This window comes from Cygnus atratus, chromosome 5 (genome assembly GCF_013377495.2).
Source record: "Cygnus atratus isolate AKBS03 ecotype Queensland, Australia chromosome 5, CAtr_DNAZoo_HiC_assembly, whole genome shotgun sequence".
Taxonomy (NCBI): Eukaryota; Metazoa; Chordata; class Aves; order Anseriformes; family Anatidae; genus Cygnus; species Cygnus atratus.
In genome coordinates, this window is record NC_066366.1 from 24,027,598 (window position 1) to 24,171,776 (window position 144,179).

At 37.7% G+C, this 144,179-nt stretch overlaps 4 protein-coding genes and 1 long non-coding RNA gene across 11 annotated transcripts in view; all 5 read right to left on the minus strand.

The window, feature by feature from the left end:
- Positions 1-2,694: 2,694 nt before the first annotated feature.
- ACTC1 (actin alpha cardiac muscle 1) lies at positions 2,695-7,820 on the minus strand. Its single transcript, XM_035552120.2, has 7 exons — positions 7,694-7,820; positions 7,205-7,353; positions 5,793-6,117; positions 5,009-5,170; positions 4,704-4,895; positions 3,374-3,555; positions 2,695-3,015 (listed from the first exon to the last, which is right to left on the minus strand). The coding sequence occupies exons 2-7, from the start codon at positions 7,331-7,333 to the stop codon at positions 2,872-2,874; spliced, it is 1,134 nt and encodes a 377-aa protein (XP_035408013.1). The 5' UTR covers positions 7,334-7,353; positions 7,694-7,820; the 3' UTR covers positions 2,695-2,871.
- Positions 7,821-24,563: 16,743 nt separating this feature from the next.
- On the minus strand, positions 24,564-27,896 carry LOC118250726 (uncharacterized). Its single transcript, XR_004779520.2, has 3 exons — positions 27,671-27,896; positions 27,032-27,089; positions 24,564-25,342 (listed from the first exon to the last, which is right to left on the minus strand). It is a non-coding gene; the product is annotated as an uncharacterized LOC118250726 (long non-coding RNA).
- An 8,112-nt stretch (positions 27,897-36,008) lies between these two features.
- Positions 36,009-88,263, minus strand: AQR (aquarius intron-binding spliceosomal factor). The gene is made up of 35 exons (XM_035552027.2): positions 88,036-88,263; positions 87,136-87,192; positions 85,976-86,016; positions 84,934-84,969; positions 83,166-83,286; positions 81,691-81,831; positions 79,601-79,669; positions 78,968-79,068; positions 78,195-78,271; positions 76,777-76,841; positions 75,585-75,701; positions 74,519-74,632; positions 73,626-73,729; positions 73,059-73,161; positions 71,907-72,027; positions 69,732-69,873; positions 68,840-69,018; positions 66,965-67,132; positions 66,366-66,535; positions 65,474-65,715; positions 64,063-64,209; positions 62,402-62,471; positions 59,909-60,019; positions 58,240-58,349; positions 55,727-55,862; positions 53,713-53,922; positions 52,704-52,841; positions 52,026-52,097; positions 48,350-48,537; positions 45,328-45,499; positions 42,568-42,738; positions 41,739-41,824; positions 40,763-40,937; positions 39,569-39,682; positions 36,009-36,590 (listed from the first exon to the last, which is right to left on the minus strand). The coding sequence occupies exons 1-35, from the start codon at positions 88,117-88,119 to the stop codon at positions 36,351-36,353; spliced, it is 4,392 nt and encodes a 1,463-aa protein (XP_035407920.1). The 5' UTR covers positions 88,120-88,263; the 3' UTR covers positions 36,009-36,350.
- Positions 88,264-97,713: 9,450 nt separating this feature from the next.
- Positions 97,714-107,610, minus strand: ZNF770 (zinc finger protein 770). Of its 7 annotated transcripts, none has more exons than XM_050711335.1 (4): positions 106,873-107,610; positions 105,572-105,641; positions 104,353-104,459; positions 97,714-101,901 (listed from the first exon to the last, which is right to left on the minus strand). In XM_050711335.1, exon 4 carries the CDS (start codon positions 101,755-101,757, stop codon positions 99,589-99,591), a length of 2,169 nt encoding a protein of 722 aa, XP_050567292.1. In that variant the 5' UTR covers positions 101,758-101,901; positions 104,353-104,459; positions 105,572-105,641; positions 106,873-107,610; the 3' UTR covers positions 97,714-99,588. The 7 variants fall into 7 exon arrangements, with proteins under 7 accessions (XP_050567292.1, XP_050567290.1, XP_050567291.1 ...); XM_050711333.1 differs by having other exon boundaries at positions 106,625-107,610; XM_050711334.1 differs by lacking the exon at positions 104,353-104,459 and having other exon boundaries at positions 106,625-107,610.
- Positions 107,611-139,786: 32,176 nt separating this feature from the next.
- DPH6 (diphthamine biosynthesis 6) overlaps positions 139,787-144,179 on the minus strand; it is a 200,204-nt gene continuing 195,811 nt past the window's right edge. Inside the window, exon 15 of the mRNA XM_035552235.2 lies at positions 139,787-140,100. Within this exon, the coding sequence (XP_035408128.1) occupies positions 139,985-140,100 (116 nt within the window). The 3' untranslated portion in view covers positions 139,787-139,984. The remainder of the gene's footprint in view (positions 140,101-144,179) is intronic.

A 144,179-nucleotide genomic window follows, 5' to 3' on the forward strand; every position in this document is an offset into this window, starting at 1 on the left:
AGTTAGGTCTGGGATAGCGCCTGCAGGGACTGCAGCCTCCAGTAGAGGGGCAGGAATTGCAGGTGGAGAAGAGGGGAGGGAAGAAACTTAAGGCACTCACAGGGTGAGTAATGTATGTCGGCATGTCTCCATGCCTAGGGATGGTCAACCCAGAAATAACAGACTCTCACTGTATGTCAGTGTTTCCATCTCTGCGGTATTTCAGAGGTGAATTGTAGGTTGATCTGGTATAGATAACCACAGGCAGGCTTTGGTACATTTGGGTTTTATTTAATTTGTCTTTTTCAGCCAAATTTCTGAAATAATCTTACTGGTTATTGTATAGGTGCTCTCCAATGAATTTCTGTATCCGATTCTACTATCTTCATGTGCCATACAAAATGTATACAACTGTAATTGAGGCTTGCTGTTAAATGTAAACAAAGGATAAACTTCAGCAGTGGCATCTCTTACCAGAGTTTTGAATCCTATCTTATGTGACTTTACACTCAAATTCCTCTCAAACTGATCAATTGCATTATCCATGTTTAAAAAGTCTAAAAAATTCCCAAGTTCTGCTTCCATAAATAGTTATCATACTTCATATTCCATTGAATTACTCAAGTTTTCACTGTGCTGAATGGGAAAAATGGCAAAATACAGGATAACCACATTAAAATTGAATACACCTGGAAACATGCTATAAGAAGAGAAAAAGGGTAAGGCACTGGTACTGTTTCATCATACCCTACATATACTTAAGCATACTATCTTTTGCAGAATCCTTGGTGCTCACATCCATCTTCATAAACTGTAAATTACATCACCAAAAATGTCCATGGAAATAATTTTTCCACCAGTCATGCAGACAGTGGCTTCCTTCAGTTCCCTCCTCGTGCCCACACACTCATGGGTGAACTCCTACCCTCAGCCCCGACGGTGCTGCCAGCCATATGCTTGCCATTCCTGACCTGTCGGAGCCAGTCAGCCAGGAATCCATGGGGTCTAACTTAACATGCCCTTTGCATACTTGCTTAACGTTTTAAGCCCCAACTAGTTACAATTTATGTCCAGTATGACCCCACTAATTCACAGTAAAACCTAGAATGACCTTTTTGACCAGCCAAATCTTTCAAATTAGCAAGCCAGATCAAGCAAGAAAAGTGCAATGGTTCTGAACAACAGCAGGCAAATCTCATTAGCAAATCTCATTTAAGTTTAAATATTTAAAATAGTGTTCAAACATTTTGTGAAGTTCCTATATTTTCAAAATATACGAAGTTTCTCCATGATGTGACTTTCAACATGATGATATACTCTGGAAACCTTCTTGAGAACAGTGGAAGATGTTGTCTTTGCCTTAAGAGATTTGCAGGTTAATTAATTTGCATTATATTGTGAAAATTCTTGCTTGTAGAAGGATTTCAGTAATATTGTGTGCAATGTGAAGTATTTCATATTTATGTTTAAAACTTATTTAACAGCTCCATCCACCTTCTATGCCCAAATGCAAAAATACCTAGAAGCATCTAAATATTTCAAATGCAGATCAGTAGTAGGCAATTACAATGGTACCTTAGTAAATTGCCTTCTAAAAAGTAAATTAGACACAGGTACTAAATATATCTTCAGTAGTCAAAGGGTAAAATCAGTTTTGATTAATTGCAGATCACATCAAATGGCCAGTTTTAATGCCTTTCCAGAGAATAAGTGGGAGGAATAGAAAATGTTTCCTTTCAGCTGTGTAAACAGCCTATTTTTATTTTTTTTAATTAGCATTTCAATATAAAATCAGCATGAAATCTCATCTTCCTAAACACATGTAATGGCTTTTAGCTGAGCACATGCTTAGCTTCACACAGAAAGTTTGATACAACTTTTAGGTATAACTTTATTTTAAAAAAAATGCACAGTTAAGTCATAGTGATTTCTTAAAACACAAAAGTCCACGAAAAGCATGCAATTTATGATTGTAGTATCTGCAATTTATGATTGTAGTATCTGGGTCAAATACTAACAGAGAATAGCAAAGACTATGGATTAAAAACTGCCTAAGCCATATGAATAATAACAAAGAATAGCAAAGACTATGGATTAAAAACTGCATAAAACATGAATGATGATGTGAAAATAATAAAAATTGTATGTTTATAAGGCAAAAGTTTGATTCTTTGCATTAGTATACAATAAAGGCTTCACTTATCTCTGGCTTTGAAGAGATAGGAGAAGATGAGTAAACTGTCAGTTTGAATTAATGTTTTGTCATAAATATTTATAGCCCACAGAAAACAACTGCATGACTCTTAAGGACTGAGATAATTAGTTATAAATTGCATTCTAAACATATCAACATAAGCCTTTTTCAGAGGCTTTGGCTTTCAATATGTTGATATTAATATACTTAGGTTGTAAATAATACAACAACAAAATCTAAACCCAGTGAGTGAATGTGAGAGGTTTTCTTTCCACTTACTAGGTCTACCTTCAAGATTACTTTTGTAAGCCTTCACAAATGATGTTTCTTTTGTTTCAAGTTTCAAAATTAAAACTATGAAGCATGAATTCATAGTAATAGTAAACTGCGACCTAACATGCCTACATCAGTTAGGAAGACACATGCTGTGAAGGCATTGATGGGAGTTTCCAAATCCCAGGTTGTTTAGACTCATTTTTGTAACTATTTGAACACTTAAAAAAAAAAGTAAGAAGCATGTGTAGGTTGCAAGTCCCAGATCTTTATTTATAAAGCAATAAATATTAGAAGCACAAATAAATTGCACGGGTGTGTAAACAAACTGTACAATGACTGAAGAGTTCAGGAAGGGATGCCAGAAGACTCCAAGAAGCATATTGTCGTCATCCTGAGTGGGAAGTAAATTGAGGGAAAAGTGCTTAGAAGCACTTGCGGTGGACAATGGATGGACCGGCTTCATCGTACTCCTGTTTACTGATCCACATTTGCTGGAAAGTGGACAGAGATGCTAGAATGGAGCCACCAATCCATACAGAGTACTTGCGTTCAGGTGGGGCAATGATCTAGGATGAAGAAAAACAGCAAAATCCCCTGTTAACGATTCCGTTACTGCACAACCAGCCCACACCACCAGCATACCAAGCTGCTAGTTGTTTCTTTAAGTAAGAATCTCTCTAACATAGCATACTGATCTTCAACAGCTGGAACAATTTATGTAATATTCTTTAAGAAAATTTACAGACCAATTTGCCTGTTTTCTAACACTTGCTTCTCATTAATATAATTAAGTTGATTCAATGGAAAAACTTCTCATTTGTCCATCAGCTGATGATCTCACTTTTGAGTTGTTCCTATATCCCAATTCAATGACAAGGACATTTTCCCCCTCCTTATCCATATATTATAGTACAAAGTCCTCACCTTGATCTTCATAGTGCTAGGAGCAAGTGCAGTGATTTCCTTCTGCATGCGGTCAGCAATACCAGGGTACATCGTTGTACCACCTGAGAGGACGTTGTTAGCGTACAGGTCCTTACGAATATCAATATCACACTTCATGATGCTGTTGTAGGTAGTTTCATGAATACCAGCAGATTCCATACCTTGAGAAGAGAAACAGCAGATCAGTAAATTATACATGAGGTCTTCGTGAAAAGAACTCTCAATATTTATCTTCATTACTAATATGAGCTTCTATTAACTTTTCTGTTGTAAAATTACTTACCAGTAAAAGTTATAGAAATACAAGACATGGAATTGCAGAACTAGCTTAGAAAATCAATATTATTTGTTAGAAAAGCTAAGAATCATAAAGCATATGCAAGGGAGACCCACAACATACAGTAAGAGGTAGACGCACAAGATAAACTCATTTATTATATGGCAATGGGAGCAAGTTACACATAACAGAAAACATGAGTATCAGGTTATGTCAGAGTCCCACAAAAAGCATTAGTTGAATATAGTAAGGATGGCAATAAGAAAGTGAAAACAGTCAAAGTAGAACTAAAAAAAGACACTAGTAATTTCCTTTCTTCAGCCTACCTGAAATTCAGCCTATGCCATTTATAAACATCAAGGCAAGAGATAACTGAGACATGGGCCAGGCTATTAGTACTTGGTGATAAGTAAAAAGAAACCAGAAGCAAGTGTCTGTAGGTTGCATTCCAATTTATAATTTTAACAGGTGCTTCCTGAAAGAGTTAACACTAGATATACAGTAACACGTCAGCTGATGAACAACTGCATTTGTTGCTCAGTACTTACAATGTAAGCATTTGCTATTATCCGTCAGCTGCACCCACAAGCAGCAAAGCTAGCCATTTTGGCCACGGCCATGTTTGATTTCAGTTCATGTAAATATACATATCTTCATTCCATCTTATTCTCTCCCAGACATTTTACTTCTTTGTGGAGTCAGATATTGGTGTAAGCGTAAGCTTTACAAACACAGCACTGAAAGCTGTTCTTGTCATCAGCAACATGACAATATTACAAGTGTACATTTTTTCGCTAAAAAATTGTAAGTCTAAAACCTGGTCTAAAAGTTGCAATGAGAGCCCACAGCTCAGCTAATTACCAGCTGGTAATCATATTATGCAGATCCAACAGGGAGCAGAGAATCTAACTCCCTATTGAAGTTTGGTTTTGTGCCAAATTTAGATAAAGAAGAAGGGGAGTGGGGCACCTTCTAGATCTTGTGATTCATTCGTACCTCCTACTGAAAGGAGAATTTCTTGGGAACACTTACCAATAAAGGATGGTTGGAATAAGGTTTCAGGGCAGCGGAAACGTTCATTACCAATTGTGATCACTTGACCATCAGGCAATTCATAGCTCTTCTCCAGAGAGGAGGAAGAGGCAGCAGTGGCCATTTCATTCTCAAAGTCCAGTGCAACATAGCACAGTTTCTCTTTGATATCACGAACAATCTCACGTTCAGCTGTAGATATATAGAAATGAAATTAAGGTTTGAAGAAGCAAAACACTAGAGAAAGAAGATGGGCCAACAGAGACATGAGGATTTTTACAGAAGAGCAAAGCTGGAGGACCGACCTGTTGTCACAAAGGAATAGCCACGCTCCGTGAGGATCTTCATGAGGTAGTCAGTCAGATCCCTGCCAGCCAGATCCAGGCGCATGATAGCATGAGGCAAAGCATAACCTTCATAAATAGGTACGTTGTGGGTGACACCATCGCCAGAGTCAAGAACAATACCTGGGAGAGAAATTGTCAGAGACCAGTTAGAATCAATCACCTATGAAATGCTTCAAACCTTTACAATACAGTGAGCAGTAACACGGAAAACAAAACAGCATTTTTCAGGCAGCATAAGCAGCATCATTCTGTTTTAGGCAGTTACTGCCATACAGGTCTTGCCAACATTTGCTTTTGCATTTGCTTGCATAGACATTGCCCATTTGGTCAAACGTTCCCATAAAAGAGTTGTTCTGTATGGATTTTAAACTAATCCATATGAACAGCCTTCCACTACAACACTGAGCACCAAGTGTGTTTGTGACAGTGATTGTCTTGATCCAGTAAAGGGAATCTTTTGGGCCCAGTTTAAACTAGTGTAATACTCGTGTTAACTGCAGTATCTTCATAGTAATGTTTCCTTGTTCACATCATAATGCAGACAAATCCATGGACTGTTCTTTCCAAAGACTATTTTGCACTACCTTTTCTGCTAATGTTATTTTTAGTCACTATAATCTTTAAAAAAAAAAAGTCTGCAAATTTGATTTGTGTTGTTTTTTTTCATGCTTGGAGTGGGAAGGAAGGGAGGGATGGGGGAGTCCTGAATGAAAAAAAAATCTAAACGGTGTGTTTATTTTACCTGTTGTACGACCGGAGGCATAGAGGGACAAGACAGCCTGGATTGCCACATACATGGCAGGTACGTTGAAGGTCTCAAACATTATCTGGGTCATCTTTTCACGATTAGCTTTAGGGTTCAAGGGGGCTTCTGTGAGCAAGGTGGGGTGTTCCTCAGGGGCCACACGGAGTTCATTGTAGAAAGTGTGGTGCCAGATCTTTTCCATATCGTCCCAGTTGGTGATGATGCCATGTTCAATGGGATATTTCAAAGTCAGGATACCTCTTTTGCTCTGTGCTTCATCACCCACATAGGAATCTTTTTGACCCATGCCAACCATAACACCCTAAAAGAAGAAAATACAGAAAAGCATGATTTGAGGAAGACAACATTACAGAGCCCAAACAATTACACCACAGACAACTATGCTGTTTTCCAGAAAGGTACGAACATTTGTGCCACTGAAAGCTTGTTTAGGAAAAATGTGCTTCACTAAAATATTAAGTCAACAGAATTTGAAGTTCTCTCTCAAAATCTGTTTTCCTTTAATCAGATGAAAGCATTTTTCCCCTTTTTGTTTAAAACACCATTTATTTTCAATTACCTCTTGTGGTCCAAAAGTTTGACTGACAGTAAACTGCACAATATAATGAGCAAGAAAATACAGATACAGAGATACACAAAGAGAGTTTATCAACATGAAAATAGGGAGTGGAATAAGTCTTCTAGTGAAAAAAGACACAGCCAAAATGGCTTTTTTGCTATGATGGCTCAACAGCAAAGTACTCACAAGAACAGAATATAAATTCCAGATGTTTTAAATAATAATATAAAAAAATACAAACTTTTTAACATGGAAACTGTAGGACAAAGAGTGCTGTTTTCCATATGCTGAAAGACATCACAAAATAGGGGAAGAATGAAATGGGAACAGAAAAAAGGAGACTTAGAAGGTGGTAAGAAGGCAAGATCAGAGACAAAGCAGAGGAGATTCAAGAGTTTGGTACATGGGACATTGCACTGGATGGGTGGGAAGGGCCTTAGACAAACAGCTTCATGCACAAATTGGGCCAACAGAGACACCTTTGAGCTAACACCAGCAGCATGTCTGGCCTAGGGCATGGAGCGGGCGGCAGCTTTGTAGGGTGCTGGGTTTGGGCTCATTAGGAGAGAGGACAGGGTGAGAGTGGAGGGAAGCTGGTGAGTCTGAAATAGCTGGGGCAAAGGGAGATGGTGATAGAAAGGAGACGACAGAGAGCCAAAGAGGGGAATTCAGGGAAGCCCCAAAGAAAACTGGAAAAGCGTCAGCAGTGCCAGCATAAGGTGTGAGCGGAGGGAAAGGCAGAGTGTTAGGCGCAGGACTGAAGTGAGGAGTGAGGTGACTCCTGGGGAGCGGGGCGAGCCCCGGTGCCGTCCGAGGGACGGGCATTTACCTGGTGTCGGGGGCGGCCCACGATGGACGGGAAAACGGCCCTGGGGGCATCGTCTCCGGCAAAGCCCGCCTTGACCAGCCCTGAGCCGTTGTCGCACACCAGCGCGGTGGTCTCCTCGTCGTCACACATCGTGGCTGAGCGGCGCGGACCTGCAAAACAGCGCGGCGGCGCCTCCAGACCCCTGCGGGCACGGCAGCGCGGACCCGGACCCCGACCCCCGACCGGCCCCACGCCCCCGGCACCTCCCCGGCGCGGCGGAGGCGGGAGGTCCCGGGAGGATGCTGCGGGGCTCGGCTACGCTCGTGTGCTCCATCAGCCGCCTCGTAAAGCCCCCCTGTGAGGCTTCTAGGCCGCTAACTCGGGGCATCCCCCCGGGGCACGGACCTCAACGGGAGCGTCGCGCCCCGTCGGGCGGCTGGCGCTGCCCGGGGCGGGCGGAGGAGGGAAGGGGGCGGTGAGGGAGCCTCCCCGTCCCTCAGCGCTACTCACCGGAGCGGCGGGGGGGCTGCCGAGCGGAGGCTGGGTGCCGTCCCGGCCGAGAGCCGCCGCTTTATAGCTGCCGTCGGGGCCGGGGCCACGGCGGGCCGGGGCCGGGGCCGCCGCCGTCTCCTTATTTGGCCGGCGCCGCGACATGGCGGCGCGGCGCGGCCATGAATGGAGCAAGGCGCGGCGCGGCCGCACGGCCCATGTAAGGCAGGCGCGGGGCTGCGCGGCCCCGGCCGCCGCATGGCCAAATAGGGCCGGCACCGGGCCGCCGGGGGGACGCCGACGGAGGGAGGGAGGCCCCCGAGGGAGGCCCCCGGCCCCCGTGTGTGGCCCCTGGGCTAGGCTCCCTCCCGCTGCCCGACCCAGGTGGGCCCGCCAATGTCCCCTTCGAGGTGCTGAGGATGCCGGGGTCTTACCTTTCGTTTATTTCTTTTCTCAGTGAAAACCCAAACCTGGCTAAGCTGGTGCTTAACCGACGGCCCAAGAGTTACCACTTTGGTGGTACCCACTGAGGCACATCTCCTCGGGAAGGAGCAGCGCACGCTCAATTTCTTTTGAACCTTGATGAGCACACACAGGCAAAAAGCTCGTGCTTCTCTTGGCTTTTGGCTGGCAACATCTACAGCACAAAGCGGGAGCTGTTCGTTTACGTTAACGTGCAGATACTTAAACTCTCCGGGTTTGCTCTTGTAATGCACGCTGGGCCAGTAATGCGTAGTGATATGTGTAAGGCAGAGAAGGAGAGATGGGAATAGCTTGGACCAAAAAAAAAGAGCCATGTTATTAATGTAATGTGGCAGTTGTTTTCCTGCTCGGTTGTTGAGCCATCCACATTGATAATTTGTTCCAACCGTAGAACCTAGAAAATCCATGTATCTTCAAGGGTTTTGTTGGTTTTTGCTTTTTGTTCTTCTTTTTTTTTTTTTTTTTTTTCCCCAGTTAAAAATAGACGGGAGAGGCATCCCTTGAGTGGGCCTGGCCTGGTATGCAAAGGCAGAGATTGTCAACGTGTGTCCCAGAGGAGCTGCGTTATAACACAGAGTACAGCGTCCTTCGGGCACGCAGCATGTGAACCACACAGTGCCTGCCTCTGTAAGATACAACGGCAAAAAGAATCGAGGTTTGGGGCAGAAGGCGAGGGTGGAATGTAAAGAGGGGAACGCAGTCAACTGGATCAACTGCTTAAACACAGGTCAAATTAATTAGATGTCTGCAAGGCGTGACATCCATCACATGGTTGTATACATCTTCAGTGCGGTGGAAACAAAGAGCCTGTGAATGCAACCCAACCTGCGCTTTGGGAAGCTTGGAGTTCTTCAGTGTAAGAGCTGTCCTTGCACTGTGATTAGGCTCTAACAAAGGGTACAAGAACTGGAAACTGCTTCTCATTTCTAAGCAGTATCCAAAGGGGGCGTCAGAGTCTCTTCAACTTTAATTTCTTCTGAAATTCGAGATAGTGGAATCAGTTTCCTCATTTCTAACACAATTAATGAGGTGGTTAGCTCCACCCCAGCCCCAGTTTATCTTGGGGTTGTGCCCAGTTATGAACACAACTCCGAAGCAGATGTAGCGACAAACTTCTTGGCCATTGTTAGCTCCTGCTTTTCTTTAAATGCCCTGAGGGGAGACAACCTGTTTCAGGTGAGACACTATTTGTGTATAAAGATGTGTGTGTATATTTTATATATGTATATATATAAATATATATATATATTATATGCATTTTATTTATTTTTTTCCACTCACCAACCTGAGAAAGGAAGGTGTAGGACTGTGAAACACAGTGACCTAACAAGGTCAAAGCAGGGAAGGAGTGTGCTCCAGCGCTACTGCTCTGGGCAAACTTTTGCTCTTAGTTTCCTGCTATTGATGAAAAATCATCCAAAATCAATAGTGGTGTGGGATAAGGACTCCAAGTGAGTCTGTATCTATCTAAATTGATTAGACATGGGGTTAAAAAAAAAAAATTGAAAATATTTTGTTGATAGCAATACCTATTTATATAAGAATTCATATATATATATGCCAGGCTGTATACCACAGACTATGTATGCAGAGAGTTCTAATTCAGGCCAAAAAATGCCATACTCTGCTTTAAATTAAAAAAGAAGTACATTTTAATCTATCATAAATTGCCACATATAATTTAAATCTCATTCTTTTTTTTTTCCCCTAGCACATCTTTTCTACAGAAACTGTATAATGTGAGGGATTGGCCAGCCTCACCGGCACTAGCGATTAGTTTACAGTGTTATCTCAGCTGCTCCTCCATTCCGAGGTGTTACAGTATTTACATAGAAGCCCGCTGCTGATAGCTGCATTGAATTCCTCCCCAATCAGACCCTCCCTGCCACATCCTACATTCCCTTTGGCTAGAGAGACGCTATTGAAACTGAGACAAAGCCAGCTCTTGCTGCAAAAGTGACACAAAACAGTCTGTATTTTCTTGTTTCCTTCATAACTCAATATTGGCTTTCTCTACCCTTTCCTCCAGTTTTAGATTTCTAATCCAGGAGGACTCACATCTCGGATCCTTATGCACTTGAGAGCTCATCAATCTCTCTCCTCCCATCTCTCTCTCTCTTCTTTCTGTATACTGCAAGGTCAAATGAAAAGAGCAGAACACGATGCACATAAATCCAAGATCACATCTGCTACCACAAAGCCATTTGAAAAGTCCCCAGATAAACTTATACCTTTGGCCAAAACAATCTTTGCTTTCTGCACCAAAGTGCTTTTACAACCTCAAATAAACAAAACAAACAAACAAAGAAACAAGAACCTACTGAAGTGTTTTACATATAATCCAGAGGAAAAATACTGTAGCATCTGACAGACCAGGGTCCCAACATGCTGTATACATTTCTCATGGACACAGCTACCAGGAAGCACCCCAGCAACAAAGGAAAAACCAGCAGTATGGGGTGTTAGGACTGCAGGCAGATCTGCAGTGGACCTAAGCTGCACATACCCTAAAATAGCTCGAACACACGGGAGCATGAGGTCTCAATGCCTACGCAATATTAATGGTGTAGCGCAAGTACTATGCGTGATACATGCACACAGGCAAAACTGGATGTGTTACTTAACTAACAAGACACTGCTGTGACTAGAGCCAACAGAACACAAATAGTGGATTATTAGCTCTTATCTCTGCATGCTAAAAATACAAATAAAAAAAAAATACACTGCAATCTTACAATTCCCCAAAATCCTCACAATCACTGTTCAGCTTTTGAATGAAAGAAAAAGAAATATCTTAAAAGTAAAGCCTTGATTCTTCAAACTTCAAAGCATCAAATACTACCACCAACTTTTTTTTTTGACTACCACTGAGATTTTTTACAGTAGTTAAAACTGCAGTCAGAAAATGAAAGTGTGTAGAATCTTTCTTTCTTTCACATTGTTCTTTTATTATCTGAGGTTGTTCCAGTAAAAACAATAACTTTTCATAACACATCAAACCACAGCATTATTTTGATTTCACAGTACAGCGCATCCTGACCTAGTAGGTCTTAGAACAGAAGACTTCTGTTCTCACTTCAAATCTGCTATTTCTAGATCCAATGGATCATGACATATAAAATCTGTCCTAGCACAGAGCTGAATGTTACCTCTTTTAAGCCTCAGGCCAGTGTAATCTTTGGAAGAAATTTTATTTTTTCAGAAATAAGAAGCAAATACCACTCTGACAGGTTCTATTTTGTCTCGTGACAGCTGTTTTGAGTGATATGTGCTTTAGAAATATAAGAAGCATTGCAGTATGAGTCTTATTGATGGGCAGGAGTCCTGATGTTAAACATACAATATATATCACGAATATCACTGTCATGAACGAGTCACTGTCATGAAGGAGTCAAACGTGGTTATCTATGCCTGTGTAGCTATGAAGATGTTTCTGTGCTATGCAGATATACACAGAGAAGCCATAATCTGCAGTCACCACCAACAAGCTAAAGTTGTTCCCCGTGAAATCCTCTTTATTACACATTTCCAGTCAGATATTGAAACTCCAAAGTAAGAAATCTTTCTCCACTTCGGCTAGATGATAGTTTCCCAATTTAATAGCCACACTGTCAGGCAAACTTCTCTAGAAAATTCATCAAATATTTCCTCTTCTCCGTTATGTCTCATTCACCCTAGTGATAGCCTGTGTCATACTTAATACATTCCCTGTCTTCTCAGCATTTAAAGCCTTCGCATAGTTGCAGGCTGTTATCATCTCTTTGCGTCTCTTTCTCTCACTCACTCATGTACTGCTGCACATCTATAATTAACCTAAAACATCTTAAGTGTGCTCTGAAATGATAGAATAATGAGGTGGGCACTGGGAGGTAGAGATGCAGCTAAAGCGTCTTGTTAGGAAGCTGAGAGAAGTAGGAACAGGCAACATAAATGGAGGTGAAAGGAGTTTATGCTGTGGGTCTGACCATCATGAATCATTACTCGCTGTGTGTCACTTACAAAGAAAGAAAGGCAGAGACTCTCACTCCCATTATAGACCCTTTGCAGCAGAAAGAGGACTTAGGGAGAGCCCAGAGACTTGTAAAAGCACTGGGCCAGCACAGGAGGAATTTCTTGCTTCCCAAAGTGCTGGCTTCTCACGAGCCACAGCATAGCAGGTATGATGGGTAGGATGCTAGCTTTTCATACTGTGAAGACTGCAGGCTGCTCTGAAATAAAATACAGCCCGGGGAAACTGCTACAGCTTAGTCTCCTCAGCCTGTTGTATGCACTGAAGGACAAGGAGTAGTTCAAGAGGACAGAAATACATCCCGAACACTTCAGCTGTTTGCAGCATGTATCTCGGTTGCCAGTCCTGTGCAGTGTCTCTGAGAGATTACCTGCCTTACATGAGAATGTTGACAGGCAGATTTTCTAACAGACCCTAAGTCTCATTTCAGCTAGTTTTTGTTGTTGGTGGTGGTGGTTTTGTTTGTTTGTTTGTTTTTACTTAGAAAAAAAAATCTTACTTGAACACCAGAAAAGATGGGACATGAAAAACACCTTTGTAGATGTTTGTTCAGTACCACCCCATCATCACTCGATGAGTGTCTGCCTGCTAGTACAGTATCAACAAATAACAAATCCAAAAGCAATGGGCACTTGCTAGATGTAGAAAGGGTGGTTTGAAGTTCTTTTATATGAGGAATATTTCCAAAAAAATACCAACGCTTAAGGCTAAATTCTACCCAGCCAATTAAAACTTGTAATAATTTTTATTTAAAATGCATTTCCTTCTTATATGTGACTGCAAAAAGCTCAAATTTGCAAAACGCTTACCCAGCAAGCATAATGGAGTGACCTGGGACCTTAGCAGGTATTTCATTCATAATATGAATTATGTAGGTTAATACCTACATACTGAAAGATGACAAAGGAGATCAGTCAGAGGCAGAGAGAAGACAAGAAAGCAAGAGACTCCAGAAGTTGCAGCCAAATGCACTTCCTCACCCTGATTTATGTCTCAGTCCACCTTCAGTCTCCTCCAAGTTCATTGCGCTCCTGTTTTTTGCCATAGATTCTGCACCTGTCACAGTCTATAGAAAGTGATCAGGACCTCATAGCCTATCTGTGTATTGCTTTTCAAATTTAGTATCACAACTGCTACCATACCACTGCCATGAGCAGTTGCAAATCTATTACCAATGACCTCTTCTGGCAGTGTTTCTAGCACACTGCCGTAACCTTAAATTTAATTTATTTCTCTACTGCAAGTCCTTTAGCAAGGTCTCCAATTCACAACCACTTGTACTAATTCATGTCAAAGCCAGTTTCTAAAAACTTTTCAGACTGTTTCATACTAGGAACTGGATCTCTTCCCTTCTTCACTGCTTCTAATGTTCCTCCCCTTGAGTTCCCCTTTTTTATTTATGATTTTATCACGTTCCCCCATCTTCTATTTCATCACCCTCCTCATGTAATTCCCATCTTTTTACATATTTGAGAACTTTATGCTCTCCAGTAGATTGTTGTGTGCAGCCATCTATATAAGATGATAAGAAGATAAGAGAAATGAGGACTCAAACTGTGTAGGGAAAGTTTTCCAGAGAAAAAAGAAACATACTTCTCTTCTTCCCCAACTAACGTGCAGTTGTAAGAAGATGAAATCTAATACATGTATCTTTTCTTTACTGGCATATTGCTTAGGATTGTCTTATTTATAACCCACCACATTACTTTGGTCTCACCAATCTGTATGAGCTGTCATTTGAAATCCACTACAATGCGCAGAGTTCAGTAATCTGAAACAAAAAGAACCTGAATCTACCAGCTGCTGGAAAGCCTTGTGTGCTTTTCCAGATTGCCTCTCAGCTGCCTTCTATTTTTCAGAATCAGCGACAGATGTCTCAGAATTACAGGAAAAGCAACAGCGAAGCTGTCTATCCAAATTGCATTCTAGCTAAGGAACTTTTAATGAATTTGTTCTCAAATAGGAATACGTAGGGCTCTCTGAATCTGTGGTGTACACAGAAAAAAAAAAAGCCACAATTGATAAATACATCCATCCCAAGAAATTCCATTTTACAAGTCTGATGAGTTCTGCTGCTGTAGAAGGAAAAAAATGAAAACTATAGATTTATTTTTCAGAAAGACAGTATCTGAATCATCATAAACAAAACATGTCACAAATAATTGTAAAACAAAATAATAAATCATAATCACAAAACAAAACATTTTAATCAACAAAAAATATATTTTCTGTTTCTGAGTATTTTCAGGGTTTTTACCTTTTAGCCAAATTCAGTAGAAAAATATTTTTATCTCACCTTTTTCAAAGGATGGAAAAATTACTAAGATTTTGATCATCAAAATAAAGTTTCTCTGGAGTCTTGCTGACCATTCGGATCTCTCAGGTATTAAGTGACTAGCTAGAAATTTGTAGGAGTGTAGACAAAACTGTTCTTTTTTCCACAAAGCAGTCTGATAAAAAGACTTTATGCAATAAGAAAAACATACCACAGATGTAAATGTATATATTGTTGCTACGTATCATGGTGCAAATCCAAATTTTATATACTTTTTACAATTTATTTCTCTTTATGTTCAATTAGAATTGAGGAGAGAGGTAAAGCAAACACCGGACCAAAATTTTTTCTTTCATGATGGCATCATAATATGAGTAGATATTTTTGTGCTGGCAACAGATAGGATATTTTTTTTTTCTACTGGCTTTTGTGAATGATTAATTGCATAGTATGTTTTAGAAAGAATATACAAATATTTCCAAAAATAATTTCCTATAACATGTTAAATCTTCAGTAATGTAGTCTTCATTTCAGTCCAACATTCTCATAACATGTTGAGTACAATTCAGAAGATTTCATACCAGACAGACATTTGTCATTTTAACAATAAAATGTGTAACACGATAACAGTACTGACATGTACATAACAGATTTTTCAGATCTCAGAGAGCATTTTCTAAGCTAATCCTATTGCGTACACACAGGGTGAAAAAATACCATAGAGAAGAAGCAGAGTTCAACTGAAGTGAAAATAGCAAAACCACATTTTGAGCCATTCTAGAATGCTTGGCGTTGGAAACAATTTGAAGGCACTAAAAGGGGATTACTTATAGGGTTTAATAATTTCCTAAATAGTATTCTAGAATGACATTGGGGAATGTTTTCTACCAGTATTGTTTTATCTACTGAAGAAAACAAACCAGGGTGTACCTCATTTTTCTTGTAAAGAAGCTCTGTTTTGGACAAGGCTAAACATTTACCAAGGCATTAGCAAGAAGTTTGTACTGTCTCTTCTATACATTTCCTGTAAATAATCAAAGGATTTCACACTTTGCTTAACATGCTTCATAACTATCACAGAAAAATGTAGGGTTGTTTCTGGGTTACCTCTAGAATAGAATGCTTGATTTCAAATGTATTAGAACAATTCGTTCTAGTTAAGCCATCCTTAACACAGGAAGACCCGTTACTGGCTCAGTCAACTTTGTAATTACTTATGCTTGCTATATAGATTTGAATTGGGCATGATTTTTCTTTCACTTGAGTCCCCCTGGCTGTCTTGTTTTCATATTTTCTTCCTTATAATAGAATGGCACTTTTTTTTTCTTCACATTCCACTGATTTCAACAGAGATACAATGATGTCAGTCAGTCAAAAAATCTGGGCTGTTTTCTTTGTACTACTTGCTAGAGATGCACCTTCATTAGACCGTATGACATTTTGAAAGGTAATGTAAAAAAAAAAAAAAAACAAACAAACAAACAAACAAAAAAACCTCTGAAATATTAATCATGTGATGAGATACCAAAATACTGGTGTCACATTTTCAAGTAAAACTCATGTATATTTCACCTGAACAAAATCTCTCAGCCAACATTTGATTTCAATTTATTTATGGACTTATCCCAACTTTTAGCTTACTTTTTTTTCTGAATTTGACTAGATATGCAGTCAGTGGGTCTGCAGGCCAGGTCCATAATTTCATACTAATGTACTGATGTTGAAGACAATGAAATTACATAAAATACTTGGATTTTTTCCTGAGTAAATATACATTTTATTTTAGAATCTCACAGTTTGTCCAGTAAACTATTCCTGTGCTATAAACAGACTAGGTTGGTGTTAAAATTCACTGAGACCTGACATTAAATAAAAACAAATTAACAGCTAAATAATCCTAAACTGTTTAAGTCAAATTTAAATTAGTATTTCATATAAAGATGTTCAATGTGTCCTGCAGATAAAGTAAGAGCTGTGGAGCCACATACTCTTGCATTTGAAAAATCTCTCAGGCATAGCTAAAATTTGTGTTTGTTGTCATTCTTCCTGTAAGAATGGCCCAGACAGAAACTGTCCTGAATCTGGGAACAACGATCGACTCGGGAGAACCATTACAAAACCTGGGAAAAAATCTGAAAAAGTGTGTTAGAACTGAAAGGTTAAATGAAGATTTAAAGGATAGGTCACTTACCTAAAATCTCAGTGACTCAAGATCAGAGGAAGTACCAGATGGCATCAATGAAAATCTCATTGGCAAGAAGTTCACCATTTAAGTCGTTTGGGGAAAATGTTGCTGAAAATACATTTTTAGTCTGTTGCCTTAAGCACAGTAGGAGTTCAGGAAAAAAAAAGTTTAATGGTTCATAAAGGGATTACTTCCCCGTTAAATAACTCCTAAAATAATACACAAAACACAACCAAAGGCAGTCACCACAAAAAACATCTAGATACTTTTCTATTTTGCAAAACAGTACCAAAACTACAGGCCACGTTGTTGCCTCCAGAGGAATTACACTCCTGAAAAATGATAGTTTCTCAGTGCAAAATGTCTTGGATAGACCAAGATATTGGACAGATATCTGACAAAGCTTGACATTCACAAAAAGTCAAATAGAGTGTACTGCCCTTCAAAATGAGAAAAAATGGCCCTAGAACAAGGAACTCGGTTAAACTCAGTAAATACAAGGAAAACTTGCATGCAGAATGAGTTTGCTAAGTCAGCCGTATTTTACAGAGAACACTGGCACACAGACAGGGTCTGGCACTGACATTATCTTCCACTAGAGATAACCAGGACCAAGGTTTCTAGGGATTCAAACTATATTCAGACTGACTGACAGAGTTAAAGGGAAAATAAAAATAGCATGTTTATTTAACTTTGCTTAACTGCATGACGCTTGGAGACCACATCTGCCATGGCCTTGAGGGCACTTCCAGCCCATACTATGGCTGCCCAGCAGCCCCTGGGTTCCCCCCACCCTGCCCATGCCCAGGCCCTCACATCAGCCCTGGGGCCATCAGCCCCTGTCCCAGCAAGCCCGTGGCAGAGCCAGGCTCCAGCTCCATAGCCCTGCTCTGCCCAACCATGGGCCCCTCCAACCGGGACAACCCATGGGCTGAAGTTGGCACATCCCCATCCCCATGACCCTGCCCAGCCACGTCCCCTCCCAGGGCCATGTCTGAGCCTGTTTCCCCTCACTATCCTTGTTCTTGATCCCCACCTGAACTTTGTGTCTCAGTCTGGCCTTGTTGTTATGGGCCTGCTGGACACCAGCAGATCTGCCCAGCAGATGGACTTCTTGACCTCAGACTTGACTCATCACCATGATATTCCATTATGGAGTGGAGTATGGATACTCCATCTGGACTCTTGCTCAGATCTGGATCAGATAACCACCATTTCCACACCTGGCCTGAGCGTCCCTTAGGCCTGGGACCTGCCTGGCAAGATCCCTGTCCTACCCCACTTGCAATGTTGTCCCCTGTGGCTCCCCATCCTCTAGGGAGCAGCCAGCTCTCACTGCTCTCTGATATGCATGGAAACTACTAGATTCAGGTTCAACTGGCCACAAAACCAACCTGTCCTAAAATGCCATAATTACTGTCTTCAACTTGCACCCAAAGAACGTAACCTAATGCGGTGCTCATTGCTGGCTGCTTGCCTGTCAAGATGCTAATTAGAAACACCTGACATCATCCTCTTGTCCATTAAGAAAGCACAAGTGTTTTAAAGGTGGCAGACTGACTCATTTGCAGTGCTTTACTCCTCCTTGTGTAGAAGCAAGAGCTCAAAGAAAGAAGCAAAAGCTCAAAGTCAAGTGTATTTTAAAAAAGTCTTGCTTGTGTACCCAATGCATATATTATTTTGTGTCCTTTGTTCAGAAACTGTTGTTGTTAGTCATATCAGATACAGATCATTCCTTCTGTTGTGAGTTCATAAAACAGTATTGGAGACTATTAAACTCAGGATGAAAATGCCAAGTACTTATTTTACTAAAAATAAAGTTGTGTAATTCATGGTTCTGCAAAAGACAGAAATCTCAAAATACACAATAATATAAAATATTCAAATCTATGTCTAAATTAAGTTCAAAATATATATTTTCAAAACCATACAGGCTCATCTATTGGTACCTATATTTTCACCAAGAAGTCCTCCAAATTTTTACCAGGTTACTAGGTAGCATACCTAATCATACACAGCATTTAAACCTATATGTATCTCTGTCAAGCAAAACTTAGTACAAAGGCTGGGCACACATCATGATGGCAGTTCCCAACAGTGTTCAGAACATGTACTGGATTTTGAGATGAAGTTGCTGCCTTTAAATTATTTGGAGTCCCTCTTACTCTGTCCCACTGAAGTTGTTCTGCATAATGACACATAAAAATCAGAGGATCGGGAAAAGAACGTAAAGTTTGATAATACTGCTTTGAGGTTCAAAACACTTAACTGGCAAATGGATGGAAAATCCTGCTTTACATAGACATTAGGTTAAAATAATAAAAGAAGATGCCCAGGACACCTGCAGCCAAGTATACCTAATGGATTGCAGAGTCACGTTTCATCTCTTTTGTATTCTCTCCCTTTGCTTTTTCATACCCAGAGGTCCACATCCAACAGAATGATGGAGAAACTTATCTGTTAAGCTTCAAAGGCATTACAGTGCTTAGGATGCTACCTAACAGCTGAAGAGAGCATTAAATTTATATTGCACATCCCAGCAGAGTACTCTAATCTGTAATAAAAGGGAGAAGCAGTTGCCTCTTCTCTACCTCCACCTCCTTTTCTATGCCCAGGTGCACTTAAAAATGAACTCAATGACAGAAACAGTAAAGAGTAAGTCCTGTATAGATTCTCAGGAGGAAAAGATACAGTCAAACTCTTCAAGAATTTCAGGTTCTGTCTCCCAAATGAGCAGGGCTTCTATCTGCCAGATACACCAGCTGAAGCATACCAACTCCAGAAAGGAAGGGGGTTTCAGACACATCACAGGATTAGTGCTTCCAATACATTAGCTCTAAAGGTCTTGTCATTACTTCAGCTTTTTCTAGCACGTTCCAGTGCCTAAACCATCTCGTACATTTAAGGTGGAACCAAAACATCTATGTCAATTCTCTAGATTTCTGAGTGACAGGCAACTAAAAATTAGCTACTTCAGCACCTCAAGCCTTAATTTTAGCATACTGTAATTATTTCATGGAACTAGCAATTAAAATCTATGATGGCTTCAAAATACACTCAATTTTAAAGGTAAAGGCCATTAATACATCATCTCTTGTAAAACATAAATCGTGTCATACCTTTTGGAAACTGAAAAGAAATACTACACCTCCTGTAAGTCATCTGCTCTGTTTCCTTTCTCTCTCATTGATGATCAAGCTGGTTCCCACTGAAGGCCCTATGACATATCAAATGAAAATTATCTATATGACTGCTGTAGGAATTACATACACTATCTACCACACTGCTATACCGATCATACTGCAATGAGTTCTAAGTGCCCAAATGCAAGAAAAATGGGCATTAATTACAGAAGCTCAGAAAGGTTATTTTATGTATGAGAGACAGTCATGATAAAAAAGCTTAAGGGGTTGATACAAACCACACTGAAATTGCTAATAAACTGTCTTCGTAGACTTTGGAGTAAGCCCACAAATAGCTATCTATGGATATTGCTTTCTTATCAGATTAAGGAGGACATAACTACTATTTATACTTAAATAAAAAGCCTAAATGCCCAAGAATAAAGAAATATTTATTAAGTTTAACTGTAACTAGCTAATTTACTCTGGGCATTATGTATCACTGTATACCCTACAAACCTGTTAATTTAGGTTGTCATCTACAAAGAAAACTGCAAGAAGGCAAATCCCAGCAGAAACTGGACAGTTAACACCTTAGGGCTATTCATATTGAATTAAGTGATTGAAATTATTTTGTTGATAGAATTCAATAGCAACAGGAAGCGAGTAAAATGCAATACAAGCATAAAATACATTCAAGATAAATAACAGGATGAATCCTGAAAATACCATGTCTCAGCATATTCTGAAAATTAAATAAATTGGGCTGCAAGCAGATAAACTAAGTAAGCCCTTAGAGCTTGACATACTAAGAGGAAAAGCTAGAATATACATTGTGTTAGCTACCAACCTGTTTCTATCCTAAAGTTAGTAGCTTTCTATCTATAAACACAGGTCTTCCACTTTGGTATTACCAAGTTCCTAGTTACTAGCAAATGTTAATCTCCCAAAATTCCTGTGAGATTTTTATAGGTAGGCAATGAGACATTATATAAGGCTAAACAGGAAACTTTTGGTCAATCTGAAAATGAAAAATGAATCTTAGAAGTATTACTCCAATGTTTTAAGCTTCTGTCTGGTAGTCCTCAAATTTTCCACTTATTACTCCATTCCTACTGGCGTCTTGGGACATGCAATTTTACAGACGACCATAAAAACTAGTTTGAAAATGATAACATTACACCACACTAGATTCGTAGGCATATCTGTCAGCAAGATCAAATAGTTGTTGTAATGATGAAATCACTTTGCTCAACCAGGTTCTCCAAGCTGATCAGCTTGAAAGTCATATAAAGTCCTACTGGTTTCAGCAAAGCTATATCCAGCTGAAGCCATAGAGGAGTGAGATTCCAAGTTAAATTATTAGCAAGGAAAGGAAATATTGAAGGGCTTACCTCTTTGAAAAAAATATCTCTACAATATTTAAATGAAAAGAGAAAAGATCTTGGAATTCCGCTTAGCACAGAAACACGAGTGGGTTGAAAATCACAATAGCTTTACTTAAACTCTCATTTCGTCTTTTGGATCTGGAACTGTTATGAAAATGCAGTTAGTTATCAAAATGTCACTGATGCCAAACCAACTAATATGATGTCACAAGCAGATTAATCATTTAAGCTGGGAAAATGTCATGTGGAGTAGATGAACTCTGAAAGAAAAACTAAAGGAAGAAAAGATCCTGTTTTACATGGTATCATAGAAAATTGAATCATCTAAAAGAATGTTAGAAATTATAAATGTAAGGTTAGATATGCTTGTTAGTAAAATGTAAATCGAGATAAACATGAGGTTGTTCCTTTTGAATATTCATGACTGTGAATGACCTTTTACTTGTAAAGCATATTAATTTAAATGATTAAATATAGCATACACCAGCCTCCATCTATTCTTATCTATTTATCATATTTCACTACTCTTACAGGAAGTTAAAGAAAATGAACTTTAAAGTATTATAAAAGCACAGCTTGTTTAATAATGATCTCTAGATTCACTGTGGCAGACACTACCTATTTTTCTGTTCCTGTCATTCGAGAACAAAAAAAATGTGAAAGAATAAAAGAATCAGTGCTAATCATCCTAAACTACTTAACATCATTCAGAATCAATCCCTCCTATAAGCAAGAGATCATTTCTCACTGTAGAATTACACACCACTACTACTGCTGCAGACCTAGTTTCTAATACTAGCACAAACTGTGTAAAAAGAAGTTCTGTTAGAATGAAGTTAAAAGAAGCTTTGTTACAACATTAGTAATGAAAGATGTTTGGAGTGGTTTAGAATGTAACATAAATTCTTTTTAACCTAGCTGCAGAATTGTATATGGCCTGTATAAAATGGTAACCAGTTTGTAAATGTATTTCAGTGATTAGTTTCAAAAAGATGAGCAAAAAAATACACAGAAAATGTAAGAAAATGGAGAAGTGTAACATGAACATGAGTAATTATTGTTTCAGTCAATTCTAGTGTTGGTCTAGTTATTCCAGAGCTGCTACAAAATCTACTTTTTTATCAGATATGGAAAAAATGATGACGAACCAAGAAGGCTTATAAAACTCAGGTGCTCCTTGGAAGAAGTGTGTTTGGGGATGTTTAGAACAGTGGTCTCCGAAGTGGAACATGCAAGACATTCCACTGGGATGCAGGAATAATGTATTTTTGTACTATTGAAAAGCAAAACAAATATATTTTAAATAGCATTATTTCATCTTTGTGCCACTCTTTTTCATTGGTACTTGTGTACATTTTATCGTGTAGAGAATATAGTAGTATATTCATATAATTTATATATTAATAAGTATACATATACTGGGCAGAGATGCTTGAAATGTTTTTGATAGGAGTGCATGCTAAAAACAAAAACAAAAAAAAAAACAAAAACAAAAAACAGTTTGAAGATCCCTGGTCTAGAACACTTCCTTCTGAAGTTCCATTCCCATATGGAAGTCATAAACACAAAGATGGAGTCCAAAACCTGACCAAAAAAAAAAAAAAAAAACATTGTAAAGAGATGCTTATAGAGATCACTCGACATTCCAGCTCCCAGTGTGTCTGTCACAAGTCCTTCTGAGATTTGGCATCACAGACACTGCCTTGACACAAGAAGTGCTCTGTGGTATCAACCAGATAAGAAACAGAGCAAAATGAGGAGCAAAATAACTACAACTCCACTGTTCCCAGGAAAGAAGCTGCTAGATTTCAGCAATAACTTTAAAATGTTTGTACATTTCAGGTTCCATTTTACCAGTTAGTACAATTGTTGTTGGAAGACAGACAGTAACATTTACGACTGATTTCAAAAAGCTTATTCTGTGTGAGAAAAGAACATTACCACAGACATATTTTAAAAGCAGCTTTCAACAAAAAAATTTTTTTTTTTTCAAAAGTTTGTTTCAATACTATTTGGTTATTGTGGAGCTATAAACGAGAGAAAAAAAGAGAAAATATCCAAGTAATTCTGCTTGTGCTGAATAGGTCAAACACAAAATTATTCTTTTGTTCCAGCACTTTGAAGGCTCCCTACAGGCAATCCACCACATGAACCACAAACTTGTTCTAGGTTTGAGTTTGGGTGCATTTATTTCTCCTTCATCTTCCTTATTCAGAACACATATTATGGTCAGTCTGAATCACATATTTCCACTTTTTATCTTAAAATGCATTTTAGATAGACGTTAAATCTACTTTACATTATGTTACAGCTGTTTGGAATGCCATAGCAAAATTCACATCTACTCAGTTCAGTGATAATACACAGTGGCAGTTAAATGATTCAGAGAACAGAATTAACAAAAAAAAATAATTAAACTTCTATTTATCATCACCTAATTCAGCATAAGATGATGCTTGATGTTTGAGGCCAACTGGGGACAAGGGTCTTTTTGAAATACTATCCCTGTTCACAGCTTACGTGATCTTTTTTACTATTCAAGATTCACACCCTGAAAACTTCTTCTAAGGATTCAGACCCCTAGCTATTCTGATAAAAAACAAAGACTTCAGTTATGGCAAACTTTATTTTACAGTGTCCTTTTTATTGCAGTAGCTTACTGGCAAATATGAATTCAATTGTCTTCTGTTCTGAAAAGAGCAAAAGAAATTATCAATCATACTTACCCTTCCCTTTGTCAAATTTTAGACATGCAAATGGTGGAATGATTAGAACCTCTCAACAGATTGGCTCTACTTTCTTATTTTTACAGAATACATAATTTTCCCCAAATACATTTTCAAAAATAGCTAAGTAGTTTGGGGATTTTCCAATATCCAACCTGAGGTAGACGTTTTACATGAAAAGTCTCTGACCAAATGGCCACAGTTTTGGCAAAAATAGAGGAGGTCTCTAACAATCAAGGCCAGTCTCCAGCTGCCATAGAGACCCATGCAATCAATTAAACCTCTTCAAACTGCCTTCTAGGTGTGATCATTCCTGTAAAATGCAGTTACTGTCACCCTGGCAGCTGGTCACTATACAATGTCTTTTGAAGCAAGAAAGAAAACTTTTAGAAAACAAATCTTGTTTTCATATATTTACTTACTATTATATAAAGATAACAGAACCAGCAAACATGGGACATAAAAAGCAAAATAAAAAATACTTTCTCTATAGACCTATTCAAATTCTTGGAAATCACAAGTATTACAAGTAAATGGTTGGATAATGCTTAGTGTTCAATGGATCATAAAAATATGCCAAAACAGAAGGACAAAGTAGGATATAAGGAAAGTGTCTACAGAAATTCTTTCTTTATTTAATATACTTGAAATCAGTGCATAGAGCCCACCCATCAGCAATGCTGTTCCACTGAAAAACTGTTGTTCACAAGAAATTAATACAAAATAACATCATAAAACAAAATATTTCTAAAGTCTATTGCAAAGGAAATAAACTAAAAAGGCACCGAAACATATATATGAAAACACGCACACTCCAAAGACCTCAGATCAGAATTTTACTTCTCTTACTATTGAGCAATGTACACTGGAGATTAAAACATTCACAAAAATAAATTTCCAATTCAGAATCTATTCTTCTTGGGTGTCTTAGTCGCACCCATTAGGTGCATTCCATCATCTTCCATTTAAATAGATTTTGACACTAAGCTCAAATCCTGAGATAAGCACTTAGCTACCTTCTCCATGTACACAGCATCATTACCCATTTTGAAAACAATAGCTGCAACTTGTATTTTATATTCTCAGAGACAAGCCTCTGAAGTGTTAAGGTTTCTAGACACTCTAAAGAGAAATGTACACACTGAAATACTAAGAAAAAATATTTGGAGTTAAAAAATATGAGATTAATAGAGTAAACAATGAAATTCCATTTTATACAGTTGAGTGCTTGTCTGATGCAGGGCTGTCCTCATTGCTTAACATGGGGACTTGCCATTGCGCACATTCTGAGCACACTGCCTCCCCAGACATGCACCCTTCAGCAATGCTTCACTTAATTCATCTAGTCCTATTAAAGTAGCCAGAGGAGAAAGGAATCCATGAAGTGCACACATGAGTATGCTTATGGGCCAGCCAAGAAACACCAGGACAATGAGCCAAAAGAATGACCACACTATGCAGTTGCAGTCTGTCATCTGAAACCTAGCAACAGAGAAAAGAAAGGTTAACTTTGATGGCAAATGTATATAGAAATATACAGATAAAACTCAATTTTGTTTGGAAAATCTTATTTTGAGGGGTAAAGGGTATTTTCAGCCAAGAAAAATTTTTTTCCTATATTTAACAAAAGTCTAACATAACAAGCACTAAGTCACATATGCCTCCTGGGAAACTTCCTAAGGAGGAAAGGAAAATATCAGATTCCCTTTAATGAATAGTCTTCTAGACTAGAATGACTTGGATGCAAATTCTTAAAATAGCTCTACAAGTTGCAATGTTCTGTTTATGCATGAGAAAATAGAGCTACAGATGAAAAAATAATTGACATTTAGAACATAATGCAATATATTAGGAAAATCCTGAGGTCCAGAAAATAGGTGGCCCATGAAGCTGCAGAACTTCACAGGTTGTCAACAGGTAACCAACCTATGGAGGATGCCTCCCACTGCTTATTCTCTGGTTTAATGAGAAATGGTTGCACACAATTGTAACCAGCTTAATTTTTACTATCTGCTGGTTCTTTTCACTATCACTTACTCTCTGTGCTGAGCTTTGAGAATATGTGCTTTTTTTTTTTTTTTCTAAACAGATCCATCAAGCCTATCATCCACCAAGACTATTAACAGACATCTCCCCAGTGACTGAGAAGTGTCATGAGCTGTCAGAGCATTTTATTTCTGCCTTGTTCGTTCTTTCAGCAATCTGGGAAAATGCAGATTTAGTTATATATATCTGAAAATGCTACACAATCCAAAGCACGACCTGGAATTTCCAGCTAGTCTTGTGAGATGTACTGCAGCTAAATAAACCAAGAAAAAAAGTGAATTGACCATACATAAAGCACTGGACCATTTCTCAGTATTTTACTTTAATGATTCATAATTGGGATTTTATGGCAAAAATATAAATTGTTGGGATACTGAGGAAATTCTTTTAATATTAAAAAAAATCATTTAATATGTGCATCTTGGTTATAAAAGGATTACTAAACACCCATATATAAAAATATGTATATATAAATATAAATATATTCAGATATATGTTATATATATAAACATAAATATATAAATATATATAAAGGTGATAAAGTATACATTGAGGAGAGGGAAATGGAAACAAAAGGTAGAGTAGAGAATTTTATTTTTTTTTCTCAGCCTAGTGAGCTATCACTGCAGGTGGTAAAGTATTATTGAGTTAGATAGGTTGTTCTAATTCAGATGCTAATAAAATGCATGAACACAGCAACAGACTGCTCTGATGCTCAGACTCTCATGAAAGAGTAAGCAGTGCCATGTAACATGATAGTAACTCTGGAGTTAAGGATATCCTAAACAGTTCCACTTCTTTAGCAATGTTTCATTTACAAAACATTTAAAATATATCCAGAAAGAATAAATATGACCAGAAATATTTTTTTTATTGAATAACATAATTCTACCTAGATAGAGTGACTCATGGACTAATTTCATAGTAATGTTTCATACTAACATCCTAATGCTGTTTCTCGATTACTATTTAGGTGAGACAACAGCAGCATACAAGCAGCACACAGAGAAAGGGTGACATGCATTTATCTGCTGAATTTACACAGCCTTATGATATAGTTCTGAAAAGCATACAAATGTGTCAATTATCAGTAAAACCAGAAAAATATATGGCTAATAGCCTTACCTTTAAAGCATAACTCTATGGTCCTTTAAATGAGCAGAATTTTTCTTCCAGTCATACACTAAAGCAGAAAAGCAAGATAAACACCTTGTTTGACAAAAGCCCTTTCCTCCTCCTTTCTCACCTTAACTCAACCAACCCCCAGTAACCAACATGCACTCTGCCAGTGGCTTAAATGCTAGGCCGGGTACTGAGAACAGTGGGCTGCTTCAAACACCAAATGTCCCAAATGTCTTCCATAAATTGAGGCACCCCCATGCCTGGCCTTCCCTGACAGTCCCCCACAAACCTTCTACCTTGGGTGATCTTTGTGTGCAAAACACACCGCAGAGGAGGACAGGCCCTCACGGCTGTGCATCAGCCTCCTCCTCGGGGCAGGGGATTTCACACACACACAATCGCAGACTGGCTGAGGTTGGAAGGGACCTCTGAAGATCATCTAGTCCAACCCCCCTGCCAAGCAGGATCACTTAGAGCACGTTGCGCAAGATAGCATCCAGGCAGGTTTTGAATATCTCCAGAGAAGGCGACTCCACAACCTGTCTGGGCAACAAGATCACACCAATTTCACCACACCAAGGCCAACCTGGTGTCACCTGGGCCAGCAACCAAGGGCAAGGTGCGGGACCAACGTTGCCTCACCTGGGGCAGCAGCTCTACAGGACCTGGGGTGATGTGAAGCAGCCAGTGCCTCTGCTGGCAGGGGTGGTGGAAAAGAGCCACAGGGAGCACCAGGTCCCACCACGCCTTCACCTCAGGGCAGACCCCTGAGTAACTCCTCATGCCAAGCCCTGATTACAGAGAGGGAAATACAAGCTGTTTTCCAGCCATCTCTTAACCTCTCCTCCCTTCAGCGCCACCTTCCAACGGCCAGGCCCCAGCCGTTGAGGCTGAGTGGGCCCAGTGGGCCAAGGGGTGCCAGCCGCCAGCGGGAGCTTCGAGGTGGCCTGGGCCTGGCTGTGAGGGAGGGAAACACCAGGAGGGAGATCCCTGGGGCTCAGAAACCCTGGGCAAAGCAAAAAGCAGGCGGTGGTGGAGCTGTTGCTTATGAAGAGGTGGTGGTACAATCACGTCCACTCAAAAATAAGTGAATAAATAAAATAAATATAAAAAAAATCAGCACTGAAGCTGCTAAGCAAGTGTTATCATTGAAAATGTAGGTGTATGAATGTTGTGATGTTCCCAGTTGTAATGTTACTGGTATTCCAGCTGAAGTTTTAAACACCCAGTGAACTTAAGTGGAAGAATGAATTTAAATAAACTGCACAGGACATAGCAAAACACTGATATTAAATCTTCGGTCTCTTCTTCACTGTACAGGTCCTTACTGTTGGAAAGCTTATTTTTTTTTCTCCTGATAGAAAACAGACTAATCTTCACTCTGAGCATGTACTCACTGAATAATGTTGTAAAGTAGTGTTCAATTTCTGATCAGCTTTGGTAAACAAGCTAGCGAATTAAAACTGTCTTCAGACATCTCAGGTGTCAGTATAATCAAGCTGTCGTAAATCTGCCTTCAAGCCAGAAAAAGAAAGTACAGTCTTTGTTGTTCTATTGAATGACTTCCCTATTCTGAGCAGATTTTACTATGTTGATAGTCCATAAAATTTAATAATAACACTAGAAATATGTTAAAGACTTTTCTCAGAAATATCAAAAAGATCATTGTAATTGTTCCTTATCCCCAACATCACTGGTTTGAAAAGGGTGTTGCAAGACTCACTGCTTTTTCTTCAGCTATTCTTATCTATGCAGTCTAGAGCTAGACCTGAAAAAAAAAAAAAAAAAGACTTTTGAGACTGTCATGGGACGTAGACATAAAAATCTAAAACTGTACCCTGAAAAATCTGCACAAAATCCTGTCTAATCCCAAGAGGCTGTATGGCTCATGAGAGGCCTTGATGTATATAGACCAAATTCAGAGCCAGGAAGTAGCAAACTAGGTTACTGGCAGTTTGGCAATTTAGGCAGATTACCTTAATACACATTTCTACTTACATGCACAGTGATTCCTTTTCACATTACATCTTTCACAGGCATACTATATCCATTCCAGAAAGCAAACATGGTTGATGTCTTTTCTCTCAACTCTGTGTGATGTGACCAGATTGCAAAATGCTGCAGCAAAAACCAGCAAAACTCAGGCAGCTAACAGTTACCAAGTAGGAAGAAAAAGGTCTGGTCACCAGCAGACTGAGATAGTGAACTCATGTCAGAAGGTGGAAAGTAAGGGTAAGATTCCCACTTAATGCTTAGCTGGCTGACTTGAGAAAGAAAGCTTTTTCTCTGCTTGCATGAGGTTGAGAAGAGTCATAAGCAACAGCCTGTTCCCTACCTTCTCAAAGGAGAAAGGTAGCCTAAGGTGGAGACAGGTGCCAGGTGGAAGACTGTTTGATCAAAGCAGATGAGGGAAAGACTAAGGATATCCATGACAAGTGAGTCCAGTAACAGAGATCTCCTTGATCCCAGGATTCTTGACCTGGTTTTTAGCTTTGGGTCCCATCAACGTACTCACTGTTGTCTGCTAATTCTTTTGGAACAGTGCTACAATCTAGATTCTGAAATTGACATATGAGACATCCCAAACCCGAAATCACTTATAAATGCTCCAACTGGGCTGTCGGTTACCTAAACTTTCTTGTTTGTATTCTTTGGGATAACATGAAGGGAGAGTGAGAACAACTCAGTGTATGAGTCAGTGACCTCATTCTCTGAGAGAGCCTTTCCAGACTCCAAAACAGAACTCCTGAGATACAGCGATCATCTTTATATCCAGTAATGGCCACCCCGCCTTCACAGGAATATTGTTTTTTAACTAGCTCCTTACTATAGACTCCACTGGTATGTTTTACTGCTCTCCCCCTAGGTACAAACTGCTGCGCAGAAGTTCTGGGAAGGAGTTGGAGCTGCTTGCCAGGATACAGTCAAAGTCAGTGCCCTAAACTTACTGTGATGCTTTTCTCCAGGAAAAGTTGAGTGCTTCACTGGAGTGAAGTGCAGCTGCGGTCTAAATGGCACCACAGAAAAGAGCAAGATCTATTAGACACATGGGGTAAGAAATTTGCCATTTTCATACCCAGGTAAAACCTGGTACAAAAACATGCACACACACACATATTTCTGAACTAATCTTTAGTCAGCTGCACATCTATCCCAGTTTTTATATCTAAAATCACTAAAACCTTTTCCTACTTGTGCATATATACGTATATATTTGCAATTGTATTTATAGTTCATTTAAAAGATCTTGCTAGGTGAAACATAACTGTTATTAGATTCATAAATTAAAGCTAAAGCACTGTGGTATATACATGCCTTACTGCTATGCATTACGGGGCATATCATAATATGCTTACTGACCTCTGATCTAATGCCCACCCCCCTGAAAGAGAGCATGGACATATATTCATTTATAGTTCTGTATGTTGTAATAATACCAACAACATTTTAAATCCTGATTTAAACTAGTAATTTACTGGATTAGCTTTACCTTATATTAAGCAAAATACCAGGTTTCATACAGACAGCATCAAGCATATCATATTAGTTATTGTAATAAGAAATTCTCTTAAGAATTGACTCTCTTAAAAAAAAAATTACTGATACACAAGATGTGTGTGTGATCCCCTGATATTCATGTGGCTCATCTAAATCCACCACACTAGCTAAGTTTTTCTTTCCAGTTGATAACTGTTTCAGCTTGGAGTTACAGGGAAGGTACTGTGTCTAGGACCGAGAACCAAGATGAGTCAGGACCAGCAGCTGTCCTCAATGCCTCTTCTCATTACACAGTTCAGACTGACAGAGTGCCGGTGGGTGAACACTGCAGGAGCAGGGAGCAATCTAGGACAACTGCCCCATTCTGAAGTATCTATGTATGCAGGAGTACGATTAGCTCTTAGTACATTAGAGATCAGATGAGTTGAGGAACAGGGTATATGAAAATAGAAGTAGAAAAGTCCTTGCCTCTGTGTAAGCACTGCTGTGCAATGACTGAAAACATTGGTGTGTTATCACCACTATTTGCATCAAAAATCCAAACCACAGCATCATATAGGCCTCTACGAAGAAAATTAACTCCATCCCAGCCAAAAAAAAAAAAAAACAAACAGCAAGACAACACTTCTGCAGTTGGGCTTTTCTTTTTCCCTAATTGTCTTGTTTCAGTGTTCTTGCATGTGTCCTCAAGCAAAAGAGGATTACTGTTAAGGCTCTTTCTCCCCTTTATGACTCAGCATGCAAAACATGTGGTATGTCTCATTTTAGAAAATGTGGTATTGCCCAATAGGACATGATTGCTGCTGCCAAAAATCACTCCCAAAAATAGGGCAAGTCTGCACTGCTGTGGATTAAGGTCAGAAAGAGAATCTTAGTGCCTCTATGCTGAGCTTCCCCCTACCCACTTCTGCTGCCCCTAAACTACTTCCTTTACAGTAGTTACGATACATTATGTCCCTAATGACCGTCACATCTAAAAATAAGTGCTCTTGACACACAAGAGATGTCAGGCTAGCACAGCAGGATGCTGAAGCGTCTCTAGATGTGTAGCAGGGCTTCTCTTACGCTGGATTGCAGCAATTTAGGAATTCACACTTGATAAATGCAATAAGGGCGGCTTCTTTTTATCTCTCACAAACAATGCCAAGAGTGACATATTCCTGACCCTTATTTGGGTCTCTAGCTTATTCTTTTATGCTATTCTCTGGAATCATAAAATTCCAATGTTTCATCAGGCAAATGTACACTGTGGCTCTATATGCTTTTTTACAGATATCTATAGATGAACCATGTAATTGACAACAGTTGGCTCAACTTTTTGCTTCAGTCTACATTTTCCTAAAAATGAATCATACATGTATACAGAAATGCATTCTCTGTTTCCTCTGATAATGTTTTTCAAGCAAAGAGATAATGTCTGAACTCTGGAAAGTTTCTTACTTGTAGCTGAAATAACTCTTCTGCTTTTTATTTTTATCTTGTTTTCCAGACACAACAGCACAGCAACCAGCTTCTCTGCATTACACTTAACTAATGTTATTATTACTTGATTCAAAGATCCATGTCCTTGCTCTGTTTTTTTTTCCAAGGTGATAGAAAATCTAACAAAAGCTATATGAAACTATTTTTCTCAATAGCACCGTATTACATTATCCCTCATATGTGCCAGATTAAGCTGATTAAAGCCCTTCCAGAGAAAGGCCTGGAGAAATAATCTGCCCTTGTTACCTACCATAGGAGTGGGAAAGATCATTTTCTCATTCCAATAGCGGTATTTAGTGCCCTGAAATATTGCTATTTACAAACTGAGATTGAATAACACGGCAGGTATTGTTTCTTCCTCTTTTCTTGCATTCTTTTAACATAGTGATTGTGTAGATACACCTGATGGTAAGGAAAAACTTTGTTTTTGAAGGTTGAGAATTATACTTTTTCAGAAACCACACAAAAATTAGGCAAATGCATGGACTTACAGAGGATGCTTAGCTGAAAGACCTTTAAGGAAATTCTTTATTAATTTGCAATTTTAATAGCTTTCTTTTAAAATGTGTTTCTTAGTACTACAGCACACAAACATTGTACAGAGTTCTTTCTTTTGTCAGGTTCTTAAGCAACCAGTCCTCTGAGGTACAGGACTGTATGAAAACTACACTGAGAAACCACATAGCAGGGCAAGCACTAAGGGATGTAAAAACAGCCTTCAAAACTCCCCTGAAAACATTCGTTTTCTATTGATTGATTCTGCTGGGAGGATTACCATGTTTGGCAAAGGAAGCTACACTGCCATATGTCTTAATGGCATTCACAGCTTCTTGACTGCTGTGGGTCATGATTCATTTGTTGGCTAGGACATTTACTTTTGTCTATTTGCTCTACGAGATTCCAAGTGTTACCTAATTCTCGTTTCAATAGAATTGTAAGTCATCTTGTTTATCCAGTATGTGAGCAACATCGCCTGAAGGTTCTCTTTTTTAAAAGAATTCTGATTTCAAAGAATAAAAGTAGTCTTTCCTGTCCTGTCAGCAAAGGCCTTCTGTCAACAGTACTTAACTTCTACTCCACATCAAAATACTGTTCTTCAGCACTGATACCCTTTTATGTCCCATGAAACAGCAAAGACCCAGTTTAAGAAGGAAGTGAAGTGGCAGAATGCTTGTTTCCCTGTTTGAAAAATGTTAGAACCTTACCCAACACATACAGCAGTACTAACGCAAAGTCAAGGTAGGCTAGGAAAAAACAACAGCCTTGTCTTTCAGAGTTTATGGATGCTGTCATTAAGATCTCCAGCTCCTACAATCTTTTCCCTTGGCAACTTTTTTTTTTTTTTTTTTTTGGCCACATTGCCAAGCCATTTCAAAGTTCCATAAACTAAAGCAAAAGCAAACCATGCTCTGAAACGATTACTAAGGCATTTTCCTAGATCATTTCTAAACCTGCACTTACTGCATTATTTCAGTCACAGATGGAAAGTGCTGCATAAATACAGGCCCCTATCTCAGCTATGTACGGATGAAGGATCAGTAAGAAAGTGAACTGCTCTTTGCTCGTTTTTCTGGTTGTTACAGAAATGAGTAGTACATTGAATTACGGTGTCATTTTTATATCAACACAAAATAGAGTCTAAGGAGTTGAGCTGTTGCTGAATAAATCTGGAAAGTACCTTCCAAGTTGTTTCACAGGCTCAGTGTAATAGAGAAAGATTAGACCAATTAATGGAAGTGCTGGCTAAGTAAATATGAAGAAAAAACACTAACACTTCTTTACTTTCATTTAAAATGTCCTTAGTTTTTTATTGCATGGCTTTGGAACAATAAAAAAAAAAAGTGCTTTTAAATATTTTCCTTTTGTTCATATGTTTAAAGGATCTTCTCTTCACAAAGATTTTGTTCTCTAGGTTTTCATGCATTGCTATAATCATTCTTTGCAATAATGCTTGGATAGTGTTTTGTTTTTTTTGACTGTTCACTTAAAAAAAATCATATATATATATATCATGATTTTTGTTTGAAATTTCAATTATCTCAGGAGTTAAATACATTATTAACATCTAGACCTCATTGTTCGCTAGAATAAAGATACAGACATCAGAAGGGGATGCTAAATTCCAAGCAAACATTGCCTTTGGAAAACAAAGTGCGTAGATCAAAATTAACATTTTCACTTCTCCCACCAACTCTTTTTCATAATAAAGTTTAAATAGAAAATCAAAACTAAATATATTTTCCTGGAAAACACTAAGTTTATGCTTTACCAAAAAATAATAAACAGAACCAATTTTTTTTTAAAGGCCTCCGAATCTATAAAGAACTTTGCAACCACTGCTACATGATAAACATTATTTTCCAGGCTTCTGAAAATGCATTCTCCCAATGCTTTCACGTCCCTGAAAAGTGTAAAGTTCAATGTACAGAAGACGGCAGCAAGGACTAGCCAATAAAATCTTTGTCACAAGTCCACTCACCATTTTAGGCCATCACTGAGGACTAGAAATTTAACTGTATACCTGGCTGTTCTACAAAGACCCAGTGAGTCAGAAGGGACCACATATGCAGGCCTGCACATGGGATGCAGCATCACACAGGTCAGTGTGCTCTCAGACGAACAGCAAGATTTCACCACAAACCACATACCAATCAAGAATGTCTTCACAGTCCCTTTCAGCTTTGGTTGCTTTTTCCATCGTATTTATTGATAGAATCTCTGCCAGTTAAATCATCCCTTTTCGAAAAAAAACCCTTCCAGAATCCTTTACCATTGTTTCCTAAAATTCTGAAGCACAGTAAGTGATTGTCAGACTCATATTTATAGAAAATGGTTTGGAAAACAAAGATGACAACCCTCAGCTGAGTTTGTCACATGTTGCCTGAAGGCCCTGTATTATTCATCCCTGCTTGAACATGTGAACATTACTGCACGAAGCTTACCACCCTAACATCGACTGCTACTTGTCCTCCAAGGGCAGACAGTTTGGAAGTAAGCAGTACATTCCTTTCCACACAGAACAAACAATGAAAGAATACAAATCTGCTCAAAAGAGTATTCTTGCCTGAGATGGCTCAGCAATGGATGAAAAGCAAACCAAAAAAATGAGTACTATGTGCCAATAGTAAGTATTATGGTTTGTTACTCCTGAGCTACCCTCTAACTGACGGAGGATAATTCCTGGGGGAAAGGAAGGTGAAATGAGTGCACAAGGCAGGTGCATGATTATGCACAAATATATAACACATGTGTTTCATTGAGCTTGGCTTACATTTACTTTTTTCTTTTATTATACTACAAAAATACTAAGAAAAAATAAAGACCTTAAGTCCTAGTAATAGGTTAATGTAGGTTGATGAATCTCTAATCCATTTAATGAGGAAATTCTTCTGGCAGATTCAGAACTGCAATACTTGAAACCCAAGTATTTCCCCATTGTCAACAGTCAAAGATGTTCCTATGGCTACTCCTCTGTTTGAAAATCAAACTTGGAAATTCGTAAGTCTTATTGAACCACTGGAAAATTTGCTAAATTGGTAGATATTTTTAATGAACCAGGGAAAAACCTCTCACTTGTCACTTTATGAAAGATATCTATTTGGATATTACTCTAGAAAACCCACTCAGCCATTATGTCTTTAATATCAGTATTACATGTTTTGTAAATCCTTCATTCAGTGAACTACTTTAATATTTATTCCTCATAGGGCTTTATCCTGTGTCCTCTTAAAATGAAAGAGATCTTATTTCAAAGCCCTAACTTAATGCTGTTAAAAAGCTGCATCTTAACTTCTTGTGTGAGGAATGATTCAATAAAGCTTTTTAAAAATTTCAAAGTCCCATGGTAATTCACATTGCTCATATGTGCAATTAAATCTTACTGAACTTGAGCCTATGCCTCAGATGCTATCTCAGTGTATATAAGTACAGTTCTGTGTAAGAAATTATCCACTGTAAAATATTAAGGAAACTGTAAAGACTGTCTGGTCAATACTGAATACAGTTAATCAGTAAATTTTAATGTATAACTCAGTGATTGAATTAAAGACCAATGACTTAAAAAATATTCACAACTTGTATAAAAGCATCTTTACTGAAAAACTTATGAAAAGGAAACTATATCATTTGAGGCAATTAAACAAATTACATTACAAGAACTCAGTAAAACGTTTGGCAATCATTTTGCTTGTCCACAAAGTATTCAGTGAAAATATACAAAACAAGGTCACATTACACAAGCAACCATTTAAAAAAAGTCAATGTAAAAATAGCAATCATATTTCTAACTGCTTTTTCCCATCTGTTTTCCAAAATACAGATATGAGGACAAACATCACTTGGATCACTTTTCAGTCTCATCTTCAGGTTCACTGTCTTCACTATCACTGTCTCTTCCGGGGTGTTCTGGCATTGTTCGATGTTCAGCCACTTCTGCCACTTTCAATTCTTCTTCCTTTATTTCTTCTACCTTATTTTCTTCTTTTGTATCTTCCTGCATGCCTTGCACTTCAACTTCTGCTTCAGTCTCTTGAGTTAGAGTCACTTCAGCTTCTTCAATCATGGCAGGTGGGGGCAATAAACGCTGAATGATAGAAAAAGAAATAATTTTCAGTTTTTACAACAAATAAATCATTTTGGTATCTATTCCTATTTTAGCCTAAACTGTTTGTTCACTTTAGATTTAAGGATTTGCATTAGATAAAATAACAATAAAGCCTTAAAATTTCAAAGCCTTAATAGGCTTCTAAAGCCCTTTAGAAAGTGCCTATATAAATAAAATGAAGAGTCATCTTGGTTCACACAGAGGTCTTACTTTTTTTTTTGCATGAAAAGCAGGTGTTAAAAACTCAGTACTTCCAACTCAAGGGTATCAAACATTTCATTATTCCAAATAGACACACAAGTGACGGGACCACAGCAAAGCCCTATTTGGAGCAACAAGCACGTTCCCACCAAAACCTCATCTATCAACCATTTTAAACTCCAAGATAAGCTGGACTCCTTTTTAAGCCTGACTTTAACAACCTATTCCAGTAATTCAGTAATTTCTCCTCAAAACATCTTATAAAGTTTTATATGGACATTATCCGTATTTATGCAAGTTCATTCACAGCTCTAAAAGTAGAACAAGTTCAAATAACAGGTAAAGAAATACTTAAATATTTTTCACATAATACTTCTGTAAATGTATTTTAGTGTGTTCAAAGTGCTTTGCTCACAACCAAGAATGCGGTTTGCAAGTACAAAACATTACAAGCAGCAGTTGTAGCCACGTTACAGACCTGGGGCAAACAAACAAAGAACACAGTGACCTGAAAACTATGAAGAATGCTATTCAACTCCAGGCTGTATAGAAAATCTCATACTTCTTGCAGCTTGGTATTATTTAATGACATGGTAGATACTTGCTTGAATACTGTGAAGCATTTCAATGAAATAAAAGCTTGATAAATCTCCTGTGGATGATTGTTTGGTTATGTTTTGCTTAAAGGCAATTTGGCTTCTCACGTACAATAAAATGTTTAATTATTGTGAAGTCTTATCTTCAATTAGATGACATTAATCTTACAAATTTCTGACAAGCATGGACCAATCTATGCAGCAATTATGACTACCAGCAGAGATAAGCTTTTTTTTTTTTTTTAACATACTTTGAAGTTATGCTGTTCCCCATAATCCATTTGTTCACAGAAAAAGAATGTCTAAAAATCAGAGATCCTTTAATACAAAAATATGCATGCTCAACATATGAGACTTCTGTAATGAAGTTAGATTCGCAGTGTGCTTTGTGACTACTACTGTGAGGGCCAATGGAAAAGAAAAGGAACACCATGTTGTATTAGAAGGGGTAAAGAAAACTTTATGTCCACAGTTTTTTAAATTTTTTTAACTTTACTTTTTGGCAACTGTTGCAAGAAGAGCGTGATTCATTTCCATGGTAGGAAACCAGTGTTTTGTTTTTTTTCTTTTTAAACTAATTTTAGCTAGCAATGTAAGATTAGGATGCTAAAAGGAATAGCTGGTATTAGCAGAAGGTGCATATTCAATTAGGGAATCAAGCAAACCCATCTTTTAGTAAAATTTGCATGCTACCATCTGCTTTTCAGGACATTCATACACTTCTGAGTGTAACCAACTGCACAGTCCACTGCATCCTCATTAAATGCAACCTGCAATATACAGCTACAAGAAACGATTTTACTGGTGTCATTCTTCTTCCTTATACCCTTTCTTTACAACAGACAGGTAATTCAAGCATTTCCCCAAAATAGCAAGAAAGCAACCAGCCTACCTGGCAAAGACTTGTTCTGGGTAGCGAAGTACTTAAATTTGACTAAAACTATATTGCCCAGAAGAAAAAAAAGTTCCATGATTCATTGAGATAAGTAGTGCGGAGGAAAAGAAATGTTCCATTCATAAGTACGACATTAAGCTGAGAGAGAATTTTGGGTTCTGATCTCTACTTATTACACAGTAATGATATTAGATGAAAGTCATTGGAAGAAGGAAGGAAGAGGTGACAGAAAAACATCCCTGCATTAATGAACAGAACCTAGATCTCATAGACAAGCACCCTATTCAGAAATGCAGAGTCACGTTCACACTCTTTCCACAGTCAGCTAGAAGAAAGTGAGTAGTATTCCCTTTACATCAATTTCTTCTGCCTTTGGAAACTCTTCAGAAGAGCAAAAACCAACAAGGAAGCTACACAGAGTACCATGTAAGAATAAGTTGTAAGTAATATAACTGTAAAACATCTAGGTATTAAATGTAAGGTGTTGCAGTTCAGGGATAACAAAGACCTCTCTGTTTCTGTTTACTATCAACTATTCCTAAGCATCTACAGATCCAAGTGTGTTGACTAAAGGCAGCTCTCTGTATAGCATTTAAACTGTTTTAAAGCTCTGCTCACGTGTTTCTAATGTTTTCTGCTCCAGGGATTAAGCAGTGACAAAATTAGGAACAAAATTGAGAAAGGATCTACCCCTACTTCTGAGACCATACTACTTAGCGTGGTGCTGAACTAGTACTGATAAAAAATTCCACCAGACTAAAACACTGCAGCTGCTAACCAGACTGGATAATACAGCCAGCTAACTTGGTTAAAATGGTTTGAAGACATGACATAGTCTCTCTATACACTGCAGCCATGTCATGAAAATATCTATTACAAAGCATTATTACACCATGCGGCAGTGCTGTAATATTACTAGCTGCACTTACCTGAAGCATAATGCACAAGTTTACCTCAAGTAGGTATCGAACAGACTAGATCTTCAGTATTAATAAGGAATTTTGCGGCCCAGACAGAATTATATCAAGCACTCAGCACTAGTTATGGCTGTTTTGCGGGCCTTAAATCGGGGCCTAATTTAGTAAAAGATGCAACTCCTGCTACTGCAAGATTTTAGAGACATCAGTATTCTCACTCTCAGCCATAAAACCTTCTTGAACTGTAAACATAAAAGGACAGTCTCAAACCTCAACAGTATCCCTGGTTACTTACTGAAGTTGATTTTATTTTAGGTATGCACCTTCCAATAGTAAGAAGGCCCTTACCTGTTGGTAGTGGCGTGTACTCTGTATCATGTGCATATACATATTGTACACAAAGTTAGCCATCTGAGGCATGTTCTTAATAACATGTATTTGGTGAGATGGTCGTTCTCCATTCTAAAGAGGAAAATAGTAGAAATTCAGCAAGCAAAGCAACACAACCATTATCCAAAAAGTTGTTGTACTGTTTTAGGAAACATAAACCCAGTAAATGAAAAAAATGCTTTTTAAAAAAAGAAATAGCTAAATTCTTTTGAATGGTAGGAAATGTGGGACTTGCATTTTGGGTGACTGGATTAATCATGACACTGCAGCCCAACGAAGAAATTTCATTTCAGGACAGGCTGGGTTCCAATACTTAATCCATAAGGTACATTTAGGACTCCAATCATTTAACTCAAGGCATAAGTAGTTTCAGTTCACATTAGCCTACTTATCTGCCAGAAACCACCTCATCCTTGCCTACACTCACACTCTCTCTGACCATGTACACTTGTACACTCCATTCTTTGTTACAGAGTAGACCAGTTTCAACAGAAAGGCTCCCTCCTAAACATGTCAACAGCATTTAAGACCACGTAAACATTTCTAACTGAGTTTTGGATTCATGCAGGTACCCTTCTCAAAGCTTCAGACAGCAAAGCAGACATGTTCCTCCAGTTCTCATTTGGTTGTTTAGCATCCTACTCATTGAGAGTCCTGTACTTAAATACTTGACCTTTTACTAAAGTTTACTAGTACAATATTACAAAATTTTTGTATTTACATACCTAGCTCAGCAACAATTTTAATCGTTATCCTGAATTACTCAGTCAAATGCAATTTTACCAATATTAATGAAAAGCAATTAGCTTTGTATTTTTTTTTTGAGAAGTGACATTTATTTGTTTTGTAACAAGACAAAAATTTATAACACTGTAAAACCCTACATATTTATCCTAAAATAAAAATACAGAATTACTTTCACAGGCAGAACTTAGGAAAAAAAAAGCAGGTATGACTGATAAATTAGTTTTGTGAAATAATCAATTAAGAACAGCTGGTATCATGATCAAAGTTAACTCCAGGGACATAACTATCCAAGGAGCACTGATTTAACAGTGAAGACACTGCAGTCTCGTCTCTTATAGCTCACTTAAAGGCAGGCAACAAGTACACCCCATTGCAGGCAGCAACATTCACAGTAGCTGTTCCTACCTGTCTTGCTGCCGGAAAACATTCTGTGGGAATTATATGGAGGTGAAGTGGTCTAGCTGTGAGCTGGCTGAATGCTGGAGTTAGTTCAAAACAGTTCTGAAACAGCGATACTCTTGCAAAGATATAAAGCCCAAGCCTGGCTCTTGACATGGCAACGACTAATCGTCGGACATCCCTTCAAAAAAAACAAATAAATTAGTCATGTATCATCAGTGAGAAAGAACAACTCCAATAAAAGTAACAAGAAGTATGCAGAAGTCTTAATTAAAGTAACTATAAAGGCATCTGTTAAAATACTATTTCGTTTTCAATTTTTCTTCCTACTATAGTTTCAATAACAAAATCCTAGAACATTTACATAAAAGACGGCTCACTATATTAATGATACAAAACTCACCCTTTAGTTCTAAAGTCTAGAAAAACAGTTAAGTTTTACACTGGGAACAAATCACAACTGCCTGTCTGTATCCCTGAATGAGAAAACATGCGTTCCATAACCCATCTCGCTGCTGCTGAATAAGTCTTCCCCCACCCAACCCCAAAACTGAAGCATAAACAATTTAAATGGCACATGATGACACAACTTTGGCAGCAAACACTGCTGATACAAAACAAAACAAAAAGCTCACTTATGGAAAATAATCTATAAGAAATTTTAAGCCTGCATTTATTCAACAAGCATTAATTACATTCCTATTAATCTACTACTTAAGGTGAAACCAAGTTCAGCCCACCTGCAGCAGTATACACTTCTTATTGTGTAAGAGCCATTACTAAAGGATAAAGTGGATGTAAAAAGGGAAGCAGACAGTTGTAAAAAGGAATTGGGTCTGAATTTCATTCAACATATAGCACTAAACTTCATTTCTACTAAATACTGCAGAGGTTGAACACTTTTGCATAACATTTTCCACATCAGAAAGATGTTTATAATATGTGCACCTTAATGTCCCTACAAGAGTATTTTCTTACATACCTAAGGTGGCCTACAGCTTTGGTACGCACTAGTGACAGGAGGATATAATCATTTTGTTGACCTTGAAATCTGTCCACAGTTGTTACCTAGACAATCAAAAAACAACAAACAAACTCCATAGGTTAATATTTGCCATTTCAATTACAATGTGATATCCAAATTTTAACATCAACTTCCTATTCAGATTGTATTAAATAAGAAGAGAAATGAGAATGTTTTAATTCTGTTTTAGTTCACCTCTAACCAAAGATCAAACTCCTCTTTCTGGGAGATGTGACTATATACCATTTCTCTCACATTTTTATTCAATTAGGACAGCTAACTGTGGAGTACTAATAACAAACACTTGTGGAAAGCTACGAGTTTTATAATTTAGAACTTTAACCTGCAGACACCAGAATTTCATAAGATATTTTTGTTTCATAAGATTCTTCATCATGCATTTTATCAAATCGCCATTTCTACTCTGGGTGGATCTTTCTTTCTTTCTTATTTATTTATTTAAAAGGAAGACAAAATAAATGACAAAGAATTATTCTGTCCCACGTAGTCTGTGGGACACAGACTACATGAGACACAGACTACAGTCTCTATCGAACTTCACTGATTTTGCAATTTCCTTGTATGACTAATTACAAACAGGCAAAAAGAGTAGTGAAATTCCACAGAATGCAAGTTAATAAGTATGTGCTGTTAATAAAGGAATACTTGCACAGAAAGCAGTGAATCTATTCAATCAGATGGAATAGATTCAATCATGTCATGTTCTATAACACAATAATCATGAAAAAGAGAACCACTCCAATGATCGATATATTCTGAAAGACACCTTGTTTGGCCGTCCGATCAGTGGATTATTTCCACACCGCTGGTTAATGACATCACGGATCAGGTGCTTCTGTCCATTGTATGTTGTCAGGATGCTTATCTTGTCTGCAGGGTAACCAAGCAGGCACATATACATGAATAGTGCCACAACATACTCTGCTTCGCCGAGATTCTTAAGTTTAAAAGGAAGGAAAAAGTTATTAATTTTGTAAGGTCGTAAAGAACAACTGTCTATTTAGAGAAAAATCTCAGTGCTGAAACATTTATAGATCTGATGATTTCACTTAATAAAAGTCATTTTGAAAGAATAAAAATCACAAGCAAGTTTAATAATTTAGATCCTTCTTCAGTCAGAAAACCGCTAAAAATTTCTGTCAATATTATTGTTAGGCAATAGATTGACACTTTCCAGTATCAACTGAGAAGTACTCAGTTTTATTTCAATTAAAATCTAAATATTTAGTAGTCCTCAAATATATTAAAATGTTTAAAAGAAGTGTTAATATTTGAATTATATTCAAAGACTTAAATATTTACACATTTGCACCTAATGCATTTATATACTTGGCAGCCCAAAAGAACCTCCCACCTTAATATATTACTACAGAACTCAAGAAGTGCTAATACAACTTTTTTCTTCTACTTAATATATCAAAAAAACACCTCTTATTTAAAACTGTGGAATTATAATTTGTTAAGAAGCATTAAAAGCTGATAGTCTACAGATACCAGTATTTAAATGTAAGGGGTTTAAAACAAAACAAAAAAAAAGAGGCAAACAAACAAAATCTGTTTAGCAACAGTTTAACAAGGTTTCATATAAGCAAGCAAAAAAAGGTTGCAACGAATCACTCTCCAGTATACTCAAAAAAAGAACTCACTGAACTAGAATAATGAAACTCAACAATTAATTAGGGAGACAGACACCTCGATTATCAAAACCAGTTATTTCTGTTTTAGGCCACACCTATTCAATCTCAAAGTATCTAATGTTAAAGTATATTTCCTAACTTTTTTTTTTTTTTTTTTAACTTATAATATACAGCTGTCCCAGAGCATCACTCCTCTGGTTGTAAGAGCTTTTGTCCGATTTCCAGAGTTAACTTATTTGTAGCCTGTTTACATCCATTTTCTGTGAGCAAAAATATCTTTCAAGTTAAAATGTTATTCTCAATTGTGGATTTATTCTTGTTATATTTATATAAGGATCTTATCGTCACTTGGCATGTGTTTGACCAGGCTGGACATGTCAGCCTCCTTTATTTCTTCTCATTATTAAGGGGGTTCTGCTCTACTTGAGAAATGGAGTTGCTATATATACCAAACACCTGTGGGTATAAAGCTACTCTACAAATATTAATCCTCATTAACTCTGGAAAGAAATGCCCCAAATCACAAAGAGAAATAATACATGGCAATCTGTTAGAAAAACTATTCAATGTCACCAATGTACCCCACCGGTATCTCTCTACCCTCAAGATATCAAAAAACAAAAACAAACAAACAAAAAAACTAACTGTAGGACATACTAGAAGAGTTTGTTCAGAATAGCTGTTGTAGCAATAAACGTCTTTTGTGTCCTTGTGACTTTTAATCTCCTCAGGACAGAAATGAAATAAAGTAGTGCTCAATTACCCTGTTAAGGCACTAATTGCAGCTGTTCCAGCAGACAGCTTTTTACTACTTATACGCTACAGTGTTATAGTTTAAATTCCAAAATCAAAAACTCTCCCCTCCAAACAACCATCACCCCAAGCTACAAATGAGAAGCAGTGGACTATGGCTCTCCTTTGTTTTGTTCACTAACAGCATGCTAGCTTGTATTAAAAAAACAAAAGGCAAGAGGAACCCAAGCATACCCTATGAATACCTTGCAAAAAAAAATAGATTAACATAATTCTCAATGATCTCTGTAGGCAAAAAAATGACCATGCATATTACTAGCTTAAACTATATTGTTTGCATTCCATAACATTAAACAAGATATAAGGTGTTAGTTCTATATTCGTATTAAATTCATTAACTTGCACACAGATCCAGCTTCTAACTTTTCGGAAAACCCAAACAGATTATTTAAGTACCAGACTGTTCCCATCTTTGTTTTTAAAGCAAAATTTTAGTGAAGAAGAATAAGAAGACTGAAAATATAAGCACCTCATTACAATTGTCAAAGCGTTTCCTATTTTAAACAGATAAAGGCCGTTGTTGCTGGCTTAATTTGAAAATTTAGTCAAGAAATTTCAAGGCTAAGCTTTTCTTTTGCAATTCACTTCGCCCTCAATGTCTCTCTGCTTCTTATGCATGCTTCTTGTAGTACTGTTTCATTCTTTTATGAATGGGCTCTTTTGCATTCTTATATACAGATCAAATTAAAACACTGCCACAGAGCAAATGTTGATCCTTCATACAGAGAAATGCTACTGTTTATTTTGTTATCATGACAGTACAGCAGCCTTTAATTTGCCATAGGCCAAAACAATGTTTCATAATGAATTATGCACCAAATCTCTGCCCCAACCCAGTAACTTTGAGAAAATGGAAACAGCAAGCAGTCATTCACTTTGAGCAAAAAAGCACAACATAACACGTTATCATCCTTTTCAACATTCGAAAATGATAACGAGGAGAAAAAAAAAATCATTCATGTGCATGGCTGTGTTATCTGAGAACATAAACATCAGTTTACAGTATTTTTAAAGTCTTCATTGAAGATTTAGTAAGCCATATCCAGATTAAATAAAGTATACACTATTTCTCTTACCTGATAGAAATAAGGATTGGGTTCAGACTCTCCCACACCATTGAAGTCTTCTACGTTTATAAGCTGGAAGTCATACAAAAACCCAGCGTTGGCTGTTCTGAACTCCGGCATAAGCTGGACATGAGGCAGATTACCCAGATTCTTATAGCGCCAGTTGTAGAGGTTACATAAACTGTCCAAAACCACACAGACAAAAATAGTTAAAAGTGAGTTCTTGAACTTAGTAATTTTTTTTTTCCATTTTGTCTGGTTCTCTTACAGAAAACTGTAGATTTTACTTCTTTCTAGAAAGCACACAAATTTGGCTAATTCTTCACATTCTCATCACACATGGTTGTAACCTGAATTGAATTCCCCCTTCTCCTGCTCTATGGCTACAGGCATCTTATATTACGTCATAAAGAACTGCTGGCAGAAACTGAAAGAACCACAGTATATTCCATTTTGCAAACTGAGAACAAAACACACAAACATTCTAATAGCAAAGTTTTCGGAAAGGGTTTTGGCAGTTGTGTTCAAACGCTGCAGCTAACAGAAATTTCCTGTGGTAACCGATCAGAACATTGCCACGGATAGCCTTAATTTATCTGTGGATTCCCAAAAGGGAATGTGATTTACCTCTTTAGGAAGAATTTGGATATTAGATCCTGGTATTTAAGCTACCAATGAAGAAGCTAGAGACAAGGAAGGGAAACTAAGTTGCTAGACTGCACACAGAAGCAATTCAGTTGTTTAACTACTACCTTCCTTTAAATATTGTTTCCTGCAGTAAAACACTATTGTATAGAGAATTACTCTGGGACCTCTCAAGCCTGAATTTTTTTCTGCCAGTAACCTACATTATGACCTTGAATACTTAATTCCTTCATTTCAATTTCATCTTCTGTAAATGTGCAAGAAGGTGGATGTAGATCATTACTCACAGTTATTCAGATTAATCTGGGGAAAAGCCTGACATGCCCCCCATTTCTGTTTTGTTTTGAAGGCAGAACAAATCATTAATGCAAAACAGTAGGCTAAAATCGTCATAAATTTGGATAGTCATGATCTTGCAGAAAAATGTCATGCCACCCAGTGATGTGATGCAGTTGTGAGTGACAAGCTCACACCATGAGCTTAGAAGGACATTTTATTTAGAAATGAGTTATCAGTCTGAAATAGAACAAAAGCCTAAAAAAAAAATCCCTAACAGTTTGATCACCGTCTTCTCCCCACAAGATAAGCTGCACATTGAGAGGTAAACAGGCAAGGGGTCCCTCACATTTAAGAATTTTGATTTGTCCCTTTAATGTTGAGCCAATATGTAAACAATTTCTGCCTGAAGGATCTGAATATACTCTGCATGTGATTGGAGATAGAGTTGTTAACTTAGCTAGAGGGACCGTTTGACAAATAACAGTTTTAAGCCTGATCTAAGTAAGTGTTGATGAAAAGTATACTGCAACTACACAGACTAGCCAGCTTGTAACACAAGAGGTCTGCCTGCAAAACGCACAGAAGCATCTCATTCACAGAAGCATATGTCTAGCAGAAACTCAATACAGCAGTGTCTCAGCCTTAAGCCTGCTCTGCCTGAGCAGCTCTCCATTGAAGGGTACCAATTTTGCAAAGAAATCTAGGAGGCATTTTCAAATGACAAAATTTAAGAAATATTAATACTTCTTCACAAGGAAGAAAGGAGTAAGGGCAAACGGATTTTCTGCATTATTTGTTGTAAAGACTCTTACTGCAAAAAGAAATTTATTTTCTTATCTTGTGCCTTGCCATGTATTAACTGAAAAGCAAAGGGAAGCTGACAAAAACCTATACAATTCTCAATCATCTCCGATACTTACAGGGAGAGTAATATAACCAAAATGCCTCAATCAGAAATGCAGAACAATATCCTAACCAGGTAAAATAACAAATACTTCATGGGGAAGTTACCTATGAGTACAAAAGTAAAGACAAATAAAAAAAAAAAGTAAAAAAAAAAAGAAAGACAAAAAAAGGAAGGTATGGAAATAATCCTTGATCAAGCAACTTTCTTCACTTTGCAAACATTCTGCTGTTCTCTCTAAGTTCTCTGAGATGTTGTAAAATAGTAGATAGCAAAATAAGCTTCATTTATCATCATACTAAAGCATAATTTGCTTTTTCATCATACTGAAAATAATTGTCGTCCGTATGGCAAGAAAATAATATTCTAAAAGCCAACATTTGTTAAATGAAAAAGAAGTTCTTCAAATTGTTCGATCTACTTTACACCTAAAAAGAAAAGACTAGGATTTAAAACTAAGCATATTTATATGCGTGTGTATATATATATATATATATATGTGCATATACATATATGATTTATATGGAATCATTTTCTCTTGTTTGGTTTTATTTTTCCTTATTAATAAGATGCCACAAATATGAATAAATTTGACAAAATGAATAAATTTGACATCTAAATTGTCATATTGAAAATGTCAGTTAAATGAATAAAAAAAGAAAAGCTCTCTCTTACTATGAGGAATTAGTATAGATCTACACACAAAAAGGCATTATGTTCTTGGGAGGACAACCTGGCTGACAATCAGGCAGAGCTGAAGCTCAGCTGAAATCCCATAATAAAAGCATCTTTTTGCAGACCTCACAAGGAATAGCAAACGTTTATTTAGCTTTGAATATATTAATTCAGAAAAGGAAGCTTGTAAAAAAAAAAAAAGGCAGCTTCTTCCAAGGGAAAAAAAAGACAACAAAAAAACCAGACTTAACATTCCTTCAAATATCATTTTCACTGAAATACTCAGAGATATATATATATATATATATACACACTATATAAAATAAAGTAAAACTTACTGCATTTCAGCAAAGTAAAACCTGCCTTCTAGTCTAAGCTAGTCTAGTCTAAACTGAAAAAAATGGAACAAAATATAAATCACAGTTTTGCAAACTCCTGCCTTGATAATCCAAAGTTTCCAATACTATACATGCATTTTTCCATTTCTTGACCTGGTAGTAGCTACACATGCCGTTTTCTTTAGCTTACCTTGCTCTTGCTCTTCCTTGTGCATCCAAATCAACAGTCGGTACTCCGACACGAACAAACCGTGTGAAGAGGGACTGCTCCATGTTGGAGTATTTTTGAAAAGCCATGTTCTTAATGACTGGTGGCAACTGGTGATGGTCGCCAATCATAATCCACCGCTTCAAACGACTGAATCCATCCTGAGGGTTCTAGAATCAATTACACAATTGTAAGTATTACAATATAATCAAGGACTCAATTACAACACATTAATAGTCAAATTAGCTGTCTAAGTCCTAAGTTTTATTCTTAAGCTACACTGAACTGCAATCATTTTAAAGACAACTATTAACTTCTTTCTAATCTCTCTATTGCCTGCCTTTCGAGTGTTTTTGTGGTTCGTATGCTTCTCCTGTTCACCTCTAGAATTCTCACATTTTCTCTTCCATGAACACGATGTGCCTGCCACCACGGCTCTTGGACTGAAAGCCCTTCAGTATGTTATGTATAGCTGTTTCCAGTTCCTCATCATCCTCTGTGTACCTATGTTAAGTACTGAGAAAGTGCATGAAGGACTATTTTAACAGAGGGATGTAAAAGGAACAGATGTGTGGGTAACATTATCCTGGAATCAGAATCCTGAAGATTTCTGACTGCCAGTTTTACAGTTCTGACCCTGTTATTTTAAACACTCCTCTGATATTTCCCTGCCCCCATGGGAGAACTATTCAAGACAGAGCCTGAAGTTCCTTTTCTTGCCACTTGAAGATGAAGAACTCTGAAGCCCTCTCTGATCAGGGAGCAAGGAAGGAAACTGAACTCTAGACTGTCCACCTCATCAAGCCTGAAGATGCCTTAAGAAAGAAAGAAAGAAAGGATGAAAAGTATTTTCAATAGCTGGGAAAAACGCTTTATTTCTTTTTCTCCAAAAAAGGTTACCGATTTGGAGAAGTTCAAGTATACTATGTAATCATTCTGCTCTTATGATCAGTTTTTATCTCAGACATCAGACAGCTCTATTTTTTTTTTAAAAAACTTCTTGCTCTGAATTGCAAGAAATCAAGTACTACCACTTTGTAAGCCTAGTTCTCTTTTTTTAAGCAAACAAAAAAAACAAAACAAACAAAAAACAACCAACAAAACATAAACAAACCAGTCTCAATTTTCAGTGGCTATTTGAATGGCTCCTCTAAGAATGGTCATGGGATAACCCACAGAATGTATCTTTATCGTAAAAAAAAATAAGTTTGCCTTAATTACATAAGTCTTCAGCTTCTCCATTGCTTATATATGCTTATTTCCCTTCACTAACCTGATGCATCATGTTATTCAGTATTCATTCAAATAGTTAAAAAGCACTACATGATGATTATTTCACTAAATGGAATAATCTCATTATAAATGAAAACCACGGAAAGAGCCATGCAGGAATTATTCATTACACAGCACTGCAATAGCATTAAATTCAAGACCGCCAAAAGGCAAAAACAACATTCTGGAGAGTAACACTTGTCTTTAAACAGAGATTTAAATAACTTAAGGTTCTACAGACCAGCTTGCATCAGAAGCCACCCAAACTACAACTTATGCTTACATACCGTTATGACACAGAGATATCTAACTAAGCAGAAATCTCCTTATATTTCAGGTTTCACTAATTTCACTGCTGTTCTAGAGACTAAAATGAGGGCTCATTAAGTCCACGGGACATAAAGAAACCAAGTCCATTCCACTTTATTATTGTAATTGCTGAAATAGTAATTGAAAGAGAGCAAAACTGTTCCTGTTTTATGATTTGCAAAAAGCCTCAAGTTTGATTGCTCTCCATACACCCCCCAAAAGACAAAAATATGCGCTCCTCTTCAGAGTTCAGGCCATATTCAGGGTTTAGAGGGTGAAATAATTAGTTGCCTCTGTGCTCAGAATTATCAAAACTCGGTCATCTTTACCACATCACAAAGGTGATAAAGAACCACGTTAATGGCCCCAAAACTGAAGAAACCTGCAGTAAGACTGAACACAGGACTTGGGCTTTAATAGCAGTATCTTGGATATGCACATTCTTTTGTGCACTAGGCCCATACTGAGTTACTTTCCTGCAATTGTATTTGAACCTCTATTGTTAAGGAGCAAAGTGAAAAATTATGAATATAACCAATATTTCATGGAGTTTCTGTCATGCCTTTTTCAATTTACATTAAGTTTCTTTTGGAATGAAAATCTGAGCTTGGATGTGGTTTTCTAGGGGAATTTAAATCATTGTTTTTCAATGAAAATATTTGCTCCAAGCAAAACGTCTAAAAAGGACACTTACTTCTAGAAAATGAATAGTCTCTGTATTTTTTAGAAAGCCACTACACTAAGAATCAAATGAATAGCACAAGCTGTCTTAAGTTTCACCAACCTCCCACACATCATCTTCTGATTTGCTGCTAAAGAGTTTGCACAGAGTTCCTGAGGGAGCCCACACTTCCCTCCCAATGGTGAAATTTTATCTCACGTTAATCTGAGATTACAGAGATAACTTGAAAGGGGTTGAAATTGTCATTTAAGCCACAGATGTATGAGAAGTACTGTTTGCTTACTTAAGAAAGCCTACAGCTCTTAAAAGTAGGTGGTGATGCATCTCAAGCTCAGGATGCTAAAAGCATGTTGACCCAGAGCTGGGTCAACAATCTTCACCAGAGGCACAACAAATCTAAAGACAGGCTGAGCTTAGAAGTATAAGAGTAAATGTTTTTAATGAAAGATATGCAACTGTAGCAGTGTTAGCCCTCATCAACTCCTTATATTGCAAGAGTAGGGGACACATTTCTTTGCATACAGAGCTACTGCTATCTGGCTTTCTAAAGACTGTCCTATAAACATCCCACATGTCACATTAGCTTCAGTTTCCTTCCTTCCTTCCTTCCTTGTATTAACAGCACACTTCCAGCTGCAACCATATCTCATACACATTCTACTCAACCATATCACATACACATTCCTTTTATAGCTACCAATTATTGGTTTGCCAAACAGTATAAGCGGCAGTTGATACCAGACTAAGCATTTACCAATTAAACTAGATAAAAGGTGCATAACTATTGGCCCAAAGTAGACAAAGTAGAAGTAGTAACTTTTTGCTGTTTGTTTTTTGGTTTTGTTTTTTTTCCTCTCCCTGTGGTGTTATAACATCAATTAGAATGTCTCCTCTCTAATAGCTACAGTTTTCCTGAAAGTTTTAGGTACTTGGTATCCACTTTATCTCTGTTAATTTTGACTGAAACTGAACAAGCAACACTGGCAGTCAAGACGAGAGAGAGCACTTATGATCTTGGGAAACAAAAGTTAGAGCAGTTATTTCATAATAAAAAATAATTTTTAACAGTTTTTAAAATTATCAGTGATTTAGCAATATGTATTAAATGAGAAAGAATATAAGTGACAACAAAGTGACAAAGCCAGGAGCTAGTTCACTTCAATATCTTCATGCTTCCAATGTGAAATCCTGATAGTACTACTACTTAGTCACAGGTACACAGGACAAACAACTAATGAAGAATAACATGATAATTCTTATTGTCTGCTCCATGGGAAATACCAGTTCTATGTTACTTTCCACACAAGATACTTTCCTTTCAATATTTGGTATTGTTCAAGAACACAGACTTTCAGTTATCATTTTTTGTAGCAAGTTTTATAACTCAGGTCTAACCTGCAACAGGAGAGGTATAAAGGTCTCTATCTCCAGAATCTGTGCAGACTCCTCCATTAAGATGTTGTCATACTGAGAAAGAAAAAATGGAGATGCCCATCAGCCAAGTAACACAAGTTAATGTTGTTATTCAACCTACCAAAGGGAAGCATCTATTACTTATTTAGGAAATTAAAGTTTTTTCATTAGTAGGTCAGTTATTGGTGGGAAGATGAGGGGGTTTTGTTTTTGCAAGTCTTTAGTAAATGAATACTTATGGTTAACACCGCAGAGTGAAAACAGCACTGCGTCATAGCTTTTTTTCCTCAAACTGTTCATTTTTTAGGTAAGCAAAGTTATAACAGACATGTTTTTCCCTAATTCATCCTTTATTTTATCACCCAATCATATCACTGCAGTTCATCTCATATGGCAAAGCTAACTTTTTTTTTTAATATGTATACACTATTAAGCATTTCAATATATGTCATTTAAAAACAATCTCATCTTTTACTTACAGAACCAGAAGTTAAAATTCTCTTCAATAAAATTACAATTAAAAACATAGAGGTAAAAACATGCAACTCAAAATAATCTAGATGCAAAGAATTAGGAGAGATAAAGGTCTAAATGAAGCAGGGGGAATGACAAAAAGAAGAAAAAGAAAAAAAAACAGTGTAGTATCACTAATGTCATTACTTTGAAACCTAATTCAACTAGGTCGTGTCGTTTCAGAGCAGCGTGGGTACAAGTCATAGCAATGATTTTTGCTTCTTTCACCAACAGATATTTGGATCTATCCAGGCCACTGCGGAGAAGTTCAAATGCTCTGAATTCCTGTGGTAGAAAAAAGAATTTTGAAGAACAGAATTAAAAAATAAATAAAAATACTGCTTATGAAACATATTCACTGAAACTATCTGTCCACCTTTTTAGTCAAATTAAGCACGAAAGTTATGAGTATGTACTGTTAACAATTCCATCTTGGATTTTTATTTATTCATTTGTATCCTAAACCTGGAGACAATAGGATTTCAAAACATAAGCTTGTTAAAGTATATCCAAGAATTCTGCAACCTGTGTGCATATATAAATTCTCAGACAATTATTCAGTTGATTCTCAGGAACCCTCCCCTCAACAGTTTTGCTTTACTGCTTCTTATTTTCATTCCGTCCTCCACTCCCCCCCCCCTTTTTATTTTTTAAACAGCATCATAAATCACATCTAATATTAGAAAGGCCAATACAGGTAATATGATGAAATGATACCCTGATAACCCTTACCCTAGAGCTTTTAAAAGCCTCTCAAGCAATTCTGGGAAAAAAATGTAAGATAAACCATTTATGTTACACTTTTAGGTTATCTGATTAAAGGCAAATCACTGTAAATACAAAGACCCTGTAAAGATCAGGGGAACAGTGAGTGATAAGTGCACCAACTTTAGTAACCTAACCAGTGAAAAAGAAGCAAATAAAATGGGTGCTTCCTAAGCTTAAAATAAAACAGATTAGACCCTTGTCTCTATTTTGAAGCACACCTGAATTACTCAAAGGGGGAAGTTCTCACCTGAATGCCCTGCAATCTAAAGAAGCTGCCTAAAGGCATATATTGCTTTTAGGATTTAGGGCAAACTGTATTTTGGAACTGTGTAAACTTTCTTTAGGATTAAGCAGATTCATTTAGCTTTCACAGTTACATGTCACTTACCTCAAGCTGAGTGAATATTTTCTTAATATGTCTAAAACAGCCTTCAGCAATCTCCATATCTTCTTCATAGGATTTGCCTTTGAAAATTGGTTGAGGAGCATTTGCAAAATACTGGTGAAAAGGAAAGAAACTGGACACATCCGTAACATTTGGCAATTTTCCACCTTTAACTTTCACTTTGCTGATATATTCCTCCCAACGAGACATTACCTATAATAAACAAAAGTGTCATGCAGACGTGTTTTTAATATAATGAAGTCATTGGACAGTTATCATCTTGCACACTTACTAAATAAAATAACCGTTTTTAATCACAAAACCAAGATGTCTACATTAGCATTTGATCTTGTATCAGGAGGACATTTTCAAAACTGTGGTGCAGTGTGTTGACCTTGGCTGGATGCCAGACCTACACCCAATAACTCTATCACTGAACCCCCTTACCAGGATGGGGGAAGAAAATACGATAGAAAAGTTTGCAGCTCAAGATAAAGACAGGGAGATTACTTACCAGTAAGTCAGAGGCAAAACACTTGACTTGGTGAAAATTAATTTAACTTAATGTCAGTTAAAAATGGAGTAGGACACTGAGAAACCAAGACAAAACTAAAAGCACCTCCTCTTTGCACCCTCCCTCCTTTCCAAGCTCAACTTCACACTCTTATTCCTAACCCTTCTACCTCCTTTCCACCCCTCCTGACGAGCTGTTCTAGCATGAGTCCTTCCCCTAGGGTGCAGTTCTTCAGAAAACAACTTCTGGCCAGGAGCCTGCTCCAGCATGGGTTCTCCAAAGGCTCCAGCTTTCTTTAGGGTACCTAAATAAAGGGTACCGCCTGCTGTGGCATGGATCTCCACAGAGTGCAGTGTGAGTACGTGTTCTCTTGTGGCCCTTTACAGACTGCAAGGGGACAGCCTGCTTGACCATGGTCCTCTCCATAGACTGCAGGAATTCCTGCTCTGGCACCTGGAGCACCTCGTCCCCTCCTTCTGCACTGACCTTGGTGCCTGCAGGGTTGTTTCTCTATCTCCTATGCCCCTCCCTGTCCCCCCAGCCATCAGTCCTCTTTCACAGCTGGAGCGATGTGAGATGATTTTTCATCCTTTTTTAAACATGTTTTCACAGAGGCACCACCAGCATCACTGAATGGCTCAGCTTTGGCCAGCAGTGGGTTTGTTTTGGAGCCAGTTGGAACTGGCTCTATTTAACCCAGGGGCAGCCCCTGGCCATTATTCACAGAGGTCACCCCAGCAGCCTCCACCTTCTGATACCAAAATCTTGCCACACAAACCCATTGCACAAGCAAAATTCCTGATTCTCTCTGCTTAAAATACTTTGATTTAAATATCAAACTGTATTCCTTCAGGAGGAAATTAAACCAGAAGGTGTGCTTTAGCTGTGCTCCTAGCAGTCTCCAACACCTAATGAATATTTAATAATGTTTAGGAACACACTACAGCTATCCCAAGTTAACTTCTCTAAAAATATGTGTAGTGTGGGGATTTGGTCCTAAGTACCACTCCCCATGTCTGCTTAAGCCATATTACTTGCTAATGTGGACATGGTCAGTGACAGGTACACAGAAGGAAATGAAGGATAAACAATATACAGAAAATCACTGTTCTGTACACTATGAATCTTATTTCAACCATAAAAGCTTTCTAGAAGGAACATTAAGTAGCTGATCTACTGTTTGTCTAAAATATAAAGCATCCCACAGATTTTCTTATTTGAAGGGGAAACTCCAGGTTAGAAAATTTGCCAGTAGTCATAAAGAGCAGGAATGTTAGCCTTTCAGTTTGTGAGTCATCAGGCAGGATTTAAGACAATAGCAATACAAATAAGTAAGGTTATAATTATGGCTTTAGCTATTATTGTATTTTGAACCACCAAAGAAAACACTGTGTGGTTTTGTTTTTTTAAGACTCAATCCTGAAAATTTCACTGTAATTTTTATAGTGTGTTTCCTAATACATTGAGGTCATGCAGTCTCTGTAAAGCTATTTCAGTCCTTACTTGGTATAAGAAAAAGTGGCCAGCTGTTTCACAAGTATAAGAAACATCTCCTGGGACTCCAAGACTCTCTTGCAATCGCCCAACTTCTCGCAGAAGTTCAAGTCTTCGAGCCAGAACATAATTAACTCTTCCATACCTACAAAATGAATTAAGGTTAACATATTTTGTATTTCAATTTATTTAATCCCAAGTGGTTTATTTAAGTATCAAAATGAGATATCACACCTACTAGTAGCTTGCAAAACATAAACATTTGCTACCTGCTGACTATTTCTATCTAGATAAACCCTAATAATTTACAAAACCATGCAAGAACTATTACTGTAAAAAAAGCTTTTTAATCCTATCACATCATTAAAAGTTTCATAAATAGTAGTAAAATATTCTCATAACAGGAAAGCATTACTTCCTACGTGCTGTGTAGGAACCATTACACATTATACAAGCATATGCAAGTTACAGAAGTCTATGGACCATCCATCATAACTGGAACTGATAACCCAAGTTTCTGTGTAAGTCTAGCTTCCTTTGGTGATATACAAAACGCCTTGCAATAATGCTTTGACCACCATAACAGACAGATCTGCATCCACACATAGGAAGTCCTGTACTCAGAGCTGTCCATTGAAAACCTTTTATGGCTGATTAGTTTGTAACTTACTCCTTCCAGTCTGCTTTCTCTTATCTAATTCATTCCCACCTTTTTTCCTCCCCTTTAAAAATGATTAAAATAATAATTAAAAAAATCAATGTATCACATTTATTACATTTTCATATTAAGATAACAAACATGAAAATTGTTGGAATTACAAATGAGGGAAACAGGGCATTTTCTTTTAAAAATGCATATCTAGTTAGAACCTCAAATATGAATAAAGGCTAAATTTTGAGTTCCTATAAAGCTTACTATTCATAAAATAAACTTTCTGCACAGAAAAACAAAAGACAGTCCTTGGGACCTCAATGGGTTCTATTGTCTTATTTACAAAAGTTAGGGAAGCTAAAGCTAGTGATTTTAATTTACTAAGACACAACTGACGATCATATTGTTAGCAACTGGAAAAAACAAGTTTCTCAGGAACTAGGGCAGTTAAGATCATCGCAATGTTATTTTTTTCTTGAGCAAAACTAATCCATCATTATTACAAGTGACTGCAACCATTTTTTTCCACGCTTCTAAATGTCCTCTTATTTCTCACAGTTCAAGTCATATGCCCTCTTTTATATATTCATTCCTTGCTACAAAAGTTTTCTTTAGCTATGATTCCCTTTGTTTCTTAAGTGACAGTATCAGTTTAAACAGGTCCTCTCCACCTTATCCTTGCAAAACTCACTGTTTTGCTATGTCTGCCAAGGGAGCAAAATAGGACAAGAAGCTTACATGCAGAATAAATTCTTTTAAGCAGTACTGTGCCTTCTAAAGCAGCCTAACTCAGAAAACATGAATTCTAAAGCAACTTAAAAAACAATAAACAAACACAGAAAGCATACAGGAAATAAACTTGTCTGGAATTATGCTGGATATTAATGGAAATAGACAACAGAATATCTCAGAAAAACCTCCTTTTAATGATGAACACTACAGTTCAAGGAATATTATTAAGTCTTAGATATTACTAAATAAATATCTACCATGACATCATTTCACTAAGATCTTGGTTATCAAATTACTGGAAAAAAATTTATTATGTCAAACGATTCAAATTTAAAAAAAAAATCCCTAAGTATTTCTTTTCCTAAATGAAACTCGAAGATGTGTATGTGAATAACTTCTAGTGACTATACATAATTTTTACTACAACTTTTAGAAGTCAAGGTATTGCTATAATAATACATCACAGTCCAGTTATTTCCAGTGCATGACCCCTATACCCTCGCTTGCATTTATGAATGTGTGTAATCCTATTGACGTCAATTGGGCTAACATGTAACATAAAACATACAAGAGTTTACCAGAACAGGTTCTCAAGTCTTTGTACTTGATAGCTTGACTTATGAGTCTATTTTTCAAAATGTATTATTTACCAATGAAACATGCAATTTTGTTATTAATCAATATTCTGAAGAACTAGAAGCACCAAGTTTTATTTCACATTTACATGTACACAACATTCAGTACGCCAGCAGAGGTGCTATCATACTTGCACAAAAATTACTAACCACAAAAATTTAACTTTATCATTCAAATTTCTCCCACAAAACAGGTCAATTTTATAAAGCATGTGTGTATGTATAACATAGTGAACTACTTTTATTCAAGCAGATGAATTTGTGAACAAGCAATTGCCTGATTTTGTCAATTAGAACAGTTTGGCTACTGATTAAGAATCAAAATTACTTAACCCTATATTGAAAACAAGTGTACTCTACATAACTGCAATTCAATAGCATGAGAAAGGTAAAACTTGCCAAGCATAGCTCCTTGCTCAATGACAAGAGAGGTAGAATGGATTCAACATGTGGGTCTCAGCTACAATACTCATACAAGCTATCATTAGCACCTCCTTTCTCACCTGCTGAAATCTTTCTCTGTCTCTAATTCCTCTTCTCCGTGACCCAGACGCAGGAGGTGGCGTTCATCAATGTCTAGAGCCATGATTTTTTCAAACAGCTGGTTCAAGGCCTAAAGATTGACAAGAACAGGAGAAAAGGTAGTTTTTAGAAACTCTTGCAGGGAAAACCAAAGAATTACTTGTAAAACAGTCAGCAAATAATGCCTATTTCAGTATAACAAAAGCCAAAGCACACATGAAGTCAACACTGAAGCTAGATTGTGTTAATCTTGACAATGGACATATCAGCCTACTGAAGCTCTTGTCTTCACTTCCTTTATGAAGCAATTATATTTGATTTTACACCTTCCATTAAATCACCTAGTTAAAAAATCTAGCTGATAAAGTTATCAATTCATATGTTTTTCCTCAAGAAGCACAGTTTAAAAACAGTTATTTTTAGATCACTTAGAAACAATACTGTTCATTTAACTTTTACTGTAAATTATAAGAGTGCAATCTGGTGGTGATTGACAGGTACTGTGACTATTCCACATGGATAAATACATTTTGCTGAACTTCAAGGTTTACTGTGGCTCCTGCCTTAAACTATTCAGTTTTCTAAAGCTTAGTATCAACAGCTCAATTCAGTGTATCCTAAAGGAGCTGAGTCTATAAGCACTGGATCGTCAAACCACAAAACTAAGAGTGAAGTACAAGCGGAGCTTGCTCACGTTTAAGTCAACTGGAAGTCATGCAAACACGTTTAAGTACATAGTCAAGGCACAGGAAATGAACCCTGCTGAGGTAATAGCTTATTTCCTGAAGTGCAATTTCAAATATTCACATTAAGTCTTGTCCGCTAAGAAGAGTTACCTACCTGCCTCAAAAACTATTTACTTCCTTTACTCCACAACAGAAATGCTCTCAACTCTAATACCTGTTACTCACCCACAACCTGTTGCAGACTGGCCTGTATTATTCCAGATATTAACTTATCACCAAAAGGAAGCTACACTGTTGACCAAAGAACGGTCAATGGAAGTACCTGATCTTACTCTGATGAACAAAGATGAAATGCCTTCCAAATGGTAAGCTCAGTTAGGATAGCTGATAAAGGAGATAGGATAGGCTACTTAGGGAGACCAGGAAATAATGACTGTAGTTTTCAAAGAAACCCTTCAAAATCACAGATGGCTTTAGAATAAGAATCTATAAGACTATTATTATTATTTTATGTGGTCAAGAATTAGCAGGTAGACTCCATCTCTTATGAATGGGAAGCAAGCATTTATCTGAACAGGCCATTCTACCTTTCCTGCCTTTCCTTGGAAGCATGAGGCACACAGCAACTGGTGCCTGAGAGAACTACTTAGTACAAGTCAACTTTGGCATGCATGCAGTAAATGTGCAATTGTAAAAACTGTGCAGATACTTTTTTTCAGAATACTTCCTAATTCCTAACCCCTAATGAGGTAAACATCCAGAAAACCTCTGATAAATACCTCAGAACTACTATCCTTAAATTCAAAATTTTCATGGCATATTTTAGAATTGGCGAATCTGCTCACAAGCTAACTTAAGCTTTCATTAGTAAGAAACAACTGCAGTCCTGAACGCACTGATTCTCAGTATCTGCTGCTCTTCTTTATTTTAACTACAGAAAAATTTCATACATGAAATATCTTACCTGATTAGAGTGGGTAACTATAAGAGTTCGTTGTTCTGGGAAATTATGATAAAGATTGGATATTATCTGGACTGCTACGTCAGTTTTCCCTGTACCAGGTGGACCCACTACCTAAAACCACAAAATAAAGAGAAGAAAAACAAACAAAAAAATGCATATGATTTATAAAAATTCTGCACTGGACAGAAATACAGCTTGTTGGGAAAAACAGAGCAGTCTCACAAGACCTCCTCAGACAAAAAACAAGCAACAGTAACAAAAAAGCATGCTGTTCATCCCCAGGACAGGCTAAACATAAGGGAAATTGTGAAAAAAAAAAGAAACAAAGAAACATAACTGAGAAATAATAAGGTGAAGTAAAGAATAGAAGACAGACTCCATTCTCATTTACTTAAAAATCTACAACTGATGATACGATACCAAGAGTTAATGTTTTTAAAGGATCAATTATATGTGTATAATTTCTTAAAGTTGTTGGTAAAACATTTTAAAGGTGTAAATAAATATTATAAACAATATTATAAACATCTCAAAAGTAATTTCTTCAGTGTTAAGAAGCAAATACCTGCTTTCATATGTATCTACACATAATATAAATTGCTAGAAAATCGTGCTTGTTTTATTCAGACAGAATCTCATTGCTAGATTCAAAAATAAGCAGGATTGTATTTCTCAATCATATTTGACAGGAACAAATGAAATAATGACAGAAAATAAAACACAGGCTTATACTGCATAACTATTTTCTCAAGCAGTCTGCCTTCTCTCCTTGCAAAAACAAACCAGGTGATTTTGTCAAAAAATCGTAAATACATCCTCCAAAAGAGTTGACTTAGTCATTGCATTTCCCTTTTGAACTACCGGACTCCCATTCAGTAACCTCTTCTTAAAAAATTAGTAAATATGTTTTTAGCAAAAAAGTTAAAATTATACATATATACACACACATATAAAGACCATCTTCTCAAAGATTTATATAAGCTGATGGAATAACAGACACAGTAAGTTACTCCTTTAAAGCCCTCAAAACGTGAGATAGATGGTAGATTATGATTCATTATATACTGCAACAGAAAGTCATTTATAGCTCAACCAATATTAAATGACACTAATAAACAGTATGCAGTGCTATTTTAAAAAATAAAATGAAAGCAAAAATTAGGTGACAGAGATACAACCTCCCCCTCATTAGCCCTGGTATTTTGTTTTAATTATATACTAAAAATGGTAACACAGATTTTTAATTTCTCAGTCTTCTTTCCTGTTGACAATAATATTGATATAAAACAATACTCCTATTCACTGGTGTGGGTGTTCTTACACTAACACTGTAATTATGTAAAACCCAGCAGTTCAGATCATTGGGTTAATTTCAAAAAAAAACAAAACAAAACCAAAAAAAAAAAAAAAAACCACCCTCCAGCATTGTTAAATAACCAAATTTAAAGAGTCTATCACTGTGACATTTTCACAGTGTTCAAAATAAAAAACTTCTCATTTATGAATAAACCTTAACGTTGGTACCCTATCAACATATAGAGAGTACTGCAATAGAGAACACGCCATACTCAAACACTACAATGTGTTTATACATGGTTTAAGACATTATGAGTGTCAGCACACCTAGTAAGGCAGTGACAAATGGCATACAATTCTACTGAAATTTATTTTCTCCTTTGCGTTGCACGTTTCATGTGCTAGGTACAGAGTGCATAGGGAGTATTAAAAATATAAGGGAAGGGAGAACGAGGACTATGTACTAATGAGTACTAATTAAAAAAACTAAAAAATAAAAATTAGCATTAACACCCATATAGTCCAAGAAGAGATTAATAGTACCAGAGAAGTCATTGCACTGAGAAGTCACTAGCAGGACAGACTGTACTTCACTGCAATGCAGGCACTTGTAGTCAGCTAAGCCTTGGAGACCTTTGCAGATATTCATTGTTCAGAAATTACTTTCCTAACAAATCTACAACTCTTTTACAGCTTCTTACATCTAGAAATCAGCAGGATATAAGGGATTGTACATTAAATTTCAGAAGATAGAAGAAAAAAGCTCCCTAAGGACAATTCAGTAACTTTCATTTTCTTTAATGGAGCTAGACCAAACTAAAAATGACGCAAATACTTTAAAAGAGGAAAAAAAAAATACAGACATAGCAAAAGCTAAAACTAGCAATCTAAACAGTCTAAAACTAGCAATTCAAGCACTGAAAAAGTTAATTTTGGTTGTTGTGGAAAGTCTTCAGTCATTAGGACACAGGATCCAGTTATACAGAGATCAAATGTCTTTCTGAAGCACGATTTAGTGAAGATAGGAGGATGCTGAACATTTGTTATTTTCCTATATTTTAAGCTACTAATAGAGTAAGTACCCTCAGAGAGGCTACAGAAATAGGCATTACAGGTATTATATTGAATGTACCTGAAGCTAGAATCAAGTAAGAGCATAAAATGCTTAAAATAGATAAATAAATAAAAAATTCTTACCATAGTTAGCCCAGGCTGCATTCCTGCTCGTATAGCTTCAATTTGAGTGTGGGTAAATTGAATAGTATTGCTGTAACAAAGAAAAAGCACAGAAAATTGACATATTTTGCCAACAGTTTTGGTAAAAGCAACTGTTTAAACATTTTTAAACCAAATTAATTGGCTCTATGTTTCTCCAGAACTACATGCCTACAAATGTTTATACAAATTAAACCAAAATTACAATTATCTTCTTTATAGATAGACCTGGCAATTTTGCAATTTCTAAGCAAGACTGCAAATCACAATGGCCACGTGAAAACAAAATCATCCCACCTAAAACGATGATTTCAGTTATTATTGGTTGAGAGTGTCACAAAATTATTTAGCAATGATTCTCCTTTTTAACCCTATAGTAATAGAGTGACATGATGAAGTAGAAAGTTAAATGACATTACTAGATTACCTGGATATAGAGAAAATGTAATGACTTTTTTTTTTCCTCTCTCCTTTAAAGAAAACAATCTGACAAAGGATTGTCAAAAAATTCAATTTCAGACCTGCTATTCTTCAAGCAAGAAGAGTTCTACCAAGGCTCTCCCTGCTTTGCACACTTTAAGCACATACTTATGGCACTTATCTGAAGTAGGAGTAGATCTAAGTTAAAATACTCACACTGTATAAAGAGAGTTTGAGTATATGTATGGATTGATTCTTAATTAATTGCAGCAAATTATTGCTGATGCTATCATTTTGCAAAGGAATTTTATTATAAGTAAAGGAATTATTTGTAAAGGAATTTTATTATAAGTCTTTGTACGAATAGCTAGCTACCTGTTACTGTAATTACTACAACAGTTTACGCATGATCAGCACTTCTTTGCACTGATTAAGTGTTCAGCAAATCCAGTAGCCAGGGAAAGTAAAGAAAAAGTTTTCCAGAAAACTGCTGAATTCCTAAAGGTGCGTTTCTCCTTCCCTAACACATTCATACTTCTGCAGATATCATAGCTAGGAGTAGATGTTATACTCCATTCCAGTTCCCCTCACCCCTACCCCCATCTTTAACATGCAGGTCTTCACCTCTAAAAGATCCGTAAGTCATTTATTTCATGAATAGTGTCACACGTTTGTCCTGCGACTGTGCATACAACCTAGTGTTCTGATGATATACAGTATTTTACATTTCTCACTGCTTTTAAAACAAATTATTGAAAACAAATGGAAGCTTTTAATGTATTTCATTCATGTAAGAGACCCTTCAGATTCCAGTGTTACAGAAAAAACAAGTATTTTGCATACTCATACAAGAAAAATACTTATTCACCACTGTCCTTACTAGGCTCTCAACTGTTATAAAAAGTCACTAGTTAGAAAAGATCAGTAGAGAAAACAAGGGCAATTGCATGAAGCATTAACTTTTCAATACTAATATTCAAGTCCTGACAATACTAAAAGCTGGTCTCTCTCCATGTTTTTCAATGGAATATTTTTAAATAGAGAGTGGATAATAGAGTACTTTGATTTAAATACAAAGCATAATAGTCTCATATCCAAATCTTTTTTTGGTAATGAAATCAAAGTGACATTTGATTTATAACATACAACATGCTATTCTTAGTTCTGAAACCGAACTGCTATGCATATTACCATTTTCAACCAAGTTCACATGCATCTATTACCGTTTCGGTTGGTTATATGGATATGGTCCCCTGTTTGGAATGACATGAGGCTCTACAATCAACGTTTTAGTTTCTTCAGGTTTTTCTTCATTCCCATCATCTTCTTTTCGTTTCTTTCCTTTACCCCCCTGTATTGGGAATGTTATCCTGTAACACATAATATAAATGTGTTTTCAACACATGCACTATGACACTGGACTGTCTTAGACTTTTACGAAGAAAGTTTTTTTTGTCACCATAAAGACAAACTTTCACAAAACAAGGTAACAACAGGCGATGAAGACAGCAAAATGCTGATGAGGACATTGAAAAGGAAAAAAAATAAGTTGATGAAGCAGCCTTTAAGAAACCATATTTGACAAAAAGTATGTTAAAAGTGTACTTTACATAGCTTGAAAAGGCAGGGGCAGCGCTGTGAGACAACTGGAAGAACACTGGCAGCAAAGAATTTAGAAATAAAAACTTGAGGAAAGGGAGATAGTTATAAGCATTTCATGGTAGAAGAACTCCAACAGCAATCCAATCATATTGATACAAAAATGCAGATATCTTTAACATCAGTAATCTCTTAGTCTCTTTACAAGGCAAAGATACAGCAATAGGAAGCACAATAAATAGCTCTTCATACAGTGGAAAATCTGTATTTTGATCTAAGATCTGAAAATTAACAAAAGTTCATCAAGGGAAATTGCGTGTGGTAGCTTTTCATGATTCCTTAAAACTATCATATTATTTCTATAGTGTTAGTACCTTCTCCACATACACTGCCGTGTTTCAAAAAAGCTGTTAAAGCTTGTGAAGCTCCGTGCAATGTGAAATTCAGTTGCAAAAGCACAAGGAAGCCAACAAGGAGGAACAGAATTTTCGAATCTAAAAATTGGCCACTAAAATTCTGGGCTGGAAAACAGTACTGGTGAAACAAAATACGTAAATCTCACTTACTGGCCACAAAGGTAGGCATCCTACTTCAGAGACCATTTCTAAAATAAGGGAAGCATTACGGGATATCAAACTTTAACTGATGTTGAAATTGCTGTAATTTGCTTCAATGTGACATATAAGGAAATTTTGCAATTAAAAATCACTAGGCTGAACTTGAGGTGGGTAGATACCATAACCAACGAGGGAATACTATGTGTCTTGATGCTATTTCACACTGTTGCTTTTCTCATAAATCCAACAGCCTTGACCTACAAGTAACACTCTGATGTATGTTTGTACAGAATAGCAAAGATGGTCCTGAGCCTAACTGTAGTATACAGCTACCTCAATTATATAATTAAGTCTTGATACTAACATATGAACATCTTTTCTTAAAAGAAAGAGCACCTCCCTTCAAACACTGAACTCAACTGCATGTGACAAGGCAGCAAGAATACCAGACGAGGAGTACTTGAAATTTTGAGATCACCTGAAGGGGGGTACTTGCAGATCTGGATTGTCAACAGTCACTTTAATATTATACCCAGGAAAGCTAGCTTTTAAGTGATCAATGGACAGGAAAGTGTCATTAAAATCCAGAGATGCAATCTGATTTGGCATTTTTGAATAATGTGCACTACTTGGGTCTCCATATCCAAGAATGATGTCATGCAGCCAGTCAGGAACCACACAATCTGTGTTCATCAAATTCCTAATAGTCTCCAGAACAGCCTGTAAATTGGAGAAGGGAAATAAAAAAGATTGGAGGGTAACTTTTTAACTGAGAAAGTATGACATATTGAAGTCTATCCAAGTTATTCTAGGTTGTTAGCATGTATCAATCTTTCACTGACACTTATTTTTTAGATTGAGTCAGTATCTATACAGTGTATATATGCAAAAACAACAACGTCAAATTCCTAAACTGTCCTGTCAGTAGAGTTACTAAAGAGCACATATTTCTGTTCCATGATCTTCTCCAGGACTTTCAGAAGGCCATTCTGTTTGTATCACAAATGCATTAGAAATTCTGCATGCTTATAACATGGGAATATAAGCTTATAGCCCTGGCACACATACGCCTTGACCGAAAAGGCCAAACACAACTAATCTGTACACCACCTCTTGAAAGACTGAAATTAAATTATAAACTAATATTTATTTTTATTTTTATTTTTTTAATTAATGCTCAAATGAATTAAGATTGTTCTGATTTTCAGTTACTCCAGCACTTAGCTGTAGAAAGAAATTATCACCTGCTGACAGGCTCTGAGATCCTAAAGTGATCCAACTCCATTTGGAAAGGCTACCTACACATAAATAAAATGAACTAGTTTCAGCCAGGAAAACTTCATTTGAAGTTTCAAAGAGCAGTACCTTACCTTGAAGTTGTTTTCTTTTGGTTTTCTTCTCATTATAATATTAAATGTCTCATAGACATCTTCTGCTCCATTTTGTATTGTATTGGTCATGTCTTGTTGATACTGGTTTGGGTCCAGAAATACTCTGTATGTTCTGCAATCCCCTTTAAGTCTAGGTTTGGGTTCAGGTCCTGCCCGTAATGAAACGGTAAAATTAGAATTTGACATGTTGCCAAAAGTAGACTAGCACCCAAATAAATGACCCATAATTGCTCCTGAAACATATTTTAGACATATTCATATAATTATTTTCTGCATAGCATTACAAACATTGTTTCATGTTTTTACGCCATTTCTAGTAGAGTTTTAAAATACAAGCTATTTTATTCCTACACCAAAAATGTACTAGATGTATTTAATTAAATCCACTTCTATCAGATTGTACCAGAGGAAATTAACCTCTCTTGGGACTGCATATATAAATATATATTTTTTTTTTCCTCCAAGGATGTGCTTTCAAATAATAATTCAGTCAGTGTTATTTACAAGAGAACCAAGTTAATAATTAAAAACCAACAAAAGACAGACATATATTTCAAACAAGTTTTGGTGCATTATACCTTCTTCAATAACACGGCCTTTCTCATCCAGCATGCCTTGGATTTCACAGCCTCTGACATACACCAGACCAGTTTGCTCAACAAAAGGTCGCCGTCGGTCAAACTTAGTGCCATAAGGTTGTGTGGGACGTACCGTAACCAAAAAACAGACATCATGTTTACGTAGACCTGAGTCCAAAAAGGAATATTAAATGAATTGATTGAATGCCATTTTCCTTTTCCATTCTTCAAATAGATATACTTTTTTAAAAAAACAAAAATCCACCTAGATCATAACATATTCTGTTTCAAACTATCCCTTTAACTCAGAGGATAAAGCACCGTAGGAAATTGTCTTTTCCACTACTCTTACACACTAAAATCTGCTAGGAATTCAGATACAAGGAGAAGAAACTGATTGCTTTTTTCATGACAACACACTTCATATTCTGAGATTATTCTGCTCCAAATAATCTTATCTCAAAAGTAACGCATCATTAATCTCTTATTCTTGTTGCTTTCTTCTGGATTACTCTCAATTTTATTTTTTTAACAACAATTTAAGTGTGGTGCCTAGAATGAGCATAAAATTCCAAAGTTACTTCAGTTATCTTCTTAGTAGGGTATAAGGTCATTTAACCAAGTTATTTGTTTTCCATGCTACATTACATTTTATAGAGCCCAATATGATTTGGTAGAGTGTTTTTCCCTCAGGAGTAGCATATTGTTGTGGAGTCACATTTGTTTTTGAACCATGATGAACTCCGACTTTTTCCCTCCTGCACAGCTACTGCCTAACAAGTTATTCTCCAAACACACATTTGTGCAGTAAATTGTTCTTGTTTAATTTAATGTCTTCTATTCATCTCTGTTGAATTACACCTTACTTTTAAAAGGTCTTTTCTCCACTTCACTGTTGTCATTTTGAACACTAATCCTTTCTTCCAGTATACCTACCAATTCTCACATATCTGAGAGATAAAATTTAGTAAACACACACTGTATTCCACTACAAAATTAACAGAAACTTTGCACAGCATTAAGATCACTGCAGAACTTCATTTTATAGACTGTCTTTATCTGAGGCAAGTACTTTCTCCTTATTCACCGGATGTTGTTATCCAACTTTATGTAGTTTCATCAAGACCTTGTTATGCCAGACAATTAGTCATCAATTCTTCACCTCAGTCTTGATTCAGCAATAGTTTTCAATATTTGTTTTAAATACTACCTAGCTTAAAGCATTACTGCTTTTGATCTCTCAGAAACTGCTCTAGTGTTTAAAAGCAGGGGAGGAAGGATCTACCTACATTGGTAAAGTAGAGCCACAAGAAGGATATTAGCTGCTGGAATATTCCTGCAATCTAACAATATTCAGGACACGGTATGTTGCTGAATGCCAGAATTTTACCATGATTAATTAAATAATCATAAATTAAAAAGAAAAGCATATTAAAAATAACCGGAAGAGAAAACATTGGAAAAACAAAATTACACTAGAGGCAAGTATTGGCTTTTAGAAATACATAAACATAAAATTCCTTGGAGTTAATCCTATTAGCTAGTTTAATAAGGGGATAGAAAAATTTGTCTGAGTCATTTACCTACAGAACCTAACACTGAAGTGCTTAAAAGCATATACAATTCTGTTGAAGCAGAAGCAGGGTAAGAAATTACATTTCAATTTTACTGACAAATTTGGATCTATCTTAATCTTTATTTCAGGAAAATCCCTATTTCTTAGGCTTTGAATTTGAATAACATACTTTCATATAGTGTATTAACATGGACAAGTCTACCTCAGACACAGAACCCTTTTTACAATTAAAATTAAGGCAAAGGATATTTTGATAAGCATTTATTTTGAGCATCTTATTTCAAAGAACCACACTGTACCTTCCCATTCATCTTTGATGCTATCTCGGACATTCAAATTAATTGTGACATCTGCTCGGACTCGCATAGGCCAATTTTCACCAATATTAGGCTTTGCAACCTCCACCACTGTGAAAGAGACAATGGGTTGTGCCATCCTAGCCCATCCACCAAAAACCACGCCTCCATATTCTGATAGCCTTAAAAAAAAGGAAAAAAAAAGACCAAATAGTTTTGTTAGTCATTATCTGATAACAGATTCAGTTCCTAAACTGTGAAACAGTGAACTCTAAGAAAATAGAAGTCTTAATTTTACATGCTACTGAACTAGATTAACATAATCCTGCATTTTAGAATTGAAATATACCATGAACTGATTTATTTTTACATTTCAAGAAGCAAAGGCAACTTATGCTGGCATTATTGAAAAAAAAAAAGAAAATCAAAGTCAGAGAGAGAATAAGAAAAAGGGAAGATAACAAACAGCAAATAATGAGCATAAGAGAGGCCATAACAAATGACCCTTTGAAATATAAAGAGGATCAAAGTGTGGCAGATGGTAGATTCAAGAATACTCAGTAACACATTTAATATACAAGAAGAACTGATGGTAGAGTTTCCATATTTCATGAAGTCAGAAATGCTCAGTTCAGTACTTTTATGTTATACTGTTAACAAAGGTTGGTTGTTAACATCCAACATATGTTCTTAACACATCAGGTATATGTATTCATGCACTCTTGCAACATCATCTCACAGGATGGCAACATCTTGTGGAAGAAGTTAATACAAAACATATTATGTATTTAGTACGCACACAACATCAGTTATTCATTCTCAAAGACACTTTGACTACAACTGAAGTTGAGCTGCACCAGTTTATAAATATTTTGCATCAGTTAATAAATATTACCATGGTTTCATCCTACTGACACTGTCTTCAATATCCTGTCTGATCTCGTAGGTGGACTCTAAGCGGAAGAGATTGAAGTTCCTTAGCAGGTAATCATGAAGAGTCAAAAACTGTAGATTCAGTTTGGGAAGTGCAAGACAGCCTAAGGTGGATGGAGATGGTAGGGAAGAGGTATTTGATGGGCAAAGAAAAAGAACATGAATTAATATATTGGTTCTACATATTCATAAACATATTATAATGCACTATAACAGCTGGAGTTATCCTAGAAGATTCTAAGAACTTCTCTTTTTAAGAATATACTTCACTAAAAAAGTATACATTTTTCTCCTTCCCTCCCCCAGATTTTCAGGTTTTCTCTAGATGAACCTGCACACGATTAAAGGAACTTTCATCCTTCTGGCAGTCATACAGGGGACTATTAAAGGACTGAATCTTTTGCAGTTTTCAGACTCCCATGAAAATGACTTTATAAAAAACAAGACAAACAAGCATAAAAAACAAACGTAGGGTAAAGTAATTGTACTTTGCAATTCAAAAACAAAACCAGCATTAAAAAGAATTTAAAAGGCTCATTTACTAGTGAACAATGCATTATCCAGCAATTCTCTGACTCCAATCCTTTACGTTTATTACAAACCACAAAAATCATTAATGTAGACAAAAATTTTAAGCCAAGAAATCCATTTTTAATAAACAACTTTTCTCAAAAGTTTTTTACTGATTATAGGTTTTTCAATGAGAATGAAAACACAGGAAAATTAGGTTTAACTCTAAGAGTATCAAAACTCCTAGAGGAGTCCACATAACTAACCACTTGCATACCCTTAAGGTAGTCTTAGATGTGAATCTGCCATAATAAAAATTGTTAAATGTTACTTATTTATCATTACTGGACTACTCTTCCAGTTTGACACCTGTGCTTAACACCTGTGAAAGCATCAGGCATTTGTAACATGCAATATTATCCTTGAAACCAGTACTACACACTGGCTTTCACATGCTCTGAGATACACTGGCAGTAAAGAAAGGCGACAGAACACAATTTCTATTCTGGAAAGCCATATGGTGATAAAATACTTTAACACATTTCCCAACACCAAGTAACAAGCCCTGTCCTGTAAAGCTAGTTATATGCACAAAGGGCAGGGCCTGAAGCAAGTCCTCTTATGGCTGCACAGCATTTATCAGACAGATACTCTTCTCTCCCATTTTATTTATTCATTTTAAAGAAAAGAGAACAACACTCCTCTCTTTCTCAGGCTAAATTAGTCTTCTCTGAGTTTTAGACAAAATGAATTTTGCTGCTTTAAAGACCACAGAAAAGAAACATCTCTTCTCAGGCAGATATATAAATGGTATTTGTATCATATATGAATGCATAAGATCCTTTGTTGTCCATAAACCTATGTTACCTAAAGTGGTTAAGATTCCAATGTCTATCATCATTGGTGCTTCACAGAGAAATCACCCCTCTAAACTTTATCTGCTTAATAAAATTTATTAAGTCTTATATCCACGCAAAAAGCCCACCAGAAACATACTTCGCACTAGTCTTTGAGGACATATAGAGTAACTTGGAACTTTCGTGTTCCAAATTCCAATTTTTACAATTCTAATGAAAATTCTCACAATCCACTTTAATATTTTCAGCATAACATTTTAAAAAACAAGTCTTTTAAAAGAACTAGACAAAAATACATGTGTCATGTTTAAAATTATGTAATTCCTTCCTTGCAACACCTGCAGTTTGCTTCCTTGTTCATGAGCACATTGAGCAAGACCACTGGGTTCTGAATTTAGAATGCACACAACTATCTTTCACTGACTATGTGTACACTTCTGCAGACAACTGATTTTCTGCTGCATATTTACAACCTGTTTCACCTCACTGTAACTATCTGGTGGTATAGTGTATTTGTTGCCCAGATTACAGGTAGAGAATTGGCTTTACGTGAACACAAACTCTTGGATTTTTCTTTAAATATACTATTTATTCACTAACTAATTTCACGTCAGAGTCACAACTCAAAAATCTGAAAGCTGACCCTTCGCTAAGATACTGAAATGTGCCAATTGCTGCCTAAGTTCTGAAGACAGGATAAGCACAGATATCAGAACTGCTTTTTAGAGCATTTACTGCCCTGTTCCGCCTTTATGGAACACTTATCATACCTTCTCCGGAATAATATTCAGTTGGGACAATATTTTCATCCCAAATAATCTTCTCTGTGGGATACAGAGGCATCTGGTTGAGTTGCTGAATTTGAGATATTCGTCTCTCATGACGGGAAACCTAAAGGATGCATTTAGAACATTTAAAAGTCAAAAACAGAACAATAAAGCTATCTTTGGAACACTAGTATTAATCCACAAGAACGCTGGTGGTCACTAGCCATTTCCTCTGTTTTATTTTTTTTTTCCCGATTAAATATAACTAAATCCATACAATTGCATTGAAAGATGAAAAAAACATACTCCAACTATCAATCATGGCTCTGGAATCAAACAGTCATCTGATGAAAAATGGCACAACAGAACTGAAAATATTCAGTGAATACTTAGCAGAGAATCCACTTTAAATGAATTTAAAAATTATATATATATATTTTTTGCATTAAGCACATGTTCACATGTTCAATAGCTAACTGTAGCACTGCTCATCCAGCAATAGCTAGTCTTAATTCCCTCAGGGAGAAAAAAAATCGATTCAATATTACTATACTGTCAGCTAAACAAATATCTCTTCATAATATCAGCATGCATCATATTCCTACCACCTAATACTTTTAATAAAATCATATCAACATTTTTTGAAGGAAACAACAACCACAAAAAAAGTTATGAAGGATACTGAAAACAAATATGCTTTTCTAATATTGATACTAATATCAATATTAGACACCTACAGTAACTGTTAATACACTGAATATCCAAAAATAAAAATCATGTGCATGAAATGGTATTACAAATAGGTTTGGGAAACCAAACAGATACTGAGCAGCTAGACTTACTTTAGCATTTTTTGTTTTTAAAAGAGAAAAATGGTGACTATATAAATAACTTTACCGGAAGAACCCAAAACTGTTGCTGGGCTCTGCTTATTGACCTTTACAATTATGCCAAATATACACACACTAATTTCTTAGGAAAACTACTTTTATACATTAACATTTTCAAATATTTAATTTATATGGTTTTAAACCCCATCTTAGTATCTAATTTACTGTTATAGCACTGCTGTGGTTCACAGGTGGTTTAACAAAAGGTGCTAAATAGGGACTTTACTACAGTGTAGTTGCTAAATTATACGAATGATGATTTTACCAGCAGCTCTAGCAGAAAATCCTTTTCATAGCTAGTATCATTCCCTTCAGGAAGAGGAGGCAGTAAGCAGAGGTATGATGCCACCTGGTGGAGTGTGTTTGAGCTGCATAGTAGAAGATGAAGCTTTAGTCACAAATACTGAAAACTGTGAAAAACAGGTTATGGGTATCTTTTTTTTTAAAGTACAACTATGAAATTTCATCAGAGTAAAAAAAGCTAAATTAAAATAAATGTAGCAGTAATTACCTTATAGTAAGTAACCTTTAATTTTTTAAAAAAGCAGCTAGCTATTTTCCAGGAAATTAATACTTTTTCCACATATTAGAAAAAATGAAAAGGTTATTTTTCTTACAGTGGAATTCTGAGAGTTCACTACTAATTTCTACTAGTGGACCCAAACTCTCTATTTCTCCCTATTTCAACACATGTAAAGGCTCCAAAAAATGAAGAAATATGAATTGGTCTTACTAACATGAGGAGTCATACAGGAAGATAGAAATTTGTTAAATTAAAAAACTGAGAAGAAAGAACATGAATTTTATGTCAAATTTCATTATAATACGTTACCTGAGGGGTCCGAATAACTTCACCAGTGAATCACGAGTATCTACTGCAGCTACATTTGAGAGTGCGAAGTCATATAACTCTGGGAAATGTGCAAACGCTGTTCTCTACAAAAAATCCAACCCCCAAAAACCGAAGGTAAGCACATTAATGAAGCAATTAAATAACAATCTAAATATTTGCACAAAACAATTGTTTCTTCTGATTCATAACACAAAGTACCCTGTGGACAATTTCAGACTAGAAATAAAAAAACAGGTGAAATCTCCATTTTTCTGAGCACTACTTATTTATTACTCCTGGACTTCTAATATACTGTCTGATACACCGCCTATCAGCATTTGTTCTGTCATTAAAATAAAAACATAAGGGGACAGACACGTAGCCTTGCTGACAACTAAGAAAAACAAGGAACAAATTTATTTTAACAGTGCTTCCTTGAATTTTGTTGTCAAAAGCGATGTGAAAAACTCTGATAAATGTAACTTTCCTTATATAAGTACAGGTAATGTGAATCTTTATTTTCTATCTCTTATGTAGAAGGAACCACTACTGCTATCATGTGTGGACTGAACTTGAAGAAATGGTACCACCTACTGCATAACCATAAATCAAGTTCCTACTGCACTGAATGTTCACTTCTGAATAGATTTAATGGGAGCAGTTCACCTTAACTTAAAAACATCAAAAGTGGTGGTGTTTTGCTAGAGCGTTTTATTTAGTCTTAGTCACATACATCAATTGAAGTCTTCCATATAGCAGAGAAAGTCAAATTACAACTATTCCTGAAAACTCAACATGAAAATTAAGGGGTTTGCTTTGGGAAATAGCCTAATTTGTGCATAGAAGAGTTGTAACAGCAAAACTACCTCCATCCACGCCCCTAAACACTTTACCTGTAAAGAAGTAATTCTATCATAGTGAATTGTCGTCATCTCATTCTCGGTCAAAGCATTTCCAGTCTGATCATTGATTTCAAAGCCAGTGTAGAATTTAAGCATATCTAAAAGCTGAGACATCGTGCATACAAGTTAGTGGATTAACAATAAGAGATACTCTATCACAAAAAAAACACCATTTAACACAACAAATCTGGGCACCATGCACAAACAAGAGTTTATCAGAGTACTTAAAGAAACAGACCATCTAAATCTGGTATCTAAAGTTGGCTGATGCACAAAATAATTCTGGTAGGTATCTCATCAAGCCATAGAAACTACAGCACAGACCACAGCCAAAGTTGTTTCTTCTACAAATCAGTATTAGAAGCTAAGTATGCTACTTTGACCTAGCCAGAGGTTCACTGAGACACTGAATTCAATTTCTGGCTTGCTGGTATCAAAAGGGAGAGGTCTTGCTTCAGTCCTGCCATCTCTAATGCCAGCCCTGGAATTCATCCTAATTTGCAATGATTTTCTTCTTCCAAATTACATATTGTCAATCAGATGTGTTGCTCGCTTTCTGTTTCATCAACAATGACCCTCAGAGAAACCGAACACGTGCCAGAGACGGGGGACAGTAAGCCTCAAGAAAAGTAGCTGAGAAGCAGAAAGAAAGAGATCTTCAGATCCTTAGCAATATACTATCTATGACTGAGTAAACTCAAGGACAGTAGTGAATAACAGCCGCACTGTATAACTGTCAGAGGTCAAAATGAAGGAGAGAATGCACTGGTGACATGACATCTGTTATACATGGGGTAAAGCAAGCCGTTAGTTCCACTGCTTTCTGGATTGTACTTTTCAAAACTGCTGAAAAACAGCCAGAAACGTAAAAACTGATGCACACAGATACAGGTAAGAAAGGACTACTATCTGAAGGATTTAAATAAACATATAATTTGCATCCATCAGAAATATTCATAAAAACTTATGTTAACAATCAAACACAAAATACAGCAATTGCAATATTCAGAGTCACATCAGAATGAAAGAAGTTATTTTCAACAACTTCCTATTTCACCTGGCAGAAGAGATGACCTTCCTTCTCTCTCTTGGCAAGACTAGATAGGTAACAGTGAACAACAAGATGGGAGTCATCCAACACTGTGTTAAACCAGCGTCGTGTAGGAAGCAAAGCCTGTGGCAAACAATCTCACATTAGTACAAGCAGTTCTTCAAAATTTAAGAAATCTTAGTTTCTGAAATTTCCATTTCAATAAAGCAGATCAAGGTAGATTGCTGCACAGTTATTTTCATATCTAATACCCTAACAGAGGTCTTCATATTAAAGGAGCATTTACCTGTGCAAAGACACTGGTTTTTATGTGGGTAGGCTGCTATGATCACTGACTTTTATAGGTCTGGTAGTATGGCACAAGCTCATCACAAGGCAGATTGCTCCTACTAGCAATAAAACGAAATTAATTACAGCAATTGTTCTACTACTAAGTGTCTGTATAATCATTGTGTATTACATGATACATTAAACTGCTGCAATATTGTTTTAAATGTGTGCATTCTACACTCATTTCAGTCACTGCTGCTTCAGCAAATTCTGTCTTATTCCAAAGTGTCTTCTAAAGCTTAAATTATTTTAAATAAATTGTTACTTGTGTGAAGTGGTGTCATTTAATGTTTTACTTCTAATTCTGGTACCGTGAAGCTTAAAGTTGTCCCATTTTCTCAGTACCCGCAGATACAAAAACCTCACTTGGCCTCCTCATATTATTCTGTAACAAAACTAAATCACCAAAACTGTTTCCTGTAAATAATGAGTTCTAGTCAAATAAAAATAACTTGCATTTCAGAACTACAGATTCCTTCTGGGATTATAATATGCAACACAGAAGATATTTTAAATAGCCTATCATGCTGTGGGAGGAGCACTCCCAGATTAATCCTAATGGATTAAAGCCTCACACACTTTCCTCAATTGCTGGAATTATTACTAGTATTCCCACTAACAGTCCTCAGAGAGCAATTTAGGATCCTAGATTTCTCTAATAGTTTATTTGATTTATAAACATTGTCAGTTCTCAATATAGCTCCACTGTTACAACCTCCTAGTTACAGATGCAAAACCGCTATTAAGCAACCATAATATGCACAGCTGTGATATAACTGCCCGTTAACTGGAATAAGGCTAAAGTGACAATTTTATGCACATAAAAGCTAGAAACAGCCTGGAAACAGGCTGAAACAACTTAACCTACCTCAAGATCTATCATGAGTTCAATGAATCTCTCACAATAATGAACTTTGTCCATACAAATAGGACCTAGATAGAAATAAAAATCTTTGTAATTGACTCACACCACAATATGCTTATATTTGAACTATTCTTTAAAAATATATTAGATGTTGCTAATACACAGTATTAATACAGTATCACCTTCTAATGAGATTAGAAAACTAACTAGTACGTTCTTCTCTTTTTCAGAAACAATCCTTTCCTTCACTACAAACTAGAAGATTTTTGGATATAAAAAAAAATGAAACCAGACTTTTAGAAGGGAATTTATTAAATATCCAAACTCAACTATTTTGTGATCTTGTGAAAACACTTAAATGAAGGGCTTAATAAATTAGTGTGAAAGTGAGATTGGTGTTAAGATTTTCTTCAAATGAAGTAGAGTCAGATGAGCCATCTTAGATCTAAAAAGGAACAAAAAATGATCTAGAAAGTGGTACTTTTACCAGTATCTTATCCATTTTACACTGAAACTTCACCAAATGAAGCATCGATGGCTACATTGCACAATGACAAAAGCAGCTTGTATAGTCTTTAGGTGGACTGCTGAGGAGCTTTTAAGATCAAGTCAAAACACAAAACCAAATCTGCTTTAATGAACATCTATTTCCTAAAGCCCTCAGCATAACTGTTAATGTAAGTCTTTGTAAGACTGATCTTCACAGAACTGGGAAGATGGAGGGGTTAGGTACCATTTTTGAGGAAGTCCTAATACACAGAAATTCCCTTACAGCTCACGAAAACTCTCAGCAAACTTCAGCTCTCAAAAGCAAAAGCAGAACTTTTAGAAGTGATTTCACCCAAATAGTGTTGTGCTTGGAGTACAATAAGCTTTTCTTTTTTTTGTCAAAAGGCTAATGCCTTCCTGTAGAAGCATTTTTCCTTTCTAAATCAGGCAAGCATGTAATTTTGCTTGTCACAACGATTTATAAATCAAGAGCAGTCAAATCTTACAGAATTTCACTTCACTTAGTTTTTGTTCTCACCATAGATCAACAGTAGTGACAGGATATAGTCTTATGATATGCATTTATAACATCTGTTTAACAGGACATCTAAGCACGCACTTAAATGCTTTAATGCTGTAAGGGTATAAGCACGCAATGAAGAATATCACTTTCCCAAAATATATTTTTTAAGTCCATACTGAAAAGAAGTAGAGGAGGTTTAAGGTAGCTTTCTGCTATTTCATTTTTAAAGCATATGAAAATTTGAATACTAATTTTGACATGAAACCCACACAGACAGTCTTTCACTGAAACCCTATATAAATAAGGTCTCCAACATCAGGTTGGTATCCTAAGGAGTAGTTGCTTTTCAACAAGAGAAATATTTAAGGCTGATTATCAGATTATAAAATAACAAAAGAACCACAGTTACCTGTGACAGGTATCGATTTCAGCACAGAAATAAATTTCTGAATGAGCTGTGAAAGAAATCTTCTCTCCCGAAATGCTCTAAAATCAGACATATGACAAAAGTATTAACACTTCTCAAAAGCAGACTAGAAGTACGTCTTATCTTTCATTAATACAAAATTAGCTGCTTTAATATTTGTATAATGGTAAGTTTGCTTGAAACCATACCTAAACTGTTTAGATGATAACTTTTCTCCTTTCTTTTGGGCAGACAGATTAGCAGAATCTGTATTTTTAACTTCCAGCACAGAATTGATTAACAAGCCATGCTTCTACAGAGTAAAAGAGAAGTAGGCTACCACCTATGCTTTACCACATTGTAACACAAAAAGTACTGGAACACTTATCTTTGTTAAGATACACGTAAGTTTATTCACACACTTTAACAGCTGTTCAAGTAAGAGCTAAATCCTTGCTGAAGGTCACGAAAAATACATGAGTAACTATATGAATATTCTCATACAGTTCTCATGTTATAGCTCTAAAATTTGGGATCATAAATTCACTGATCAAATAAAATGTTAAGTTAAAATATTATTTTGCATAAAGACTACTGGAAAACAAAAGTTTCCAGGAGACCACACATGATCAATCCTTACTTGTAATCTTTAGAGGCTTCAGTTTATTTGTTTTTATACTATACATTTTATTATTACAATAACTTCACTTAGCTGAATTATGATGAGTTCATTAACGGTTTTGGCTTTAACAAGAAAAAAGATTTCTGTAACATACTGCATTCTTGCCTCTTCATTCATTTTCTCATCATTTTTCTTAATGAGATTCCAGAATTTTCTTAGTTTTGGTGTCTTTTTCAGCTCTTGTTCCAGTCGTTTCTGAAAAGGTAAAATGGTATTAATTCACCAAGAATTAAGAACTCCCCCATTTTCGCAAGGGAAGTAAATATTGAGAGACTCAGTAACTTCAAGTACTAATTCTGAGAAATATCCATAGAAATCACTGATACATATCCGCATAGTGCAACTAGTTAATCCAGTCCCACCGCATTTATCATTCTCAGTTGTCTTTTTGGTATTATTCCTCCTGTCCTATTCCTGTGTTTTCTGTTCCCACACAGCAGGCCTATTTCCCAGCCCCAGTGTTCTCATGTCCTTGTCTACAAATTATAGCTCAGAAATGCTATAAGCATCAAAGCTTTGTTTTATGAAAAAAACAACAATTACAAATGAACAATATAATTACAAGGAAATTTACAGCAAACAGGAAAGGGAGTTTTACCAAAAATATAATTCCACAGCAATGTAGGTAGCTTCATACATTAGACAAATAACTGTCACTACACAATTCACACCCCAGGACTCCCATACTGCCTAGAACATCACTGCCAGTTTACAGTGTTATGCTTACAGGTTGTAGAGCCATCCACATTGGTAAGGAAATGAGCTGTTGCACCTGACTTCTGATCAAATCCACTTCCTGTTAGAAAGTCAGAAACATAAAAAGTGTTTTTAAGAGCTCTTATATTTTCTCATGTGCCAGTCTTGCAAGTATATTCTTACAAAGTCGATCAATGGACATTACCATCAAAGTATATGTATGTTGCAATATTATATTTCACAATTTCCTAACAAGAAACTACACAGTATCTCTCCCTGGTAACACTTAAAATTGTTGGTGACTTTTTCATTTTAGGTTCTTTTCATGGATTCCGTCAACTCTTAATACTTTGTGAGGAGCTTTATCCAGGTAAGTATTTTAGGGTAGAAGCTGAGAACTGATGTTATTTCTTCAGTCATTTCTTGCCCTTCAACTGAGTTTTCTTACTATGCTTTCTTTTTACTCAATTATTTTTTAAATCTATTCTAGAGGTCTCAGTAAGCCCCTCAATTATCAAATTTCTCCCACTTCTACATTCTTCCAATTCTAAAATCACTGATTTCTCTGTAATTCAATGCTCTTTCTCCAACTCTGCCTGTGATCTGCATCCACAAAGTTTTGCTTCTTTCCTTAACTACTGAAGAATCATAGAATCATTAAGGTTGGAAAAGACCTTCAAGATCATCTGATCCAGCCATCACCCTACCACCAATGTCACCCACTAAACCATGTCTCTAAGCACCAGGCCCAACCTTTCCTTAAACACCCCCAGGGATGGTGACACCACCACCTCCCTGGGCAACCTGTTCCAATGCCTGACTACTCTTTCTGGGAAGAAATGTCTCCTATTTCCAACCTAACACCCGCCCCCCGCCCCGCGCAACTTGAGGCCATTCCCTCTAGTCCTATCACTAAGGTACCTGTGAGAAGAGGCCAACCCCCAGCTCCCCACACGTTCCTTTCACGTAGCTGTAGAGAGCAATAAGATCTCCCCTGAGCCTCCTCTTCTCCAGACTAAACAACCCCAGTTCACTCAGCCACTCCTCACAGGACTTGTGTTCCAGGCCCTTCACCAGCTTCGTAGCCCTTTTCTGGGCACATTCCAGGGCCTAACTTCCACCAACATCTTAAATATATCCTCATGGACAAATATTCCATATTCAGCATTCTGAAACTTCACACTTTGGTGCTCCCTATTTAAAACATCACTGTGACTACCCTGTTCTTCGCCTCACAAAGTGTAGCTTCTAACAGAAGTATGCTTTTGCAAGCACATTTATACCAGCTTACGTACTGCGTTTTATGAGAAATGTCCTGCAGACAGGACTACGTAGAGTCACTATCAAACTCTCCTTAAAAAGGAAGATTAATAAACTAGACACGTGAGGGTTATGATGATTACTGGCTCCAATAATCATCCCTAATTCCGAAATCAAATCATACACTTCCTCAATTGTTTTGTGAGACACTATTTAGTTCTTTGCTTGTGCAAACCCTGATTTTGACCAATATAACCTATATCTAATACAAAAGTCCAGTTACAAAAGAGGTAACAGTACCATGTCTCATATAAAATACTTTTATTTTACTCTCCACAATTGCAAACTAGGATCAACAACTGTGCCCAGTTTCTACTACAGACTGAGAACACAATCTGGCCAAATGGTTTCTTAGGACTAACTCAAAAAATTGCAGACAAATATTACTTTAAACATAAATTCAAAAGTGAAAAAGTCTGCCATCTGTCTCAACTGTTAATAAAAAACAATGGTTGCAATGTTGCGATTTTGCAACAAAACTAAAAAAGCACAGTAATAACGAATCTGCTTTTAAGGGTAAGCCACCTTTTTAAATATAAACAATTTTAAGCACAATTTGAAATACGTGTCTCTAAATTGCAGTAAGTTTCATTACTTCAAATTTTGAGTCTCTTACAATCTTGTGTCAACATAAATGTGGTAACAGAAACAAAGCAAGTGTTGAAAGGGTAAAAGCCCTTCAGTACCAGCATTGTTTCTAAATTGAAATTTTGCTTTACCTGTCTCCTAAGGAATTACTAAAACTAAACTGCTGCTAACTCAGAATGGTGTAACCACAAGTATTAGTTGCTTTTAACTTACCAAACTATTGAAGCAATGATCAAGGAAAAGCAGGAGGACTGTCTGTTCGTGTAGAGAGAATTCACTGTCATTCTCAACCAGTGATGCTTCCAATATGCATTTGAAGAAGAAAGGAAAGTGTTCTGGTTTTTTTTTGAATGTCTAGGAATAAAAGAGAAAGTTAATCTTGAGTCAAGGTGATACAAATTATTTCAACTTTCATTCATATAACATAGATTGAGACCTCCAGGTTTGTTTAAATCTGTAAAAGGAAGAAGAATTTATTTCTCTCTCTGTCATTTATTCTGACCAGGCAGAACAAGCAAAACACTTGATATCCTCTAACAATATCCTCCTGATTAGGGAACCCCAATATATAGGAGAGCTTAGAGGAACTACTGCATTCTCTGCTTGACCTCTAACACAGGTGATGCATAGGACAAACTGAACAAGAAGAGCAAGTGGAGTGGACTGTGTTGTGGAAATGCTCAACTGATGATCACACAGTATTACTGTAAAATGACAAAGGTTAGAACAATTCCTTTAGACCCACAGAATTGGTAGATTTTAGCCAAAACTATGGCAGCTGTTTAGTGATCTAGAAAAAACGAGCAAGCAAAAACAACAAAGATTAACTACAGTTGTGGAACTTGCATTCAACTGCCTCAGACGGAAAAAGATAGTGAGTTACTGCGGCAATAGTTTCTTTAAAAGGGCGGCCACGTACCAAATAATGAATTTAACTAAACTGCTTGGATGGTGACGTGCACCTGTCATTTTGCTTCTAGCACCTACGCCAAAGCAAAATAGAAGACACAGACATCACATGCACAAGTTATTAATCCTTTGTGTTTTGCCAGCACTGAAGTGGTAGCACAACTACCAGAGTAAGTGTGCTTCTAAAGCGATGCTTGCATAGAATTTCTAAGTAGGCTTACGTCATTGAGACGTCCTGTGAGAACTGGACTATTTGTAGAAACAACACATTATTTCTGAACCTACTACTACACAAAACAGTACAAATAGAAGCAGAATAAGAGATTACTTCACGATAAAATTTCATGCAGAAAAGCTACAAAACCATATTCACAGGTTTTAAACAAGACAGTATTAGTTAAAATGTCAGACTTCCAGTGGTGCCTTCTTACACCCACAGATATAAAAATCCTCTCTCTTTTTTCAATACCAGAGAAATAACTTCTCTGCAAATGCCAGACATGTTGAGTGCCAAAAAAGCAAACACTGCTGATGTAAAAGCATCATGCAGCAGAACAAAAGACTCATGCACCGAAAAGAATCAGGTGATCTTCCATCCATCCCCTGCCTTCTCAGGAAAGAACACACACTTTAAAATACCATACGAGACATTCCAGCTGAGGTACCATTTACTTTTAACACTACAAGATTTGCTACCTTCTGTCATTGTAAGTGAGCACACCACAGAAGCTGCAACTTGTGGATAAAAGTCAATTCTAGCTGTAATTGTAATTGGTTACCTCCCACGCAGGGACATTCTCTCTGAACTTCTCATTCACCATACAGCAGATTGACATTAAATATGCCTTACTGGACACCTCTGGAGAATAATTCATCCATAGGTAATTTTCAAGATACTGGCTGTGAAGAGACAAAGAATATTTCATTAGTTGCTGCCACCCACATAATCTGTCACTCATGTGAAAAAGCAGTTATCCGCAGGGTTGGGTTTTTTTCTTTTTGCCATCTTTGTAGTTTGTGAATAGTTCCCGAAGTTACCTCTCATCTAGGTCACTGCAGCAGAACTTTTAATGGCAGACTCAGATAACTGCTATAAGAGACAGATGAGTTCTCATCAGGAAGAAGCACCACTGAAGGGGGATTTCAAATGTGCTAAGTAGCCACAGCTCAATGCAAAGTCAGAACACAAATTCATACTGATTTTCCAGAAGGAAAAAACAAAACCTAGTTGTCTAAAGAATGTCACTTACAGCACTTCCTAGCATAAGATGCAAAAGACAACTACTGTACAACACTATTTGTATTATTAAACACCTCTTACTATACAAGGAAATGGAATCATCCAGAGATTTTATGTTTGCAATCATCAAATAAAGGTAGTAAATATATATATATATATATATAAAAATTACTGGACACTGGGAAATAGCAGCTTCCTAGCAACATGCATTTCTTCTTCATTAACATGGCACATTTCTCACAGAAGAAACTCTTAAAATTACAGCTTAGAGATGAGAGGCAATTTGGACACACAACTGTCTCCCTCTTCTAACTACCTATTGAAGCTACACAGGGTAGCTACTCCTGAGGAGGCACTCTCTAAATTCATCCTTTTCAACAGTGTACTTGCACCCTGTGCCATCAGAAAGTCTTGTTTCTTCCCAGGCCAATTGTTCACCCGCTTTCCTATTAATGCCAGCTCTAACATTCTTTTTGCCCTTCATGAGACAATCCAGTTTTACTTATGTACTTTTTCTACAGCTTATTTTTTTTGATGTCTTATAGTAAGCTACTTCAATCACTTCAGGTAAGACAAGTACCAGAGACAGTGGGGAAAAAAAGCAGCAAGGGCTTGTATGTAGCCAGGACCGGAAGACTCAGTAAGGGTGAGACAAGAATTGACACTTTCTGGGGGCTCAGCCAGAATGCATAGCATCAAATAGAGCAGCTGAGATAGCTTCAGAGGCATATTCAAGATGGAACACATACTGCTTCCCAAGAGCTTGAATCTGCCAACAGCAGGGGAAGAAAATCCACAAAATCCAGAGAGAATTCCATACTTCATTTTCGCCCAGGCATTTTAATAAACTTCAATACATTTTATTAATAATAATAAAAAAAAAAGTAACACCCCCAAGTGAGGATAAACATATGTGAGCAAGAATGGAGAACAGGAAAATCTTAAGTTCTCTTGCCTTCTCATACATAAGGGACAGATGAGGAAAGAAGAAAAAAAATAGAAAAATGACTTACAGGACAAATGGCAGTAGATGGGGCTATACACCAGAAAGTACTTAAGTTACATTACAAGCCGATAACATTAAGAATGTTCACAGAAAGGATTAAAACGCTAACTCCACGGTTATTATATTTATCCTAAAATTCAACTCTCCTCACTGAATTTTCCTATTTATGCAATTCAAGGCTTTAGTATGAGGGAGCAAATTAGTATGCTACTTTCAAGCAGATTCACTGTTCTGCATTTGTTTCTCATCTTTATGAGTTCCTACAGAAAAACAACTTAAAATTTCACTCAATTTAGCTTACCTGAATTCAAGAAGCATTATCTTTCTAATAGCAAACCTAAAAAAGGAAAAAATTAATCAATTAACACAGAAAAGAAAGCTTTCCATACACATCTTAGCTTAGCTATTCCCCACCCCCCGTTATATAATAAAACCTGTTGAAGCATCTAGAAGGTATCTTCCCTGCCCCCCTCCCCCCCCCCCCCCCTTTTCTAGGCAACAGCAATCACTGGAATACAGTGCTTAACTGCTATAACATTGTGAAAGCTAAAGTTCATGCAGGATCATTAAGTAACCAACGAATTTACATTAAAAACATATATCCAGATTTCTCTTTAAGTATGAAGACACCACTTCCAACAGTCTTGAAGATATTAAATTGCTGGAAGCTGACAGAGTATTCTGGAAAACTGCAACTATATATTTATTCAGTCTGTAATGGTATCACTTCTCAGTCAATGGAACTGCAAGCTTGGTCTGATTCTTCGTGGCAATTTTTTCATGACTTTCATAAAGCAATCATAAATAGGATTCTCTCCAGAATTCAAACTTCTGAAGAGATCCAAATAGCTTTGGTTACTACTCTAATACACAAAGCTGTAGAAAACAGTTTATCTAGATTATTTTGTCTCCATCATCTAACGTTAAAACTTACTGAAATGAGACTCTCCCTGGTTAAAATAATTAGGAAAACAGCAAAAAGCTAAAGGCACCACAATCCTTAACTGATTTTTTTCTTTACATACCTTGGTGACAAAGGAGGGACCAGCCTTCTATAATCGTCACAACACAAAACTAACGCAAATGACAACATACTGGCAGATCAAGGAACCAAGCAATATTACATCCAACCCTCATATTCAAGGAGCATAAGCCCATGAGCTTTCTTTTTGCCACATTCAGACTTTGAAAAAAAATATAAGGATTAAATTACTAGAATGAAATTGAGCCATCTTCCCCTGCTTTGAACATGTTAATATATTTCAAAGCATTCTATGGAACATTAGAAACAACTGCAACAATGATGGAATGCTAGTCTATATGAAAGTGACTAGTATACTTACTTTGACTTGACAATTTCTTTTGTATATACATCTTCAATGACCTATGGGAAAGAGTAATTCAAAAAGTTTATACTTCATGAAATGGTTAAAAATGCATTAAGATGTTCAATGCACTCAAAGTTACTCTGTATTAGTTACTCTCTGCTTAGTACTATTTGATGAAATATGTCACAACAGCTAAGTCTCAGCTCTGATGAGACCAAAACCTTCACAGACATACATTTCTGACACAGAAAATGAATCAACTTAAGGAAAAAAAAGCATCTAACGATACAGAATTGATAGGACCTTAATTCAAGTTACTCAGAAGAAATAATCTACATCTCACTGAGAGTTCATTTAAAAGTCAAACAGATATGCAAGCCTTATTATTGTTGGTTTACTGTTGAATTTAAGGAACACCCTTTGAAGAGTCAAATCTGTATCAACCCAGTCATCAGTTGTCACTGTTTCTTTTAAATGACAACTAACCAGTTCCAGCCACTCATACCCAGTTGTTACCATAGGAGTAAAATAATCTGTTCTATCCGCTGCAATACTCACTTTGACATAACATGACAAAGATCTGTAATTCAGCTGCTTATCTTCATCCTAGCTCTAACAATCGCAAGTACTACAAAGAGCAAGCAAACTGAGGCTGAAAATGGAGATATAGCTAAATAACCACATGAGAAAGAAACCTAATGTTGAAGGACCCTGCACTACAGAAAGCCATCACAAAACCAAACATATTAGGCCAAGCTTTAAGCACTCAAAATACAGATATCCACCTGAACAGCACTCAGGTTGTCCACTCAAAACTCTTTGAAGAATTTTTAAGTATTACAGTTCAGTATTGCATGTATCTTTCACCCTCTGATTTTTAAGAGTATCTCCTCAAACATCTTTTACGCTCACAGGTTCTTTGCTAAAATAAACTGAACACATAGTACACAAAAAAAACCGCACTGCTATTGCATACCATCATAACAGTGCATACACTTATAAATTACAAATAAATAACAACCAACTTATAACTACAGTGTGTTAAGTAACTGTTGACCTTTCAAACAGTCTCACATACTCTTCTACAATATAGGCATCACCAGAGATTAGCATGACAGAATATCATTGATCTTCATTCCTTCACACCCTGGCACAGTTCTGGTAGAAGTACTGACCTTTGAATCAAAGCACAATTTTTTCTTCACATGCGGAGCCCAGTATTTATTTGCTAACTGTATGAAAAAAATAAAAAAAAGTTAGAATATACATTTTGAGTTGTAATGACAGAACAGCTCTGATCCAATCCCCATGCTTTATTTCACTATTCTTTTGCTTAATTCCAGGTTATAACTACATGCACCAATGCTGTTTTTCCAACAGCAATGCTTTTCAACCACTGAAGGTTCTACACCTAAACATTTTCTAACAGAAGCGCAATACTCCGTGAGAGTTTCAGATGCAGACTGCTATATAGTAAACGCTTTTTGTTGTTGTTTTTGTTATGCTACCCCTAACACATCCCTCTGAAATACACCAGGATCTTTCATTGGCTGTAAACCCCAGCCTGCAAGCCTCAGGCAGAGGCGAAGGCAGTGGGTCAGGGCCTAGCAGTGCCACTGGAGCCGTCACTGCATCGCTACCAAGCTGCGCTGCCAAGGCCTTCCCGGACCCCGTTATTCATGCTGTGGAGGAGGATGGAAAGCACAATTTTCAGGGCATGTATAGCTACTTTATGTACCAGCTGCAAGCCAGCCACTGTTTACATATTGCAACAGATCTGATTACTTTTACAGCACTCTAGTCTGAACGTTTGGGGGCATATGCTCTTCCGTGCGTGACACAGGCCCTCAAACGCCTCCGTAGCTCAGGACAGTGCCCGGCCCTTCCTCAGCACCCGCGGCTTCCAGCGGCCATTTGAACGAGGAGCTCGCACCGCCAGGCCGCACGGCGGGGCCGGGCTCCCGAGCAGGGCCGACAGCGGCCGGGGAGGCCTCTCCAAGCCCCGGCCCGGCTCAGCCAGCCCGCGGGGAACCCCCGGTCCCTCCATCCCCCCGGTCCCTCCTCGCCGTGCCCACCTGGGTGACGAACTCGGCGTTGATCTGCGACACGGTGGGCGCCACGATCTTCTTGGGCGGCGCGGAGGCCGCCGGCGCCGCCATCGCAGCACCCGCCGGGCAGCGCCCGCGTCTCTTCCTCCCCTGCCCCGACCCGGTCCCGTTCCCGGCCCCGGCCCCGTGCCTCCGGGCGCCGAGGGGAGCGGAAGGCAGCGGCGGTACGGAGCGGTTCCGGGGCGCAGCGGCCGGCCGGGAGGGACGGAGGAAGGGATGCGGTGTCGCCACCTGCCGCGCTCTCCCGGCCCTGCAGCCCGCTCCCGGCCGGTGGCGGCGGGGCAGCGCCCCCCGGCGGGGGAGGGACGGGGCGCCTCGAAAGGATCCCGGTCGTTCCCTTCGGAGGAGGGGGGTGGTCTGCCGGGCGTCTCTGCCTCTTCCCTGGCTGTGTCAGCGGGTGCCTGTCCTCGTTCCCTTGCACCTAATGGTACGGGCAGCCTCTGTGGGGGAGCGCAGAGCTCCCCATCCCGTGCCCAGCTCTCTGCAGGGGCAGGGGCAGTTCCTCCCCGCCGCCGTGGTGCCACGGTTTGTCCTCACCACACTGGACGGGGGCTCTTAGGGCCGCTACTGGGGCCAGCCCAGCACACCCCATGGCGCCCGCAGCCTAAGGGAAGCTGCACCCGCCTGGGCAGGCCGAGGTGGAGCCCAGCAGCCCATATGGCCCAGGGAACCAGGCATGGAAAGCCTGAGCAACCCTGTTTTGTTTAGAGCAAAGGTTGCGGTCCAAACAGTGTACAGGAGGTACTGTGGAAAGGACCTGTTCTTATTAATGTCAGACAGCACCAATATCCCAACACTGCTACGTGTTCTGGTCGGTGTGTATGCCTATATACCTGTGGAGGAGAGGGGAGGCAAAGGTAAGAGGGAAAAACTACATGCTTACACAAGTCAGCAATTTGGTAATCATTTAGACCTGTTAGCAATTAGCTTACTCTATTTGGTACACAGATTAATTACGGAGGAATTTAACAGAATCTCTAGAGAGGTTCTAGTGCTTTGTTTCTTTGCTCATTATCCAGCACCTGCCACTTGAGTACTTTAAACTTCCACGCAGATATCATTGAAGTCTGTTTGAATATGACCTCCTTTGTTTTGATATCAAGGTGATCTCCATTTCATTTCTTCAAGCAGAGGTTAAACTAAATATTCTTTTTGAAGTTGAATTAGAATGTGCAATGGGAATGGAAAAAGTAATGACAGTGCCTTGAATAGAATCAGACAATGGCTGTATTCGAATAAATACACCCACTGCATGCCTTTGCTTTAAAGCTTCCAGAAGATGTAAGTTTCCTGTATGGAAACAAGTAAAATAAAAAAGTTTAAAAAGTACTGGTAACAAATTATCTAACTAACAAGGACTGAACACTATTTGTCTAATAATTGAAGCCTTTAGAGAAACATGCATTGGATGAAAATATGCAAATGCAAAGCAATTAAAATACACTTACACCAATGCACCCTGTCTGACACTTAAATTGTGATAAAAGCAAGCAACTTAAGATGCTACAGTTTAAATTAGTCTGGAGTTTGCAGCTTCATGATTGACTTAGGCTTATCAAAATCTACACTTGACACCAAAAAGGGTAGTTATACTTGCCCCTTCTCCATCACTTAGTACACCATCTAGCATCCATGGACACATATAGAAAATATGAGTAAAATTTACCTAAGCTCTGAGCTGGCTGGATGAGCCACGCTAGCATGTTGCAGCACTCCAGCTGTGTTAGAAAGAACACTGTAGGCAGCACCATCTTCCACCATTAGCTTGTATTATATCTGACTACTTCAGAAATCACTGTAGCTTATGTTTGCATGTATCAGAACAAGTGGAAACGGCACAGCTTGAAAACCCCTTGGCTTTCAAAAAAGTTGGTTTTCAGATGAGAGCTGTAAGTCTGACTTGTGTTTAAGACACAGCATGGGACACTTACAGGCTATGATGTTTTCATGGGATCAGAGGTGACAGTAGTTAGTCCTTAAATTTCTTTCCCAGTAGCATTGCCACCCACAAGGCAACATTTTAGGAGCTATTTCCATACCGAAAAGTAGGCAGACAAATAAATTTTGGAATTGGGCTGATAAATTATCTAAAACAGCTTTGCAAAGCTAACTCAAACCCGCTGACCTCTGTTTATGATAGATCATCAGTTGTGTCAAACCCCTGAAATTTCCACATGGTATCAAAACTGTGAAAGCTCAAGGAGGAATCCATGTTTCCCATACTTTCAGCCTTTGGATGTCCCAGTGAGATTAGTTGTCTTAAATTTCATAAAAGGTCAATGTAGCAACCGAGGCCCTTCCAGAAGGCAAATCAGAACTCATTTAAGTGCTCTGAATGAGCTTCTGGCATTGGAAACTAGTATTAGAAGCCTAATGCTAGGTCATATGATTACAGCCCTCAGTGGCAATGCCAAATAAAGCAATAAAGATCTCATCCCTATAAGTAATGTATTAAATATTTCTCTATAAGGGGTAATGTTTAGTTACATTAGCCCTATGATAGTACAGTAGATGAACAGTGAAATTATTTAGTAATATTTTGGCAAAATATGTTGTTTTCAAGTCTCAAGAGCAGCTGAACCTTTAAAAGGGTGTTGCGGTGAGACCAGACATAATGATACACACAATCGCGGGTATGTCCCCATCTGCGACCCTCACCCCAGCTCACAACTGTCTATTAAGACTAATCTCCTGAACGCAACGCTCAGTTTCCCCCAGAGCAGAGTCACGTCTGTCACTTTCCACCCCAAACTGCTTTGTAGTCAAGGGAAAAATAAAACCCTGCACCCCATCTTCCCCAAAGCCTTCTGTGAAGTTCCCCAGCTTTCTGTACTCATTGACTTAATGCGTCAAAAAATCAAATATTCTTTTCAAAAATCTGTTAATTCATTCATGAAGACATATATTATTTAAAAAGTCACACATTTGAGTAGATGCTGTTTTCAAGACTGTTATACATTTCTAGGCTGCATATAGTCCTGGTCAATTTATATTCAATGCCACTTTCTTGCTTAACTAGCTCTGTTTTGGATGCTTGCCCTTCTATATTACTGCAGCCAGCAAAAATATGCTTCTCTCCTTTTCTTTGCCAAGGTCATAAATAAGCTGGCCATTGCTTTTATCTCAGCAATATTCTTCCAAATACAGTATCTGTGCGTTAGGAAGTAACTAGGGATAATCAGCAGGGGCTGAGTCTGTCTTCTGTCTTGCCTTTTAGATTATTTTGGGTTTTACCTAGAGTCACAGAAATAATTAATTTACAGTGCTGAAACTCCGAGAAATTCATCTATAAGTGTTTCTAATATTAATTGATTTTTTTTAGGTTTGTTATTATGTTTGGGTCTTCAATGAGACATAAGTTAATTTAAAGCAAACTGCTGATGTTTTGGTACTCTAAAACAATTCAGTAGTTTGATGTCGCTTCTGTAAGAAATCTGTGGGCTTGTATCTTCGCTGCAATGCTAACTTATGTGCATTATCTAACTATTAATTAGAAATACAAGGACATTCCAAGTTTACATAATACATATGCAATTCAAAGTACTCTGCAAGGTGTAAATATAATTCTTAATTCACTTTTAGTAGAAAAAATCTCAATAATATGCACACATCTTATGCCATGTTTGAATTACAGCCTGTTTTTACTCCAGGTCATACCAATATGGCTGTCTAGCAGAGAATCCCTCCTACAGAATTTTGCTAAATGGAAACACCTTTTTTCTTTAAATACAAGCATAACTAATACAAGCATAAATACAAGCAATAACTAAAGAACTCAGACACGCTAAGGAGTAAAAAGAAACCATCCAATACAGACTTAAGCCATCATGGTTAGAAAGCTAGTGCAGCTCTTTAAAATCAGCTTTTAAATCTAGCCTGATGAATTGTACACTTAAACACAAGAATTTTATTTATTTATTTATTATCTCTGAAGAGCTCTGGAACAGAAAAGTCCAAACATTACAAATGTCAAGTCTCATCACGCATGCAACCTTCCACTTACAGCTTTTCTTTTAACTGAAGAAGGAAAGTGACTGGATATGCAGCATTTTGAAATATTACTTCCAAAATTATATGAAATAAGTTTTATAAAGGGATGGAGGAATGAATGGCATGGAAGTGGAATAATATGTACATTATTCAAAGAAGAACAGAAACCTCCTGTGTCTCTTACCTGTTGAAATGATAAAAGAAATGTATTGATTTAACTTGCTTTCAGGTTAAAAAATAATAATAATCAGAAAGCTTCTCAAAAAAGATCACAGGAATCTTTCACAGCACGTATAAAGTTTAGGCACGATGAGAGGGGTTATTTCTTTGGATATAGTTTATCTTCAATAGTAGTTAATATTCACTAACTGTTCAGTCTGTTCACTATAATTTTAATTCAATCACGTTGTACTGCTTTTACAATTTTATTTATGTGCATTCTTCTAGTCCAAGAGTTTGTCACAGTGTTCATCTCATTAAATATGGGTACTCACTCAGTAAATATGTGTACTTCCAAGTATGTGTACTTCCACTCAGTAAATATGGGTACTTTCAAAAATGATGCCTCAGTTTAGTAACAGATGCTTCTTAAAATATTTAGAATTTTAAAGTGTAAAGAAGCCGTCAGTAGCATTCTGATTTGTGTATAAATATTTATTTAGCACACGTTCTGGCCAATGTACTGCCCTTGATTTTTGTGCAAAACTTACAGTAACTTCAATGGAAATTCTGAGCTCATGACTAGAGAAAAATATGGCTAATTCAGCAACCCAGCTGCTTTTATATCCCAGAATAGCAAGCAGTGCCTCTAGTGAGGGAGGTGGGGAAATATGGGAGTTTATGTCATTCTTAGCTTTCTGTTGCTGGGCTCACATTTCGCTAACAGCTCAACTTAGCACAGACTCTGGGGTATCCTAATTCTCTTCAGAGACTTTTAGCTGGATTTTTAGCAACTGGAGCAGAACAGTGGTATGAATATAAGAAATCAGTGGCTAGTACCTATAGCTCTAGAAATATTTGCTAGAAATCCTGTGAGTGCAATGTGATATGTGATAAAATTTCTGTGGGGAAAGTGCCTTCTTAAATCCATACCACAGCTTAACCTCTTTAAACATACTGTTTCCAGCTTTTCAAAAACGTCTTTTCTTTTTGAGTATTTACTTATTCTACTCTTTCTGTCACAGAAACCAGAAATTAATAACAGAAAGACTACATCTAGCAGAAATTCTCTGCTGGTAAGAAAATTGTAGACAACTCTCTTAGGAAGATTTGTAGTACTGTGAAATCCTAGAGTGTATGAGTTGAAAAACCTCTGGGTTAACTACAGTGTCACAGAAGAATGACAATTTCAGATCAACCTTTCAAAATAATATGACTTAGATTTAGTTATGTAACTGACTATCCATAAGCTCAAATACCCACAAATAAGACCTCGAAAACTAGAACGGTTGGAAAATCAGCACACTTTAAGTATTAAGCTAAGTGTTTCCAGACAAGTTGAATTTGCTCTGTTATTTGAATATGCATTATATTGTTCTAAATGACAGCACATCAAGACAAGAACTTTAATTAATAACCTCTCCCTCTTAAGTGTGCAACTCTATCTTATCTTGCTTGCTGCACACTATTCAAGCACTTTATGAAAGCAGCATTATTCATTTCCTTTAATCTTTTTGCAGGCTCTCAATGTATTAGCTGAGTGCTACACAAATAATAACTAGTTCTACTTCTGCAAAGCTCTCCACATGGTGATATTATCCCTGTTCTACGAAGGGGAAACCGAGTAAGAGTTTATGGCCAAAAACAAAAACCCTTAGATAAGACTACTTAATTTTACATGCATTATACCACGTTGTAAATTCAAGTACAGGCTCTATTGACTACACCTGAAACTCTAAGATAGTATAGCTACAAGTCATATACAGGGTCTTGAGCTGGCAACCAAAACTGAGGAATGCACAGTGACAAGATGACTGTGGGAAGTCATCTTCAAATATTTTCCTTAACATTGCATAAGAACTTTTCAAGAAGATGAGGGAGAGGGCCCAGTTTTTCAAGTCCGAAAGGATTTTTCCTTTCTAGTAATTTGGTAATTCCCTGCTGTTAATATTGTAGACTTGTTTATAACAAGACCTTCAACACTAACATGTAGAAATTTTGTTACTAGTTATTTTTAAAGATGTTCAAGACATACTTTCCTCCACAGCTGTAAGATAAAGCATTTTAATTTGCTTTCTCCTGATTTCTAAATTCTATACTTTAACCCATAAAGTGTTTCACTATTGCATAGAATAGCGTTCCGACTAGCACAAAAGGCAATCAAGGCTATCTTTTTTTAACAGTCCTTATACCACAGGCTCAACATTTCTAATCAGGGAGGATTTTCAATTTAGAGCGCTCCTCTACTGCATGCATCCTCAGTAACCAAATCAGATCCTATTTTCCTACTACTCTGATCAAAGCTCTACGATGCCTTACATTTAAAAATAATAATCATGAAAAAGAAATATATATATGTGCCACTTGATATGTTTTCAGAAGCAATGCTATCAGTTCGGCACTGCAAGTGGTATTCCTTCCACCATATTAATTAATACTAGGACACACAGTACAAAATACAAGGTAAAGTTTGCTATGGCAAACAAGGTTGCCCTATTACTACTTCAAAGTTACCCTCAACGTCATGAAAAAAATCATAACAAGTCTTAACAACTATCCTCAAACCGACAGCCACACTTGAAGTGTCTAAAAGACAGCAAATTTCCACACAGTTTATAAAACCTGTGTTGTCACAAACAGGAGTGTCTCTGTTCAACTGTATTTTTGGGATCCTCTTCAAATCAAAATAAAGTAAAAACCGAGGACATCATCTGAGTTTCTGTAGCTCAACAAGCTGTGTTTGCAAGCACATACCAAGCATTATAATGTATACTCTTCCAAATAAATAAATAAAACATACAGGTAAAATAACACAAATTTGCATGCCAGGAAGGTAGTGGTTTCCATGATTTCAACAGAAATTTAGTTAGACCAATGCATTAGCAATATAAATGGGAGACAGCATGGGTAGTTGGCTTCTTTAGACAAGGAATAGATTTTTTATTATTTTTATTTTTTACAGTAGTGGCCCCAATTTTCTGTGTTCCTCTCCTTCACTACGTCAGCAAGACACATTCCAGTGCCACATCCTGTGAAGCAGCTTGAGGCAAAGCTGGATAGCCACCATTTCCATATACTCTTAACTACCCTAAATACCCAAACCATTCAGTGGAGAAGGAGACACTGTCTCCATCACAGCTGGTCAACTTCTTGCATACTCATGTACTGCTTCTCATACCACACTTTCAAATGGGTGGCCCCAAACTCAACAGTTCCTCAGCCCCATACGTGGGCCCTCAGACCTCTTTCACATATCTTCCTACCAAGACGCACATCCCCTCTGCATATACTCTTCTAGTTTAAAAGCCCCACTCACCTGCACGACATATTCTTCTTCATTACTCATGCATCTCATGTAGAGCCCCAAAATTTACTTTCCCCATAGTCCTCTGTAGTCAGACATTCAGAGAATCATGGAGTTTTTTGGGACAGGTTCTCAACACACCATTTTGCGTATACTGTGGCAGCACATACGTGACAAACAGCTCTGTGACCTTCCATAAGTCACATGGGGTTTCACAGATCCATACAAATTAGGATCTATATATCCAGTATATATATATATACACACACATATACACACACACACACACTATATATAGTGTAGTATACTATACTGGAAAGATTCCAGCAAAGAGGAAAAATTTCAGCCACATACACAAATTATGTCAGGTGTGCAACAGAATCAAGTCATACATCAGCAGATCCAGGAAGAAGACAAGAACTGAAATGGCAGAGTACAAAAGCAAAGCAGCATTCAAAAACTTGTGATATCTCATGGCAGCCAATGTTCATGTTAGAACAGTGGTTTCTGAACAAGGAAATGATCAGTTCTACTTGTGTGTGATTTTGTTGGTGTAAGGATGATTAATCCTCCATTTTCATGGACTTCGAAGATTTACTTTTAAAATCGATGCTAAAAAAGATGCTGTTTAAAAGCTGCTTGACAGATTTAATCTGTATATGAAGAAGCCCAATTAATATGCTTAGCCTGGAGAAAATAAGGTATATGAGAGCACAGAAGAGTCACATCTGTAATTTCAGTTTTCCTTACAATAACCGTCTCTCAGATGCATCTCATCCATAGCTACTGGATGACAAAACCAGGCTATTAAGTTCAAACTTACACTTAAAAACTCCACATAACTTTGTGTTAGAAATAGAAACCATGACCCCTTTAGTTACTTACAACATCTAGACATTTTGAACATTATGACAAGGGGCGATTAGGACCGAAACTATAGTCTTTATTGATTCAAGAGTCATCCAACTGTACTTACCTAAGCATTACTCAAGTGAGGTGCTGTTATGAGATGACAACTCTGAGTTTTACATCTGTGCTACAAGAAAGACAGGAAAACTAAGCATTAAATCCAACATCACAGTTTGAAGCCGAAGGTCTGATTAATTTCAATTAAGTTTCTTCTGTGTCTGTTTCCCATTTGCCTCATCAACTTTTCTTGTTGGCTGTAGGTACAATAGCAAGAGTAGATCACAGACAAGTGACAACCTAATCGCTCAGCAGCTACAAAAACAATAAAATGCTTTTTCTGTGTTTTCTGATGGCTTTTTTTTTTCCAGTTGATTTTCGTCCCCCCATACATATTTTGCAAGTTGTGACTTTCTGCAAAAACTGCAAGGATAGCACAGCAATCATGTAAAGTTGCAAATGTTTTAAAGCTAACCATAGCTCTATTTCCTAGATAGAAAATGGACTATGTGGTCAGATAGTACTGCAGTTCCAGGGAATTTAGTACTGCATACTCCATTTGCCTTACAAAAAAAAAAAAAGTCCTGTTAACCTTTCTCAGTTTATATATAAGTATATAATTAATATACAAATATTGACCTTTTTTATATCACATAGTACTTCCTCAAAGCTGAACTCAGTTTGATAAGTTCACCTGAAGGAAGTTCAATATTAACACAGAAGGACCCATCCTTCTCCTGTTTACAATGTACTTCAGAGATTGAAGGCTTAAACTTGCCTGGGATCACGATGGAAAATGACTAACCTACTAATGACCAATGTGAAATATGATTCTTAACACTGGGAAAATCCCTGTAGCTCAAATTCACAAAGATGCTTCCAGAACTTTACTGTTGACTTCAAGAGACAGGATTTCAATCTTAGATTTTTTCCCAACTCTTAGAAACCTCTTTACCTCTTTCTAGCTGTTTTATGCTGTAATTCTGCTAAGATTATGAATTTATACTGGCATAAAACTTTTGATAAAAAGAATAGAGAGATAGATAAACAAAAAGGTCATTACTGCCCCTCTGAAATCCCACGGAAACCAAAGATTACATTAATTTCTAAATTAATCAGACAGTAACACTTTCTACCTGTCTATCCTTCAAAGTTACCTTTGTGTATTATCTTCCTCCATTTTACTCAAATTGGTATTTTTCAAAACATACCAAGCTTATTGTTCTCAAAACATTACACTCAAATTTTATAAAATGACTGACTTCTTAAAACCAGATCTTACTCTCTTCAAATATGTTTATACTTTACTTCTATGGCAAAAAAAAAAAAAAGGAAGAAAGAAATGAAGCCTATTTATTCTAACATACAAAGTGCTATTTTGATTCCTAGTTTTAGACTTCTCTGCATACTGAATATTATAATTTCAATACTCTAGTTTGCACATAAAGTATACAACAAAAGTGCAATATAAATAAAATAGTTTATTACAAGTATTTCAAGAGCTCTACAATACGCTTTCAAAACATTTTATACAGTATTCTCTTTCAATATGAAACAATTCACATGGGGAGAAAAAAACCTCAATATATAACTATAGTCATTCTTAAGACACTGAATTAGCCTGTCATACAAAAATCATAGTAACTAAATGTTTGAGTATCTTTCTTAGTTGTATTCTCTCTCAAAATAGGAAAGAATAACACAAAAATAAAATAAAAACTCCCTTCATCCTTCATTTATACCAACTACTATAAAGCTTATGCCACAGCAAGACCTACGTAAGTTGTTCAAGAAATAATAAAAAAATCAAAAAGTTTACTTAAATAAATACGTATCTATTTAAATAGTGAAAAGAATGCCGTGTATCTTACAGTTATATTAATTTAGATATAGGATAAAAAAAATCATGTTTCAACTATTCAGAAGCTGTGTAACAAAGGAAAATACAGTAAAAGGTAGTTTCTTCAGAGGAAAAACAAACAAACTTCATTCTTGTTCTTGATGAATAAAGCTCCACTGCACTTACACTTTTTGCCAGCCCCACACGTACAATGGACAAAGCTCTCTACTTACCAGAAGTAAAAACTACAGGCTCTATTAACACAAAACCAGAATTTGAGCTAAAAGTCATTTTCAGTCTCTAATATTTAATGCAACACGAACATGACTTCCCAACAAAACTGCTTGTCTGAGCTATTATCACAACTTAGAGAACACTTCTTTTACTGGTGCAATACGCATGTCAGAAGGAACAGATAGTAACTGCATGTGTAATATTAATGATAATTTCTTGCCCTCTTTGCCTGTAGAAAATTCAATATAGCATGAATTGACAAGAAAAAAAAAAGAGAAAAGTTGAAAAAGCAAGAGATATTGCAAGAAGTGGAAACAATGAAGTGGTAAAAAGGATTAAATGATTATCAACCATGCTACTTTAGCATTGTCTACTCATATTTTACCGTAAATAAGTTAAAAATGTAATTCCTCACCCACAGATCTCCAAGCATATTGCAAATATCCAGTTCATTTTTCTCTTTATTAACTGTTCTATAATGCTAATCAAGTTTTTCTCATTAAACATTCTTTCCCCCTTCCACAAATTTGTTTGGTTTTTTTTTTTGCATCTTCTTCATCTAAATTTAACTGTTTTTTGTTTTTGTTTTTAAAGCATGAACTAAATACAGCAAGCATATGCAACACTTGCATATTTGTTTGCAATGTACAGGGAGCCAGAAGAAAGTAAAGGAACCATTTCCTGTATTCTGGAAATTACCTTGTTAATCTTTACTTTTGGATAGTTATCGTTGGGCAGCGTACTGTCATGAAATCCTATACAGGAAAAGGTAGGGAGCTCTGCAGATTGCTGCAACACCATCAACAGTGTAAGAATGTAAATTTATAAATACATTTAAAGAAAAGAAATGCAAAGTAGCTTTTTTATTGCTTTTTTGCTTTGCTTTGTTTTTTTTTACCATCTTCTCACTGTCATCACATATTATAATCAAGTAGACAGTTCTGAAGACAGCAAATTAACTCTTCATCAGGTCTTCTCCATAACATAAAAAGATAATCCTTTCAGTCAATTATTCAATGTAACATAAGCCTTTTAATAATTACGCAACCAAAAATGTTAATGTATAATTTCACGGGACAGCATCCAGTTACAATGAAAACAATATGTTCCCTTGTTGTTGCTCAGTGGAACTCAGTTTTAATCTCTCTTTAAAGTGAGTAAGGTGATGTCTCTTCAAATGTGGGGACTGTCTAAAATTTTTACCACAAACTGAACATTCAAATGGCTTCTGTCCAGCATGCATTAGGTAATGTCTTTCAAGCTTAGAAGGCGATTTGAAAGTTTTAAAGCAGATACTGCACTGATACACTTTCTTAACATCACTTTTTTCAATCCCGTCAGAAAAATCATGCCAATAACTGTAACAGCTTTGCTCTGTTTCCAACAATTTACTACACAAATAAGGCTGTGTGTTTCTCCTGCTGGTGTCAAGAACAAAGTCCCCTGACTCAATTTCAACTTTGATTTCAGCTGCTTGGTTTGACTGAATCAGCTCAAAATCTTGAAAGCCAGATGCCTGTGAAGGTGTTTGAGAATAACCTGAATAACCCACAGGCTGCGAAGACTTAAATTCAATGTGATCTCCCCGATGATTGAAAAGTTTGTTCAGATTTTCAAATTCTACCTGGCAAACAGAGCTTTTATAGGGGTTCTTTTCAGTATGGGTGAGCTGATGTCTTTTTAAGTGAACTGACTGTCTAAATGTCTTCCCACAAACATTACAGCCAAAGGGCTTCTGTCCCGTGTGTATAAGATAATGTCTTTGAAGTTTGGATGAAGATGGAAAGATTTTTTCACATCTGTCACATTTACACACTTTGTGTCTGTTATGTATATTTTTAGTAGGAGCTGAAAAAGCACAGCGAAGTACTTCTGGATTATCAAAGAAGCCATCATCTGATGAACCATAAAAAGCATCATCCTTATTATGTACTGAATCATCGATGTTTAACATGCGCTCACCAGTAAGCATACCTTTTAAATTAATTCCTACTTCGCGAGGTTGTAGGTGCTCTTGCCAAGATAATGGCATGGCAAATACTCTTTTCGTCCGATTACTAACTGCTTTGTGCATGTCAAGCTTGTTACAGCAGTCCTTGAAAAATTTAGTAGAAGCATTCTTATCAGAACGCTGATCTCTAACTGCAACCAGGTCAGGACTTTTAAAGTAACCTGATTTCATTTTTTTCCTGCCAGTCACAGAAAAATCTGATGCCTTTCCTCCAGTATGCTTCAGCTTCATCAGGATCCTATTTTTCATGCTGACTGCATGGCTGAAAGCTGTTGTGCAGTTATTTGAACTTTTGCCATCTCTCAGGTAACAACATTTGTGCAATTTTAGAACCTGCTCTGTTTCAAAACACTGCTTGCACATTGGACACTGAAAGGGTACAATATAAATTGAACAAACATCACGTGGGTCATTCTCCTGGGACTTGTAAGGGTCATTCTCAAAACTATCCATCTTTCCTTCCAACAGTTTCTGTGGTCTGAGATATTTAGGAGTCTTTCCTTTGTATTTGATATTGGGGACAGTCTTATTTCTGGCATGGAGCTGTTTGTGCTTCATGAGTTTGCTCTGTATTTTAAACCCCTTCTGACAAAAGCAGCACTGAAAAGGCCTTTCTTCTGTGTGTGTGAGCTGATGGACTTTCAAATGGGTTGACTGTCTGAAAGATTTACCACATGAAGAACACTTAAAAGGTTTCTGGCCAGTGTGAATAAGGAAGTGTCTTTCTAGCTTAGATCTTGAAGGAAATGTCTTGTTACATGATTCACAAGCATGAGTTTTCTTTCTCCTTCTGGTACCACGCAGATGATCTGCCTTGAGGCACTGATGCAGCATCCACCTCTCTTCAGTTGTAAAAGACTTCCAGCACACAGAACATCGAAATATGCCACAAACGACCCTGTCTTGCTCGGAATCCACAGATTTTCCTGCTTGCTTGATATCATTCTGATAATTTGCATTGTGAAGCTGCTGATGCTTCAAGAAAGTAATTAAGTTTTTGAAGTTTCTATGACAAACAATACACTTAAAAGGCAGGTTATGGGTTAATTGATGCCTCTCCAGATGGACTAACTGCCTAAACGTTTTATGGCACACGTGACATTCAAATGGCTTTTGACCAGTATGTATCAGATAATGCCTAGCTAATTTCGATGGAGTTTCAAACTGTTTATAGCAAGTGTCACAAATGTATGGCTTTTTCTTGGGTATCCTGTTAGCTGTTACACACTGCTGTACTTTTAACATTTTTAAAAAGCAATTACACCTTGCCTACTGTTAATTTCTTCAGATAAGTATTTCAAGTGAAATCATCAATTGCCCACTAAGATGGAAGGCTGTAGAAGCAGCAAATTTTCTTAGAGGAGAGATATTCTTAAATCCCACAGGTCCCTAAAATAAGAAAAAGAGTATTACTTTAGCCATAATTGCTCAAGTTTGTCCCTTGTTTTCTACATGAGAGACCAAAAACATCTGAATTAGAATACTCCTGACTTAATTTAGCTTAAAATGCTTTCCTCGTTGCAGAGTATTTACTTGTTCTGTTACATGATATGGAAAAACTGAAACTTGTTTCATCTGAAAAGTAGTCAAGTCATCTGTGCTGTAATGCAGGTATTACTCAATCCTGCCACTTATTTCTAGGTCATATACAGTTTAACTACCTTATGATGCTTAGGCTATTTACAAATAAAGGATATTCTTTAAAAAAAGAACAAAAAACATATTGTAATAAATTTCTCCCCTACAATACTACTTCTCAATCCCACATACAGCTTTATAAAGATAACAAAGAGGTAGGAGCTAGGGATTCTTGCACTTCAAAATAATTAAATGAATGCCATGTTTGTGGGAAATGAATATTAAGAACATATTGAAACAAAACAAAACACAGTTACTATTCACATTTGCGTGCTTTGTTTTGTCAACTGAATGCAGAACAAACAGTAATCGTTTTTGCTTTATCTCAGAATGGCAAACATCAGAGCCAGCCACCACGCGTAGCAGAGTGGAACCATAAGCTATCACCAGAACAAGGATGGAACGCAGGCTACATTCACTGTATCACAACCAAGCTAGAGTGCCTGAGTTGTGATACTTATCCATGCATATGCTCTTTTGTCATCATAAATATAAACATTATCTTAAATCATCAGTGAATGTATTAGTATAAATCAAAATCATGGAACAGTCAATTTTGAGTTTCCTCAAATTTTCAACACTTGGGCAACCTACTGTGTCTCAGCTGAAGAACAATGATTTGCAAACAAAAAATAACTTCTCATGCACTCAATTACTTGCATCTTTATTAAAATATTCACAGGAACTCATATGAGAGACAACCTCCAACAGGGTCTTAAGCACTTCCACTAAGGGGGTTCTTTAGCCTCAGCAGGGTTCCCTCTCCAATGTTTGCCTTTCTCACTAAGCTTCTCCTTGTGCTCAGCTGAGCCCTGCTTTACTACAAAGTTACTTCTCTTGTCCTTAACCCCACTGAATGTGGAAAACAACTAAAGGTTGTTCTTTGTGACAACTGTGTATTCACAGTCTTCTTTCTGTCCTTTTTTTTTTTTTTTTTAATAGAACAACCTTGTTTTTATGCTTACTTTTTTAAAGAAATAAAAGATTGGTGTTTTTAATCATCTCTGGACTAATTTCAATTGGTCACATCCATCCTAAATTGCAGCATCTAAGGCAGACGACATATTTCAGTCTGCAAGAGCGGGATGAATAACGTCATGAAAATACCTTAGCATTATTACCTATATTCCCTAATATAAAAAGGGAGAGTGATGTAGGGAGCAAACTTTAAAGCAGTAGCATAATAGCTAAAACATGTGACAACTCTGTGGCAGAATACATTTTTGTTAACTATAATTTTGCTACTACAAACTCATAAGTGGTATTTTGATACAAGTCACAAATCATGTATTCTTTCTATATACCAGCAGAATAAAAAAAAAAAATCATTTTTTCAGTGTCTCTAAAAGCACTGCTTCTTCCCAAAGAGGCAATACCCCTAGTTTTTAAAAATTCAGAAATACCTGAAAAGTCCATTTAATGTAATTCCAAAGAATAAAAGCCTACTGCAGTGTAAAGCAAGTTATGATGAGATTCAAGATGTGCACAAAAGACTGAAAATATCTGGTAAATCAAAGTTTTTCTTACACTTAATAGAAAGAAACCTGGTCATCTGGTAGGATCCTTCCATCCCTCATCAATACGATCCTATATAATTGTGGGCCTTATTAATAACGTTTGGATGTATGCCTTCAATGCAGTTGTCATTGCATTGAGGAATTATGTAATCTCACTCCTTTGATAGGACTTGCCAATACCGCAGAGGAGCTGAGAAAGTCAACTTTTCCTTTCCTATACTCTTCCTATACAATTTTAACAGCTACTCAGTTGCAGTCTTTTGAAGATGCACGACACCACACAACACTCTTAGGAGACCCTTTTTTCCTCCCAGTTGTCACGTCACGTGAAGGTAGGGAGGTTGCAGTGAGTATGTAACACCAAATGCCTTCTAGTTTGTGCTACAGTGAAGCTACAGACAGGTAGGCTGAGAAAAGCAGTGTATTTCTCTGCTGTGCTGGAAATTCCTGTACAGCTGTGGTTCAAAGCAGACTCCATTAGCAGGGAAAGAAAACCTCCTGAGAAAGAACTGTAAAGACTGATGAATTTTAGCTAACATGCTGTCATACAGATCTAATTTACACATCAGGAAAGTACTCAAGCAGTACAGTGACATGCAAAGAAAGAAGTCCAAAGTGAGAGACAGCTGTGGCATATTACACAAGGGATTTTGTATTTAGCTTATAAATGTATTAAAGATTCTACCTGATGAATGAGGAAAAGTGTTCTGTAGTACAAGGTGTCAAAAGCAGAGCAGAGCTTCTTACTGTGGTCTTCTGCCAATGAAAGACTGAAGGCTCAAATGAGGGAAACTTAGGCAATGCAAAAGAAGGAGAAAGGTGTTAAGATGGGCATTACTGTGCAGCCCAAATATATTTTCAAATCCTATTTAATAAGGACATTTCTGTGTATTTATTTCAGGGTGATCTGTGCCTTGCACATCTAAGGAATAAACACACTGCTGCTACAGATCAAAGAACAAAAGGCAAGCTCAGAATATTCTCTTCTGCCAGCCCTAGAAGTACATAGGCTCGTCCTAATTAGAGTTTAGATTTAATAGATACAGATTTAATTTACGGACTGGGCCCAATTTAATACTAAATTGACACTACTTTTCATCTTGGTTGCAAGGTCATGCAAAAAAACAGGATGAAGATGCAGGCAACTGAAGGTTCACAGACCTTCTTATGTCAAGTATTACTTAAGTACATATTATGTTTATTAACCTTCCGAATGACAGCAAGCTGCAACAAGCTGAAAACACAATGGAAAAAAAAAAATCTGAATTCTAATCTTGCCTTTACTAATCAGAGAAGATTCAAGGAAAAAGAAAACAACAAAAACCAGGAAGTGCACTTTAAGAAAAGGAAACACAAGATTTTCTATTTACAAGGAATAATCAACTGGAAGGGGAACAACTCAGCAGGTAACAGTTATACAGAAGAAACCTGGAGACTAAGTTGGAACAGAAGCTGGATATGCCAATAACATGCCATATACATACCAGGATGTATAAACAGAAATAAAGCTTGAAGGGCACATAAGTCTGCCATGCTACTGCTTAGAATTCAGCTGGAGTACACTATCCTGTTTTGAGTACTGCCCTTCAAACTGAGTCAAGTACATAAACTAATTGGAATGAGTCCAGAGAACAGGATCGAGAACGATCAGAGCTTAAATGCATAATATAAAACATTAAAATAACTGGGAACGTTTAAGTTAAAGACAACACCTGATTAAAAAGCAAAACAAGCACCAAACAAACATAAAAGCTGAAAACAAAAGTGAAGTCGCTCCCAAAGACATTTATAGCTGTGACTAGAAATTCAAATTATTGGAGAGAGGATTCAAGTACGTTATCCTTATAGTTACACAATTTTTCTTAATAAGCTTTCAAGTAGGTTGTGTGGGAAGACTGTCCTACCTCCAGCAGTGGAGGTCTTCAAAAAAGGCTGTATAACGATCTCTCAGTTCCCTCACTCATGTAGCAGACCCTGCTTTGATGCATGGGAATAAATGAAAAATTAATATCCTGGCTTGTTTTCCTATGGCTCATTAATATAATTCAAAACAAACCACCTACAAGTTGAAAATTCAGTGTTTTCAATTTGCCACTAAAGGATTGTTCTGCACTGTTAGTGTGTCCTCCAGACCCTCTAGAAAACCTAGTGGCTGTAGCCTTCCTAACAATTACAAAATTTAATTCTAACAATAAACGTATGAAGAAAGGTAAAAACAGACAGGTGAAAAATGTAGCTGCTGACCTACCAGACACATAGCGTGCAAGAGAAACAAGCATCTGAGCACTGAGATAGGCACACTGCTCACTGGATTTCCCCACCAGTTTTCCCTACAGAAAAATTAGGTTGCAGTGTTGGGGGCACACAGTTTACCAGCAGTGTAATCGTCACCTTTATACAGAAATCAACATCAAGCATTACAGCTCCTCAAGGCTAGCACATCTCATCTCCCCCCCCTCCATTCTCCATGTATTTTTTTCAAATCATTCTCTGAAACTAAAGCACAGATGAGGGGGAAGTGGGGCTAGTTTAACAGCAAAACTAAGTTCTGCAGAAGGGGCTTGGGACCTGGCACAGACCCTTTCCACCCCAAAACGCCAAAACAGCTTCCTTCCCCCGCTCACACAAGTCTCTTAAATACAGTTAAAAGCAACCAGCGAAGCGGCCCCTACAGAAAGCAGACACCGAACAGCCCCACAGCGGCCGGCACCTATCCCACGGCAGCAAGCGGGATCCCTGCTAAAGGGCCGCGCCGGCCCGGCCCCGAGCAGCCCACCGCCTACCGGGGGCGCGGTACCGGTACCGGCAGCGGCACCGCCCGGCGGCTCGGCTCGGCTCGGCTCGGCTCGGCTCGGCTCGGCTCGGCCCTGCCCGGCCCTGCCCCGCCGCGCCGCCGGCCGGCCCGGGTCGCCGGGCTCGCATGCCGGCCGAGGGGAAGGTGCAGGGGAGGGAGCGACCTGAAGAAGCAGCCACCACCTTCCTCAGCCTGCCCGCGGCGGCCCTCGCCTAAACGCTTCCGCCCGGATGGCGCCCGGCCGCCGGGCCGCCGGGAAACCCGGGCCGCGGCTTTCCGTTCCCCCGCGAAACCCGGCGTGGCCGGCCGCCTCCTGCGGCTCTCCGGCGCCGGGCACCCCAAGGGGGCAAGGGGGTTTGAGGCCGGGCCGGGCACGGGGCCCCTTCCCGCGGGCGAGCGTTTTGTCCTCACCCAGCCGTGCCGAAACCCTGCTGGTGGGGTGATGAGTTCTGCGTTCCTGATGACACACGTTGTTCCCCACAAGCAGGACACGTTTTATGCTGAAGCATCACAAAATAACTGATTCCCAGTGGCCGCAGGCTGTTCGATGGAACCCCGCTGGTGGAATTACAACAAGGCCAAAGCCTGAGGTCTAGGACGTTGGGAAGCGACACTGGGAAAGGAAGAAGACTTTCCAAAAAGATACCCAATAACTTTTGCGCAGAGCAGTAATAGTTCTGCAGAGTTCTGCCTTTCTTCTGAAAGAGAGACCAAGGAAATTCAGGAGATATGGGTGGAAGAACGCAGCTGGAGAAACTGGGGCTGCCAGAGGGGCCTAGGCCCGCAGCGGCAGCTGCTGGGCTGTGACTGACCTCAGGTCTGCCAGACAAATGCCAGAACAGCCAGAAAAAAAGCAGAAGCTTTTTATTTCAGAAAGGAACATGCAGATGGTACAGCAGAGAATAAGAGATTCACCGTAAAAGTCAGTTAATAATTAATAAAACGCAAGAATATGGATGAGGCTGATACTGTGTTCAGACTGCTGATTATTATGCTGACGGGCACTGTTCTGCTCTACTCCCCTTTATCTGAATCCATCTGCTTTCTCCAACTCTCTGCTTAGACCGTAGCAGCTTTGGGACAGAGCATTCCTAGTCACAGGTACATATTTACCTTTAGAGTAAATATGGGTGGGTTTCCACAGTTCTGCCACTGTTGCTCCCACTCACGCAGCTCCCATACTCAGATAGCAGGACCGAATGGTGCTGCAGTACTGCACAACTCCTCTTCACAGAAGAGGGGATCGACATTTTTGTACAGTGCCTGGAGTAGTGGAGTCCTGAGCCCTGACAGCATCTTAATAGAGTAATTATAAATGGATACCCAGAAGTGTCCTGATATAGTATGAAAAAAAGTTCCACACAATGAGCATTTATCTTTGCTGTTTTCTTACTGTGGTACATCACTGAGCAGAACTCAGTAAATTATTGGATATTTATCTAGAAATGAGTGAATATTTATCTGCAAAGCAGCAATATCCAGCCAATAAATACATAAATAAATAAAAATGAATTTGGGAAATGACATAAAGATTCAAGTTTCAAGGCAAAAAAAAAAAATATATATATATATATATCTTAGCCTAATGACACTGTGAAAAAGTTTTCCTCATGGACAGATTGCTTCACACATGATTTTCAGTTTCTTTTTATACACTTCAGTAAATGGAATCACAGAATCATAGAATGCCTTGGGTTATAAGGGACCTTAAAGATCATAGAATCATTAAATCTTAGAATGGCCTGGGTTGGAAAGGACCTCAAAGAACACCTAGTTCCAACCCCCATGCCATGGGCAGGGATGCCACCCAATAGAACAGGTTGCTCAGGGCCTTGTCCAACCTGGCCTTGAACACCTCCAGGAATGGGGCATGCACAGCTTCTCTGGGCAACCTGTTACAGTGCTTCACCACCCTCTGAGTGAAGAATTTCCGCCTGACCTCTAACCTAAGTCTCCCCTCTTTTAGTTTAATACCATGCCCCCTTGTCCTGTCATCTGGATGATCAAAAAGTCACTCTCCATCTGTTTTATAAGCCCCCTTAAAGTGTTGAAAGGCCACAATAAAGTCACCCTGGAGCCTTCTCTTCTTCAGACTGAACAGCCCCAGCTCTCTCAGCCTGTCTTGACAGGAGAGGTGCTCCAGCCCTATGATCAACTTTGTGGCCCTCCTCTGTACCTATTCTAACAGATCAACATCCTTCTTGTGCTGGGGGCCCCAGACCTGGACACAGTACTCCAGGTGGGGTCTCACAAGGGTACAATCCCCTCCCTTGCCCTGCTAGCCACTCCTCTGTTGATGCAGCCCAGGACGCAGTTGGCCTTCTGGGCTGCAAGCGCACACTGCTGGCTTATGTCAAGCTTTTTGTCCACCAGAACCCCCAAGTCCTTCTCTGCAGGGCTGCCCTAAATGAGTTCTTCTCCCAGTCTGTACTCATGTCGGGGATTGCCCCGACTCAGGTACAGCACCTTGCACTTGCACTTGTTGAACCTCATTAGGCTCATGTGGTTCCAACTCTCAAGCTTGTCCAAGTCTCTTTGGATGGCTTCCCTTCCTTCTGTTGTATCAACCATACCACTCAGCTTGGTGTCATCTGCAAACTTGCTGAGGGTGCACTTGATCCCATTGTCTATGTTGTTAATAAAGATATTAAACAGTACTGGTACCAGGACAGACCGCTGAAGGATACCACTCATCACCGGCCTCCACCTGGATATCAAACCATTGACCAACACTCTCTGGGTGTGACCATCAAGCCAGTTCCTTATCCACTGAATGGTCCACCCTTCAAATCCATCTCTCTCCAATTTGGAGGTCAGGATGTTAAAACCATCATACGGATGACAGAATGACAGACCTCATAAGGATGACAGACATCGTAAGGATGTCAGGATGACAAAACCATCACAACACAGGATTTAATAACTATAATTCTCTCTTCGGATAGAGGACAAACCCAATCACCTCTCTCTCACTGTTGTTGAATTCAGATAGATATCGTGTTGCTAAAAAAAAAATCATAATTGTTTACACATGATTTTGTATAGAGTTATGAAAGAGAAGTTAGAAGCATTTACAAGCTTAAGCACTTTTTAAGGCCCCAGTAACTGCAGATCTGTTCTTGAAATGTATTTTTTGATAACTAGAAATAACTGCCTATAGAACAATTTCTTCTTCATAGTTAGTGATATTAGAAATTAAATCAGCCTCATCACCAGTGGTTCTAAATAATATCTGACCTAGTTTGCGATACATAAGCCAAATTTTAACACTACAGGACAAAATTTATTTGCAGTGAAGTTTAAATGCTCAACAGCTTTAACAGCGCTGTTCACTTCAATAGTATGCAATTAAGACTACCAAGTCTTGCAGTTAAATGGGGATTGGACAGCCTATATTTGAAAGCTTGGAAATGTTATATGGCCAGAAGTGAGTGATTTAGCCTTCTAAGTGTCAATTTCCTGGATATAAAAAGTACTTAATATTTGCCACATGAATCTCAAAAGGCTATTCAGGAAATTAGTTAATCATTTAATGATTGTAGATCACCTGAGTATGTATCTTTTATTTTTAAAATATTGCTTTCATCTTAAAGTATACTCAGTCTTAGCAGTTTGTTCTTCATGAAACCTCTGGGCTGATCTGAAGCAAGAATGCAAGCAGCTGAATTCTGCTTGTTCCCCATAACAAATTAATGTAGTAGATCCACAGCTGGTGTAGATTGTTGTAATTCTCTTGATTTTAATGAAGCTGTAGGAATGTATACCAGCTGAGGATCCACTTGTATAATTCTGGGAGTTAGCACAGAGTGTAATCCAAAAATACTAGATTCAGTCTCAGAGCCCAATTAGTACAAAACAGAGTAATTAATTTTAAATGTTCTTGTAAAGAACCTGTCAACACGGGGAATCAATTATTTGCTTTTATGGTGCTAAAGAATGAAATATGCACAGTTGGTAGGAAATGATGTTGCAATATTGTAGCAGCAATGCAAGACCTTCTAGGAGTAGAAATTGGTTTTATTTTAAATCCAAAGTGATTTCAGTTGTTCACTTACACTCTCATCCTATATACTGTTTTTGGATATGCCTGTTTGTAACCTGGCCGTGGTTATTTTCACCATCCTGTCCCACTTTGGCAAGTCATTGGGATTTATTCACTGTCCTTTGCCTCCTTCTCTGGGTGTCCAGGTTCTTGACCTTCTAGTCTAGGTGCTATGAATACATGCCATTCTTCAGCTGTTTTTTTCCTTCTGATGCTTCAATACCCAGATATTGCTATCCATTCTCCATGCATACAAACCTTAAAATTTCTGTAACAATTATCTACATACTGAGAATATGCAGAATGTGTGTGTTTCAGTATACCCCTACTACCCCTGTTTTATTTAACTACATAAGATTTTATTTAATACATATTACTAGATACGAGGGGCACACTGAAGCAATCTGTATGATTGTTATCTGACTTGGCACTCAAGAAGTTAAACAAATCTGGCTCTGGTGATAGCTGCAGTATCACATGGAAGATTTTTTATTATTATTATTATTTTTTCTCCAAAGAAAAGAAAAAAAAAGAAGGGAAAAAAAAAAGAAAGAAAATTCCTAAACTTCCTATGCTTTCTTTAAAGAAAAACTGGGTGGTACTCTAATTTTGTTATCTAGAACTGAACTTCAAGATCTTGAAATGTTGAATTGTCCCTTCTTTTCTGAAATAAAACTTTATTTCCCACTTACTACAACAACATAAACTATGTAATCCTGTTACCCTACCCTAAATGCATATTACTCCTCTTCTAACAGAATGCACAATGTTTGGAATAGGCATTAGCATCTCAGCTTTAATATTAATAAAAAATGAGTGATTGTTTCTTTTGTGGGTGCACACTTTAGTAAATTGATATGAAAAAACAGATCTTGTTCAAATAATTTTCAATTTTCTTTAATTTTAGAAATCTAAGATTTTATCTTAAAATATTGCAAAGATGCCTCTGCAAACTGACAGCTGGTAATTCAATTTCATGAGTTGCACAGACAGTCTGTGAGTTAACTGCAGCACATTATAATTAATATTGTGGCTGCTTCTGTAAGGTGTTCCATACTTTAAACACTTCCTGTATATGCAATGTGTTACAGTGATTTCCCTGGTATTATTTTTATTGAATTTTAGACTAAAGAGGCACATAACATAGTATATAACTTGCTAATGTGTCAATTAATGCCACCTCAGGGCTGAAGTAAATTGTAAAGACTTTTAAATCTGTGAATACACATTTCATGCTAGTCTTAGCTTTCTTCCTTCTTCTCTTGTCCTATTTTCTGCCCTTTTTTTTTTTTTTTCCTAAATAGTCCATCTTAGAGCCCTCTGGTGCATAACAATGAATTGCCTTGAGGGGAAATAGTTGTTTAATGAATCTCAGAAATATGTATTCTACATGTGCAAGCATCATATTTTATTTGATTAAGCACTATGTGTGACAACAGCTCTATAAATTCTCTTTGTAAACTCAAAACTTTTTTAAGAAGAGTAAACTTTATTCAACCAGACTTGTAAGCAGATAGAGCATCATATCAAAAAAAAAAGTAATAAAATAAATTTAAAAAATCAGTTTTAAAAGAATATGATGAAATTTCACAAGCAACAGTTTAGTTCTGTGAAATGTAAATACAGTTGTATTTCAATAACATTAAGGTATAATTGTGCCTAAATGCAATCACTTCCATTAGCTTTTTGTCTTTGTCTAGCAATATATTTTGCTTTGCCTAGCACTATATTTCAAGATAAATTTCATATCTACTATATTATATTTAGAACCAATACAGAAAACAGTTACTTTGGATGTTCATTTGTTGGGTAAAAAAAAATAAATTAAAAAAAAAAAATTGCTGGCTCACAGCCCTTAATCTCTAGAATCCCTTAAGAATCCCTGCTTTGAAATGAGTTGCAGGCTCTATCAATTATATCTGTTTAAATGGACAAATTTAGTTACTACAAAAGAGCAATTGATTTTTAAATTACCACTGATTGCACAGTGGGTATCTCAGTGGGAAGACAGGTACATGCAGGCTCTCAAATGGAATCAATGTATTAATTAATCTACAGATTGACATACTCCATAGAAAGTTTCCCTTCTCTTCACCTCCTTCCTGTCGACTCATTTGTTTCAGTTTAAAAGGAATCTCTGATGATCTAGAAGTGAAAAATTCAGATGGAGTATAAAGTTGCATATGCTGTGTATAATATGTAAGTTTTTGTTTCCAACTTAGCACATTCTGTGACATTTGCTAGCCTAGATAGCCTCTACATGATAAAGCATTCCTTACAACATTGAAACATCTAATTATGCAATATCATGCCGAGGTATACATATACAGGAGCGGAGGTGAAAATGACTGGCAAGTCAAAGTGAAATTAAATTCTTTTGTGCAACCAGTAAAATGAACATAAACAACAAAAAAAGATCTTGAGAAAACAAACAAGCATCCCCAGTACTGTGTCTAGTACTGGGCTCCCCAGTAGGAGAGAGATACGGGCATACTGGACTGAGTCCAGCACAGAGCCACTCAGATGATTAAGGAGCATCTGTTGTATGAGGAGAGGCTGAGAGAGCTGGGGCTGTTAAGCCTCGAGAAGAGAAGACTTAGCAGGGATCTCATCAGTGGGTAAAAATACATAGTGGGAGGGAGTAAAGAAAATGGAGTCAGACTCTTCTCAGTGGCAAGTGAGAGGACAAGAGGCAATAGGCACAGACTGAAATATAAGGAATTTCATTTAAATGTGAGTTTTGATTGTATATTTTCTGTGAGAGTGGTAAAACACTGGAATAGATTGCCTAAGAGGTTGTGGAGTCTCCAAATTTGGGGATTTTCAGGGCATGGGTGGGTCCGTCCCTAAGCCACCTGCCCCTGCTTTGGGGAGAGGCTTGGGCTGGATAATCTCCAGAGGTGCTTCCCAGCCTCAGCTGTTCTCTAATTCTCTGGATGTTGTTGACATGTTTACCGTTTATGTAAGGGACTTGCTGTAATATTTCATTTCTAAACCTGCTTTCTAGTCATGACATGTGTAGCTTCTTATCTTCAGAGGTTGGTTTTTGAGGCCTAGACCTCTTAGAGAGCATGATACCTTTCCACTTAGATGGTACCCACAGCTGTCTATTTCCTTTTGCAATTGATAACTAGAAAATGTCGATTCTTCAGGGTCTTATCGCTCTCCCACAGTATAAGCTTATCTTTTACCATATGTTATTGAAGTTGCTAGCTTTCTATTTGTAATTTAAGTATTCTTAAAGCCCCGTAAGCAAAGGGATATAAGCTTGAAACTCTGGTCAATCCAAAAAGCTCCATGTGACCCAGGATCTTCCTAAAATCTGGAAGCATCCAGTTGTACTTCTTTTTATTTGGCAATCTGATTTACTTCTCTTCACAAACCCTTTCCAACCTTGCTCTGGTGGGGACATTGGGGCTTTTCTAGGACAAAGTCCAAACTACCTTGTTTGCTTGACTTAAGTCAGCTAACATCACTGCACAGACAGATGGCATAAGCAAGCTGCCAGGCTTAGACATGATGTTCCAGGGCTTGTCTTCACATAAAGTACATCTTCGCGTTAGCTGTAAGACGAGGCTTTCTTGCTAGTGGTACTGAATAGGTTTCCCAGAACTAACCCTGAAAGCTTATCAATAGTCAAACAGTATGGATATGTAACATATGTGGCTTCAAATCTTGCAAGTATAAGATTTGTTACAGGCTGCTCCTGCCCAGCAGTGTGGTCACTACCATATAGGTATGTTTGGGATTTACACAAAAATTCTAAAAACCTTGATGCATTCCTTGGTTTTTAACTTCTGCTTTATCTCTTGTTAAGAAAGCAAAAAATATTATGAACACCTTCCTGGGCTTTATGGTCTGTTTGGTAACTTCCTGTGCAAACTCTTGTTTCTGTAAGCCAAACTGAAGATGCTTTACCCCAAAGGGTCAGGTTATGTTCCAGCAAAAGCATGACATAATTTTGCCATCTGTTGATGAATTCCAAGTTCACGTGTGGCATTTGTTGTAAAGCCACCCTATTTTCTGTAATAACAAACTAATAATTTCAGAAAACTAATCAGAATTCATAAACTGTTGGAGATCAGCCAATTAAAAGGAGACAATCCCAACATCTAAAAGTCACCTGGCAGAGACCAGTGCAGTGTATAGAAGGATCAGACACTGAAACACCAGTCCAAAGAGAAGGTCTCCTTATTGAATGAAACAACCTTTTTATCAGGAAATGCTAATTCACTAAAACTGATTTTTTTTTTGAGCTACCTATCAGTTTTAACACAACATTTTTTGGTGAAGTTACTTCCTGTGACTGAAACTGGAAAGTGAACCCCCCTGCTACCCGAACAAACAAATAGCTAAGGCATTGATAGAGGATGTGGAAAATCCCAGTTCAGATCTCTGCTTTGAATCTGGTGAAACTGGAGTTTAAACCCATGTGTATGTGATGTGTGCCTGAGGCGTGGGGCTGCTGAGTGTCGCTGTTTCACTTGTTAAAAAAAGACAATTCAGAGTTAACCTACTTTACTGTAGAATCAGATTTCCTGAAATCTGCCCATCTCTAGATGTGTGTAGCAGCTCTTATCAGTGTAAATTAAAGTATTGTCATCTCATAAAATACTGCCCCAGGTTTACACAGCATTGCATGTAATATTAAGCAGCAGCAAAGTTGCCTCTGCAAGTGGTCACATGTGTTTCAGATGTTCATCAGAAATTTCTGTCTGTAAGGTGAACCTGTATCTATAGAGATGTACTTATCAGAGTGAAGATGGGTGTTTCAGGGCACTGTGGTTTCTAGAGTGGCTTGTTATGTGGAAATACTGAAATGAGGAAGATCTAAGCAGAAGACTATTTTTATTATTATTATTCTTTTTATTTTTCATTTTTCTCCCTCTGTTCCAGAGAATGAGGTATTTTTAGTGGGAGCCACACATAAACTTTATTTCTCTAATTTCTCAGACCATATTTTCAGCTGTCTCCATAGGATAAGTTAGCCAACTCACCCTCTCAGTAGAAAAATGGATAAAAAAAATATTAGTTTGATTTCAGTTTATCAGTTTTGATCAGACATTCAAGTGGAAGAAAAGTGAGGAAGATCAAACTGTCTATCTATTTGTACTGTATGTTTGAACTTTAGGATAGATCCTTTAGCAATGAACAAGTCAAAGTTCCCCTCTACCTAAAATTTAGTTGTCTCATGATTAGATTTCAGATAGTTTGAAGCAGCTTAAACGTATCACGTCTTTATACAAGCTCACTTTCAACATATGGCTAGTAAAGGTTAAGATGAAAACAGTGTCCTGAGATTTTGAAAACCTCTGACATAAGAACTTCAGTTACAAATGATGGTATAGTTTGAAGTACAGGGAAAATAGAAAACCACTTGGGGTTAATATTCCTATAGAGAACATGAAAGATTAGTTTGAAATTAAAGGCACTTTTCATATCTCTAGTATAATTGAAGCAAGGAAAACAGTTGGTGAACATGTCACTCACTTTTTAGACATGTCACAGCTGTCCACGTGCTTGCCACATCACCCCATTCAATTTTTAGAGTTTTTAATATGAATATCAATCCTTCTTTTCATAAATGTAACCTGTAAATGCCAGGAATCCCTTAGGACTTTTCTCAGACTTTATTTAATGCCCTACAAGAAAGGATGTAAAAGAGACCTTTCTTTTGTAAAGTGATCCTTTAATTCTGTTCAATATCCATCATTTTCAAGGCCAAGTAATCATATTTAATGGATCCTAAATTACTCTCTGTCAGGCAAGGATTCCCTCGATAATATTAACCAGTAGAGAGGACTGACACTTGGAGGGCTGAAACTACGAGTTTTTAATGCAAGCAGCTTACAAGTGCTTTGACTGCAGTGGCGTTCACTAGCACTGCAGCAGGTAAGGGTCAGTGTTTCCATTTTGACCTATGCTTTCATGGGTTTTAGCCTGGCAATAAATACTCAAATTGGTTTCTGTCAAAAAGCAGTGCCTAAGGTGACCTGCAAAAGATTTTTATCCTTTGCTGTGTTTGTCTTCTATTTTTTTCTCTTATTTAACTGAGGGTGTGTATGTATATGAAGCCTAGGTTTCTTGGCACATAAAGATGCTGTCAGGGAGCAGCAGGAGCAGGGAGCTCTGTAAGGGAGGGGGAGCAGGAGCTGAGGGTGACCCAAGGCAGGGCTGTGATGGCACTGGCAAAGGTGCAGTCCCGTAGCACCAAAAGAAGAGCAGAGCAAGTCTGGTGATGGAAATAAGGGCCGGCCAACAGTCCAGGGATTGCTAGACAAATCTGTAGTGGTGAGACAGGTCAAAGTCTGAGTGAGACTTGTCCAAGTCAAGTCAGTGGGTCAGGGTCAGGTCTGGATCAGTAAGGTCCATGGCCAGGCATGGGATCCTTGGCAGGGACCAAATGCAAGGACAGTGGTTTGAAAGCAGTTTCTGAGCAAGGGGGAGCGACCACCCCCCTTCTTACAGTTCTTTCTCACACAAATCTTTTCTCAGCAGTTTGAATCCAGCTTGTGCAGCTGCACCATTTCTGCATTGACTTGAGTACAGAGAGATGAATCCCTTGGAGCAGAGGCATGGGGCTGCACTCAGGGTACTGGTAAATGTCTGCAATTTTTCACCACCTCAGCTTTCGTTACTGTTTTTTTTTTGGTTTTTTTTTTTTTTCATATTGATCAGCTTGTTCTGCTGAAACACTTAAGAGTCAAGATGAGGAATGTTATGTCTAGTCTTTCATTTTGAGTCAAAGTATTTGTAAAGGGAAGGTTGCTGTGCTGTGTGAGAGGTGGCTGGGAAGCAGTCCACTCAAAATAGTGCCTAGAATTTTATCTAGAGAGCTATTCACTAATTCAAAAGTTATGGCATTGATATTTTAACAATGACACTCTTTTCCCAGGTATTCAGTGCGCACTTAAGTTGAACAAGTATTTAATAGAAGCCATTTAAAGCCCTCAGAACAACATTATCAAAACTCTTTCCATCTCACTTGTTTATCTTTCAGTAGAGAATGGTGCTGGAGATTTCAGGTTTTGAAAGCATGGACTATTATGGCTTTGACAGTATGGATAATACTTGCTGTGGAGTCAAATGGAAAATAAGTTGTTATACCTATTGTACAATTGATCCCTGCAGTATTGGGGAATGGATCTGCTCTGCATTACTGGAATTCAGGAGCAATAATGGGATACACTGAAAACCCAGTGTTACCAATGTATGTTTTTTAAGGAACTAGACTATTATGGACTCCAAGAATCTGGATAACATTTCTGAGTTTGTTGACCAAAATTTTCTGTTTTCACTATGGATCAGTCATTTAAAAATTGATCTCACTCCATTATTTAATTGATTACAAGTGTAGGGTAAATGCTTTTCAATCTGATGGGAAATACTCATCTTCCACATAGAAATGGTAAAGCATGGAGGAAAATGTGACTTTCAGATTTCCTCTGCGCTTCAGTTACCTTCTGCAAGATGGAGAAAGCAAATATTTTCTTGATCAAAATATGCTTTAAAATAAAATTGATTATTACTTGTGAAGTGCTGAAACACCATGACACCTAGTGGAATGTAATGCCTGTGAATGAACATTTCTGCTACCCAGAGAAAGGTCTTCAGTTGTTTCTCCTAGAGTCACACTACACAGATGTGGCTAAAGGTGGCAGTACTAAATTACAAGTCAATGATTTTCCAATACTTCTGTATTCAAAGCTTTTTCTGTATCATTCCAATAACAAACAAAACATCCAATAAAGAAAAAAGGAAGTTGTGCCACACCAATGTATCCCACAAACAACCTAGGTTTCCTCAGAGACAGGAAAAACAAGGCAATGGGCAGTCACTTGCACAAGAAACAGCTCAAAAATCTTTTGTTAAATAAATTTTCTTAATACATGTTCTTTCCATGAAGATTTACATGAAGTCTTCGGGAGGTGATGATTTAGTGTATAGGTCTTGGATGGGGAAGACATTCACATCTGTTCTGTCTGATTTGGAGGGAACAAAGCTGTGCTGAATGAAAAAGGCAAAAAGCTTATATTTGACTTCCAGTACCCTAGTCAGCAGGAAATGGACTTCTTTATGAGAATTTCAGCACCATTAAAGTTTTGAAAACTAGTTTATTCATTCCAATTGGAAAGGAGTGCAAATGCCAAAAATGGCTACAGAAAGAGAAATTATTGTCATCTATGTAGCTCTATTATGCTGTACCTTCTTCTGCTCTGCATTTACCACTTTTTGGCACTTTAAAGCACAATCCATTTCTTACACATCTTCCAGGAGAAAATCAATATGAAACTCTAATCTGAGCTATAAGTAGTTGCTACACTGAACAAAAAAAGTTTGATACACTGGACTGCTCAACCAAATAAATAATTTAGGTAAGTGAGTCAATGGTGCTGAAAAGCAAGTCTTCATTAATGGACATCACTGAAAGAGCAAAGAAAGCAAAATGAATCATCACTCCATTGCCTTTAATAATATGATTAAAGAAAAAAGGTACTGAATTATTAAGAACAGTAGGGATGGAAAAGGAAAAAGAGCAAAAACCATAAAGAGTACCACTTTTTAGAATGATGAGGAACTGGATACTCTTGCTGTTCTGCAGGGTTTTGTTTTTCTTTTTATGTTTTAACTCTGAGAACTGACAATCATTAAGTCCTTGATTCTTCACCTAGCAAAATCACAGGCATCTTCTTCCCTCAATTTCAGATAAATCAATGATTCATGTGATTTACATATAAAAGTAGATTAGTGACTGGATCTGGAGGAGGCCCCTGAAGAAGTATTAAAATCAAGTCCTGTTCCTGCTGAGGTTAATAGCAAAAATCAGACAGACTGTAATGAGGACAAAAAGAACCTCCAGGATTCTGAAGATGGGACAGGAGAGTAACTTATAGACATTATTCTCTTTAAAGAGAAATAAAGAATTAATACACAGAATTGAATTCTAGTAAAGAAGGTATATTTCAGGATGACAGTAGCATGCTTTTGAATCCACCTTCCAAATAATGACACAAAGCCAATTTGTTCAGATACATTTCTTCAAGAAAAGGCTAGACTGACCACCCCATCTTATTCAACTATTCTAGTGTATATAGCTCTATATACAACCTTACGGTGTACACTTAAATGGGATGTACAGTTCAAAGTTTTCTTGTATGCTGGACTGGATTTTCTCTCACAAACGATCTGATTCAGCTCTCTGGATATAGAATCCCTAAGTAATTATACATTTGGATATAGTTTTAAATTTGCAGCTCTTCAAAAGAATATTGTAAAAACCTGAGGTAAGTCCTTGTCCGTGATATCTGTGCTTAAAGATTTGCTTAGTTTCACTTGGTTATCTAAGTATGTGCTTTTTACATGCCATTAAAGCATGATGAAAGGGTGTGCTGGGGATTCTATATTTTAATTTGATTTGATCAGTTGTAAATTTTTATTTCTTCTGAATTGGATATTCTAATAGCAAGGGTAACCTCACTGGCTGTATTGCAGAGATCTCTGTTATTATCACTACTAAATTCCAAGATATAAAAGCATGCATTTATTTTATTATTTCATTTATTCTCATAAATTTACTTTGATAAATTTACTTCATGCTAACCTCTGCTGCCTAACCATGTAGCTGTATTGCTATAACCTTTGTCCTTAGTCCTCCGCCAACTGCTCTATGTTTTGTTTTGTTTTGACATCCTTTTGCTATGTCATGTCTAAATTGGATTGTCGGCTCTCCTAGGCAGAAAATAGAGCATTCTACATGGCTTTGGTACTATAAAAATAATAACAATAATTGCAGTCTGATCCCAGTCATAAAAACTTCCGTACACCGTGTCCAATATTGAAAACATGTATTACAAATTGATTGAAGAAAATGCAGAAGGAACTGAAACATATGGTCACCAACAGATGTGCTCAGTATATGACCAGCACAGCAGCATCCTGTATCATTTGGTATGTACATACCTAGGAGAGGAGCTGTTTAATCCTTCTGAGTAGGTTGCCAGAACAATCTCTCTGTGTTCTGATCCTCATTTAAAAGACTGAGGAAAGAGAAGGACGTACATCAGCAGCTGAACTGCCCTTACAAACCTCACCTAACCTGCAGGCTATGATCAAGGCACTCCAGCTCTGTATTGCTGAAGATTACATACGGATACGAGAACATGTTGCTTAATGCATTGCAGACAGAAACTTGTATACTACAGTAATGACTACAGTATCAAAATCTCTCCATGGCACAGTATTCTACAGTGTAAATCATCATACCTTCCAGAATGAGTGGCAACAGAGTTGGATAGGTATCTACTGCTTATTATTTCTTCCTATGCAAGGAACAATGGCCCATCAGGTGAGATGGATGACAGATAGGTGAGAACAGACAAAGGATGTGCTTTGCTTGTTTTCAGAAGTGACTTATGTAGAAAGGACAGCAGATAGCAAATAACGCTTCAGTAGTTAAAAAACATGGAGGACCTGCCTCTGACTGGAACCCAGAAGATTTTAGTTCCAGGCTTATCAGGAACAGGATGTATCCCACAGCAGTTTCTCCTTCTCTTTCCTCAACTCCTTCTTCTTCACTTGTTACATACATGACCATGGAGCTCCAAGTCACATTGATTCAAACTCAATCGTTTCATGACAGCTAAATATGCATTCTCCAACTGATTCCTCTTTCATAAAGTGAAAAGAAAAAAGAAAAAACAAACAAACAAACAAACCCAACCAAGCAACCACCACAAACAACAAAAAAAATAAGGTATAGCTGAGCAGCAAATGTCCATAGATCCACAAAAAGATTAAGGTTCTTACATTGTCAGTTTGCCAGAACTGGTAGAGGTCTGCTAAAAAATTCTCCTTCCTCACCATGGCACTTCTGGCTTGTTTCCATATTGGCAAACTGTCTTCATTTTCTGGCGCAAAGAAGGAAATTTTCCTAACGTTTATGTTCTAAGATACTTAACCCATTGCTTGGTAAATTTTAGGGAGTATCCAGACCTTGGATTCAATTATATCAGTTGCACTTCAGTATAGTTCACTGGACTTAGTTGCAACCATGCAAAAGACTTTGGGGCTACATATTTCTAATTTTCTTGTCTTTAATTTTTCCTGTGTCCCTTCACACCTAGTATTTTATGTGGTTGCAGAGCTGCAGCTGGCTACCATAAATTCCAGTGTACTGATGATGGTGTGAAATCAGTGTGTTGGCCAGTAAGGCCTAGGTTTTGAAGAACAACCTGAATATGTCTGCTTATACCTGCACTTTCATGTTGTGAAACATCAGTGAAACTACAGTAAATATATCTGTCTACTTGAAAGACACAAGAAGGATTCAGCAATATTTGTCAGCCTACTACATTTTTTTACTTATTAAAGAGAATGGTATCTTGACAGACTGTGATATTATTATAATTACCAGCAAACATGAAGGCAAAAAGAATAGCTAATTTAGACTGACATAAAAACCCCAATAAAATGTCCTATTCAAAATTGTCCAATGTGCTTAAGTCCACAGGTGACAAGCATTGTTTTCACCCAAGTGAGGTGAGGAAAAGAGTAGAAAGTGGAGAAACAGAAAACTATGGTAAACAGAATCATGAGGAACTCAATTATTTGTGTTGTGTCATCTCTGCCTTTCTCCATTAGGAAATAATATTAGGAATTAGGAATAATCTCTTGTCTAGAGATGTGGCTCTTAACTGAAAGGTATCAAACTTCTGTCTGTGTGTATGACAGTCACTGAATCCAATGTTTTAGGAGATGCATACAGCCCTTCTAGTAATTCTGGAAACAGACCACAGTTTGAACTTGCCCTAAATAGTCTGTTGTGGACTCCTGGGAATGATGATGATTAGTCAGGAGTTACTCAGGTAGTGGAAGCTGCTGTTGACCAGCATCCCAAACTGAAAGTAGTAGTCACCAAAAATTGTTGCTATCTTCAGGATATTATTTAAAGAAATCATCTTGGCCTCTGTGGTCAGCTGATGTTTTTTAGAAAGTCAAGAAAAGTGCCTAAGGGTAGCTGTGTAAAAGCCTTTCAGTGCTGAATCTCTGATCTTTTGAAATCCTCAGTTATCCTGTGGGCTGCAAGACCAAGTAAAAGTTATCTGAATATGAATAAACAGCAGACCCAGCTTTTAGAATTAATATCTCTTAGGGGTAATCTCATTTATACACATCAGACACTACTTTATATGAAAGGTAATTCATGCAGGAAGATGGTAGAGTGGCTACGGCAACTTCTGCTACAACCTCAGAGCCAGCTCATCCAAAATTAAAACTGTCTTGTTATCAGCTTTATCACTTCACCCAAAGGAAAGCTGACAGCTTCTAGACAACCTACTCTCGAAGTTGTCCTCTGGAGAACACTCTCCCCCTGGAGCTTGATGTGTGGCTTTTGGCAATTACAGCCAAATCAAAACTTGGACGCACAGGAGTCTCCATTAGCTCTTCTCACTGAACATCTCATTAGTTCTAAAAGTGTGGGTTTCCCAGGGCCAATGCTCAATGGTAATGTTTCTTCTAAAATATTTGATTTTAAAAAATAACCACCTTTGCTTAACCTTACCAGGATTACTTGATCTAGTGGGTTCTGCACAGTAGCATTTTTCACTGACAGTCTGTATATAGTGATAATGAGCCTCGGTGTCATATGGATTCAGCTTTTTTCATTTTAATCAGATGCCCATCAAATAACAGACAAAAACATTCGTGACAAAAAGGCAATATCTAAGACTTTGAAGTACTTTAGCAATTCCAAATGCTCTCTAGAAAACATGGATGCAACTGGAATCATAACTGAGGCTTGATTCATCACCTCTGTAATACTGATAGAAAAAGCATTCTAGAAAATATCTAGCAAGGATACAAGTGTGTGAGTATGTTGGTGATGTATGTGGTTAAAAAGCCTTCTGATTCCTTTAAGGAAAAGCTGACGTATAGCAAACCATACACAGACCTAGGCAAAAAATGGAAAACAGACATTAGACTGTTTTTGGACAAATTCCTATAATGTTAGTCTTGCAATGCATGACTCAATTTCTACACTATGTTTTCTTAAATCAAGGTTTTCAAGATCAGTAGTATTTTGTTATGTGAATAAACTTTTACTAAAGAAGACAAAAGCTATCAACTGTGAGACTAGTGGCTGTGCCACCTGTGACCCTTCCTGTCTTTCTCATTGCAGACTTGAAATTAATGTTGTACCTTAAATATATGAGATTGCTTAAATCACATCGAGCCCTCCTTAGGGGAATGTTAAACAAACAGAGACCTGTTAACATAACATTTATCAGCACACACTGGCAGAAATAGTCTCAGAGATTTTGAATAAATCACAAAGGTATTTCCATCTCCTCATTTTTTTTATTTTTATTCAGAAGACAAAGTATATGGACAGATGACTGTCTTAAGTGATAGGTGGTAAAGCTACTATAAATGTCAGATTAATAACAAGACTTACACATTCCAGTAAAACTTTACAATGTGATCAGTTTAGCACTCATTATTTATTTACAGTATTTATATTTAATCACTATGTAAGACAATAGTAGCTAAGCTGTGCCTGTTCCAGACAAAGCTGAAAGAGTTTGGAGCTATTCCATCAGCCAATACCACAGTAATTTCCATCTTTTGAATCTGTCTCAAATGGAATAAAACTGTCCAGTCATGCTGAGGAACAATATTTTCTCAAATGCGTATCAACTCTTTTGGAGACCTCTTAATTTATATTCTACATATTAAAGTGCTTTTCCAGAGGGAGGATGTTGGAAGGCACTAAAGGGAAAGGAAAAGAATCTTGTCCAAATATTTTACAATTCACTCAAAATCCATTTAAGTGCTGAGTCCCTGTCAGTTTTTGTGACTATATTTCAAGCCTTGGTTTCAAAACGTATGCTGTTCCAATCCCAGCAGAAGTCCCAACTGGTTGGTAACTCTTACTCCACCTTTGATCAAGTCGCACGCATTCACTCCAAGCTGTCAGGCAGCCTTCATTTCCTCTAAGAACCCATGCAGATCAGGCCTGGTGGGGCTGCTGCAATGCAGAAATCACTTTTTTTTTTTTTGCACAGTATGGTATACTAATTTAAATCTCTCCCCCATCATAACTTTGCTCTTTGTAAGACAGCCTCAGCTATGTCTCCACTTCTGCCTCTGGGAATACAGGCTATACAATTTCTAAAAATACTGTTAAGTAACAATATATAACCTAACAAAAAGTACTTTGTGAAGCTCTTTTCAGTCTTGTTAATAAGATAGTCCAAGTCCTTTTAATGATTTATGTGTTGCTCAAAACAAGAAGGAAGCAAGAAACCCTGGCAGTTGACGACAGTGTCCTAGAACCATGTGAAGCTCTGAGGAAATAGTAGGAAGTGGCTATTTTGTGGTGTCTTCTGAGACTGTTTTCCAACCCTACTTAGAGTTTAGAATACTGTGGAAACACTTCTACATTACTAGGAGTTGGACTCAGTGGTGGAATTTGGACTTGATGACCCCTGTCGGATATTCTGTTCTGTTCCTGAAATCAGGCAGCTGTAGATCAAATAGTGTACATACATCAGAGCTTTATAGGGAATTGCTGGTAGGTCACTGATATGCAAAGCTAACCTTTCATTGTCTTCAAATGTTTCAGGATCATTTAAATTGCAATTCTGAAGGGAAAGAAGGATGGAAATGTGAAATAAAGAGTCTATGGGCCTGATTCATGAAAAAGCTACAGACCATTTATATAGGAAAGGAATGCATGAAAATCCTTTACAGTGTGCCTACGTGATTTATTAAATTCCTTTTCCCTGTGCATTCAGTTAACTGCACTTGAAAGGTATGGAATCCAGAGATGAGAGAAAAAGCCAGAAGAAAATGAAGTAGAGCATTGTAGCTTGCTCAAGGTTTGCGCTCAGCAGGCAAACAAAAAGGTAACTGGGGTAAACATAGAAAAGATTTTTGTGGTTCAACAGGCTGCCTTCAAAGTGCTCGCTGAGGATGAGTTCATGAGTGCTCAAGGTTCTCCTACACAAGAACAAGAAGTACTGCTGTACTGAAACATGAAAAATGATGCTATGCTAGTTTCTTTCTTTCTTTTTCTTTCTTCCTGGAACCAGGAACGTGTTCTGAATGTACAAAGTGGGATCTGGCAGTTAGTTATGATTTACTAACATACAAAGTGGGAATTTCCTTACTCGCATTACAGACAAATTTGTTTAACATCACATTAGATAAAACATTCTTACTATCACAAGGCAGATTCTGAGCAGACAAGCCAATGAAGAACAGGGTTGGAAGGATAATACCAGACCATATCAATATATGCGAGACTAGAATTTCTAACAGTCCATCAGTGAAAATTCAGGTAGCTAAGGAAAATGTAGACAAATGGCTAAAGAATATATTAGAGAGAAGGGAAAAGGAGAATAAGAAATACAGAAATTTATTTGTCAAACAGATAATAAAGTGTATGGAGTTTGAAGGATTTCTTAATTTGAATAGAAGGAAAGGAGAGAAGTTTTTGTAGGAAAACAGGAAGTCCCTGGAGAAGGAGAGAGAGAGAATACAAAAATCTCTCAGCATCTCTAAAATCATTGCAGAACTCTAAAACTATATGAGCTGGCAGAGCGAGATACTCAGCCAATGTAGAGAAGAACAGAGAAACTGCATCAGTATATTAGCATGGGTTGTGCTGGAGTCTAAATGAAGAGTCTAAGCTGAATGAACTCTGTGTGGCCTGAAGGGTATATAGCACTGGCAGGACAATAAAATCTGGATGCGTCCTAGGATATGTTGTAGAGATTGAACAAGTATGTAATGAGTAACAAGAATGAACTAAGCTATGTGGGATGAGCTGGCATGGAGGTAGAATGAATGTCTGCATATATCAAACAAATGGTTTGGTTGTATTTATGATTTACAAGATGAAAAAGGAGCTTTTTTTACCCTTGTTTTGCTTAGCAACAGCAACAAAAAGGAGTACTCAGCTGGGACTGTCAATTGCTCAGCTCATTAAAATATTAAGAGAGAACACATCTTAGCAGAGCTCTGAGCCTGCAGAGCTGCCAAAATCAGCTTCCCAGTAGCCAGGAAAGAAGTGCTGCGAGTTTTTCTCCTTTTTCTTTTCTTTTTTATCCCTTATTGTCACCAGTCTTGGAACATACCTCTTCCTACAGTTAGTTTTTACTAGCTGCTTTTCCTTTGTCTCAAGTAAAGGTGGCCAGGGCACCATGTTCCAAGGCTTCTTCGATTGATGATATACATTAAAGTCCATCCTAGAAGACTCACCTGTTGCAACTGCTTTCTTTTCCTCAGATCCTCATGTAGGAATAGCAATGCAAAGGTTCCCCTGCCTTCCATGGCAGCCTGATTTATATAAGTGGAATAATATGACCAAAACTAAGAAGATAACTAAGGGGTCTGGAGATATTGGCAGCCTGATTTATATAAGTGGAATAAAATGACCAAAACTAAGAAGATAACTAAGGGGTCTGGAGATATTGAGGCTTGCTTGATTGTCTGGATGCCAGAATACATTGATAAAAGTAGCAACACACAGAGTCTCACTAATTAGTCTCACTAATATCAGGAAAGCATATGTTAAGTGTCTTGATGAAGTGGACCTTTGATCAGCAGTTTTAATGTACTTTAGGGAATAAATCCTTACTGTTAAATAAGTATTTAAACAGGTTAGTCCAATATCAGTGCAGAAACTCTCAATGAAAGTCAAGGTTTCTTAAGGAAACGTGAAAATCATTTTGTTTGATACAAAACAGCTCAGAAACCTGCACAAGTGGTTATTTGTACTGAAAAGTTTGTACTTGAAATAGCAAAGACTAAGACAACAAGCAGAGAGAGAGAAATTTGTTTTCTTCTTCACTTGCTTAATTAGTGACTGGCCCATTCCTGAAAGGGAACACAAAGTGTTCAAATACATATTAAAAACTAAAATAAATTCAAGGAGATAGTCTTTCAATAGCATGCATGGTTTCAAGGCTTTTTTTTTTTTCCCCTATGAACAAAGCTTTTCTGGTCATTTCCAGTCTTTGTCAGTTGTTGATCAACAACACGACCAGCTCCTACCAACATGACCTCTGGTATCTTACTGTGTACTCATGGCACCCTTCTGGTTCCAGCTGTTGTCTCTGCTTTTACATCATTTACTTCTCTTAGCAATGCTTGTCTCTTTCTCTGGGTTGCTAAAATATTTACTAAGAGGAGGCTTCCTCTTCCCTTTCTGCTTTCTTATGCTCCTGCCTCCATTGTTCTAAAACTGAACTCTCCAGTTTTAGAGAGCGGCCAAAGTATCAAGTTTGTCTCTGTTTTTACGTGAAATGCATAATGCTCATATAAAACTAGATTAAGGTTCTGAGTACCTATGCTTACACTATCCATAGTTTCCTGGTGGTTTGCAACCATCAAAGCAATTGATATTGCTGTGTTGGAATGCTCTGCTTCCCACCTGTAGTTTCTCCGTTTCACAGCTCTAGTGGAGCATACATCTTTGTCTTTCTTCTTAGAATGACGGAAGGATTAAACATAGTTCATTTTCCCTATTTAATCTAGTTACTGCAAGTAGTTTTCTTTTGTCCTTCTCAAAGGCCTCTGGGAATTGCCTGACATTAGCTACATGGAGAATCAGGATGGCAGCTCTATAAATAAATGTTAAAAAGTAATTGGACAAGTACATATCCTGAAGCACATAACTTTTCTCATAAACTTAAAAGTGACAATACAAGGATGTATATGTGTTTGATGTTTAAAGTAGAAGACAGAAGTATGTATTTGGATTAGTCCTCACAGTGCAGTGACTGGGGGCCTGATTTAGAGCCAAAAGAGAGATATCGACATTTGCCACTTTAGCTCACAGACTCTGGAACAACATCACAGATTTTCCCTGAGCCCTGGTGGTAGACCAGGATCATGGATGTTCCTTCGTACCACTGCAGAGGAACAAAAGGGAGTTATCTGCAGGAAGGATAGCATGAAGACTCTTCTCATAGCTATGGGAGGGGGTGCTTCAGCTGCTTTTATCAGAGGTGCAGCTCTGCACTGACCTATTCTGAGATGGAGGTGAAACATATATTTTGTGCCCCATCCTGTATTACTGGTTGCTGCTCCACTTCCCGAGGCAAGGAAGTTTGTGTCCGTTAACAGCAATGACACTGGGCACATGCTTAAGCACCCAACTGGATACTCCGATTAAAGCTTACAGCAAGAGCCAGACACTCGGTAGGTCAGTGACTCCCAGTTATAGCATCCCACCAGCTAATACTGATTCAAAACTCTCTTCCAGATTTTACAGTAAATACATTTGGGTATGGTTGTCCCATATCCACTTGAATTTTACTGTCTCTCTATCCTGGGTGGGTTTTGTGCAAGGTCCAACCCAGCTTAGGTGTTTGATGTATGGAGAGACTGCATGACTATGAAGTCTGGCATGGCTGATTTAAGGACACATTCATGGGATCCGTGTCTCACGATGTGCTTCATACAGAAGCCATTTAGGTCTTCAGATTCTACTAGCTGACAAGGCACCTTGTACAGCATCCCAGCATCCTTGCTCTCTTTCCCACCACCATCACATTTTGGGAGAACACTTCACACCGCAGATGTGGTGGCTGCATGTGGCAAGGCTCAGCTGGAACGGAGCAGTACAGCATGGAGAGATGCTCGTATGGAGGTGGTAACTGGAGGCACTTGTCTTAGTTTCAGATCTTTTGATCTTCAGAGTGAGGTGCAATGGCCCACAGCTGATGACTGCAGAAATGGATGGCAACATAGGATCCACAGTAACAATCTGCTGCAGGCTCCTTCTAGGCCTCGTCTTCTTACCATTTGTTTGTGTACTGGGTACTGTCAAATTTCAGCTGGGAATCCAGCCTGAATCTGGGAGCTAACAAAGGAGTCAAGACAGACAGGGCAAATGCTCGTCACAGTCTCTGGTGCCTGCATTACTCCAGCGGGAAGCGAGGCCTTGAAGTAAATGTGATGAGATTCTGCTGTGCCCCATTAGTGCTGCTGTAACAGCTCATTCAGGCCTGGAGATTCAGTGGATGCCTACTCTGCATCTCAGTGACCACTGGGACAACCTGCCACTGTCTGCTTAGCTCTAAATCCCTCTGAATCAGACGTACCTCATGGGAAGCGTCCCGGTGCAAAGTGCAGCGGTCCTCAGAGCACCAGTGTGCATCTAAATCCAACCCGGGGCCTTCTGTGCGGTGTTACAACGCGCTAGCATAAAAGCCTCCCCGGCAGCCTGTTTCTTTCAAATGCTTCACAAGTGCCAAGTCAGAAAATGCTAGTTTTGTGGAAAGAAAACAGCTGTTTATTTTATTTTATTTGAATGATGGTGTGGATTTTAATTCAGCAAAGACATAAAGTATGTTGGTAAATTGTGAGCGTGTGTAGGTGGGTGTGCTGGTGGGTGTAGGGAGCATATGGAAGAAACTGCAGCATGAGAAAGCAACCAACAGAAGGGTTTAAGGAAGTATAAGACAAAGCAGACTTCTCTCTTAATATATTTTAACTCTTCTTTGGGCAACGCTACCACCTTTTTCTCCTGCCCTCCTGATAAATTACACTCAGACCACTCTCTATATGCCGCGGTTGTATGTCCTTTATAGCTCTAAGACTGAAAAGGCAACACAAACACAAAATTAACAAGGAAAAGTTTACACGGCAGAAAATCCGTACATTAAGGCCCTGCGTTTGCTCGTGTTACACTCCCCCCGCCTCCCCTCCACGCATGGAGGCGTCCCGCACCCCGTCCCCCCTGCAGGCAGCTCCGCCGCCCCCTGCGCCCCCGGGCCGCCTGCCCCCGCCGCGGCTCGGCTCGGCTCCCCGCGGCCACCGGCCTTCCCCGGACCCGGCGGCGGCGCCTTGCGCCTCGGGGCCGGCAGGGGGCAGCATTGCCCGCCGCATGCCGCGGGCCCGGCGGGGCGGGGAGCGGGGGAAGGCGGCAAGGCGAGGCCCGGCTCGGCCCGGCTCGGCCCGGCCCGGGGCTATGACGGCCGGCCGTGGCGTGGCAGACGGCGTTGGTGCTCGGCGGCGTACGGTCTGGCGCTCTCTGTGAAGCCCCGACCCACAGAAGTGTGAAAGAGACAAGGAACAACCAGGATTTTTTTGTTTATTTATTATTTTTTTTTTCTTGTTGCCCTTACCATTTATTTGAAAGTTCTTTTCTGGTAAACTTTGGAAATCTTGGTCCGAGCTACCAGATTGCGAACATTTTCCTCCCAAGAAACGTTTTGTCAGAGATGCTTACATGACTTGGGAGCTTAAATGCTGCTCGCAGTTGAAACAAGAATTACGTTCCCAGGCACCCAAAAAAGGGTGCTTTGAAAAGCTCACCCGGAGTGCTTAGGCCTGGTAGTGCAAAGGGCGATACTTCAGTACTGGGTCTCCTTGCTGAGGGACATGTCAAAGCCACGTACGAGTGTGGAAGGCGCACTCACCCTAGCTCGGATCCAGAAAACTTATCAGGTGTTTACAGCCTGCATTTTTAGACACACCTGGTGTCAAGGGGGCTCAGTGTTCGTGCACCAGCTTACTTGGCCTTGTGGTCCTCAACCTAATTCATAAGGTCCTTAGAAGTGGCCACAGAGGAAGCACTAATGTGGGGCTTTCCTTTTGTTGAACATATACCGGACAGCACAAGTCCATACTGGGGAGAGGGGAGGAAAAATAAAACCAAAAAGGAGAAACAGGAAAACAGAGAGAGGGAGGTTGGACATGGTGCTTAGGGACATGGTCTAGTGGGTGATATTGGTGGTAGAGGGATGGTTGGACCAGATGACCATGAAGGACTTTCCAACATTAATGATGCTACAATTCTGTGAATAAAGACCTATGGTGGTGAAAAGGCGGTTACCCACCATGGCTATCTGAAGACCAAAGACATGCAACAACATCCAATGGTAGAAGAGAAACAGCAGTTTTCTCAATTCTCCTGCACTATTTGCAGTCTTCCCCCCAACTCCCAACTTCTGTAAAGAAGTAGTCATTTGAAAAGCCTAGTAAGATTACAAACAGTTTTCTAGTTTTGAAGATACAGAGAAACCAAGAAAATGTGCCCTCAAAAGTCAAAGAGTATGTGTATGCTATGTACTTGTGTGTATGCTCCATGCTGCTGTATAGTGCAGGGACAAATACCCTGGACATGCAGCTTGTACAGCCACCCTTCTTCCATGTGGCAGATAGCAAGAGATCGGACTCTATGCTCCAGGCTCCTGCGTCCATCGATACTTGCAACAGCACCCCCATTCCATGTTGGTCTTCTGGGTAGACCAGAAAGCTCCCACAATGTTGTATTTTAAGAAGTCTCTGTGCCTTACAACTGACTGAGGGCTCAAAATTATCAACCTCATCAACTAAGGGCTTAACGAGCATTAGGCATGTTCTTCTTTCCAATAACATAGTGCTTACAGCATACATCCGTGTGCACCTACTGCCGCTTAAAAGAGAATCTTCACAACAATCTAACCCATTAATCATTTTACAGAAGGGAAGAGGTCATAAACATATAACTTACAACCATTGCAAAGTTCAGTGTCAGCACTGGAATTTAATAGGTCTTGTCCCTCAGGTCTGAGCTCACATCAATTAACTTTATGTACACTAAAGAGATAAGTTTTGTGTTTTTTTGACTTGAAACAAGGTGTCTCAGAGAACCAGAAAAAAAATCTTTTAGACAGAATTTGGTTTCTGGCCAAACATTTAAAGAGATGTAAATTGCAACAAAGTCTGCAACAGAAAGGTTTCCATGGTCCAAGGATTTCTGGTAATTTCTGAAAATAAGAGAATCTGAACGGAAAATCTGACGTTTTCAGTAAGGCAATAAACACTTTGACATGATTTCCTTGTGAAAAAAAAAGGGAAACAATAAACCCCCCAAACTATCCCCCCCCCCCCAATAAAAACAAACAAACAAACAACACAACGTTTAAACTCTTTTATTTTCATTCAAATAGGAAATAAATATAAATTTGAAATGATAGTTGTTGTAAGGCGGAGTTGAAATCCTTTGGCCAGCCTCTTTTGTGCGTTGAAATCGCTTTGTGACACACATCAAAAAGTTTGGCCACCCCTGATATATGTGCATATTAGAGTGTGCGCTCAGGGTTTGAAATACAGTGTATGAAATCACTCACAGCACATTAAGAATGCTCAGCAATGTGCAATTTTAGGGTCGCACTTTATGCTGTAAGACGCATTGTGCTGTTAGCAATCTTTTTTCTCTCACTAAGCACACATTATTTGAGTTTTCTAGTTGAGCATACACCTGAAAGAATCTTTATTTTTTTAAAAGAGGACCATAAATTATCATCAAAGACTGGAGTCTCAAATCAGCTGTTATTTGAACACTATCTGCTTCTTCTGAAAGTCCTATATCATCCTTACATCAATATTCTTAATAGCAAAGCATGAATCCAGAGGATGTATTAAATTAAAGATGCATTACCTACAAATTGCACATTGATGACAAGGTTTTGTTTTAAAGAAATTTTTGTCCTCTTGTGTGGTTTTAGTGTGACCTTTCTTCATTTCCATAGTTTATTTTCCTTTTCAAAGACTTTCAAAGCTGACTGCTTTTCATCCATTTTTTTGTCCCAATAAAAAATAGAAGTCATTGTCTCCACTTCACTGCACTCTCTCTCTCGCTTCCTCTACAGGGGGTTGATCCACCTGTCCTCTAAAAGGGGGAGAAAACAGCTTTGGGGAGCACCTGTCAAATACTAAAGTTGTACAATGATGTGGTTGTGTGTGTGTGTGTGAGAGAGAGAGAGGGAGAAAAATCAAATAAAATCCAGAGCTGAAAAAATAATTCACTGTATGTAGCACAGAAGAAAAATCATGATGAAGTCCTAAGCTAACTCACATAATGCTTTCAGGAATCAGAAAAATGACACTGTCAAAACACAACATTAGTTTTCAGAAGCCTCCAGGCAAAATTTTATTTATTTAAAGTTAGCTCCTATTTTAATAACAAAAAAGTGGCAGCATATTCTACATCAAAGAAAAAACTTTTCCTAATGTTTCCATTCCTCTTGTGAAGTACGGGAGCTGAAGTAGTGGAGCTGTCTTTCTCTAAATAATTACGTGAGTGGCAGGATCTCAACCTGAGAAAGCTTTTTGTCTGCACTGGGGATTGTAGCATAAAGAGAATAACATTTGGCTTGCCTAATCTGAGTGGCAATATGAGATATTCTGACTTTTAGTATTTAAATAGTTAGTTTTAAACAAGATCCATAACAATGAAAGGCAAATCCTGAATCAAAATTTTGGTGCGCTGCAATGCCTCGGTGAAGGAGGAGTACAAATGAGAGCACACTCACGGGCTCCAGGTCTCAACTCAAAGCCACTTTCCTCATGTGCACTGGGGCAGTGGCAAGGAGAAACGTCCCCTGACAGCACCATGGCACACCATGGTGCTTCCTGCTGCGTATTCCCCCATTTAAGGCATCCTCACATTCAGAAGCCAGACCAAAGCACTCTGTTAGAGCAGTCGGAGTGTGTATTGTGTTCTACCTTGTTGAAAGAATTAGAGTTGCATTTCTGGATCTCTTTCCTGGAAACCTCTATTTATTCCTCTTCATTCGTCAAACGTTAATCTTTTATAGTTACACCTAGTACCCGCGAAAAGGCAGTCCAGGGTCCACATCTTCAAAGACATCCTATAAATAACGAATAACCTGCTTCGGTCCCTAGACCTTTTGTTTGCCTTTTAGCTTGGCTTCCCTACTGGTTCCTAATGGCACCATTCTTCTGGCACTGACTTCTTGCCTGCGTTTCCTTTCTATTATTTCATATCATTTAACACCGCCTGCTTTGAACCGTAACAGATCCAGCTCTGGCACTGTGTGAATTTGGTTCAGTTACAAAAGGCTCTGCATTTGCATGTATCTGGGTCTTCCTGCAGAGTGAGTGGATCTGCGTGGGAGTAGGGCTGAACTTTGTTGCAAAGAGAGAACTCTTACATCTGAGAAATGTATTCCTTCCTTCTGGACCCATATTCTTCTGTAAACAACAAAATAAACTAGTGTCAAGGCAGCTACCAACAAAACCATGGGACTCCAAGCAGCTAAAGCCATGCTGGCATGAGCTTGTACCCCTAGTGCAATATAACACTCCTATCTCAGAGAGACGGTGTCTTTCCTGTAAAGTGGGGTTATGGCAGTAATACGGTGTACCAGGGAAGCTAGGATTATTGAGAACCGTCAACAGCTGTCCATACCAGACCTTGCAGAAGGAGAATTGAGACTGCTGCCTGACAGAGCCCAACAGAGCGGTTTTTCCTTCCTTCTTAGCAAAATCTAAAGTGGAACAAATCTTTGCCTAAGTAACAGGAGGTAACATGGCTAACTGTGTGATGATGGGACTTTGAGGATGAAACATCTCAGTGGTAACTGTGTTTCTGCCAAAGCAAATATCCCTGCTCAGGAGAGTACAGAGAGCAGAGGAGCTCCTGTCTGAGCAGGATAGCCACAGACGTGTCTACCCCAGTGCCATGGAGAAGGCCAGCAGTGCGTGTGGCTGCCCCGATGATGGCCCACGCGAGGTGTAGTCAGTGGACTTGTACAGCACTTCAGGTCTGTCCAGAGGAATCATGCTGCAAAATGTATCGTTAGTGTTACTAGATGTATTACAGGCTTCTCCTGTGATCTCAGACTGCTGTAGGCAGTGTGCTAGGAGAAAAGCTTTCCAGATTGTGCTCATGCAAATTGGTATCTGCGATCACATTCATTATGGCTCCCACTACAACATTATTTTCACACTCTTGTGTGCTGCTCACTCAGTCTAAACTTTTTGTTACTGCACGTTGTATGACTACAACATAGAATCTCTTTGCCAACACCTTTACGAGGGTGAGAAAACATTATTTTAAAGCTACAAGTATGGCAACAGAGGCACAAGAAAAGTAGGGGTGTACTTAAACTTAACCAGTAACTAGGGTGGCATGACCCTAACCTATATGTTCTGACTCTGGAGTCCCCTAACAGGTTACTAAAGCAGAGCAGCTGTAAATTTGTTCAGGGCATTTAGTTGACATATTTTTTTTTCCCCCCTGAAAAAAATATTTTCTTCTGAACTAGAGATCTGCATAATTTAGAGAAGAGCTGGAATTGCTGAAAGCTGGGAAAAGCAAAAGTGAAATATGACCACATTATTGAGCACATTTTGTTTTTACTGTGGACAGTAAGTCTTGTCAAAGGGATTAAATTATGCAAACTATTTCAAAATTATTTCAGATTAAAGATACAATCACAAAATAGCAACATAATAGGAAAGGCAGGATGAGCAGACAAATCCAAGAAATGGTTTTCAAACATTTCAAAAGAAATGGAGAGTGAAGGCAATGACAAGGAGACTGCTGTCAGTGACATAGCCTTTGAGAAGATTCTCAGAACAACCTGACTATTTGGGAATATAAGGAAAAATCAGGCAGTTCTCTAAAAAATAAGAAGGGCAGAAAACCAAAGGCAAAACCTAACCATGAATTAATCCAACAAAAGTAAAAGCCAAGAAATTGTGAGCAGTGAGTCATCAGTAAAAGGGCACTTGCATGTAACATACGGGTTCAGTTCACAGGTACCCAGTCTGTTTTTTAAAATTAAAATTTAAAATATGTCAAAAATATTCAGCGTTCAGAGGAAAGTTGAAAAAAAGAATCTTTCAAGATCTCAAGTCTGTATTTTGAATGTTTGGCTAATACATCAACACAGGCTGGCTTGCCAAAAATATTAAAATACAACTAAAGAGATCATAAATTAGTAAATTGTCAAGTATTCTTAATACGCATTATCAATGCCAGACATTTATAATAGTAAAAGAAGGTTACTTAAATAATAAGTGTCAGTTGGTACTGAGAGAGAGCAGGGTAGTTTTACTTTAATGCACAGAATAAACTAGGTTTGCTTCAACAAAGCCATTCGGAAAGAAGTAACGATGCTTTAACTTGGACACATGAAAAGTGCCCGCATTTTAGGATTTCAGCATTCATTTAGAGAACTATTATACCATGCAGTACAAGCCTTGTATTAAATCAGTGCATTCATTTATTTGAAATAAAAGTTTTATTCAATCATTGTATTTTGATAGACTAGACTATAGCACGTAGACAGAAGATGGATTGAGCAGAGTGTCCTTGAAGGAGAGGAGCTGCTTCAGATCACCTCTTTAATACTCGGGAGACCTCCTGCTTCCACTGCCTGTTGGGCTTCTGAGAGCAAACGGGGAAGATGCGCCACTGCTACCTGGTGTAACAAATCAGCTCCTGAATCACCTAACTATAAAACCTGCAGAGAAAAAAATTAAATAATCTCTGCTTAAAATATCTCAATGTCATTTTAAAATCTATTTAGGAAGATTGGCTCTGGTGGCTTTATAGCAGCTTAGCCATGTGCATTGTAAAGGCTCGCTGGTACTGTAGCCATCACTGGGTTTTGAAATGAGTAAAACACAAAGTTATTAAATCAGTTTTGGTCTTGCAGTCCTATTTGGTCAGTTCACTTTAGCATGCTTTCAAGCAATTAAAGAAATTGATACACAGAGAAGAAGCAAGAGGCAAAACTTCACCGACACAGAGATCTATAACAAACAATGCATAGATTTTGTTTAAAAAAAGAAAAAAGAAAGAAAAAAGATATTTTAACACTTGTTACAGCAGAGAAAGGAAAAATTTAAGGCCTGGGTTACATTTTTACAGACTTTTTCCCAGCTATTAGATAACTTTTCTGTGTTCTGAGTGCTGGAACCAAGATCAGCAAACTTTTTGAGTCATAATACGCACACAACACATTTTCCTGCAGGCTAAGCAAAAATGAGAGAAACAGGCGAATTTGTGTGTATATATCTAATCCTCAACACCAGTGTAATGGAACAGTATGTGAATTTATAGTCTCAAGATTAAAACCTGCTGGGGTAAACACTCAGCAGAGCTAGTCCTGCAAACGAACAAACAAGACGGAACAAAACAAAACAAATAATAGTAATAATAATAAAACAAAACTGTATTTATAATTTTTAAGTATTAGCTGTCTTTTCACTAAAATGCATATATGTGTGTGTATGTGTCTGTGTGCCCATTTCCTGTCCTCCCATCTTCAGCTAGCACTTTTGTTACAAAGAAGCTGAAAAAGCTCTGTGAAACAACTTATTCACAGTAGGACCCAGTAATTATGATGCATCTGCAGCGTAAGGCAGATAAAATGTTGTTAATACATTTCTTTCTATTATAAAAGTCTTAGGTGCCTATATGGAGCAGCACTTTACCCACCTACCTTGCATACCAATGTTGAAAAAATTGCCTTGTTCGTACTTAACACTCAGCAGACTCAGCTTATAGTCTTAGTTACTCACACCACTTAGAAGCTGTATGAAGCCTTTCAAGGAGACAAGTCAGCAAACCGTTCTTTTTTAGCTATTGACAAAGTAAACCTGATAAACCCACTGCAGATTTTCTAGCCTCACCAAAAAATAAAATAAAATAAAATAAAATAAATAAAATCTTTCTTTCTTTCCGTTGAGAAAAAAAATTATCACTGTTTTTGCAACCCAATGCATTCTGTTACCATTTCTCAATGCTAGGAAAAAGAAGGCTCATCTGAGTCATGAATCTTGTAGAAAACTTGCAGGAAAAGCTAGTTTGTTTAAGAGCAAATATTCTGCCACCTTACAACATGCAATATAGTACAAAAGCTAACATCAACATGTCTGGGTGTCTTTTCTAAACTATGAAAACATGACTATTGCAGGAGACATAGGCAAATTCATTCCATCTATTTGGCTTCCATCTCTGTCTATGAAAAATAGAGCTTTGTCCTCATCTCTCTGCAAGTACTGTCTCCCATTTTAGTCCAGCTTGTGTCTCTGGGCCGTGGACACTCTGCACTGAAAGAAACAAAAAATACCAGTATTTCCAAGGAGAACTAAGAAAATGATTTAGCCTTCTAAAAGAGTAGAATTCAAATAGAACAGGCACATCCAGGTATTAACAAGTTCCTTTCTGACTTTGGGAAAGAATAAGGATCAAATATGTTAAAGTATAACCTAAAAGTGATGCTGAATGCTAATAAACTGATGCATTGTTAACAGATTCTTCCCTTTCTTGTTATGAAATTTAATTTAATACATCCATGTATTTATACACTGGTATATAAAAAGCTTTTTGCCTTCTCCCTTCTAAAAATATTTGAATAACTGTGACAAAAATAATTCTTACTAAGGAGGATAGCAGCTCTGCTATATTTCTAGATGTAAAAGTAATGAAAAATGGCATGTAACAGTCTATTTTCAGGTAATAACCAGCACAATGTACTGGACATGCCAGGATATTGCACCAAACAGAGGAAGAGCCTCTTATCTTCAGGCACTGGTTTTGTATCAGCAGCCCAGTGCCCCTCTGGCAGTGGGGAAGAAGATGAAGCTGTAGCCCTACATCTTAGGCACCCCAAGGTAAACCTACTGCCATTCAGTTGATTTTTGTGGAGTCATTTCAGAGAGATGCTCGCACAAAGGAATGGCAACTGTAGCGCTGGTCACATAGCTCCAGTGCTCACACAGGGGAAAAGAAGCAAGGAGAATATATAGAGGTAGAGCATAGGCAAAAGTTTCTTGAAGGTTTAATTTTACAGCCTTTGACTGAAAGTAAGATTTCACTACAGTGTCTTACTGCCTCGAGCTAAGTCCAAAAAGCTTTCTCTCCTATACTGATCCTATATCATGAGTAAAATATCAGTTGCAATGAAATCAATAGGAGCTTCACCTATGTGTCTGAACCTGCTTTAATGAAAGCAGTAGTAAAACTCCTGTTGATTTTCCAGAGAAGACTGAAGCCCTGGGGAATACTGGTAGCTATTTATTATGAGCTGTCTACCAGATATAAAGCATGAGGGTACTCCCTATCACCTCAGAAAGCAGGATGGCAAACCCAGCAGTCTAACCATCACCTCCATCACTCACTTTGATAAAACACGCATCCTGAATGCCCCTGTGAATAATACTTCCCCAGCGCCAGAAAAGGGTTAAAATCCAGCCACAAATAGTGTCTTTGTGAGTTGGCCTGGAGTCAGAAAATTCAACATAAAACTGAAAGGAAACAAAGTCTTTAAAAAAAATACTGGCATTAAGGTTCTGATTTTACCTCCATCCAGAAGATCTGATGTTGTAATCAGTTCATTGTAACCAGGCCTAAATATATCAAACAAAAGAACTGAAGTGATCAGAGCAACTGTCATTTCCCAGGAGCCACCTGCTAATTACCAGAATGTATCTAAAAATAAGTCAGAAAAAAGCACAATATTTTGAAAAGAAACCTTTATTGTTCATACAAAGCTGACTCTGTCACATATCATAAGGCATCATTAACAAACTAAATATGACTTTGCTTAAATCAAACAATATTGCTTAATGAAAGTATCCAACATAGTTGTGATCAATTCTTTTCTTTGTTCTTTCCAGGATGAATGTGTGTTTTGGTATCAGCTCATCTCTTTTAGACTGCTAGCTTAGCCAGCACGTTGCATGAATAACTTCCTTGCCAGGTAAATCCATCACAGGGACTAAAATCAGAGCTGGGGTCTTCTTGCCCAAGTATTTTTCAAGGTTTTCTTGCAGTCCTAAAACAGAAAGAAAACAATTCATGAATTCTTTTTGTCTTACTTTCTATCATGTGTCATTTCTTAAAAGTGATTTCTGAGTATGTTTTTGAAAGCTATCACGGAGTAGCAATTAACAAAAGTGAAATGCAACTCTGAGTTTTCAGGGTATACAGAAGGAAGAATCACCATCTCCCACCTGCCTGTCAACTAATTTAAGATCAGCTTTACCTAAGGCCATATTTCTGCAAAACTGTTAAAAGCATTTTGACCAGCTTTGAAGGAGTGGTCCGCTGATGACAGACACAGCAAGCTGACACTAGGTGCAGGCAGTAAAAATAACTAAAGGCCAGCTGAAATTAAGTGGTTTGTAAATAGTGGTATTGGGATGATAGGTGCATAGTTGTCTGTATGTGAATTTCTGCCCTCAGGTCCCACCCTGCTGCAGCAGTCTACTAGAAGTTAAAATGGGCCATTTTTAAAACCATTATGAACATGATTTCTATTTGAAATTGATGCAAGCATGCCATGTTGCCGATATGATGAAGAAGTCCAGCGATGGCAACATACATGGCAGCAGCTCTAGAACGACAGAGAGGTTCAAAGTATGAAACATACAGGATGCAGCTACAAAGAGCTTGGCCGGGACTGTTCTGTGACAGAAATCACTAAATTCCAAGTCCATTAGGGGAACAGAATCGATAATGGAGACAATCTAATTAGGAGAATAATGGAAGAAAAGTAAAAAACGGAAAATTAAAACTCTACATTAAGACATTTCTGGTGATGCTGCCGCCCCGAAGGACACGCTAGGAATCCAGGTGCACAGAGCTTTTAGAGAAGAGTGCAGAAAACCTTCCAAACGACTCTGCAAAAGGCAGTTTCCTAATGGTAAGGTATGGTCTGCATGGTTTTTGGTTTTGTTAAGTTATTTCTGTCTGTAGCTTCTGTGATTACAGCAATTCTTTACAACACTAAGCGTTCTTGGCTAGAGAGGGTGTAAAGAGGGCAGAACTTGAAGACTGTCAAAGGGTGTTTTCTTTTTTTTTTTGGCGTCACTGCCTGTGAAACTGTGAATAGGCAGTTCAGTCAAAGTGTTACCTCATGTAAGATAAAATAGGAATTTTGCCATTGTATTCGCCGAAGCCAAAACTGTTCTCTCTTGTTACCTGGCAGCAGTATAATAAATTAAGGTAATAGTGGCAACACCACACGTGAAATACGGCAAAGACAAAAGCAGTCTTCTGAAATTCTACTGTCTTTTTTGTATTAACGTCACTGACATTAGAGGTGAAAACAGATGGGGTGAGCCAAAGATCAACAGTCATCTCAAAGGCCAGAGCACTTCATGTTCAGTGTAAAAAGTGACTCAGTCCCTGTATCTCAGATATTCAGCAGTGCCTTGCTAATTAGGCAGCAGCTAATGGTCTCATTCGAAACTTAGTCCTCAGTAAGCTTTATAGCTATGCTGGATCAGAAGGCATTCAGTGGAAGTGGGTAAATGAAATTCACCTCAAAAATCACCGACTGCACCCTATTACAACTGCATTTCCTCTTTTTCTTCAGTTAATATTGTAAAAATGTAATTTTGGTCTTTAACTTTTTACAGGTTTAAAAGTTATGAAGTAGGGCTAAAAGCTACCATAAAAAAAAAAAAAGGTTATTTTCAAAGGGATAATTTGAAAGTGAGGCTATCTGGAAATTTAACTCCATTCTTTTGCTTTTTGGGACAGCCAAAATAGCCATAAATATTTACATTTGAACATGACCTTGTGGACTTGCTTAACAGTCAGAAAGAGACACTTTTCCAGCTTGTCTATTGCAAGTGTAAATTGCCACAGCAAAGCCTGAACATATAACTATCTTTATACATTTGAAAATTGTAAGTAAATGTCTGCTCATGCAAATTTCCCCTGAAAAGAGGATATAGGGTCTTCCAAAAAAAGTAAAATTATAGTCTCAGGTCCCCACAAAAGACAGTGCACAATTAGTAAACCTGTGTCAGGCTATGTAATGATAGCTAACACAATGCAAAATTTGACAGCTATATATTTTACCTGGTATAAATAATAAATATAAATAAATCTTCCAATACTAATTGTATATTTTTAATGATATGACACAATCCTTTTTTTTTTTTTTCACTCCTGCATACTATGATTTTAGGTAAATAAGAACCTCAATCAACAGTATGAGTGTTTTCTGATGTGTGCAACTCCTTGTTCAAAGACACCTTAGACTTCAAAAATTTCTTTGCTTTATGTGACTTAGGGAAATATTTCATTAGTTGCAGGCCAAACTTGTAGAAGTTGTCCTTAGAAGTGACTATATGTAAGGGACAGAGGGTTATAGTGAGTGTGTTTACCCGAGCTTTAAAAGGAGCTATATAAGGCTGATACCAGTCTTAAAGTTACTTAATCTGCCCTGATACAGAATATTTACTGAAGTATAAACAAAAGCAGCTGATTAGCAAGTGGCAAACATGTGGCGCATATTGTGCATGTTTTCATCTTTTGTGCCACCACCATTCTTTATTATTACTCCATGACATTTTCCTAAAGCAGGTGATCCTCACCCTGTAGGATGGACGTCCCCTACTTGCAACTGAATGGCACAAGTTAATGGCACAGGCTCCATGCCAAGTTTCTTTCTGCACCACTACACATCTTTCCATTGGCACAGCTGAGGGATACGGACATAACCAAAACCCAAACTGAACAAAAATAATTCAAACTTTTTCCCTCTTTCACTAAAAATTCTGGCATTGCTATCTGTTTCAGCCATTCCTCTTTAAGGACAGCATACTGAGATCAACTCTCTGATGATCTCACACTGACTTTGCAACGCTTACATATAAGATAGCATATAGCATCCTAAGCTATTGTTTTTGAAGGTGCTCTTCAGACTAAGTAGATAAAACAATGCCCTGAGAGCCTCTACAGGGTCATTGCAAATGACTGTTTTTACATCTTATGCTATCATTGTATGATTTGGGCCAGTATGAGGTGAGGCCACAGAATCCACTTACGTGTTTCCAGAACCAGGTCCCTATTACTGCTGACACTCCTGTTTCATGGGATATTTGCAGGTGAAGAATAATAAGATTACATTTAGCCCAGCACATAAAAAATCACTTTCATATTATAACTACTATATTTCTTTCACTTTTTAGCCAAAAGATATTGTTACATCACTTAGAGCAGGTTTTTAAATCCCTGAGCTAATAAAGCTCCATTGCTTCAGCTGTGCAGACCTGACATGCAGCATGTACTCTGAAAAGATGCGTCACAGGGGATCAGGTTCCTAGCAGTTGACTAAGAGTTCCAGTCCCAAAAGATGTGCCCTTGGTGTGCAGAACACTTAACCCTTCGACCAGTACCAACATGACTATTCACAAATTATTGATGTCCCTAAATCCCTGGCAGATTGCAGGCAGTTCTTGTCTCCCTTGAAGCCAAAGCATATGGTCACTAATGAGATGGATTAAAAAATACATATACACATCCAAGGCTTTGCCACACGAGTGTAAAGCTACAGAAATGGAAGAAGGTGATTGAACTCGACTGAACGCTGTTAAATACATGATTAGCCTCTTGTTGTGGATCATTTCCATTGATCTATATACAGTTTCACAGCATAGTTTAATTCAAGCTGTCTAGAACAAGCCTCTGCCTTAAATGGTCAGGCAGAGCAATGAAAAGGTGAAACACGAGGAACTGGAGACCCCCTTCCCTTTCTTACGCATCCAGCTGACCGCCTCTCTGGTTACAACAGCAATGGAAGAAAATTTATTTTTTAAAAAAATCTGTTTTTACTGTTTGTGAGGCTTATATGCTACAGAAATCAGTTCAGGATTTTCCCCACATTTTTACTTAAAATAATATAAAATGTTGTAGCTGAATGTAAGATTTTAAAATAAAACCAGTGCAGTCGGCTTGCTTGATTTTCCTTGTCCAAAACTAAGACCTAGTCTAGTCAACAAAATTCACTGTTGGAATGTAAAAATGAATTGCTTTGCAAAATAGTACTTTGTGCTTTTTTTTTTTTTTTTTTTTTCCATATGGTACCTTACAGTTTCCTTTAGTACTCTTGATGACATT

Excerpts from the sequence above, each read along its gene's own strand:
- ACTC1 (XM_035552120.2), bottom strand. The coding sequence starts at position 7,333 with ATGTGTGACGACGAGGAGACCACCGCGCTGGTGTGCGACAACGGCTCA. Across the intron at positions 5,171-5,792 it reads TGCCTCCGGTCGTACAACAG|GTATTGTTCTTGACTCTGGC; the intron begins GTAAAATAAACA and ends TTTCTCTCCCAG. Across the intron at positions 4,896-5,008 it reads CTATTCCTTTGTGACAACAG|CTGAACGTGAGATTGTTCGT; the intron begins GTCGGTCCTCCA and ends ATATATCTACAG.
- AQR (XM_035552027.2), bottom strand. The coding sequence starts at position 88,119 with ATGGCGGCGCCGGCGGCCTCCGCGCCGCCCAAGAAGATCGTGGCGCCC. Across the intron at positions 78,272-78,967 it reads AATGAAGAGGCAAGAATGCA|AGCATTTCGGGAGAGAAGAT; the intron begins GTATGTTACAGA and ends GTCTGATTTTAG. Across the intron at positions 45,500-48,349 it reads CAAGGAAGAGCAAGAGCAAG|TTTATGTAACCTCTACAACT; the intron begins GTAAGCTAAAGA and ends GGTTTTGGACAG.
- ZNF770 (XM_050711335.1), bottom strand. The coding sequence starts at position 101,757 with ATGTTAAAAGTACAGCAGTGTGTAACAGCTAACAGGATACCCAAGAAA.